General features: G+C 40.0%; 2 protein-coding genes across 2 annotated transcripts; one reads left to right on the top strand and one right to left on the bottom strand.

Moving 5' to 3' along the window:
* Positions 1 to 33,484: 33,484 nt before the first annotated feature.
* LOC138915129 (ATP-binding cassette sub-family D member 2-like) lies at positions 33,485 to 56,230 on the bottom strand. The gene is made up of 9 exons (XM_070259480.1): positions 56,086 to 56,230; positions 53,556 to 53,659; positions 50,113 to 51,558; positions 48,389 to 48,569; positions 39,817 to 39,938; positions 36,299 to 36,467; positions 35,467 to 35,561; positions 34,594 to 34,629; positions 33,485 to 33,499 (listed from the first exon to the last, which is right to left on the bottom strand). The coding sequence occupies exons 3-8, from the start codon at positions 51,229 to 51,231 to the stop codon at positions 34,627 to 34,629; spliced, it is 1,689 nt and encodes a 562-aa protein (XP_070115581.1). The 5' UTR covers positions 51,232 to 51,558; positions 53,556 to 53,659; positions 56,086 to 56,230; the 3' UTR covers positions 33,485 to 33,499; positions 34,594 to 34,626.
* A 44-nt stretch (positions 56,231 to 56,274) lies between these two features.
* Positions 56,275 to 131,739, top strand: LOC138922989 (regulator of DNA class I crossover intermediates 1-like). Its single transcript, XM_070259479.1, is given in 15 exon segments — positions 56,275 to 56,437; positions 73,397 to 73,436; positions 82,277 to 82,415; positions 87,487 to 87,501; positions 87,504 to 87,618; positions 88,020 to 88,068; positions 89,609 to 89,779; positions 89,781 to 89,798; positions 93,490 to 93,605; positions 104,912 to 105,441; positions 105,710 to 105,779; positions 106,831 to 106,891; positions 123,427 to 123,490; positions 127,032 to 127,114; positions 130,079 to 131,739. Coding segments are annotated over 15 exon segments (1,959 nt in total). The 5' UTR covers positions 56,275 to 56,414; the 3' UTR covers positions 130,544 to 131,739.
* Positions 131,740 to 144,179: the final 12,440 nt, after the last annotated feature.

Here is a 144,179-nt window from a genome sequence, read left to right as displayed (position 1 = left end):
AGATGCAGATCCCAGTATCACAGAACGCGAAAAACACTGAGTCCTGCCAAGTGCATTAAAACACTAATTATGGATCCTCACAATCTCTTGGCCTGTTTTCTCAGATGAGGGAAAACCCAGTGTGAAAAACCCTTGATGAGAGGTCTGCAGAGGAGGACTACGTCTGGTCTTTAAAGCCGGGAACTATCCCAGTAGATTCGGAGTCAGTGGGCCCAGAGGAGGCCTTGAGCGTCTCTGTTCTTGGAAAAAGCCCCACAGGCTACACTTCCGTGCCCTTGGAGTTGGGCAGTTCAGTCATGCCCTACATCGGGACGTTTCAGTCAACAACGGGGGTCCCAGAAGATTAGTCCCATGTGGCCTAGGTGTGTAGGAGGCTCTGCCATCTAGGTTTAGGAGCTCCGTGGTGTTTGCACAGTCTCGAGATTGCCTGACTGTGACACACTCCTCAGAACTGATCCCCACCGTTAAGCAAAGCATGACTGGACTGCCTTAGATTCTCCACGGTTCCAGACCCTGCACTGTTTACATGACTGCACACGCAGAGGGCACCGTGTCTGAGGCAGAGAGCAGCTGGAATCACACAAGCTCTCGACAGAGAGTCAGGGAAAGGCGTGCTCTGCTTACACGACTCTCTACTTTTCTCTGTGTCTGAACCATTTCATAGCTAATCTGCTCTTTTTAACCGAACAGCTTTGCAGAAAAGAGAAAAAAAAAAAAGGTTACCAACAAATACTAAACAAACCAATATAAACAATACATATCAAATAAGCCTAACCCTACCATGCTACTGAAAAGGCGTTTATTTCCCTGGGATAATTTTGACAGCATTAGATTGTTTTCCCAAGAGCAGCCAAGTCGAGGGAGATTATTTCGAATTCCACGGTGCTACAGATGCGGTCAGTAGCAACTGCAAGCTGGAAAGGAAACAAAGTTGGGTGTAATCCATTCAAGTTCACACGTTTCACCAGGGACAGCCTCCGAGCCTTTAATACTTATGTATGCATTTATCCATTTATTTAATCAACCACTACTAACGCCTACTACAGGCCAGACGCTGCTCTAAGTACTTTACGGCTATGAAATATCCTCTCACCTTTACACTCACCTATGGAGTGTGTATGATAATCATCCCCGTTTGACAGATCAGGAAACTGACACACAGAATGGTACGGTAACTTGCCCAAGTTCACACAGCCCGTAGGTGGCAGAGCTAGGACCCATTTGACAGAGTCTGGCTCCAGAGTCCACGCTCCGAATCACCACGCTTAGTCTCCAAAAACCTATAGAAAGCGCCAGCCTTAACCGAAAAGTTTTGTTTTCCCCACCCTACAGTCCCTACGCGGCCCCAGGCTCCAGGGCACTCTTTCAGCTCCTCTGACAGGCCATACTCCTCCCTTGCCCCGTCCCAACGCTCTCCCGCACAAGTCCTCCTTTTCTTGTAGGCATCTGCTCTCAGCTTCAACATCACTGCCTAAGCCACAAAGTCTATCAGTAAATGCCGTATTTCTCAGCACCCAACACGAAATAGTTTTTACGTATCTCCTAGGTAACTAGTCGCTGCCTATCTGTCCTTTCCAACTAGGCTGTGAGGCCCAGTACGTCAAACACCCTGTCAGTCTTGCTCACCAAGTGTCCAGACCACTGAACAACGCACCGACCAGAGGAAAGGAAGGACTTGTCCCAAGGTCAGCTCTCCAGACTTTCTGTGGAAGGAGGGAACGAACGGAGCACCCTCGAGCCTCACGCTTTCTCTGCCAGACTTTCAAGTGTGGGACACATACCTGTGCTCACAACGCTCCCCGGACAGCCCCCACCGCACCCCTAACAGCTAGACTTCCGCACAGTCAAGGGCTTTGGAAAGCACTGGCTCTGCACACAAACGTCACGTGGCCCTCGACAGGCCACTTCCCCTGAACCGGCCTGAGCTTCAGGGGCACAACAGGCTTCAGGAAAACCCCAACGGAACGTAGCCTCTAAAGGAGGGAGACCTGCACTCCTCAGAACCCATCGAGACCAGTGTCCTTATCGACTTCGCGTCTGTCCCTCCAAGAAGCCAAGACCCCGGGGGCCGCTTCAGCGCCCGACTCCCGGGCACCGCGTCCCCAGGCTGGCCCCGTGCCCGGCACACACCGCCCGTTCCATGAACGAGTGACGCGCACAAAGAGACCCCCCCCCCGCCCCCCCCCCTGCTCCGCGCGCCGCACAGCTGTCCCGCGACCTGAGGGGCACCTCTCGGCGCACAAGCCTATTCCTCAGAAACACGCTCGCCTCCCACCAGCCCCCAGGCCCACGCCCCCAGGTACCTCTCCCAGATGGCATCATCTTCGCAGGCGCCCTGGTCGTCCGTGTCCGGAGAGCAGGAAGAGCGGGAGCTGAAGGAGGGCCACCTCAGGCCAGCGGCCATGGCTGTGGAGGGCCCGGGCTGCTGTGCCCAGCGGGGACACGGAGCGGCGTCCACGGACGAGCCCGGCCCGGGAGAGAGCCGCAGAGCGCGGCCGGACTCCGCGGGGCTCGGCTCTGACCAGGCAGGCGCGGCTCGCCGACGCCTCCCACGCCTCCCGCGACGGTGGCCCGGCAGCCGCGCGCGCGCTCCTCTCCTCGCGGGCGCGCGCCGCCGCCCAGACGCTCCCAGGCCGTTGCCCCGCCCCCTCCAGCGGTGGACTGCGGACAGGGACAGGGACACCCTCCTGGGAGAACTCCTGGGGCCCCGCCCACACGCTTCGGACCTTCGCGGAGCGGGAAGGTGCGCTGACAGGGACGCAGGGTCCCCGCCAAGCTCGCTCTCGGGGAACTGCAGCCTCCTCCCTCGGGTTTTACTCGAACGTCAGACCCGAAACCACGCAACGTCTACAAGCAAACCCTTTGACATCAGTCTTAGCAGCCTATGTTCAAGTACCACGTCTGACTGGGCAATGGAAACAAAATACAAAATGAACAAACGGGACTACATCAAAGTAAAAAAATCTTCTGCACGGCAAAGGAAACCATCCACAAAACCAAAACGCAACCTAACACCTGGGAGAAGATACTTGCAAACCGTATGTCGGATAAGGGGTTAATACCCAAAATACAGAAAGAACTCATACACCTCAACAACAAAACAAATCAACAACCCAATTAAAAAAACGGGCAAAAGATCTGAGCAGCGACTTCTCCAAAGAAGATATCCGGATGGCCAACAGGCCTATGGAGAGGTGCTCAACATCATGAGCGATCAGACAAGTGCAAATGAAAACTACCATGAGACGTCACCTTACTCTGGTCAGAATGGCTCTAAGTAGCAAGACAAGAGACAAGTGTCGGAGAGGATGTGGAGAGACGGGAACTCTCCTGCACTGCTGGTGGGAGCGCAGACTGGTGCAGCCACTATGGAAAGCAGTAGGGAGTATCCTCAGAAAACGAAGAAGAGATCTACCGTTATGATCCGGCTATCCCACTGCTGGCTATTCATCCAAAGAACTCGAAGACACAAATGCAGAAGGACACGTGCACCCCTAGGTTCACTGCGGCATTATTCACGACAGCCAAAACTTGGAAGCAACCTAGGTGCCCATCAAGGGAGGAATGGATAAAGAAGATGTGGTACGTATACACAATGGAATACTACTCGGCCATAAGAAATGATGAGACCCGGCCATTTGTGACAACCTGGATGGACCCTGAGGGTATTATGTGAAGTGAAATAAATCAGAGGGAGAAAGTCAAACACCGTGTGATCTCACTCATGAGCAGAAGATAAAAACAATCACAAACACACACAGAGCCACGGAGATTGGATTGCTGGTTACCATAGGGGGAGGGGGGGAGGAGAGAGAGCAAAAGGGGTGATGAGGCTCACATGGGAGGTGACGGACTATAATTAGTTTTTGGGTGGTGAACACGATGTAATCTACACAGAACTCGAAATATATTACAACGTACATCTGAAAGCTATATGATGTTAGAATCCACTGTTACTGCAATAAAATAAAATACAATACAATACAATACAATGAAGAAGTGTAGGAGCCTCAAGAGGCTGACAGGCTTTTGAAAAGTTATTCTAGGGATTTTTACGGCTTAGCTCAGGGCGGCAGACACCAGCCTGAGACACAGCTGTGACACAGTCACTAACTTCAACTAAATTATATTCCGACCGGAGGAAAATCAAAACTACTATAATAATAATAATTTATCAAAGGCCTCACTTTGTGCCAGATCCTGTGCTCACTGCTTTGCACCAACTATCTCATTTAATCCTCACATCCCAAAGCTAGGTTACCGCTACTCTCCCCATTTTAAAGGTGAGGAGACGGAAGCAGAATGATGGCAATCTGCCTGGAATTCACAGAAGGATTCTCTATGTAATGACGTGACTTTTGGACAAGACTGAAAGGTTTAACACATTACAGTGAAGATGCAGATCCCAGTATCACAGAACGCGAAAAACACTGAGTCCTGCCAAGTGCATTAAAACACTAATTATGGATCCTCACAATCTCTTGGCCTGTTTTCTCAGATGAGGGAAAACCCAGTGTGAAAAACCCTTGATGAGAGGTCTGCAGAGGAGGACTACGTCTGGTCTTTAAAGCCGGGAACTATCCCAGTAGATTCGGAGTCAGTGGGCCCAGAGGAGGCCTTGAGCGTCTCTGTTCTTGGAAAAAGCCCCACAGGCTACACTTCCGTGCCCTTGGAGTTGGGCAGTTCAGTCATGCCCTACATCGGGACGTTTCAGTCAACAACGGGGGTCCCAGAAGATTAGTCCCATGTGGCCTAGGTGTGTAGGAGGCTCTGCCATCTAGGTTTAGGAGCTCCGTGGTGTTTGCACAGTCTCGAGATTGCCTGACTGTGACACACTCCTCAGAACTGATCCCCACCGTTAAGCAAAGCATGACTGGACTGCCTTAGATTCTCCACGGTTCCAGACCCTGCACTGTTTACATGACTGCACACGCAGAGGGCACCGTGTCTGAGGCAGAGAGCAGCTGGAATCACACAAGCTCTCGACAGAGAGTCAGGGAAAGGCGTGCTCTGCTTACACGACTCTCTACTTTTCTCTGTGTCTGAACCATTTCATAGCTAATCTGCTCTTTTTAACCGAACAGCTTTGCAGAAAAGAGAAAAAAAAAAAAGGTTACCAACAAATACTAAACAAACCAATACAAACAATACATATCAAATAAGCCTAACCCTACCATGCTACTGAAAAGGCGTTTATTTCCCTGGGATAATTTTGACAGCATTAGATTGTTTTCCCAAGAGCAGCCAAGTCGAGGGAGATTATTTCGAATTCCACGGTGCTACAGATGCGGTCAGTAGCAACTGCAAGCTGGAAAGGAAACAAAGTTGGGTGTAATCCATTCAAGTTCACACGTTTCACCAGGGACAGCCTCCGAGCCTTTAATACTTATGTATGCATTTATCCATTTATTTAATCAACCACTACTAACGCCTACTACAGGCCAGACGCTGCTCTAAGTACTTTACGGCTATGAAATATCCTCTCACCTTTACACTCACCTATGGAGTGTGTATGATAATCATCCCCGTTTGACAGATCAGGAAACTGACACACAGAATGGTACGGTAACTTGCCCAAGTTCACACAGCCCGTAGGTGGCAGAGCTAGGACCCATTTGACAGAGTCTGGCTCCAGAGTCCACGCTCCGAATCACCACGCTTAGTCTCCAAAAACCTATAGAAAGCGCCAGCCTTAACCGAAAAGTTTTGTTTTCCCCACCCTACAGTCCCTACGCGGCCCCAGGCTCCAGGGCACTCTTTCAGCTCCTCTGACAGGCCATACTCCTCCCTTGCCCCGTCCCAACGCTCTCCCGCACAAGTCCTCCTTTTCTTGTAGGCATCTGCTCTCAGCTTCAACATCACTGCCTAAGCCACAAAGGCTATCAGTAAATGCCGTATTTCTCAGCACCCAACACGAAATAGTTTTTACGTATCTCCTAGGTAACTAGTCGCTGCCTATCTGTCCTTTCCAACTAGGCTGTGAGGCCCAGTACGTCAAACACCCTGTCAGTCTTGCTCACCAAGTGTCCAGACCACTGAACAACGCACCGACCAGAGGAAAGGAAGGACTTGTCCCAAGGTCAGCTCTCCAGACTTTCTGTGGAAGGAGGGAACGAACGGAGCACCCTCGAGCCTCACGCTTTCTCTGCCAGACTTTCAAGTGTGGGACACATACCTGTGCTCACAACGCTCCCCGGACAGCCCCCACCGCACCCCTAACAGCTAGACTTCCGCACAGTCAAGGGCTTTGGAAAGCACTGGCTCTGCACACAAACGTCACGTGGCCCTCGACAGGCCACTTCCCCTGAACCGGCCTGAGCTTCAGGGGCACAACAGGCTTCAGGAAAACCCCAACGGAACGTAGCCTCTAAAGGAGGGAGACCTGCACTCCTCAGAACCCATCGAGACCAGTGTCCTTATCGACTTCGCGTCTGTCCCTCCAAGAAGCCAAGACCCCGGGGGCCGCTTCAGCGCCCGACTCCCGGGCACCGCGTCCCCAGGCTGGCCCCGTGCCCGGCACACACCGCCCGTTCCATGAACGAGTGACGCGCACAAAGAGACCCCCCCCCCGCCCCCCCCCCTGCTCCGCGCGCCGCACAGCTGTCCCGCGACCTGAGGGGCACCTCTCGGCGCACAAGCCTATTCCTCAGAAACACGCTCGCCTCCCACCAGCCCCCAGGCCCACGCCCCCAGGTACCTCTCCCAGATGGCATCATCTTCGCAGGCGCCCTGGTCGTCCGTGTCCGGAGAGCAGGAAGAGCGGGAGCTGAAGGAGGGCCACCTCAGGCCAGCGGCCATGGCTGTGGAGGGCCCGGGCTGCTGTGCCCAGCGGGGACACGGAGCGGCGTCCACGGACGAGCCCGGCCCGGGAGAGAGCCGCAGAGCGCGGCCGGACTCCGCGGGGCTCGGCTCTGACCAGGCAGGCGCGGCTCGCCGACGCCTCCCACGCCTCCCGCGACGGTGGCCCGGCAGCCGCGCGCGCGCTCCTCTCCTCGCGGGCGCGCGCCGCCGCCCAGACGCTCCCAGGCCGTTGCCCCGCCCCCTCCAGCGGTGGACTGCGGACAGGGACAGGGACACCCTCCTGGGAGAACTCCTGGGGCCCCGCCCACACGCTTCGGACCTTCGCGGAGCGGGAAGGTGCGCTGACAGGGACGCAGGGTCCCCGCCAAGCTCGCTCTCGGGGAACTGCAGCCTCCTCCCTCGGGTTTTACTCGAACGTCAGACCCGAAACCACGCAACGTCTACAAGCAAACCCTTTGACATCAGTCTTAGCAGCCTATGTTCAAGTACCACGTCTGACTGGGCAATGGAAACAAAATACAAAATGAACAAACGGGACTACATCAAAGTAAAAAAATCTTCTGCACGGCAAAGGAAACCATCCACAAAACCAAAACGCAACCTAACACCTGGGAGAAGATACTTGCAAACCGTATGTCGGATAAGGGGTTAATACCCAAAATACAGAAAGAACTCATACACCTCAACAACAAAACAAATCAACAACCCAATTAAAAAAACGGGCAAAAGATCTGAGCAGCGACTTCTCCAAAGAAGATATCCGGATGGCCAACAGGCCTATGGAGAGGTGCTCAACATCATGAGCGATCAGACAAGTGCAAATGAAAACTACCATGAGACGTCACCTTACTCTGGTCAGAATGGCTCTAAGTAGCAAGACAAGACACAAGTGTCGGAGAGGATATGGAGAGACGGGAACTCTCCTGCACTGCTGGTGGGAGCGCAGACTGGTGCAGCCACTATGGAAAGCAGTAGGGAGTATCCTCAGAAAACGAAGAAGAGATCTACCGTTATGATCCGGCTATCCCACTGCTGGCTATTCATCCAAAGAACTCGAAGACACAAATGCAGAAGGACACGTGCACCCCTAGGTTCACTGCGGCATTATTCACGACAGCCAAAACTTGGAAGCAACCTAGGTGCCCATCAAGGGAGGAATGGATAAAGAAGATGTGGTACGTATACACAATGGAATACTACTCGGCCATAAGAAATGATGAGACCCGGCCATTTGTGACAACCTGGATGGACCCTGAGGGTATTATGTGAAGTGAAATAAATCAGAGGGAGAAAGTCAAACACCGTGTGATCTCACTCATGAGCAGAAGATAAAAACAATCACAAACACACACAGAGCCACGGAGATTGGATTGCTGGTTACCATAGGGGGAGGGGGGGAGGAGAGAGAGCAAAAGGGGTGATGAGGCTCACATGGGAGGTGACGGACTATAATTAGTTTTTGGGTGGTGAACACGATGTAATCTACACAGAACTCGAAATATATTACAACGTACATCTGAAAGCTATATGATGTTAGAATCCACTGTTACTGCAATAAAATAAAATACAATACAATACAATACAATGAAGAAGTGTAGGAGCCTCAAGAGGCTGACAGGCTTTTGAAAAGTTATTCTAGGGATTTTTACGGCTTAGCTCAGGGCGGCAGACACCAGCCTGAGACACAGCTGTGACACAGTCACTAACTTCAACTAAATTATATTCCGACCGGAGGAAAATCAAAACTACTATAATAATAATAATTTATCAAAGGCCTCACTTTGTGCCAGATCCTGTGCTCACTGCTTTGCACCAACTATCTCATTTAATCCTCACATCCCAAAGCTAGGTTACCGCTACTCTCCCCATTTTAAAGGTGAGGAGACGGAAGCAGAATGATGGCAATCTGCCTGGAATTCACAGAAGGATTCTCTATGTAATGACGTGACTTTTGGACAAGACTGAAAGGTTTAACACATTACAGTGAAGATGCAGATCCCAGTATCACAGAACGCGAAAAACACTGAGTCCTGCCAAGTGCATTAAAACACTAATTATGGATCCTCACAATCTCTTGGCCTGTTTTCTCAGATGAGGGAAAACCCAGTGTGAAAAGGCCTTGATGAGAGGTCTGCAGAGGAGGACTACGTCTGGTCTTTAAAGCCGGGAACTATCCCAGTAGATTCGGAGTCAGTGGGCCCAGAGGAGGCCTTGAGCGTCTCTGTTCTTGGAAAAAGCCCCACAGGCTACACTTCCGTGCCCTTGGAGTTGGGCAGTTCAGTCATGCCCTACATCGGGACGTTTCAGTCAACAACGGGGGTCCCAGAAGATTAGTCCCATGTGGCCTAGGTGTGTAGGAGGCTCTGCCATCTAGGTTTAGGAGCTCCGTGGTGTTTGCACAGTCTCGAGATTGCCTGACTGTGACACACTCCTCAGAACTGATCCCCACCGTTAAGCAAAGCATGACTGGACTGCCTTAGATTCTCCACGGTTCCAGACCCTGCACTGTTTACATGACTGCACACGCAGAGGGCACCGTGTCTGAGGCAGAGAGCAGCTGGAATCACACAAGCTCTCGACAGAGAGTCAGGGAAAGGCGTGCTCTGCTTACACGACTCTCTACTTTTCTCTGTGTCTGAACCATTTCATAGCTAATCTGCTCTTTTTAACCGAACAGCTTTGCAGAAAAGAGAAAAAAAAAAAGGTTACCAACAAATACTAAACAAACCAATATAAACAATACATATCAAATAAGCCTAACCCTACCATGCTACTGAAAAGGCGTTTATTTCCCTGGGATAATTTTGACAGCATTAGATTGTTTTCCCAAGAGCAGCCAAGTCGAGGGAGATTATTTCGAATTCCACGGTGCTACAGATGCGGTCAGTAGCAACTGCAAGCTGGAAAGGAAACAAAGTTGGGTGTAATCCATTCAAGTTCACACGTTTCACCAGGGACAGCCTCCGAGCCTTTAATACTTATGTATGCATTTATCCATTTATTTAATCAACCACTACTAACGCCTACTACAGGCCAGACGCTGCTCTAAGTACTTTACGGCTATGAAATATCCTCTCACCTTTACACTCACCTATGGAGTGTGTATGATAATCATCCCCGTTTGACAGATCAGGAAACTGACACACAGAATGGTACGGTAACTTGCCCAAGTTCACACAGCCCGTAGGTGGCAGAGCTAGGACCCATTTGACAGAGTCTGGCTCCAGAGTCCACGCTCCGAATCACCACGCTTAGTCTCCAAAAACCTATAGAAAGCGCCAGCCTTAACCGAAAAGTTTTGTTTTCCCCACCCTACAGTCCCTACGCGGCCCCAGGCTCCAGGGCACTCTTTCAGCTCCTCTGACAGGCCATACTCCTCCCTTGCCCCGTCCCAACGCTCTCCCGCACAAGTCCTCCTTTTCTTGTAGGCATCTGCTCTCAGCTTCAACATCACTGCCTAAGCCACAAAGGCTATCAGTAAATGCCGTATTTCTCAGCACCCAACACGAAATAGTTTTTACGTATCTCCTAGGTAACTAGTCGCTGCCTATCTGTCCTTTCCAACTAGGCTGTGAGGCCCAGTACGTCAAACACCCTGTCAGTCTTGCTCACCAAGTGTCCAGACCACTGAACAACGCACCGACCAGAGGAAAGGAAGGACTTGTCCCAAGGTCAGCTCTCCAGACTTTCTGTGGAAGGAGGGAACGAACGGAGCACCCTCGAGCCTCACGCTTTCTCTGCCAGACTTTCAAGTGTGGGACACATACCTGTGCTCACAACGCTCCCCGGACAGCCCCCACCGCACCCCTAACAGCTAGACTTCCGCACAGTCAAGGGCTTTGGAAAGCACTGGCTCTGCACACAAACGTCACGTGGCCCTCGACAGGCCACTTCCCCTGAACCGGCCTGAGCTTCAGGGGCACAACAGGCTTCAGGAAAACCCCAACGGAACGTAGCCTCTAAAGGAGGGAGACCTGCACTCCTCAGAACGCATCGAGACCAGTGTCCTTATCGACTTCGCGTCTGTCCCTCCAAGAAGCCAAGACCCCGGGGGCCGCTTCAGCGCCCGACTCCCGGGCACCGCGTCCCCAGGCTGGCCCCGTGCCCGGCACACACCGCCCGTTCCATGAACGAGTGACGCGCAAAAAGAGACCCCCCCCGCCCCCCCCCCTGCTCCGCGCGCCGCACAGCTGTCCCGCGACCTGAGGGGCACCTCTCGGCGCACAAGCCTATTCCTCAGAAACACGCTCGCCTCCCACCAGCCCCCAGGCCCACGCCCCCAGGTACCTCTCCCAGATGGCATCATCTTCGCAGGCGCCCTGGTCGTCCGTGTCCGGAGAGCAGGAAGAGCGGGAGCTGAAGGAGGGCCACCTCAGGCCAGCGGCCATGGCTGTGGAGGGCCCGGGCTGCTGTGCCCAGCGGGGACACGGAGCGGCGTCCACGGACGAGCCCGGCCCGGGAGAGAGCCGCAGAGCGCGGCCGGACTCCGCGGGGCTCGGCTCTGACCAGGCAGGCGCGGCTCGCCGACGCCTCCCACGCCTCCCGCGACGGTGGCCCGGCAGCCGCGCGCGCGCTCCTCTCCTCGCGGGCGCGCGCCGCCGCCCAGACGCTCCCAGGCCGTTGCCCCGCCCCCTCCAGCGGTGGACTGCGGACAGGGACAGGGACACCCTCCTGGGAGAACTCCTGGGGCCCCGCCCACACGCTTCGGACCTTCGCGGAGCGGGAAGGTGCGCTGACAGGGACGCAGGGTCCCCGCCAAGCTCGCTCTCGGGGAACTGCAGCCTCCTCCCTCGGGTTTTACTCGAACGTCAGACCCGAAACCACGCAACGTCTACAAGCAAACCCTTTGACATCAGTCTTAGCAGCCTATGTTCAAGTACCACGTCTGACTGGGCAATGGAAACAAAATACAAAATGAACAAACGGGACTACATCAAAGTAAAAAAATCTTCTGCACGGCAAAGGAAACCATCCACAAAACCAAAACGCAACCTAACACCTGGGAGAAGATACTTGCAAACCGTATGTCGGATAAGGGGTTAATACCCAAAATACAGAAAGAACTCATACACCTCAACAACAAAACAAATCAACAACCCAATTAAAAAAACGGGCAAAAGATCTGAGCAGCGACTTCTCCAAAGAAGATATCCGGATGGCCAACAGGCCTATGGAGAGGTGCTCAACATCATGAGCGATCAGACAAGTGCAAATGAAAACTACCATGAGACGTCACCTTACTCTGGTCAGAATGGCTCTAAGTAGCAAGACAAGAGACAAGTGTCGGAGAGGATGTGGAGAGACGGGAACTCTCCTGCACTGCTGGTGGGAGCGCAGACTGGTGCAGCCACTATGGAAAGCAGTAGGGAGTATCCTCAGAAAACGAAGAAGAGATCTACCGTTATGATCCGGCTATCCCACTGCTGGCTATTCATCCAAAGAACTCGAAGACACAAATGCAGAAGGACACGTGCACCCCTAGGTTCACTGCGGCATTATTCACGACAGCCAAAACTTGGAAGCAACCTAGGTGCCCATCAAGGGAGGAATGGATAAAGAAGATGTGGTACGTATACACAATGGAATACTACTCGGCCATAAGAAATGATGAGACCCGGCCATTTGTGACAACCTGGATGGACCCTGAGGGTATTATGTGAAGTGAAATAAATCAGAGGGAGAAAGTCAAACACCGTGTGATCTCACTCATGAGCAGAAGATAAAAACAATCACAAACACACACAGAGCCACGGAGATTGGATTGCTGGTTACCATAGGGGGAGGGGGGGAGGGGAGAGAGCAAAAGGGGTGATGAGGCTCACATGGGAGGTGACGGACTATAATTAGTTTTTGGGTGGTGAACACGATGTAATCTACACAGAACTCGAAATATATTACAACGTACATCTGAAAGCTATATGACGTTAGAATCCACTGTTACTGCAATAAAATAAAATAAAATAAAATAAAATACAATACAATGAAGAAGTGTAGGAGCCTCAAGAGGCTGACAGGCTTTTGAAAAGTTATTCTAGGGATTTTTACGGCTTAGCTCAGGGCGGCAGACACCAGCCTGAGACACAGCTGTGACACAGTCACTAACTTCAACTAAATTATATTCCGACCGGAGGAAAATCAAAACTACTATAATAATCATAATTTATCAAAGGCCTCACTTTGTGCCAGATCCTGTGCTCACTGCTTTGCACCAACTATCTCATTTAATCCTCACATCCCAAAGCTAGGTTACCGCTACTCTCCCCATTTTAAAGGTGAGGAGACGGAAGCAGAATGATGGCAATCTGCCTGGAATTCACAGAAGGATTCTCTATGTAATGACGTGACTTTTGGACAAGACTGAAAGGTTTAACACATTACAGTGAAGATGCAGATCCCAGTATCACAGAACGCGAAAAACACTGAGTCCTGCCAAGTGCATTAAAACACTAATTATGGATCCTCACAATCTCTTGGCCTGTTTTCTCAGATGAGGGAAAACCCAGTGTGAAAAACCCTTGATGAGAGGTCTGCAGAGGAGGACTACGTCTGGTCTTTAAAGCCGGGAACTATCCCAGTAGATTCGGAGTCAGTGGGCCCAGAGGAGGCCTTGAGCGTCTCTGTTCTTGGAAAAAGCCCCACAGGCTACACTTCCGTGCCCTTGGAGTTGGGCAGTTCAGTCATGCCCTACATCGGGACGTTTCAGTCAACAACGGGGGTCCCAGAAGATTAGTCCCATGTGGCCTAGGTGTGTAGGAGGCTCTGCCATCTAGGATTAGGAACTCCGTGGTGTTTGCACAGTCTCGAGATTGCCTGACTGTGACACACTCCTCAGAACTGATCCCCACCGTTAAGCAAAGCATGACTGGACTGCCTTAGATTCTCCACGGTTCCAGACCCTGCACTGTTTACATGACTGCACACGCAGAGGGCACCGTGTCTGAGGCAGAGAGCAGCTGGAATCACACAAGCTCTCGACAGAGAGTCAGGGAAAGGCGTGCTCTGCTTACACGACTCTCTACTTTTCTCTGTGTCTGAACCATTTCATAGCTAATCTGCTCTTTTTAACCGAACAGCTTTGCAGAAAAGAGAAAAAAAAAAAGGTTACCAACAAATACTAAACAAACCAATATAAACAATACATATCAAATAAGCCTAACCCTACCATGCTACTGAAAAGGCGTTTATTTCCCTGGGATAATTTTGACAGCATTAGATTGTTTTCCCAAGAGCAGCCAAGTCGAGGGAGATTATTTCGAATTCCACGGTGCTACAGATGCGGTCAGTAGCAACTGCAAGCTGGAAAGGAAACAAAGTTGGGTGTAATCCATTCAAGTTCACACGTTTCACCAGGGACAGCCTCCGAGCCTTTAATACTTATGTATGCATTTATCCATTTATTTAATCAACCACTACTAACGCCTACTACAGGCCAGACGCTGCTCTAAGTACTTTACGGCTATGAAATATCCTCTCACCTTTACACTCACCTATGGAGTGTGTATGATAATCATCCCCGTTTGACAGATCAGGAAACTGACACACAGAATGGTACGGTAACTTGCCCAAGTTCACACAGCCCGTAGGTGGCAGAGCTAGGACCCATTTGACAGAGTCTGGCTCCAGAGTCCACGCTCCGAATCACCACGCTTAGTCTCCAAAAACCTATAGAAAGCGCCAGCCTTAACCGAAAAGTTTTGTTTTCCCCACCCTACAGTCCCTACGCGGCCCCAGGCTCCAGGGCACTCTTTCAGCTCCTCTGACAGGCCATACTCCTCCCTTGCCCCGTCCCAACGCTCTCCCGCACAAGTCCTCCTTTTCTTGTAGGCATCTGCTCTCAGCTTCAACATCACTGCCTAAGCCACAAAGGCTATCAGTAAATGCCGTATTTCTCAGCACCCAACACGAAATAGTTTTTACGTATCTCCTAGGTAACTAGTCGCTGCCTATCTGTCCTTTCCAACTAGGCTGTGAGGCCCAGTACGTCAAACACCCTGTCAGTCTTGCTCACCAAGTGTCCAGACCACTGAACAACGCACCGACCAGAGGAAAGGAAGGACTTGTCCCAAGGTCAGCTCTCCAGACTTTCTGTGGAAGGAGGGAACGAACGGAGCACCCTCGAGCCTCACGCTTTCTCTGCCAGACTTTCAAGTGTGGGACACATACCTGTGCTCACAACGCTCCCCGGACAGCCCCCACCGCACCCCTAACAGCTAGACTTCCGCACAGTCAAGGGCTTTGGAAAGCACTGGCTCTGCACACAAACGTCACGTGGCCCTCGACAGGCCACTTCCCCTGAACCGGCCTGAGCTTCAGGGGCACAACAGGCTTCAGGAAAACCCCAACGGAACGTAGCCTCTAAAGGAGGGAGACCTGCACTCCTCAGAACGCATCGAGACCAGTGTCCTTATCGACTTCGCGTCTGTCCCTCCAAGAAGCCAAGACCCCGGGGGCCGCTTCAGCGCCCGACTCCCGGGCACCGCGTCCCCAGGCTGGCCCCGTGCCCGGCACACACCGCCCGTTCCATGAACGAGTGACGCGCAAAAAGAGACCCCCCCCGCCCCCCCCCCTGCTCCGCGCGCCGCACAGCTGTCCCGCGACCTGAGGGGCACCTCTCGGCGCACAAGCCTATTCCTCAGAAACACGCTCGCCTCCCACCAGCCCCCAGGCCCACGCCCCCAGGTACCTCTCCCAGATGGCATCATCTTCGCAGGCGCCCTGGTCGTCCGTGTCCGGAGAGCAGGAAGAGCGGGAGCTGAAGGAGGGCCACCTCAGGCCAGCGGCCATGGCTGTGGAGGGCCCGGGCTGCTGTGCCCAGCGGGGACACGGAGCGGCGTCCACGGACGAGCCCGGCCCGGGAGAGAGCCGCAGAGCGCGGCCGGACTCCGCGGGGCTCGGCTCTGACCAGGCAGGCGCGGCTCGCCGACGCCTCCCACGCCTCCCGCGACGGTGGCCCGGCAGCCGCGCGCGCGCTCCTCTCCTCGCGGGCGCGCGCCGCCGCCCAGACGCTCCCAGGCCGTTGCCCCGCCCCCTCCAGCGGTGGACTGCGGACAGGGACAGGGACACCCTCCTGGGAGAACTCCTGGGGCCCCGCCCACACGCTTCGGACCTTCGCGGAGCGGGAAGGTGCGCTGACAGGGACGCAGGGTCCCCGCCAAGCTCGCTCTCGGGGAACTGCAGCCTCCTCCCTCGGGTTTTACTCGAACGTCAGACCCGAAACCACGCAACGTCTACAAGCAAACCCTTTGACATCAGTCTTAGCAGCCTATGTTCAAGTACCACGTCTGACTGGGCAATGGAAACAAAATACAAAATGAACAAACGGGACTACATCAAAGTAAAAAAATCTTCTGCACGGCAAAGGAAACCATCCACAAAACCAAAACGCAACCTAACACCTGGGAGAAGATACTTGCAAACCGTATGTCGGATAAGGGGTTAATACCCAAAATACAGAAAGAACTCATACACCTCAACAACAAAACAAATCAACAACCCAATTAAAAAAACGGGCAAAAGATCTGAGCAGCGACTTCTCCAAAGAAGATATCCGGATGGCCAACAGGCCTATGGAGAGGTGCTCAACATCATGAGCGATCAGACAAGTGCAAATGAAAACTACCATGAGACGTCACCTTACTCTGGTCAGAATGGCTCTAAGTAGCAAGACAAGAGACAAGTGTCGGAGAGGATGTGGAGAGACGGGAACTCTCCTGCACTGCTGGTGGGAGCGCAGACTGGTGCAGCCACTATGGAAAGCAGTAGGGAGTATCCTCAGAAAACGAAGAAGAGATCTACCGTTATGATCCGGCTATCCCACTGCTGGCTATTCATCCAAAGAACTCGAAGACACAAATGCAGAAGGACACGTGCACCCCTAGGTTCACTGCGGCATTATTCACGACAGCCAAAACTTGGAAGCAACCTAGGTGCCCATCAAGGGAGGAATGGATAAAGAAGATGTGGTACGTATACACAATGGAATACTACTCGGCCATAAGAAATGATGAGACCCGGCCATTTGTGACAACCTGGATGGACCCTGAGGGTATTATGTGAAGTGAAATAAATCAGAGGGAGAAAGTCAAACACCGTGTGATCTCACTCATGAGCAGAAGATAAAAACAATCACAAACACACACAGAGCCACGGAGATTGGATTGCTGGTTACCATAGGGGGAGGGGGGGAGGGGAGAGAGCAAAAGGGGTGATGAGGCTCACATGGGAGGTGACGGACTATAATTAGTTTTTGGGTGGTGAACACGATGTAATCTACACAGAACTCGAAATATATTACAACGTACATCTGAAAGCTATATGACGTTAGAATCCACTGTTACTGCAATAAAATAAAATAAAATAAAATAAAATACAATACAATGAAGAAGTGTAGGAGCCTCAAGAGGCTGACAGGCTTTTGAAAAGTTATTCTAGGGATTTTTACGGCTTAGCTCAGGGCGGCAGACACCAGCCTGAGACACAGCTGTGACACAGTCACTAACTTCAACTAAATTATATTCCGACCGGAGGAAAATCAAAACTACTATAATAATAATAATTTATCAAAGGCCTCACTTTGTGCCAGATCCTGTGCTCACTGCTTTGCACCAACTATCTCATTTAATCCTCACATCCCAAAGCTAGGTTACCGCTACTCTCCCCATTTTAAAGGTGAGGAGACGGAAGCAGAATGATGGCAATCTGCCTGGAATTCACAGAAGGATTCTCTATGTAATGACGTGACTTTTGGACAAGACTGAAAGGTTTAACACATTACAGTGAAGATGCAGATCCCAGTATCACAGAACGCGAAAAACACTGAGTCCTGCCAAGTGCATTAAAACACTAATTATGGATCCTCACAATCTCTTGGCCTGTTTTCTCAGATGAGGGAAAACCCAGTGTGAAAAGGCCTTGATGAGAGGTCTGCAGAGGAGGACTACGTCTGGTCTTTAAAGCCGGGAACTATCCCAGTAGATTCGGAGTCAGTGGGCCCAGAGGAGGCCTTGAGCGTCTCTGTTCTTGGAAAAAGCCCCACAGGCTACACTTCCGTGCCCTTGGAGTTGGGCAGTTCAGTCATGCCCTACATCGGGACGTTTCAGTCAACAACGGGGGTCCCAGAAGATTAGTCCCATGTGGCCTAGGTGTGTAGGAGGCTCTGCCATCTAGGTTTAGGAGCTCCGTGGTGTTTGCACAGTCTCGAGATTGCCTGACTGTGACACACTCCTCAGAACTGATCCCCACCGTTAAGCAAAGCATGACTGGACTGCCTTAGATTCTCCACGGTTCCAGACCCTGCACTGTTTACATGACTGCACACGCAGAGGGCACCGTGTCTGAGGCAGAGAGCAGCTGGAATCACACAAGCTCTCGACAGAGAGTCAGGGAAAGGCGTGCTCTGCTTACACGACTCTCTACTTTTCTCTGTGTCTGAACCATTTCATAGCTAATCTGCTCTTTTTAACCGAACAGCTTTGCAGAAAAGAGAAAAAAAAAAAAGGTTACCAACAAATACTAAACAAACCAATACAAACAATACATATCAAATAAGCCTAACCCTACCATGCTACTGAAAAGGCGTTTATTTCCCTGGGATAATTTTGACAGCATTAGATTGTTTTCCCAAGAGCAGCCAAGTCGAGGGAGATTATTTCGAATTCCACGGTGCTACAGATGCGGTCAGTAGCAACTGCAAGCTGGAAAGGAAACAAAGTTGGGTGTAATCCATTCAAGTTCACACGTTTCACCAGGGACAGCCTCCGAGCCTTTAATACTTATGTATGCATTTATCCATTTATTTAATCAACCACTACTAACGCCTACTACAGGCCAGACGCTGCTCTAAGTACTTTACGGCTATGAAATATCCTCTCACCTTTACACTCACCTATGGAGTGTGTATGATAATCATCCCCGTTTGACAGATCAGGAAACTGACACACAGAATGGTACGGTAACTTGCCCAAGTTCACACAGCCCGTAGGTGGCAGAGCTAGGACCCATTTGACAGAGTCTGGCTCCAGAGTCCACGCTCCGAATCACCACGCTTAGTCTCCAAAAACCTATAGAAAGCGCCAGCCTTAACCGAAAAGTTTTGTTTTCCCCACCCTACAGTCCCTACGCGGCCCCAGGCTCCAGGGCACTCTTTCAGCTCCTCTGACAGGCCATACTCCTCCCTTGCCCCGTCCCAACGCTCTCCCGCACAAGTCCTCCTTTTCTTGTAGGCATCTGCTCTCAGCTTCAACATCACTGCCTAAGCCACAAAGGCTATCAGTAAATGCCGTATTTCTCAGCACCCAACACGAAATAGTTTTTACGTATCTCCTAGGTAACTAGTCGCTGCCTATCTGTCCTTTCCAACTAGGCTGTGAGGCCCAGTACGTCAAACACCCTGTCAGTCTTGCTCACCAAGTGTCCAGACCACTGAACAACGCACCGACCAGAGGAAAGGAAGGACTTGTCCCAAGGTCAGCTCTCCAGACTTTCTGTGGAAGGAGGGAACGAACGGAGCACCCTCGAGCCTCACGCTTTCTCTGCCAGACTTTCAAGTGTGGGACACATACCTGTGCTCACAACGCTCCCCGGACAGCCCCCACCGCACCCCTAACAGCTAGACTTCCGCACAGTCAAGGGCTTTGGAAAGCACTGGCTCTGCACACAAACGTCACGTGGCCCTCGACAGGCCACTTCCCCTGAACCGGCCTGAGCTTCAGGGGCACAACAGGCTTCAGGAAAACCCCAACGGAACGTAGCCTCTAAAGGAGGGAGACCTGCACTCCTCAGAACCCATCGAGACCAGTGTCCTTATCGACTTCGCGTCTGTCCCTCCAAGAAGCCAAGACCCCGGGGGCCGCTTCAGCGCCCGACTCCCGGGCACCGCGTCCCCAGGCTGGCCCCGTGCCCGGCACACACCGCCCGTTCCATGAACGAGTGACGCGCACAAAGAGACCCCCCCCCCCGCCCCCCCCCCCTGCTCCGCGCGCCGCACAGCTGTCCCGCGACCTGAGGGGCACCTCTCGGCGCACAAGCCTATTCCTCAGAAACACGCTCGCCTCCCACCAGCCCCCAGGCCCACGCCCCCAGGTACCTCTCCCAGATGGCATCATCTTCGCAGGCGCCCTGGTCGTCCGTGTCCGGAGAGCAGGAAGAGCGGGAGCTGAAGGAGGGCCACCTCAGGCCAGCGGCCATGGCTGTGGAGGGCCCGGGCTGCTGTGCCCAGCGGGGACACGGAGCGGCGTCCACGGACGAGCCCGGCCCGGGAGAGAGCCGCAGAGCGCGGCCGGACTCCGCGGGGCTCGGCTCTGACCAGGCAGGCGCGGCTCGCCGACGCCTCCCACGCCTCCCGCGACGGTGGCCCGGCAGCCGCGCGCGCGCTCCTCTCCTCGCGGGCGCGCGCCGCCGCCCAGACGCTCCCAGGCCGTTGCCCCGCCCCCTCCAGCGGTGGACTGCGGACAGGGACAGGGACACCCTCCTGGGAGAACTCCTGGGGCCCCGCCCACACGCTTCGGACCTTCGCGGAGCGGGAAGGTGCGCTGACAGGGACGCAGGGTCCCCGCCAAGCTCGCTCTCGGGGAACTGCAGCCTCCTCCCTCGGGTTTTACTCGAACGTCAGACCCGAAACCACGCAACGTCTACAAGCAAACCCTTTGACATCAGTCTTAGCAGCCTATGTTCAAGTACCACGTCTGACTGGGCAATGGAAACAAAATACAAAATGAACAAACGGGACTACATCAAAGTAAAAAAATCTTCTGCACGGCAAAGGAAACCATCCACAAAACCAAAACGCAACCTAACACCTGGGAGAAGATACTTGCAAACCGTATGTCGGATAAGGGGTTAATACCCAAAATACAGAAAGAACTCATACACCTCAACAACAAAACAAATCAACAACCCAATTAAAAAAACGGGCAAAAGATCTGAGCAGCGACTTCTCCAAAGAAGATATCCGGATGGCCAACAGGCCTATGGAGAGGTGCTCAACATCATGAGCGATCAGACAAGTGCAAATGAAAACTACCATGAGACGTCACCTTACTCTGGTCAGAATGGCTCTAAGTAGCAAGACAAGAGACAAGTGTCGGAGAGGATATGGAGAGACGGGAACTCTCCTGCACTGCTGGTGGGAGCGCAGACTGGTGCAGCCACTATGGAAAGCAGTAGGGAGTATCCTCAGAAAACGAAGAAGAGATCTACCGTTATGATCCGGCTATCCCACTGCTGGCTATTCATCCAAAGAACTCGAAGACACAAATGCAGAAGGACACGTGCACCCCTAGGTTCACTGCGGCATTATTCACGACAGCCAAAACTTGGAAGCAACCTAGGTGCCCATCAAGGGAGGAATGGATAAAGAAGATGTGGTACGTATACACAATGGAATACTACTCGGCCATAAGAAATGATGAGACCCGGCCATTTGTGACAACCTGGATGGACCCTGAGGGTATTATGTGAAGTGAAATAAATCAGAGGGAGAAAGTCAAACACCGTGTGATCTCACTCATGAGCAGAAGATAAAAACAATCACAAACACACACAGAGCCACGGAGATTGGATTGCTGGTTACCATAGGGGGAGGGGGGGAGGGGAGAGAGCAAAAGGGGTGATGAGGCTCACATGGGAGGTGACGGACTATAATTAGTTTTTGGGTGGTGAACACGATGTAATCTACACAGAACTCGAAATATATTACAACGTACATCTGAAAGCTATATGATGTTAGAATCCACTGTTACTGCAATAAAATAAAATAAAATAAAATAAAATAAAATACAATACAATGAAGAAGTGTAGGAGCCTCAAGAGGCTGACAGGCTTTTGAAAAGTTATTCTAGGGATTTTTACGGCTTAGCTCAGGGCGGCAGACACCAGCCTGAGACACAGCTGTGACACAGTCACTAACTTCAACTAAATTATATTCCGACCGGAGGAAAATCAAAACTACTATAATAATAATAATTTATCAAAGGCCTCACTTTGTGCCAGATCCTGTGCTCACTGCTTTGCACCAACTATCTCATTTAATCCTCACATCCCAAAGCTAGGTTACCGCTACTCTCCCCATTTTAAAGGTGAGGAGACGGAAGCAGAATGATGGCAATCTGCCTGGAATTCACAGAAGGATTCTCTATGTAATGACGTGACTTTTGGACAAGACTGAAAGGTTTAACACATTACAGTGAAGATGCAGATCCCAGTATCACAGAACGCGAAAAACACTGAGTCCTGCCAAGTGCATTAAAACACTAATTATGGATCCTCACAATCTCTTGGCCTGTTTTCTCAGATGAGGGAAAACCCAGTGTGAAAAGGCCTTGATGAGAGGTCTGCAGAGGAGGACTACGTCTGGTCTTTAAAGCCGGGAACTATCCCAGTAGATTCGGAGTCAGTGGGCCCAGAGGAGGCCTTGAGCGTCTCTGTTCTTGGAAAAAGCCCCACAGGCTACACTTCCGTGCCCTTGGAGTTGGGCAGTTCAGTCATGCCCTACATCGGGACGTTTCAGTCAACAACGGGGGTCCCAGAAGATTAGTCCCATGTGGCCTAGGTGTGTAGGAGGCTCTGCCATCTAGGTTTAGGAGCTCCGTGGTGTTTGCACAGTCTCGAGATTGCCTGACTGTGACACACTCCTCAGAACTGATCCCCACCGTTAAGCAAAGCATGACTGGACTGCCTTAGATTCTCCACGGTTCCAGACCCTGCACTGTTTACATGACTGCACACGCAGAGGGCACCGTGTCTGAGGCAGAGAGCAGCTGGAATCACACAAGCTCTCGACAGAGAGTCAGGGAAAGGCGTGCTCTGCTTACACGACTCTCTACTTTTCTCTGTGTCTGAACCATTTCATAGCTAATCTGCTCTTTTTAACCGAACAGCTTTGCAGAAAAGAGAAAAAAAAAAAGGTTACCAACAAATACTAAACAAACCAATATAAACAATACATATCAAATAAGCCTAACCCTACCATGCTACTGAAAAGGCGTTTATTTCCCTGGGATAATTTTGACAGCATTAGATTGTTTTCCCAAGAGCAGCCAAGTCGAGGGAGATTATTTCGAATTCCACGGTGCTACAGATGCGGTCAGTAGCAACTGCAAGCTGGAAAGGAAACAAAGTTGGGTGTAATCCATTCAAGTTCACACGTTTCACCAGGGACAGCCTCCGAGCCTTTAATACTTATGTATGCATTTATCCATTTATTTAATCAACCACTACTAACGCCTACTACAGGCCAGACGCTGCTCTAAGTACTTTACGGCTATGAAATATCCTCTCACCTTTACACTCACCTATGGAGTGTGTATGATAATCATCCCCGTTTGACAGATCAGGAAACTGACACACAGAATGGTACGGTAACTTGCCCAAGTTCACACAGCCCGTAGGTGGCAGAGCTAGGACCCATTTGACAGAGTCTGGCTCCAGAGTCCACGCTCCGAATCACCACGCTTAGTCTCCAAAAACCTATAGAAAGCGCCAGCCTTAACCGAAAAGTTTTGTTTTCCCCACCCTACAGTCCCTACGCGGCCCCAGGCTCCAGGGCACTCTTTCAGCTCCTCTGACAGGCCATACTCCTCCCTTGCCCCGTCCCAACGCTCTCCCGCACAAGTCCTCCTTTTCTTGTAGGCATCTGCTCTCAGCTTCAACATCACTGCCTAAGCCACAAAGGCTATCAGTAAATGCCGTATTTCTCAGCACCCAACACGAAATAGTTTTTACGTATCTCCTAGGTAACTAGTCGCTGCCTATCTGTCCTTTCCAACTAGGCTGTGAGGCCCAGTACGTCAAACACCCTGTCAGTCTTGCTCACCAAGTGTCCAGACCACTGAACAACGCACCGACCAGAGGAAAGGAAGGACTTGTCCCAAGGTCAGCTCTCCAGACTTTCTGTGGAAGGAGGGAACGAACGGAGCACCCTCGAGCCTCACGCTTTCTCTGCCAGACTTTCAAGTGTGGGACACATACCTGTGCTCACAACGCTCCCCGGACAGCCCCCACCGCACCCCTAACAGCTAGACTTCCGCACAGTCAAGGGCTTTGGAAAGCACTGGCTCTGCACACAAACGTCACGTGGCCCTCGACAGGCCACTTCCCCTGAACCGGCCTGAGCTTCAGGGGCACAACAGGCTTCAGGAAAACCCCAACGGAACGTAGCCTCTAAAGGAGGGAGACCTGCACTCCTCAGAACGCATCGAGACCAGTGTCCTTATCGACTTCGCGTCTGTCCCTCCAAGAAGCCAAGACCCCGGGGGCCGCTTCAGCGCCCGACTCCCGGGCACCGCGTCCCCAGGCTGGCCCCGTGCCCGGCACACACCGCCCGTTCCATGAACGAGTGACGCGCAAAAAGAGACCCCCCCCGCCCCCCCCCCCTGCTCCGCGCGCCGCACAGCTGTCCCGCGACCTGAGGGGCACCTCTCGGCGCACAAGCCTATTCCTCAGAAACACGCTCGCCTCCCACCAGCCCCCAGGCCCACGCCCCCAGGTACCTCTCCCAGATGGCATCATCTTCGCAGGCGCCCTGGTCGTCCGTGTCCGGAGAGCAGGAAGAGCGGGAGCTGAAGGAGGGCCACCTCAGGCCAGCGGCCATGGCTGTGGAGGGCCCGGGCTGCTGTGCCCAGCGGGGACACGGAGCGGCGTCCACGGACGAGCCCGGCCCGGGAGAGAGCCGCAGAGCGCGGCCGGACTCCGCGGGGCTCGGCTCTGACCAGGCAGGCGCGGCTCGCCGACGCCTCCCACGCCTCCCGCGACGGTGGCCCGGCAGCCGCGCGCGCGCTCCTCTCCTCGCGGGCGCGCGCCGCCGCCCAGACGCTCCCAGGCCGTTGCCCCGCCCCCTCCAGCGGTGGACTGCGGACAGGGACAGGGACACCCTCCTGGGAGAACTCCTGGGGCCCCGCCCACACGCTTCGGACCTTCGCGGAGCGGGAAGGTGCGCTGACAGGGACGCAGGGTCCCCGCCAAGCTCGCTCTCGGGGAACTGCAGCCTCCTCCCTCGGGTTTTACTCGAACGTCAGACCCGAAACCACGCAACGTCTACAAGCAAACCCTTTGACATCAGTCTTAGCAGCCTATGTTCAAGTACCACGTCTGACTGGGCAATGGAAACAAAATACAAAATGAACAAACGGGACTACATCAAAGTAAAAAAATCTTCTGCACGGCAAAGGAAACCATCCACAAAACCAAAACGCAACCTAACACCTGGGAGAAGATACTTGCAAACCGTATGTCGGATAAGGGGTTAATACCCAAAATACAGAAAGAACTCATACACCTCAACAACAAAACAAATCAACAACCCAATTAAAAAAACGGGCAAAAGATCTGAGCAGCGACTTCTCCAAAGAAGATATCCGGATGGCCAACAGGCCTATGGAGAGGTGCTCAACATCATGAGCGATCAGACAAGTGCAAATGAAAACTACCATGAGACGTCACCTTACTCTGGTCAGAATGGCTCTAAGTAGCAAGACAAGAGACAAGTGTCGGAGAGGATGTGGAGAGACGGGAACTCTCCTGCACTGCTGGTGGGAGCGCAGACTGGTGCAGCCACTATGGAAAGCAGTAGGGAGTATCCTCAGAAAACGAAGAAGAGATCTACCGTTATGATCCGGCTATCCCACTGCTGGCTATTCATCCAAAGAACTCGAAGACACAAATGCAGAAGGACACGTGCACCCCTAGGTTCACTGCGGCATTATTCACGACAGCCAAAACTTGGAAGCAACCTAGGTGCCCATCAAGGGAGGAATGGATAAAGAAGATGTGGTACGTATACACAATGGAATACTACTCGGCCATAAGAAATGATGAGACCCGGCCATTTGTGACAACCTGGATGGACCCTGAGGGTATTATGTGAAGTGAAATAAATCAGAGGGAGAAAGTCAAACACCGTGTGATCTCACTCATGAGCAGAAGATAAAAACAATCACAAACACACACAGAGCCACGGAGATTGGATTGCTGGTTACCATAGGGGGAGGGGGGGAGGGGAGAGAGCAAAAGGGGTGATGAGGCTCACATGGGAGGTGACGGACTATAATTAGTTTTTGGGTGGTGAACACGATGTAATCTACACAGAACTCGAAATATATTACAACGTACATCTGAAAGCTATATGACGTTAGAATCCACTGTTACTGCAATAAAATAAAATAAAATAAAATAAAATACAATACAATGAAGAAGTGTAGGAGCCTCAAGAGGCTGACAGGCTTTTGAAAAGTTATTCTAGGGATTTTTACGGCTTAGCTCAGGGCGGCAGACACCAGCCTGAGACACAGCTGTGACACAGTCACTAACTTCAACTAAATTATATTCCGACCGGAGGAAAATCAAAACTACTATAATAATCATAATTTATCAAAGGCCTCACTTTGTGCCAGATCCTGTGCTCACTGCTTTGCACCAACTATCTCATTTAATCCTCACATCCCAAAGCTAGGTTACCGCTACTCTCCCCATTTTAAAGGTGAGGAGACGGAAGCAGAATGATGGCAATCTGCCTGGAATTCACAGAAGGATTCTCTATGTAATGACGTGACTTTTGGACAAGACTGAAAGGTTTAACACATTACAGTGAAGATGCAGATCCCAGTATCACAGAACGCGAAAAACACTGAGTCCTGCCAAGTGCATTAAAACACTAATTATGGATCCTCACAATCTCTTGGCCTGTTTTCTCAGATGAGGGAAAACCCAGTGTGAAAAACCCTTGATGAGAGGTCTGCAGAGGAGGACTACGTCTGGTCTTTAAAGCCGGGAACTATCCCAGTAGATTCGGAGTCAGTGGGCCCAGAGGAGGCCTTGAGCGTCTCTGTTCTTGGAAAAAGCCCCACAGGCTACACTTCCGTGCCCTTGGAGTTGGGCAGTTCAGTCATGCCCTACATCGGGACGTTTCAGTCAACAACGGGGGTCCCAGAAGATTAGTCCCATGTGGCCTAGGTGTGTAGGAGGCTCTGCCATCTAGGATTAGGAACTCCGTGGTGTTTGCACAGTCTCGAGATTGCCTGACTGTGACACACTCCTCAGAACTGATCCCCACCGTTAAGCAAAGCATGACTGGACTGCCTTAGATTCTCCACGGTTCCAGACCCTGCACTGTTTACATGACTGCACACGCAGAGGGCACCGTGTCTGAGGCAGAGAGCAGCTGGAATCACACAAGCTCTCGACAGAGAGTCAGGGAAAGGCGTGCTCTGCTTACACGACTCTCTACTTTTCTCTGTGTCTGAACCATTTCATAGCTAATCTGCTCTTTTTAACCGAACAGCTTTGCAGAAAAGAGAAAAAAAAAAAGGTTACCAACAAATACTAAACAAACCAATATAAACAATACATATCAAATAAGCCTAACCCTACCATGCTACTGAAAAGGCGTTTATTTCCCTGGGATAATTTTGACAGCATTAGATTGTTTTCCCAAGAGCAGCCAAGTCGAGGGAGATTATTTCGAATTCCACGGTGCTACAGATGCGGTCAGTAGCAACTGCAAGCTGGAAAGGAAACAAAGTTGGGTGTAATCCATTCAAGTTCACACGTTTCACCAGGGACAGCCTCCGAGCCTTTAATACTTATGTATGCATTTATCCATTTATTTAATCAACCACTACTAACGCCTACTACAGGCCAGACGCTGCTCTAAGTACTTTACGGCTATGAAATATCCTCTCACCTTTACACTCACCTATGGAGTGTGTATGATAATCATCCCCGTTTGACAGATCAGGAAACTGACACACAGAATGGTACGGTAACTTGCCCAAGTTCACACAGCCCGTAGGTGGCAGAGCTAGGACCCATTTGACAGAGTCTGGCTCCAGAGTCCACGCTCCGAATCACCACGCTTAGTCTCCAAAAACCTATAGAAAGCGCCAGCCTTAACCGAAAAGTTTTGTTTTCCCCACCCTACAGTCCCTACGCGGCCCCAGGCTCCAGGGCACTCTTTCAGCTCCTCTGACAGGCCATACTCCTCCCTTGCCCCGTCCCAACGCTCTCCCGCACAAGTCCTCCTTTTCTTGTAGGCATCTGCTCTCAGCTTCAACATCACTGCCTAAGCCACAAAGGCTATCAGTAAATGCCGTATTTCTCAGCACCCAACACGAAATAGTTTTTACGTATCTCCTAGGTAACTAGTCGCTGCCTATCTGTCCTTTCCAACTAGGCTGCGAGGTCCAGTACGTCAAACACCCTGTCAGTCTTGCCCACCAAGTGTCCAGACCACTGAACACGCACCGACCCGAGGAAAGGAAGTCCCAAAGTCAACTCTCCAGACTTTCTGTGGAAGGAGGGAACGAACGGAGCACCCTCCAGCCTCACGCTTTCTTTGCCAGACTTTCAAGTGTGGGACACACACCTGTGCTCACAATGCTCCCCGGACAGCCCCCACTGCACCCCTAACAGGTAGACTTCTGCCCAGTCAAGGCCTTTGGAAAGCACTGGCTCTGCACACGAATATTATGCGGCCCTCGACAGGCCACTTCCCCTGAACCGGCCTGAGCTTCAGGGGCACGACAGGCTTCGTGAAAACCCCAACGGAACGCAGCCTCGAAAAGAGGGAGACCTGCACCCCTCAGAACGCATCGAGACCAGTGTCGTTACCGACGTCGCGTCTGGCCTTCCAAGAAGCCAAGACCACGGGCGCCGCTTCAGCGCCCGACTCCCGGGCACCGCATCCCCAGGCTGGCCCCTGGGCAGGTGCCCGGCACACACCGCCCGTTCCACGAACGCGTGAAGCGCACGAAGAGACCCCCTCGCTGCCCGCGCCGCGCAGCTGTCCCGCGGCCTGACGGGCACCTCTCGGCGCACAAGCCTATTCCTCAGGGACACGCTCGCCTCCCACCAGCCCCCAGGCCCACGCCCCCAGGTACCTCTCCCAGATGGAATCCTCTTCGCAGGCGCCCTGGTCGTCCGTGTCCGGCGAGCAGGAAGAGCGGGAGCTGAAGGAGGGCCTCCTCAGGCTAGCGGCCGTGGCTGTGGAGGGCCCGGGCTGCTGTGCCCAGCGGGGACACGGAGCGGCGTCCAGGGACGCCGGGGGAACGGGCGAGCCCGGCCCGGGAGAGAGCAGCAGAGCGCGGCCGGACTCCGCCGGGCTCGGCTCTGGGCAGGCAGGCGCGGCTGGCCGACGCCTCCCCGGACGGCGGCCCAGCAGCCGTGCGCGCTCCCCGCGCGCGCGCGCGCCGCCGCCCAGAGGCTCCCTGGCCGCTGCCCCGCCCCCCCCCTCAGGCGGTGGACTGCTGACAGGGACAGGGACACCCTCCTGGGAGAACTCCTGGGGCCCCGCCCACACGCTCGCTCTCGGGGAACTGCAGCCTCCTCGGGTCTGACTGCAATGCCACACCCGAAACCATGCAACGTCTAGAAGAAAACATAGGCAGTATGCCCTTTGACAGCAGTCTTAGCAGCCTACTTTCAAGTACCATGTCTGACTGGGCAATGGAAACAAAGTACAAAATCAACAAACGGGACTACATCAAAGTGAAAAAAAAATCTTCTGCACGGCAAAGGAAACCATCCACAAAACCAAAACACAACCTAACAACTGGGAGAAGATACTTGCAAACCATATATCGGATAAGGGGTTTATATCCAAAACACAGAAAGAACTCCGACAGCTCAACAACAACAAAAAAATCAACAACCCGATTAAAAAGACGGGCAAAAGATCTGAGCAGTGACTTCTCCAAAGAAGGTATACGGGTGGCCAACAGGCATATGGAAAGGGGCTCAACATCATTAGCGATCAGAGGAAGGCAAATCAAAACTACAAGGAGAGGTCACCTTCCTCTGGTCAGAATGGCTCTAATTAACAAGACAGGAGACAAGTGTCGGAGAGGATGTGGAGAGAAGGGAACTCTCCTACACTGCTGGTGGGAGTGCAGACTGGTGCAGCCACCATGGAAAGCCGTATGGAGTATCCTCAGAAAACTAAGAATACATCTACCATATGTATGATCCAGCTAGCCCACTGCTGGGTATTTATCCAAAGAACTGGAAAACACCAATGCAGAAAGACACGTGCACCCCTAGGTTCACTGCAGCATTATTCACAACAGCCAAAACTTGGAAGCAACCTAGGTGCCCATCAAGGGAAGTATGGACAGAGAAGATGTGGTGTGTATACACAATGGAATGCTACTCGGCCCTAAGAAACGATGAGATCCGGCCATTTGTGACAACGCGGATGGACCTTGAGGGTATTATGCGAAGTGAAATAAATCAGAGGGAGAAAGTCAAACACCGTGTGATCTCACTCATGAGTACATGATAAAAACAATGACGAACACGCACAGAGCAACGGAGATTGGATTGGTGGTTACCGTAGGGGGAGCGGGGGAGGGGAGAGAGCCAAAGGGGCGACGAGGCTCACATGTGAGGTGACGGACTATAATTAGTTTTTGGGCGGTGAACACGACGTAATCTACACAGAATTCGAAATGTATTATAACGTACCTCTGGAAAGCTACGTGATGTTAGAATCCACTGTCACTGCAATAAAGTAAAATAAAATAAAATAAAACAAAATAAAATAAAGAAGTGTAGGAGCCTCAAGAGGCTAGCAGGCTTTTGCAAAGTTATTCTAGGGATTTTTACGGCTTGGCTCAGGGCGGCAGATACCAGCCTGAGACACAGATGTGACATAGCCACGAACTTCAACTCGACTATATTCCGACTGGAGGGAAGTCAAAACTACTGTAATCATAATTTATTGAAGGCTTCGCTTTGTGCCAGATCCTGCGCCGACTGCTTTGCACCAACTGTCTCGTTTAATCCTCACATCCAAAAGGTAGGTTACCGTTATTCTCCCCATTGTAAAGGTGAGGAGAGGAGGCGGAAGCAGAAAGATGGCAACCTGCCTGGAATTCACAGAAGGATTCTCTAGGTAATGACGTGACTTTTGGACAAGACTTAAAGGTTTAACACATGACAGTGAAGACGCAGATCCCAGTATCACAGAACGTGAAAAACACTGAGTCCTGCCAAATGGATTAAAACACTAACTATGGATCCTCACAATCTCTTGGCCTGTTTTCTCAGGTGAGGGAAAACCCGGTGTGGAAAACCGTTGAGGAGATGTCTGCAGATGAGGACTATGGCTGGTCTTTAAAGCCGGGAACTATCCCAGTAGATTCTGAGTCAGTGGGTCCAGAGTAGGCCTCGAGCGTCTCCGTTCTTTGACAGAGCCCCACAGGCTACACTCCCGTGCCCTTGGAGTTGGGAAGTACCGTCAGGCGCTACATCAGGACGTTTCAGTCAACAACGGGGGTCCCAAAAGATTAGTCCCATAGAGCCAAGGTGTATAGGAGGCTCTGCCATCTAGGTTTATGAACTCCGTGGTGCTTGCACGCTCACGAGATTGCCTGACCGTGACGCACTCCTCAGAACCTAGCCCCACTGTTAAGCAAAGCATGACTGCACTGCCTTAGATTCTCCACGGTTCCGGACCCTGCACGGTTTAGATGACTGCACACGCAGAGGGCACCGCGTCTGAGGCAGAGAGCGGCTGGAGTCACAAAAGCTCTCGACAGAGAGTCAAGGAAAGGCGTGCTCTGCTTACACAACTCTCTACTTTTCTCTGGGTCTGAACTATTTTACAGCTAATCTACTTTTTTTAACCGAGCAGCTTTGCCAAGAAAAAGTTACCAACAAATACCAGCCAAACCAATATAAGCGATACCTATTAAATAAGCCTGACCCTACTAGGCTACTGACAAGGCTTTTATTTCCCTGGGATAATCTGGACAGCATTAGATTCTGTTACCAAGAGCAGCCAAGTCGAGGGAGATTATTTCTAATTCCACAGTGCCACAGATGCGGTCAGTAGCTACTGCAAGCTGGAAAGGAAACAAAGCCGGGTGTAATCCATTCCAGTTCACACGTTGCACGAGGGACAGCCTCCAAGCCTTGAATACTTATGTATGCATTTATCCATTTATTTAATCAACCACTACTAACGCCTACTGAAGGCCAGACACTGCTCTAAGTACTTTACGGACATGAAATAGCCTCTAACCTTTACACTCACCTATGGAGTGTGTGTTATAATCATCCCCGTTTTACAGATCAGGAAACTGACACACAGAATGGTACAGTAACTTGCCCAAGTTCACACAGCCCGTAGGTGGCAGAGCTAGGACCCATGTGACAGAGTCTGGCTCCAGAGTCCACGTGCTGAATCACCACGCTTAGTCTCCGAAAACCTATAGAAAGCGCCAGCCTTAATCGAAAAGTTTGGTTTTCCCCACCCTACAGTCCCTACGCGGCCCCAGTCTCCAGGGCATGCTTTCAGCTCCTCTGACAGGCCATCCTCCTCCCTTGCCCTGTCCCAACGCTCTCCCGCACAAGTCCTCCTTTTCTTGTAGGCATCTGCTCTCAGCTTCAACATCACTGCCTAAGTCACAAAGTCTAACAGTAAATGCCGTATTTCTCAGCACTCAACACAGAATGGCTTTTACGTATCTCCTAGGTAATTAGTTGCTGCCTATCTGTCCTTTCCAACTAGGCTGCGAGGTCCAGTACGTCAAACACCCTGTCAGTCTTGCCCACCAAGTGTCCAGACCACTGAACACGCACCGACCCGAGGAAAGGAAGTCCCAAAGTCAACTCTCCAGACTTTCTGTGGAAGGAGGGAACGAACGGAGCACCCTCCAGCCTCACGCTTTCTTTGCCAGACTTTCAAGTGTGGGACACACACCTGTGCTCACAATGCTCCCCGGACAGCCCCCACTGCACCCCTAACAGGTAGACTTCTGCCCAGTCAAGGCCTTTGGAAAGCACTGGCTCTGCACACGAATATTATGCGGCCCTCGACAGGCCACTTCCCCTGAACCGGCCTGAGCTTCAGGGGCACGACAGGCTTCGTGAAAACCCCAACGGAACGCAGCCTCGAAAAGAGGGAGACCTGCACCCCTCAGAACGCATCGAGACCAGTGTCGTTACCGACGTCGCGTCTGGCCTTCCAAGAAGCCAAGACCACGGGCGCCGCTTCAGCGCCCGACTCCCGGGCACCGCATCCCCAGGCTGGCCCCTGGGCAGGTGCCCGGCACACACCGCCCGTTCCACGAACGCGTGAAGCGCACGAAGAGACCCCCTCGCTGCCCGCGCCGCGCAGCTGTCCCGCGGCCTGACGGGCACCTCTCGGCGCACAAGCCTATTCCTCAGGGACACGCTCGCCTCCCACCAGCCCCCAGGCCCACGCCCCCAGGTACCTCTCCCAGATGGAATCCTCTTCGCAGGCGCCCTGGTCGTCCGTGTCCGGCGAGCAGGAAGAGCGGGAGCTGAAGGAGGGCCTCCTCAGGCTAGCGGCCGTGGCTGTGGAGGGCCCGGGCTGCTGTGCCCAGCGGGGACACGGAGCGGCGTCCAGGGACGCCGGGGGAACGGGCGAGCCCGGCCCGGGAGAGAGCAGCAGAGCGCGGCCGGACTCCGCCGGGCTCGGCTCTGGGCAGGCAGGCGCGGCTGGCCGACGCCTCCCCGGACGGCGGCCCAGCAGCCGTGCGCGCTCCCCGCGCGCGCGCGCGCCGCCGCCCAGAGGCTCCCTGGCCGCTGCCCCGCCCCCCCCCCCCCTCAGGCGGTGGACTGCTGACAGGGACAGGGACACCCTCCTGGGAGAACTCCTGGGGCCCCGCCCACACGCTCGCTCTCGGGGAACTGCAGCCTCCTCGGGTCTGACTGCAATGCCACACCCGAAACCATGCAACGTCTAGAAGAAAACATAGGCAGTATGCCCTTTGACAGCAGTCTTAGCAGCCTACTTTCAAGTACCATGTCTGACTGGGCAATGGAAACAAAGTACAAAATCAACAAACGGGACTACATCAAAGTGAAAAAAAAATCTTCTGCACGGCAAAGGAAACCATCCACAAAACCAAAACACAACCTAACAACTGGGAGAAGATACTTGCAAACCATATATCGGATAAGGGGTTTATATCCAAAACACAGAAAGAACTCCGACAGCTCAACAACAACAAAAAATCAACAACCCGATTAAAAAGACGGGCAAAAGATCTGAGCAGTGACTTCTCCAAAGAAGGTATACGGGTGGCCAACAGGCATATGGAAAGGGGCTCAACATCATTAGCGATCAGAGGAAGGCAAATCAAAACTACAAGGAGAGGTCACCTTCCTCTGGTCAGAATGGCTCTAATTAACAAGACAGGAGACAAGTGTCGGAGAGGATGTGGAGAGAAGGGAACTCTCCTACACTGCTGGTGGGAGTGCAGACTGGTGCAGCCACCATGGAAAGCCGTATGGAGTATCCTCAGAAAACTAAGAATACATCTACCATATGTATGATCCAGCTAGCCCACTGCTGGGTATTTATCCAAAGAACTGGAAAACACCAATGCAGAAAGACACGTGCACCCCTAGGTTCACTGCAGCATTATTCACAACAGCCAAAACTTGGAAGCAACCTAGGTGCCCATCAAGGGAAGTATGGACAGAGAAGATGTGGTGTGTATACACAATGGAATGCTACTCGGCCCTAAGAAACGATGAGATCCGGCCATTTGTGACAACGCGGATGGACCTTGAGGGTATTATGCGAAGTGAAATAAATCAGAGGGAGAAAGTCAAACACCGTGTGATCTCACTCATGAGTACATGATAAAAACAATGACGAACACGCACAGAGCAACGGAGATTGGATTGGTGGTTACCGTAGGGGGAGCGGGGGAGGGGAGAGAGCCAAAGGGGCGACGAGGCTCACATGTGAGGTGACGGACTATAATTAGTTTTTGGGCGGTGAACACGACGTAATCTACACAGAATTCGAAATGTATTACAACGTACCTCTGGAAAGCTACGTGATGTTAGAATCCACTGTCACTGCAATAAAGTAAAATAAAATAAAATAAAACAAAATAAAATAAAGAAGTGTAGGAGCCTCAAGAGGCTAACAGGCTTTTGCAAAGTTATTCTAGGGATTTTTACGGCTTGGCTCAGGGCGGCAGACACCAGCCTGAGACACAGCTGTGACATAGCCACGAACTTCAACTCGACTATATTCCGACTGGAGGGAAGTCAAAACTACTGTAATCATAATTTATTGAAGGCTTCGCTTTGTGCCAGATCCTGCGCCGACTGCTTTGCACCAACTGTCTCGTTTAATCCTCACATCCAAAAGGTAGGTTACCGTTATTCTCCCCATTGTAAAGGTGAGGAGAGGAGGCGGAAGCAGAAAGATGGCAACCTGCCTGGAATTCACAGAAGGATTCTCTAGGTAATGACGTGACTTTTGGACAAGACTTAAAGGTTTAACACATGACAGTGAAGACGCAGATCCCAGTATCACAGAACGTGAAAAACACTGAGTCCTGCCAAATGGATTAAAACACTAACTATGGATCCTCACAATCTCTTGGCCTGTTTTTTCAGGTGAGGGAAAACCCAGTGTGAAAAACCGTTTGGGAACCTTGTATAGGCTCTCAGTGAACTGTAATTTTAATTTTCAACCTGGCAATAAAGCAGTAGACATCAAATTTCTCTTTCTTTCTGCTTTCTGAGGAATTAACTGCTTTTGTAATTCAGCCACTGTGCATACCTTCCTTGATTTCCCCTCCTTTCCATATGCTCCTCCATGTATTTAACAAATGTACATGAATTCTGTGTTGTTTTTTATTAGTGTGATGGCAACAATCAGAAGATTTTTGAATATCATCTTACTTTGAAGTTTAGCCTGGAAGCCACCACTTCTCCCGTTGGTGTAAGTATGGGAACATTTTCGCAAATAATTCCATGATCCACATCAATAACTTCTCCTATAAGTTAAGGAACGACTTAAGTTACAAAAGCTATCACACGTTATTCTTAACTACGTAAATAACTTAAAGTATAATGCAACATAGATAAATTCGTTATAAAGATAATTCACAGTAACAAATCAGAAAACCAAGTGAAATATAGATATCTATATCTAAAGAAAAGTTTAACGTAAATTTGGACATTTTGACACATCTACTTGGAAAATCTTTCTCAGAAACATTACTTACCAATAACCTAATGTCAACATCGTAATGAGAGCAAAGCTAAACTCTATCTGATATAACCCAGCCATACTCTTTACAACTACTTGTTTCTCTAAATTAACCTTTCTTACAGAAAAAACACGGTGCCCCAGAAAGGGAATTAAGACATTTATATATAATTTTTAAAAATATGATAACCAAATAAGTTTAAAAACATAGGATGATGACGAACAATATGACATTAGTTCTAATTCTGTTATTTGATTTTTAAAAGCAAACAATTCATTCTGCCATATGTGCAGTTTCCAAAAATAATTCTAGAAATTTTGTTCTAAATAAAGGTAACAATTTTTTTTTAATGGTAATGTTAGTCACCACTCCTCACACTGCAATACTAAGTTTAGGAATAACTATTTAAATAAATAAATGTTGGTTTCTTTTATCTGTTAAAGACTAGCTTCTAAAAAACTTTAGTTCTGTTGATAAACACTTAAATACAGGAAAAATACAAAAACATTTGAGTCTAATACCTTTGATTTCCAACGTATCACTGAGGGATAATTCTATGTTAGCTCCATTCTTGCTATGGTTTTCAGACTCTTGCATGCCAGCAGTTCTCTTATAAATGCCTCTTTTCACTTCATCAAAGACCCAAAACATATTGTACACTCGAGCAGTATAGCCTGCTAATTCAGTGATCTAAAACCAACACAGAGAAATAAAATAGAGTTAATATACTCAAGACAGACTTAAAAAAATACGCAATCATATAAGCTTTTTGATTTAATATTAAAGATCCTATTTTATTATACATGAAAAATAAATAACATATCTGATAACTAAAACAAGTAACGGTAAAAAGTTTATCAAGAGAGCAACATAGCAACGTGTCAATGTAAGTTTGATTGGGATTATAAAACACATAAAAAATTATTCATTCAAGTCACGGTTAAAAACGAAATGTAAAGATTTCAGAATATTAGTGAGACTTAAAAATCTTTGGTCAAGGGGCTGGCCCCACGGCCAAGTGGTTAAGTTTTCACGCTCCACTTCAGCGGCCCAGGGTTTTGCCGGTTTGGATCCTGGGTGCAGACCTAGCACCGCTCATCAAGTCGTGCTGAGGTAGCATCGCACATAGCAGAACCAGAAGGACCCACAACTAGAATATACACTGTGTACTGGGGGGCTTTGGAGAGAAGGGAAAAAAAAGATTGGCAGCAGATGTTGGCTCAGGTACCGATCTTAAAAAAAACAAATCTTTTGGGGCCAGCCCCGGGGCCGAGTGGTTAAGTTTGTACGCTCTGCTTCAGCGGCCTAGGGTTCACCAGTTGGAATCCTGGGCACAGACACGGCACTGCTCATGAAGCCATGCTGAGGCAGCGTTCCGCATAGCACAACTAGAAGGACCCACAACTGAAAATACACAACTATGTACGGGGGGCTTTGGGCAGAAAAAGGAAAAAATAAAATCTTCATAAATAAATAAATCTTTAGTCAAATTTCTGATTTGACTCGTTCAAATGACAGATTTCATTTCCAGAAAATTAGAAATTTTGTGAAAAGCTTAAGTTCATTCAATGAAATTATGATCCTTTATTTTGATATCTTTTTTCAATTTAAAATAGGTTTTAAATAGAAGAAAAATACATATTTTTCTTATTAGAAATGAATGTTTCTGAGTCAAATTGATTGTCAAAATTCCTAAGCTTGGCAGAGAAAATATCCCTCCTAGAGGATACCAAAATTGGGAGTGAGCTCAATGTAAATCTTCAACTCCTTTTCAGTCCAAATTCCACAATTCAGCTTCTTTTCAAGCCAAACATGATTTATATGCCCAAAGAAAAACATTAAATATGACTGTTTTCTAGGTGAGATTAAAGATAAGATGAGATAAATCTCTGCTTTAGTCCATAAGGCTCAATAGAGTGGTACCTTGCTCCTATCCTGCCAGTGATCCAATTTAGGCTGAATCTCCTGCTGTTTTTCTATTAAAAGAACACCTTGTTGTCAGGGTACTGTGAAAGGTGACTCATCTCCTGTCAAGACCATCTTTCTCAGTGAAAAGGAAAGCACAAAACCAATCCCTTACAGAAATGTTTACTAGGAAACTGGAACCAGTAAGCAAGGCAGGTCACTAGTAAATGTCTCTTAAACAATAAATTGTGGAATAATACAACAATGCTGACATTTGTGTAAGATTTTTGTGTGTGCAAAACAAGCAGTAAAAGAGTGCATATTACTGTCAAAAGCTTTCTACCGTGTTTCTACTGTGTGAGAGGTCTGTAGCTGGATTAGTATCGCATTTCTATATGTTAATGTTATAGCTATTTAAAGGGTAATTTCTCAAATGTTATCCACAAAAATCTCCTGAGTTCTCAAGCAGAGGAAAACAGAGCTAAGGATTAACAAAATATGGATTCAAAAGAAACCTGGCTAAATATATTTGCATAAAAAAATAAAAAGTCCAAAACCAAATGTAGAGGTCAATTAAAGAAAAGCAGGAGGCAAGGAGTTAGTAGACCAGGAGTCAGGGTGGAGTGGGCCAAGAGTGTCTGAAAAAACCTGAGAATGTGACTGTGGACAAATTACTTTGGGATATAAGACAGGGGGTTTGCCCTTGAACTCTAACTCTAAAAAGGACCCTTGCTCCCTCTGGAGCTAGCAGAGAATGCATGATGCTTTCATGTGCTGTCATAGCAGCAATAAGATTCTTTAGAAGTGAACATTCTGTGATTCAAAGCACAGTCAGCCAAAATAAAGCAAAATGCAATCAGTTTTTGTGTCGGAGACAATGTAGAAAAACTAATTGATATTCTTTCTGTGACTTAGATACCAAAGTATTTTAATGTGAGACGGCCAAAATTTTGATTTGTCATTTAATTTTAATAAGTAATTTATTAATCAAAAAACCTATCCTCAAAACTGTGTCTTCAGATTATCAAAATTACTATTTGAAAAATTTTTTAAAATTGAGTTGGTTTGGTACGTGGCCCTAAACAACTGGTTTTACTTTTATTTTTTTAACCCAATTCAAGAAATCAGTTGTTGAATGAGACTGAAAAGTTTTGTGGGTAAATCACAAACTTTGTAACTCTTTTATATGGCTTATTCGAGGCTTATTTAATAGGCAGCTAAATTTATAAAGATGCTCTGGCAATTTATATTGATACAAAAGCCACAAGAGTAAGTAATAGTGAGAATGTCTGTCCATGGGAATATTATGTAACATCTGAACTGAATAAAATGATTTCCAGTCTTAACACTGTGATATTTGCAGGTCATTACCATTCTTTCAGCAAGTATTTATTGACCACGTACAACATTCCAAGCATTAAAATGGATATTAAGAATGTAAAGCTGAGTAAGACAGTTCCTGCTTTCCACTCAGGGCCTGGTGCAGGGGATAGTCAATTACAATGTGGTAAAGCACCAGGTGTACTGTGAACACAGAGAAGGTAGAGCCAGACTCTGCAACGAAGGCGGAAAGAAGGTGGAATCACAAGAGGGTTTTAGAGGTGGTTGGTGAGGCTTGACTTGTCAGGAAGGATGAGTAAAAGTTTGCAAGGTATATAAGTAATATTATTGGCTAACATTTAGTGACTGCTTAATATGTATTGTTTTAAACATTCTACATGTATTAACTCACAACAACCCTACAAAGTCAATGCTATCATTATCCTTATCTCACAGATGATGAAACAGACACAGACAGGTTAAGGAATTTGAGTAAGTTCATATAATTTGTAAATACTGGAGCAAGAATTTAAATTTAGGCACTCTGGCTCCAGAATCCACACCTAGGGGTGTGGTTTTTTTTTTTAATTAAAAACAAATACATCATACTATAGACAGAAAAAGAGGAGTTATAATTGAAAGTGTAAAAATTAAAGGGTATTAGCAGCAATATACTTGGGAGGGCTGCCTTACTCTTAGCAATGTTTGGTAGAGAAAAATGTTTCCAAAATACTAAGTATATCTTGTAATTTACATTTTGCTTGATTTTCATATATCTTATTTTAATCAAATTGATGATGAGAAATGCAAGTACCTCTTTGTATGAAGACATAATCCTTTCAATAGCATCAGCTCCAGAGGCCAATAAAGTTCGAGCAGTAGTAAAGGCTTCTGTCCGTTCACTAACCATAGCTTGTTTGGGGCCATCCTCTAGATCTAAAAGCAAACTACAAAACTATTGAGTTTTTTCAAGTAACTAAATGTTTTATTTTATACAGATGAAATTATGGCCAAAACAACCACATGTAAATTTTTCATTAGTACCAGCAATTTCTTAGAAATTTAATGAATTATTGAAAATACAATATTTGTACGAGATTTTATTTAAAGCTTTCTTTTGTTTCATTATTTTTTTAGAAGGAGACTTGGAACAAAAGTAAGTCTATAGGAATTATGACTATTTTCACTTAGCATTCTTTTAACTTTTTCCAAATTCAACTCCCTGCCCTTATTACAGCTAGGCAATCAAATACTATGGATTTGGTCAATAAAATACTACTAATAGGAATACAAGCAAATATTTCTAGTGTAGTTCCTTTAATAGAAATGCAAGTTAGCTGACCCTCATAATCCAGCCTCTGTCTACCTGTTTCAACCAACCCTCACTCTACAGTCTAGCGGCAGCCCAAACATGCAACACTCTATTTATCCTCTGCTATTTGCATACATGATTTCTTCTGACTTCAATATACTTCTCTTCCTTCTTTGTCTAGCTCTTTCTTCAAGAGTTAACTCTTTAGTAAAGGTTTCCCTGGAAACTTTTGCTGGCCTTTCCAATGGACTTTAAGTTTCTTAAGGGTCAAGAATGTGTGTTTTATTCTTTATTCCTAGTACTCAGCAGAGTCTCCAGCACATAGTACTCCTTAATGTGTATTGAATGGATGCATGGATGCATGGATGGGATGGATAGATGAATGAACATCCTAAATTACTGTCAATGCAGAATTACGGTTAAGAGGAGTCAGACTAGGTTTGAATCCAGGCTTTACTACTTATTGGCAGGTAGTAAGGTAAGTAGAACTTGCCACTTATCCTCTCCATGCCTATTTTCTCATTTGTAAATGAGGGAGACAATAATACTATCTCAAACAATTCTATCTCAAAGAGTTGTTTTAAGGTGAAATACAAATGAAGTGTTAGTCTAATCTATGGCCTATAATAAGTTCTCTAAATGTTAGCTGTTATTATTTTCTCTAGTTATTATCGCATATCTATTTAATTTAGTCTCATTCTTCAAAATTGTTCTCTCCAAGTCATTATTTTAATCTTTCCAACAATTTGAGTCTCTATCTGGCCCGTCTATAGATTATTTCCAAAGTTCTAAATTAAATGCTGAAAATTAATGAAGAAATTAGAGTGATATAGATAGTCATAGTCTAACTTTGATATTTATTGTTCTCTGACTTATCTCAGTGCAAAGGTTTTTTTTCTCCATATCAGTGCAAATATTTAACTTATGCCCTATTATGACTACCAGATAATTTCATATTTACTTGCTCACAGACAGCTCAGCTGGGTTTGAAAGAGATCCACGCATAATATAAGGTAAAATGCACTCAGCAGATATTTACTGAACACCTAGATATGCAAGAAATTAGGCAAGGTGCTATAGGACATGCAAGGATAAATGTGATTTTCAGACTCTTTCCTTAGGGAGCCTACAATTTGGTAGGAGAGAGAAGATAAGTTCCCAAATAACTATGCAGGGCAGCCTATGAAGAGAGTTAATGGGAGGTGTTTAGAGGAGGCAAAGATCATTTCTTGCTGCAAGAGACAGGAAATGCTTCATGGAGGAGTAGACTGTGAGTGAGGCCTTGAAGACCACATATAATTTCAATAGATCATAAGTATAGTATAAGCAACAGGACAGAGAAGGGAAACTTCAAGCAATGCCAACTGAATGATAAACAGCTTGATCAAGTTACAGCATGGGTTGGTGTCAGGCACTGATTTCACCCGAGTATGAGAATCACCATGAGTTCATGGGGCCCTTTTACAATAGTCTAGGGGCCACCCGGTGGCCGAGTGGTTAAGTTCCTGAGCTCCACTTTGGCAGCCCAGGGTTTCGCTGGTTGGGATCCTGGGCGCGGACACGGCACCGCTCAGCAGGCCACGCTGAGGTGGTGTCCCACATAGCACAGCCAGAGTCACTCACAACTAGAATATACAACTATGTACTGGGGGGTTTTGCGGAGGAGAAGAAGAAGAAGGAAAAAAAGAAGATCGGCAACAGTTGTTAGCTCAGGTGCCAATCTTTAAAAAAAAAAAAGAGGACAAATAGTCAAATGTGGTTCCTCCTAGCCCTACTATTGTCACTGCTCTAGAGGACTCCTGTTAGCCCCCTTGAAGTGAGTGAGTTTCCCTGAGGAATGAAAAAAGAAAGGCTTTGAGTGCTGGTATAAGTGAGGAGTGAAAAATGTGATTGAATAAATAGACTGGAAACAGAATGTAGATATTCTTACATTTAAATGCGTGACAAAATTTAGATAGACACAAAAAAATTACCGAAAGATTCTCAGCAAGCTACCAAAATAGTGAATTGCTGAATCAGTTAAAGCACTAAGAATAGTTTTGGCTCATAGAGAATCTGGCTGGTGATCTAAAATAATCATGGGATTTTATGAATTTGGGTTAAAAGCGGTTTAAATAGTAGCTTTTACTGACAGTCTCTGTTAAGAAGTAAAAACACTAGCACAGATGAACTGGTGTTTGACATGGCATGGTACTTTCCACGTCGCTTTAGCAGATTAATGCCTATTGGGTTTTCTTCGTGCTTTTAGCAACAAAATTACAAATAGCTCTGGACAGATTTCATTTGACTTTTATTCTACGGATTGTTCTTTGGAAAGTACTGTGAGAGCAGTGCCAGTAGTATTTTGCCATGCTCACAACAGCCAACTGCATAGCCTCTGTGAGAAGGGTACATTCCTCAGTGTCAGAGATATAAATTCATGACCTAAAGCACTCACCTATTTTGTATCCCAGATCAACACATTTTATCTTCCTCACCAAATATTTTGAATACGTTGTCAAAAGTGCCTCACTTAAGGATTTAATATTTAACATTATATCTTCTCATTTTACTGCTATTTTCAGCTCTGCTAATAAAAGGATATATTGAAACACGGTCACATCTGTTGCTATTTCACTGAAAAGGTGAGAAAGGATTTAAAGCTAAGGTTATGTAATACATTTGTCAAAACCCATAGAACTGTATAATACAAAGAGTGAATCCTAATGTAAACTATGGACTTCAGTTACTAATGTATAAATATTGGTTCATCAGTTATAACAAAGGTATCACATTAATACAAGATGTAAATAACAAGGGAAATTATGGGAGGAGGGGAAATTTGGAAACTGAACACTTTCTGCTCAATTTTTCTGTAAACCTAAAACTATTCTAAAGAAAATTGTCTATTAATTTTTTAAAAATTAAAAAAGCAGGCTACCCTTCTGTACTTTTTTCTTTGGACTTACAATCTGAGTTTATTTCTTGTCATTTATGTTTTATCTTTGCCACCTTGACAAATCTCAATCTTACCCTACCTCATACCATATATAAACATCAATTCTAACTGATGATCTTAATGTGAAATGAAAAACCAATAAATTTCTAGAAGATAAAATAGGAGAGGGCCGGCCCAGTGGTGCAGCGGTTAAGTTGGCACGTTCTGCTTCTCGATGGCCTGGGGTTCGCTGGCTCAGATCCCGGGTACAGACATGGCAGCGCATGGCAAACGCCATGCTGTGGTAGGCGTCCCATGTATAAAGTAGAGGAAGGTGGGCATGGATGTTAGCTCAGGGCTAGTCTTCCTCAGAAAAAAAAAGAGGAGGATTGGCAGTAGTTAGCTCAGGGCTAATCTTCCTCAAAAAAAAAAAAAAAATAGGAGAATAACTCTATGACCTTGGGTGACACAAATATTTCTTAAACAGGACAAAAAAAGCACTAACAACAAAGAAAATGATTGATAAATTGAACTATATTAAAATTATGAACTTCTCTTAGACACTTAAGAGACTGAAAAGGCAAGAATAGAGTGGGAAAAGAGATTTGAGTGTGTGTGTGTGTGTCTGTGTGTGTATCTGACAAACTACTCATTACAGAATACACAAGAGCTTTACAAATGAACAAGCAAAAACCAGATAAGCCAGTTTAAAAATGAAGAAAAAACTTATCGGTACTTCATAAAAAAGGCTATCCAAGTAGCCAATAAACAAATGAAAAGTGCTTAACCTCCTCAGTCATCAGAGAAATGCAAATTAAGACTACAATGAAGCACGCTTATACACTCATAAGAATGCCTAAAAGGAAAAAGACTCACATCAAACATTGACAAAGATGTGGAGCAACTAAAACTCTCATACGTACTGCATGATACTATTTATATAAGGCTCAAAACCCAGCAAATACTAATGAATGATCGGTAAAATGCCTGCCTTTGCTGTGGCATGGGGGCAGGGGCAGGAGGAAGTGGGGATGGGGGTAGGAGGCTGAAGATGAGGATAAGACTGGGAAGGGGTTTCTGGGATGGGAGCTTCTAGGATGAAGGTAAGGTTCTGTTTCTTCTCAGTGGTGCTTACGTGTATGGGTTGACTTTGTGACAGTTCACTGAGTGGTACACTAATGATTGTGCCGTTGTGGGCATGTATGTTATACTTTAAAAATTATAGCTCCTGACACGAATAGCTAATTACAGCTACAAAGTATGTCTTTGATATGTACTGATAATTACTGTGACAATAATTGGTCAACAAGAGAGTAGTCATATGTAAACTGACCCAAATACAAAATTATATTTCAACAATTTGGCATTTGAATATGAGACATACTCCTGCAGCAGGAGCTATGGAGATCATCTTGTTGGAAGTACATTTTAGGAATAAAATATCACCCATGTTATGAGGGTTATGGTAGAGTTCAGTTCCATTCCTAAGAGTGCTTTCAGTTGCTACTTCTGATGTGCCACCTCACGTTAGCAGATCACCAACATGTGGACGCTACTGGCAGTGCTAGTGGCTTAGGTGCACTGTTCACTGCCTGTCAGGTGTCTGTGATAAGGTCCGGCAGAAGGGACCTATAAGTAGCTTTCCCTGGCCTTGCCCAGAACTGCTTTTGATATGAAGAGAAGAAAAGTGGCCTATAATATTAAAAAATTGAGATACAGCTCCCAGGTAACTATTTTCTTGACATAATTTCAGTCTTTCTCTTAATACAAAGCAAAGAAAGGGGTAATGTCCTCTAAGAAAATATAACAGAAACTATATATAATTAACTATTTCAATGCCTCTATTTCAAGCATTAGCTCCCACGATTGCTTGGTCTCAAACTAAGTTAAGTCCCTTATAGACTAAGTTCCAATATAGCTAAATGGAGGTAGCGTGATGAAGGTAAGAAAAGTAACACACTAGGAATCACATAATGTCTTCTATCCTTAGTGCTTCCACTAACCATCTGTGTGCCCTGAGGCAAATCTGGGGCTCCAGACTGGATGACCTCTAAGCTCCTCGTCTGAGTGAAAATGGCATGATTCCACATGCAATTTTGTAATGTGAACTTGAATATAAACATAATCCTGTCCTAACCATAAGATTTCACTTGAAGTTGTAGGTGGGTGGTATAACAAATCTACTACAAAACTATTTTTCTTTTCTCCTCCAAAAAAACTATGCAGGCTCTTCCTCCTATCTGCACTTTTACCTCTGACTTCCTAATCACTTTTAAATATCTTGCTCTCTTAACAACAATAATCGTGCCAGCAAATGTCTATTGAGCATTTTCGATGAAGCAGGCATTGTTCTAAGTTTTACACATGTACTCTTCTTTAATCCTCCTAACAACCCTGCTATAATTTCTCCCATTTCAGAAATGAGGAAATTGAAGCACAAGAAGGTTAAATGACTTGCCCATAGTCATAGCCTAGTAAGCAAAAGAGTAAGCATTTGAACCCAGGCAATCTGATGCCAGAGCCCACATGGTAAGAATAGAATAAATATTAACAATGATCCACCTAAATTCTTACTACTTGCTGAGAACTGTTTCAAAGCACATTAAATACATTATATACAATTTCATAATTCTGTAAGATATATATTACTATACCTATGGTTAAGAGAGGAAAACTGAGGCATATAAAGTTTATGCAAATTTCTCAAGGATGGATAACTACTAAATAGCTGAGTCAAGATCTGAACAGTGGCCTGCTTCTTTATTGTATTGTCTTTTTTTCCTCTATCCTACTTTTTCTCCCTTTTCTCTTTGCCATTCTTCTCTCATTCACCCACTTTTTCCACCTATTTTTGCTTTAAAATATACAGTATCATGTATTTAATTCATCTCTAACATAAGGGACAACTCAGGGCATAAGTGTAAATTAAGACTGAAGATTAGATTAGAATATATGATATGTAATTCCAAGACCTAAAGCCTCAAAGATATATCATTATTTAGAAAAAATAATTTTGTATGAGTAAAACGCTAACAATATTTTCATGTGTTAAATCATTGTAGGTCAAATGTCTTTAGTAAATACGTACAAACATTATAAGCGTATATATAGTAACATTAGAAATTACAGAAGATATTGAAGCACCTTCTCATAATAATGCTGTCATACGAATTTATTTTTTTCTTCTATGACATTCTTATACTGCTTCTCTTTGTATAAAATCCTCTTTTGAAAAGACGCTTTAAGAATTACTTTATTTTACTTGCATCACTGTGATTATAATAATTTCAATGTGAAATTTTAATGTTGTTTCTTTAATTTAATATGATATTTTCAGGATTTATTTTTAAATATCTTATTACATCACCCATAGAAATAAGATTGTTAGATTCTTTGCATACACTGTTTACTTCTTACTGGTCTCTGTGGGGTTAATTTGTCACCATTAATAGCTGCATTTTCTCTGCTCTATGTTGAATACTCTGGGGTTTTGTAATAAGACCCGTGCTTCCAAGGACTAAGAGAACTACACCATGATCTTGTCATTGGTGTTGTCTCTATACGTTATATACGAACCTTTTAAAACATCCATATACTTAGATCCACTATGAATATCTGATAATTTTGTTGTGTCTTACTAAAACTAATCTCAAGACCATAAATTTTTGTGTCATTTTTTTCTCCAATACTTTTTTGAAAAAGCAATTTATTTTATCTTATAATGAAAGGATTATGTCTAAAAATACTATTACTAACAACACCTTATTCAATATAAACTTTTTAAATGATTTTTTGAAAAATAAAACTTTGAAAACATAAAAATAGATAAAATTCAGTTTCCCAGTGGTCTAAACACAGTATTAGACAGTTGAGTTGTGGAGTATATTTGGTATATCTACAGTCTTATCACATGGGATTGACAAATTCCAATTTACTAAAATGAACAATTTTAGGTTAAGAATGACTCAAATTTGACAAGTTTTTTTGTAATAATTGGTTAAAGCATTGAAGCACTGTTTCAAAATATTAAAGTATAGGGTAATTCTTTTACTTGTTTTTATTAGATGACTTCAAACAAATAACTTAATTCTTAATTCTACACCAAAAATAGCCGTAAAATAGTGTGAATTCTGTTACCTTATTCTCAGTGTTGCCTTTTGTTTCCTAGGTAATAATTGTCACTCTATATCAAGAACGTCAAGAGCATGCTCTGTACTTTATAAACATTATTCTGTTAAATCCTCCCAACAGTCCTCTGAAGTAGCCTTTCCAATTCTCCTTTTACAGATGAGGAAATGGAGGTTCAGAGTTTAATTAACATGACTGAGAGGATACAGGCAGGAAGAGGGAAAGCCAAGAGTTGAGCTAAGCTCTGTCTTACTACAAAGCCCATGCTTTTATTTAGTTACTTCAACACTAAGGCCAATTTTGACCAAGTGGTTTTTAAAGAGAAGGGGGAACGTTTTATTTTGGAGGAAGAGCAGAAAATGCTGCTACTTTAATTAACTCCCCTTTGTCTCTGCCCATTAAGACCCAAACTCCCATCTCAAGTATTACAGAACGTTTTAATATTGTTCTTGTTGTCCTTATCTTTCTTAGTTATCCCAAAGATGAAAAATGTTGGTAAAAACCACTGGGGTGGTGATAGCTAGAATTAGACAGGGGCAGCTTGACAACCCCTACCCCCACAATGCCACCAAATCATGCTACATAGGAGGTTTATCTATGTTACCTACAAGTAGAGGAGATCTCCTTCCATGGTGTGAAGCACTTCCTAAAACAATATTCCTAGTTGCCTAATGTAGTCAACCAACTCTTCAAATCACAAAACAGGGCAGATCCAGTTATAGAATATTTATAGACTAAATACATGGGATGTGCAGAACTGAAGTTTAAAACACATGGAGAGAACTTACACTGCTTTTCAAGATATTAATTTGAAATATCTCACAACTGGAAAGGACTTTTGAGCCACTTATCTCCTTTCACACTGCAGGTATTATTATTGGATGTTGCAAAGTCTGCCTTTGTTTCTGACCATTAATGACCACAGAAAAATGGCTACATATTCAGTTTCACTCACACAAAACCAGCAGTGACACCTTCAAGAGAAATAATCCTAAACATATATTGAAGATTAAGCATAAATGTCATTACCACCATCTGCAAAGCCAGTTGCAGTGATAATAGGTACAGCCACCATAATCAGTCCACTGCTGCTCCAAACATACTTCATCAAGAACTGCTCTATCATGATGCACCACAAACGTTTGGATAAAATGAGGTTCATCTGATCGGCTAAAGCTTTGTAACTTTTCTGGAGTTGCTTCATTTCCACCTATAGAGGGAAAAAGAGGCAAGAACCCAGCATGAGTTATAAAAGTAAATACTGTATGTCTGAAGGCTTTCTTTAAAGATAGGTACACATTATTTTGTTTTACTTAGTATAGTATGATCTATGATTCTAACAACTAAAAAATACAGATTAATATAAGAATGAGTCATTATTATTTAATTTGGTCACACCTATATTATTGAAAAAAACCCATGATACTTAGTAAATATAAAGTACATGTCAGTGATTTATAATTTTTATTTCAAAATTACATGCATGAGGTTAAAATTAAACGATATTCTATAAGACATGAGTAAACAATGTTAGAACTTTATCCTTCTTGATCACACCAAAAATATTTGAAAATAAACACATGACACACATATGTGTAATTAGATTCCATTTTCGAACTAACTCAATTTGCTGGATTTTGTCTTAAATGCCGGAAGCCTACAGCATGGTATAATTTAAATCACTGAGTTCAATGATTCAAGAAGAATCACAAGTCAATATGACTAATACAACATATAAGGACAATTTTCAAGGGGGAGTAGAAGTCCTAAATTTGCTTTAAATTTTCTTCTTCAGATTCCTACTACTGTAAACGTTTGTCTTGATAACTAATGATGCTTCAAAAAGTAAATAATTCTGCTTGGGAATTAAAATACCATTTCAACTTAAGAATACCTGAATATTTCATTTGTACTAAGTCATTTGTATTAAGATTTCAGATGCATCACCTTAAAAAATTTGGTCGTATTTAATATTCTGAGGTTACTTCAATGCTCTGGAAGTTTATGTAATTAGGCTAACTATTTTAGGGATCTGCTTAATGTCGAAAATCTTTAGTATTCAGAAATAACGTTCTGAAATTCCTTTTCTCCTCCTCATTTCTTCTCTAATCTTAGCTTTTCTCTCAAAGCCAGACAAAATTTCATTTCACTGCCTCTTTTTATTTGTGTCAAACATGGTGCTGAACATTAACTAAGAGTTGGAAATGCCATTTGTGAGACACACTCTCCTGCACTTCTTAGGACTGAGGACCCTCCATTGCTGACCAGGCATGCAAAATTGTTAAACTTGTCTTTCATGTAAAAGGACAGGGTCTTTTTTCCTCTTAAAAACAAAGGGCCCTCAATAGTAACACCAAGAGAATACCATCCTAAATTTTCCATCTCAATGGACATGTGTTTACTCAGTTTCCAAACACATTTTCTTCTAATGTTCTACAACCAATTAGGATTTAAGTTTTAAGAAAATGCTTCAGAGATAATTCTGAGCATGTTTGGGTAACTGAGGCTAAGTAGACTGAGTGCTGAAAATTTTATTCTCATGAAACTTTAGAAAAGTTTGCACTCTATAATTCTTTAACAACTTGTGAGTAAAAAGGGTAAGGAAGCATACATTCTAGTACAGGTTTAGATGTCATCGGAGTCTAAAACGCTAAAGAAGTGGGTCCATCAACAGTACAACAGATGGTATCTAGCACTGCAGTGGCAGCTCGAACAGTCTCACATTTCACCCATCATCTTAATTTCTATCTTACCTTATGTCCTCTGTAAAAGGCAATTTCTTCAACCTTGGCTATAATTCTGGAGTGCACATACTGCAAACAGCTTTTTCTATGAGCTTCTTCAGCCACCAATTTACCAAATTTGGGAGAGCAGGCTTTCAACACTGTAGCAGTGGCATATACCACAAGCCCTGCTAATAGGGTGGGCCCAATTGGGCTAGCTCCTCTGGATGTAGCAGTCTGGATGAGCGTATAGGAGGTCAGGATTACATCTAAAATAGGTTTGGTCAGATTAGAATACAAGTGAGCCACAGATTGGGAGAACATCATAATATCCTCAGTAAGAGACTGGTCAGGGTTTGCCAGCCTCCCATCCATATTGATCACCTTATAATAAGTCTGATTTGTAAAATAGGTTTCACAGGCATGGTCTACTAGGCGAGTTCTGAAGGCCAAAGCCAGTTTGCACTCCAGGTACCTTATCGCACTGTTCACAGAGGCAGCAGGGATGGCAATCATAAGCCACTTGAGTAATTTGATGATGAAAGCCAGTTTGCACTCCAGGTACCTTATCGCACTGTTCACAGAGGCAGCAGGGATGGCAATCATAAGCCACTTGAGTAATTTGATGATGAAAGCCAGTTTGCACTCCAGGTACCTTATCACACTGTTCACAGAGGCAGCAGGGATGGCAATCATAAGCCACTTGATTAATATGATGATGAAAGCCCGAGGCTTCTTTTCCACAATGCTTTTCACGATTTGTCCATCCAGACCAGCCACATAGATAGACAGAAATGTTCTCGAGATCAGAGCCACCGAGTGGAGGCAGAGCCACCCTGTTTCAGTGGCCACAAGTTTTGGAAAGAGAATTTTCCGAAGTTCTAGTAGCTGTTTGAAAAAATCTGCATTCACTCCAGGCGAAGAATTTTTACAAGTGGTCTCGGTGCAATGCAGTATTTCTCTGTTCTCTGCAGTCGGGTAAGCTGCTTCTTTTCTCTTCCTGTGGCCAGATTGCTTTAAACGCCTGCTAATGATGGGATAGAGGGTTTTCAGAGCATATGCCGCAGCCACCAGGCAGGCAGCCCTTTTAGCAGCGCTAGATCTGGTCCATTTCATTAGATCAGCTGCTGCATTTAGCATATGTGTCATTTTCCCAATTACCCAAACCGGCTTCAAAAAGAATTGGTTTTAAAAGATCATGATCCACCAGAATCCCCAGCAAATGTTTCAGAAAGTCCTACAGGGTTCCATAGTCCGCAGCATTTCTTCTCTTCTTTTCTTAAATTTTGCTTTTGTTTTTTTCAATTTTGTTCTGCTGTGACAGGTGCAGAGGAGCTCAGACTCCACTGCACCTACTGAGGATGATTCCCTCAGAAGCTCAAGCTGCACTAAGCTGCCCCAAGCTCCTCCCTCACAGGCCCCTCATTGGCTGTGAGGATGGTGGGACCTTGGAATCCTCGCCGCTTCCCTTTGAACCTTGAAAATGAGGAGAAAGCAAAGCGAATTACATCCTTAGGCAGGAGTCCAAAGAGTTAAATGTCTATTTTGGGAAAGGTCGAATCAGGGCAGCTGCGGGCGACAAAACCTGCCCCAGCTACTGAGCATGCTCAGCGTCACTTAGAAACGCACAGAAGTTTCAGAATATACATCACTCCTCTAAGGTTTTAGTAGATACCACAAGGGGAAGAGCAGAAAGAAAAGGAAATTTCCAAGCGCTATAAAACGAGATGAGGCAGAAGGAGCTAGGGAGATGAGGGAGGAGGGGCAAGAGGACCAACATGAAATGAATGTGAAAAGGATATGGAATGAATGTGAAAGGGTATGGACTGAATCTGAAAGGGAGAGAGAGGAAAGAGACAAGCGGGAGGGACACTGGAGAAAGCAAACTATCAAATACTTAGATCTGTTTTTCAGTCCCATTTTATTTTATTTTTTCTGCCTGTGTTTCTCATGAAGTCCCAGAATCTATCAGACAAGTCGTAATTGAGGGCATATTTTGTAAATAAATAGGAGAGAAGTCTTCTGCATTATAGAAAATAGTTCTTTGCTATATCTCCATCTCTATGTTTACTTGTCCTTACAATAAAAATCTTCCAGCCCCACAACTGCTATTTTTAGCAATGGAGATCTGATGCACTGGTATTTATTTACAAGGTGACTATTGAATAAAAAAGAGCAGTGTTTCACTTCTACCACCCTCTTGCGTCCTTTAGATAGTTGTTACTTGGAGGTGTGTGACTTTATAACCTAAAGTTAACCATTTGGGAATCCAACTGGAGTTAGATGGTGGAAATAGCTTCTCTGGGACCTTTTTTGAGAGTTCTTTGTCTTTTGCAAACTTTTGTTTTGCTTGTTTTGTTTAGGCTTAGAGATAATCTATTGGCTACTTCCCACTTTGGTTATTTGATTCAAACAAAGAGTGTTAAAAAAATTTTCCCTACATCCCTAATAGAGGACTTAAACTGCTAAACAGTCAAGCAAAATTCTGCATACTTTTAAATATGTAAAATGTTTAGGTAAGGATGAGTGTGTTTTCGAATATGCAAAAGCATTTTTGCTTCCCCACACCCACCCCCCCCCCCCCCCCACAACATACATACACATTTCTAGTCAACTGGAAGCCTGGGAAGATATGCATTAAATTAGAACAGAGGTTGGCAAATTATAACCCAACCAGTGGGCCAAATTTGGCCTGCCACCTATTTTTTTATGGCCCTTGAGATAAGAACAGTTTTTACATTTTAAAATGGTTGAAAACACATCACAAGAATAATAATATTTTGTGGTGCATGAAAATTACATGAAATTTTTATTTCAGTGTCCATAAATAAAGTTTTATTGGAACACAGCCACACCCATTTATTTATTTACTTATTTTCTATGGCTTGCAAGCCACAGAGCCAGAGCTGGATAGATGAAACAGAGCCTAAAATATTCACTATCTGGCCCTCTTCAGAAGAAGTTTGCCAACCCTTGTGCTAGAATATAAAACCTGTTTCAGTGTTGAATGATCTTCATTATTCAGTTTACTGTGAATAAAGAACTATTCTCCTTTTCATAAGTAACAATAGCCTTAAACTTTTAAAACTCCTTTCCCATGTACCTATATGAATTTCAAGAATCATCACAGGTCTCTTTTCATTTGTTTGCATTCAATTCAGCAGACTGACTAATACATGAGTGGCAAATTCATGCAAATTTCTTTTATAGCTGACCATATTAGCAGCACAATCTATCATTCATTCCATTGAGACTTTCTAAGTCTGTATGTAGAGATCATAGTGTTATAGTGGTTATTTTCAAAATCTTTTATTCCTAATCTCACGTTTCTCACGTGTCAAAGTAAGGATCTCTTACCCTTATAAACTTTAATTCTTTATGTCACATCTCCTGACTGTGATAAGACAGGTGGAGGGCCAGGGTAAACTTAGCTGGGGGTGATAGGAGGATGTTCAGCCAGGCAGAACACTTACACAGAGGGTTACGCCGGTCAGCAAGCAGCTGGCAGTCGAGGCAAGTGGCCTGCATCACTGGCATAGGACAGCCACATCAGGGGAGGAGCAGGGCAGTGGGAAATCTAGAAGCAAAGAAGGTTAGAGATCAAATCAGGCCTGCACTTAGTTGTAGGTAGGTCAGTTTATCAACTGATAATGAAGCTAGGGTATAGGAACAAGCTTTTATTGGCTTGTGTGAAAGACTTGTTAGAATGAGGAAAATAATCAAGATAGAAAGACAGAAATTTGGTTACCGGAATTGTGGTGCAGGGAAGGTTGGAGGCCAGTTACTAGAACTGGGGAAAAGGTTAATGTGAGATTTGACCTAATGATGAGCCACTTAAGTACAGATGTAACTATCACCATTTTAATTCCACTCCCACCCTTCACTCTACCCTACCCCCAAGAGTCAGGGTTGGTCCTAGCATCTGAGACCAAGCTCAAGACTTCAGGCAAGGCAGAGGAAGAATTCAAGATGATAGGAAAACAGATACATAATTCCAGTTGGAAATATATGGTATTTAAGTAAGAAACTAAGAATGTCAAGATACTTCTTTCATTTTTTATATTGCCATGCAATTAAAGCAGAAAGAATGCTAATTTAGTTTGAATTTCAAACTAGGTGAGAAAAAAAGAGTGAAAAAAAGTCACTTGTTACTATAGTAAACATAATTCAGCCTAATTTCCACTCAATCTTCTCAACTTTACATGTGTTTATATGGGAAAGCATTAAAATTTTTCTTAAGAGAGGAGAAATAATCTTAAAAAAAGATCTTGAAAATGAATGAAAGTTAAAAAATAAGCAATAATTATCAAATTACTCTGTTCTCAAGTGTGATACTCTCAATGTCAGTGTCACAGTGGACATTACCAACAACCATGGAAGAGCAGGATTAAATAGACTTTATATATATATTAGAGACTATATATATACACATATATTAGGAAAACTACATGCTTTCTAAACAGTAAAACATCAGAAATAAATTTTTATAATAAAGAGACCTACATATATAAGTATATGAATAAAAATGTATAATGTAGATAATATGTATTATGTGTTTAGATAGTAAATCACCAGAGAGTAAATAATTTTTAGCAGTAAAGACAAATTAAGGTTTAAGATTTGGGATGCATTTCCTTCTCAGCAAATGCTAGGTAGTATTTTATCTGTGCTGTATTCCTTTCTTGAACTGTTTCCTGACCCGAGATTACCTAATTGCCCTACTGGCCCTAAAATAGCACAGCATTTGACTCATTATCTACCAGTCATGCTAGCCTTATTCATGTGAGCCACAAACACAATGAAGATGAGATCTTAGGTCAATATTTCATCTGTTACAAATAACCACCTAATAACTGGTTCATAATGAAATGTCTTTTGCTGTGAAGGAAAACCCAGCAAATATCTTGTCTGAGGATGTATCTCATAGATTAATCTTTCCTTAGCCTAATTTACCACTTCCACTGCCTCTCTGTGACTGGAAGGAAAGCAGTGACTCTAGTCAGAGAGAAGACACGGTTCTATCCAGCTCCCACTTCTTGACTCTTCTCAACAGATTGGTCAACCTGTCCTTTATGTCTCTACCTATAGAATATATTTTAAAAGGTCAGTCAATCCTCTATAAAATTATTTTCCCCTTCTAGTTAATTTAGTTAATTTGTACCTGTTTCAAAATGTTGAAAGTAGGAAAGGCTAACGCACTGGGCCATTGCTTCTGACTCGACTGTATGGTTTAGTTACTGAAAAACGATGAGCTACTCCATGACGAAGACTAATTTGTTCTGAAATGCTATACTCACTTGGTTTAATTCAAACCAATGATAGATATACTTTGGTGAATTTTTGTGACAAAAATCAGTATTTCTATGATTAAACGATGTCTACCAGGGCACATAATCCTATTTTAGGCAACTATATTTTAGGCACTATTTCCCAATGAGTTAACAGAAAATGTATCATATTTGAAAATGAGAGGTTGCCCAGATTAAAAATCTGGAAAACAATCATGACAATTGGGGAAAAAAAACCATTTTGTGCATTTGTTTGGTACAGGAGATTTCTAGTTTCTAACCAAAATATCATAGAACAGTGTGTAAGATAAACATTTTGTGAGGATATACAAACATAACACAGAAACGATCACTAAAATCCAACTTTCGTTTTGAGATTTTTTTCGGTAAGGTGTTTAAAGTCTTTGGGTCTTTACAGCTAAACCCAGTTTTGATCAAGCTCTCTAAGAAACCCACAAAATGGTAAGTTACTACAGCGCAATATTTCTAATAAACAACTGTGTACTGAATATTGAAACTGCACGTGAAAGATATTTAAAGGATTTGGATGTGGAGTGATGTGGGAATGGAAACATCATCTTGAGGATTACGGATCCATATCTTTGTTCTTGCCTTCTTTTTCTCCCCTCAGTCTGTTCTTTGACCTAAAAAGAAAAAGGCTGAGACCTACACCAAAGTAAATAAAACTATGGTGGGGGTGGTTTGAAACACTAACCCTGCGGCCACAGCCCGACACTTGATTTCTTGAGGGTTCCTTCGCCCGACCGGTTGAAACTGCTGTGTTCTTCCTCCTTCGGACGCGCTGCTTTCCCACGGCGTCCCCTGCGGCCCTATCAGGACAGCGTCGCCGCAGAAACCGCAGAGGCTGCCGGGAGACGCGGAAGGAGCCTAACCAGGCCGTAAAGGCTGTAGGGAGGCTGGGCTATAGGTCCGTGGGCCGGAGAGGAGCGGGCTGAAACCGAGGAAGCTGTGGCTTAGCCCTGAACGGAGCCGTCTGAAGTGCAGCTGTCAGAACCCCAGTGTCTTCTCAGAAGTTTTGGGGAGATGAACTGGGTCGGGGGCTCCAGGTGAGTCGTGCTGCTGGAGCTTGAGACTGTAGCCTTGCGTCCCTGGACGTGCATTCCCGTCATGGCGCCTCTTTCCTAGGCCTCGGAGGGGAGGGCACAGCCTTGCCTGGGGGCAACTTGCTAGGAGAGGTCTTTTAATCTTCCCCAAGCCGGGGGACCCTAGCGCCATGTCTCTGCTCTTAAACCGAAAGCAGCTCAGCTTTTCCCCCACTGTCTTTCCAAAAGCTTCACATGTGGGGCCCGCCGTGGGTGAGGTTCTCTGCTCTCCCTCCCCCGCCTCCCGGGTCCTCCTCCTCTAATGAGACCTCTGAGCAGCTGAGCCCTCTTCTCGCCCCTGCTTCTCCCTTTTTGAAGGGATTTCTTTGCGTCAATATATCGTCTTTGCACAAATTTGTAAGGCGTTATGGAAGAGGCCATTCCCTGCTGCCCTTTAATCCATTGGTGGGGGCTCGTATCCACCATAAATCCAATTTAGTTTGTTTTTGCAAGGGAGGGAAAGTGAAGCGTTTTTTGCTTTAACTTACAAGAGAATTTGCAATTTGTTTTGTATTTAGAATTGATCACATAAAGGAGGATGAGTTGACAATTTAGCTTTATGTAACCTGTTCATTGCTGTTGACCTTCAAGTCCACTAGGATGGAAATCATGTGGGCCTGTAATTTCGTTTGATCAAATTCCCTGACGAAAAGAATTGTTTTGATTGAAACATTAAGCCATTAAATACAATTTTTGTCACAAGTAGACCCAGGACAGTGATGATATGGTTAGAATATAACACATTTAAATTATTAGGAATTTTATAAGAGGAAAGACAGCTTTTGTGTTCAAGTATTGTAACGATGTCTGATAATTTTAGCAATAGCATTTATCCTGTTGAAGATATGTTAGCATCGTATTTTAGAAGTTTATCTGATTTATTCCTAGCTAATGTTCTAGCATCATGCTTCCACTTTGGAGAAAAGTGGAAACTCACTTACAAACGTCACACAATTTAGTTGATACATGATTATAATTTGATGTTTTTGAATTCTTTAAAATGTGAATATTAAATGAGATAGAAAATCATCTTACAAACGCTTAAGCAGTATTAAAATATAGGTGCTATTATTATTCTGTCATATAACTTCTGGTTATTCAGGGAGTAGTATTTTGGTTGCTAGTGGGAGGATGCAAAAGCAATGTACTGCAGGAAACGTGTAGTCTAGGATTGTGTTTCTCAAAATGAGGTAGTGCTGCACCTGGAGATATTAGGTACCAGGGGGTTAAGAAACCACAGAAGAAACGTGACACATCTCCCTGGAGCATCAGTTTTATTCACAGATCGGAGGAAAATATATTTTTTAATTTAAGTAAACATGGATATGTTATAGAGTAAAAGGCAAAACTTGTGTGAAGTTGTAAGAGAAAATATGGAATTTTAAATAAATTTTCTTGGGGAGGTTGGGCTCGTTAGGGTCAAACTCCAGATTGGTAATGAAAAAATGAGTGTGTCCACTTTGTACTATCCCAGCAAACAAAGGTAGACAAGATTAGTTGATCATGGCGCTCTGACCATGAGGCCGTAAGGGCCTCAGAATCTGAGACAGTGCTTAGTAATCACTAGCAGTTGATTGGAGCTGCTATAGAGTAGAAGTTTTAATCCTTGTCTCAGACCATCCTTGAGTACTTGTTTATTTCCCTCTGTTGTAGGATTAGTTTTTGTTTGAAAATTTTGAGAACTGTTAGGAACTTAAAATACAGACGAGTAACTAGAGAACATTTACAAAGCTCTCTCAGAGCTGCTCCATCAGAGAATTCGGCATTAATTAATTCAACAAATACGTTTTTACTTGCCTCCCTGTTTAGGGCATTGTCAAGCTGTATAGTGGGATTCAAAAGAGAAAAAGATAAAACTTTGGACCACAAAAAGAATTTATGGTAGAATGGTGAGATTTGAATTAGGTGAATGATTTTAAGACTAGATAGTTAAATGGTACTTAATATATAACAAGTGCTGTTCTAAGAACTTTTTGTATATTAGCTCATTTACTCTTAAGAAGAACCCTATGAGGTATGTACAAATGTTATCCTCATTTTACTGATAGGGAAACTGAGGCACTGTTAATGTTAAGTGGCTTGCCCAAGGTCACCCAGCTAATCAATGACAGTTATTTGAGAACCATATGCTTAATGGCTATGCTGTGCTATGCAATGTAGAAATACGAGTATTGTGAAAGTGGCACATGTAGAGGGCTATGGATATTTAGAGAACAGAGAAATTACCTTAAACCTTGAAGGATAACAGTGTTGCACAGAACAAGCGCTACAGAGAAACAATGAAACACAGGTTCTTAAAAGCTGAAAAGGAAGTGAGATAAATAATTATCAAATTGGAAACCTAGTTTTTACCAAGGCTTCTTAGAAGAGATGGGTTGGGAGGGCAGTATTAAAGAACCTGAAAGGATTATTTGGCAGACAGTAGATTGGTCTGCATTAAGACAGGAAAACACTTGCAAAGAGGCTTTATACCTTTTTTCCAAGGAAATGAATGAAGCAGGCTATAGCAAGTTTATATTTTGGTTGTAGCAACCTGATTGTATACACTAAATCAAACCAGGGTATTCTTGTTGTGTATTATAGGGACCTGATATACAGTTTAATTGCGGAATCATTTGATAGGAGCGTCTTTACAATTGCAAAGGTCTTTGCAAGTTTTCTTGGCATAAAAGAAACTTGGCATTTAACTTTTTGCTGCTCTTCTGTTTGGGGAGTCTACCAGTCATATGTAAGATTTTTTTTTGTGAGGGAAGGGACTGGTGGCTAGGGAAGAAATAAGCTTTCCTTATTTTGATTTTTAAATTACTTGGTTTGGCTTTAGTGTTATGCTTTGTGGACGTCTTTGAAGATATAACATTTCATTTCAAACAAAGTCTCATTTAGGGTAAAGAGATTTGGTCTAAGCTGAAACTAATTGACATATCTATGATAGCAGTTCCCAGTCTACTTCCCTGAAACTTGCTAATCAGCCATAATGTCAGATTTTCCAATTTAATGGGTTCTTTCTTTTTTTCCTAAAATTATATTCTTTTTTTGACTTAAAATGCCCCTCCCATTTTAAGTCCTTTCTTTTTTTCTCCCCCTGCTTTTTCTTCCCAAATCCCCCCAGTACATATTTTAGTTGGGGCATGTGGGATGCCACCTCAGTGTGACCTGATGAGCGGTGCCATGTCCACGCCCGGGATCTGAACCAGTGAAACGCTGGGCCACCTAAGCAGAGGACGCGAACTTAACCACTCGGCCACGGGGCTGGTCCCAAGTCCTTTCTTGACAAAATTAAAAATATGAATCATTTGTCAGTCTTACCAATTAAATAATTTTTTTTTTTTTAGTTGTCTGGGAATCATTGACCTAGAACTCTAATCTTTGTTTTGTACTTTTACGTCAGCACTGAGACCCTGTGTTTTCCTAGTCACATTGAGTTGTAAATTTGAAAGAGGACAGGTATAAGCACTGATCTTTTTAATTTGGAAAAGATTCTCTTTTATTTTCAGTATTTGGTGATTGACGACTTGTTTCACCAAATTCATAGCCACCTCAGACATGAAGGTGGTAGTAAGAGAAGAGAGAAAGGAGAAGATAAAGATGTGACCAGTCTTTGGGCCTCGATATGCTATTCAGAATGGGATCAACTATAGATCTGAAATACAGCACTATACATTCAGTGTAAGAAGACTTTTTGTTTTAATTGGAGGAGGTTTATTTCTATAACTTAGATTGAAGAATGCAACCCGTGTCATAAGAAGGCACAGATAAAATCCTGTTTGAATTTAGGTGAAGGAGAGGTTTGCATTTGTAAATGTAGGCCTAGAATATTCACCTGTGCAAAGTATTTAGTGAGTGCTATGTACCAGGCACTGTGCCAGGTCAGAGTATAAAGTAACTGAAATTTAGTCTCTTTCTGAGAGATTTATAGCTTATTGGGGGGGGGGGAATATGACATTCCATAAAGTTTGAAAATGTTGAAAGATCAGGGGCCAGAATATATGATTTAAAAAAAACAGTGTGAACAATAGTAGAACATAGGAAAGTTTTAGCTGAGAGTTTGGCAAATCAGAAACAAGGCTAAAGGAAAGTTTGATGGAGAAAAAGAATAAAATAAATGTTATGTAAATAGTTGGAGATAAGATTACTTATTTAAATACTTAAAAATGTGTATATGTGTCTGCGTGATGGTGAGGTTGAAAACCAGACTGAGAAGTTGAAATTTGATCTGTTGGATATTGAGGAGTCATTCAAATTCAGAAGTACCACAGTGAAAGTAGTATTCTATGACTGTTTGTTTGTGGTGCTAGTGGTGTGTAGTTTGGAATATAGTGGTGAAAGACTCCAAGACAGTGATACCAGTTAGGATTCTTCTGGGGAAAAATAATGAATACTATTTTTCCATTTTCTTGTATGACTATATATTTTCCAGATCAAATCAAAACCAGTCCTAGGGCTGGCGCGGTGGCCGAGTGGTTAAGTTCGTGCGCTCTGCTTCGGCGGCCCGGGGTTTCACCAGTTCGAATCCTGGGCGCGGACATAGCACTGCTCATCAGACTATGCTGAGGTGGTGTCCCACATGCCACAGCTGGAAGGACCCACAACTAAAAATACACAACGATGTACTGGGGGTCTTTGGGAGAAAAAGGAAAAATAAAATCTTTAAAAGCAAAACAACCCCCCAAAAAGCAAGCAAAAACACCAGTCCTATGTGAATTTGGGTTAATTATTAAACCTCTCTGTATAGGAGCAGATCAGGTTGTGAGGGACCTTCATAATGGAAAAAAGAATACAAAATTGTGACTACAAAATTAGGTATAGGGCTTGGAAGGGGAATATGCAGATGAAGGGCTCGGAACTTAAGTTTAATTAGCTTTACAATAAATTCTCTTTACTGTGAATAGCCTCTGTCCCTGCATCTCTTTCTTCATCTGTTAAATGGGGATAACACTTAAATGTACGGTGAACATCATCCCAGTTTGCCTAGGACAGTCATGGTTTATGCCTGTGATCCTAGTGGCACGCCCAGTTTAGCATTTGTTTTCGGAGTTTTTGTTTTTTAATTAAATATAAGCTACCATTAATGGTTCCGTTAAAATGAACCCAGATAGATTCAGTGAACATCCTTTTTTTTATTTTAACCTCTGCCATGGTCTGTATTAGTGCATGAGCAACGTGTGCGGTGAAGAACGTTCTCACTTTAACATGTGGTTAAATCTGAAGACATCCAATGATAACCCAGGCCTGGCACTTTCCAGATAGAAAGTAACTAACAGCTTCTTTTAAAGATAGCATGAAGGGCACTTGCTGATAAAGTGTGCTGAGACATGAGTGGCTGGGTACAACTAACTTGCTGGATGGGATGGGAGAAGTATTTAATGCTGCTGTCTCTGCTAGCCACTTGTACCAGCTAGTTGTAACATTGCATTCTAAGGTCTGAGAGATTTGTATAGCCGCCATGCCTGGGAGTGGGGTCAATAGGAAACATGGAAAATTTTAGATTAGGTGTAAGTGAAATATTTGCTAGGAATAGAGGCTAATCAGTCCTGTCAGAGTGCCTACAAAGAGTAGTAGGAATGTTGTTGCTACAGTGGTTTTGTCAACAACCGTTTCCTTTTTCATAGTGTTTAGTAATGCTTTTGTAACCTTTTGGCAGCAGGGAGCTCAAATAAAGGAAAATTAATGCTTAATGATAAATACTGATGTTTTGTTTTTCATTTGAGTTGATGAATCTATAACTAGTACACAAAATGTTTGCCAGCATTTAGCATCTCTCATGGTCACATGACAATCTGAATGCCCAAATCTGCTGAAAAAGCATCAGGAGTTACTTTCAGATTTGGTAGTTATTTTAAGGAGATTATAGCTGCAGACAATAGTTTGACGCATGTAACTGCAGAACATTAAAGATAAAATTATTTCTGCAATGATAATATAAATAGAAATTTGATGGATCATAGCATCTTGGGTAAAACAGGACTCTTACTAAATTATGTAACCTGTGTAGCCAAGATACACTTGGAATTGGTTGTAGTTCATGTATATTTCACAGTTGTAGTCAAAGAGGCTTGATATTTTACTGAACAAAGCTACAGTTGTCAAAATTTTCATTTTTTTATATGCACAGTTAATGTAACTGAATTACACTGTTTTTGAGACAATACTGATGTTGAATCCAAAAAAGAATACTTTGGCGTGTTGTTATAAGCTTGCTTTCTTTGTTGCCTTTTATTAATTGGATTTCATAAACATTTGACTCTTTGAAGAGTTACTTGATAAATCAATCTATGTATCCTGCATTGTTATTGAACATTTTTGCAAGCAAGTCCTCTAAATTTTGATGACATTTTATTCAAAAACAGTTGAAAATATTTATTCAAAATATCCCATAAATGGAGTGAAAAACTTCAACTTTAGAAGCTTTTAGTGAATTATAATTGTTGAAATAAAGTTTTTAAGATTTAATTGTGAATAACCTGAAATACACATCTGTGTTGGGCTATCATTCACAATCTAAGATCTCTTCCATTGTATGACCCAGGAGATGGCTGTTCATGTTTATCATTACAGCCTGTAACTATGAAACAATATTTTCCATGTGAAAGTACTGTAAGAATTCAATCTCTAAGAACTTATTTTAATTAGGCTCTGTATTCTGAATATTAGGTGGATTTCTGCCTCATCGATTGACACTTTTTTTCTCAATACCGTACCTTTTGTAATTCATATTACTCTAAAAACTTTTTCTTGTATTGCAAGAGAAGAATTTATATGAAAGCCATAGCATTCTAATGTATATCATTACTATTCCTGACACATCAGGTGGACCTGCTTTAGTTTTGTGGAAAACCAACCTAAGTACTTTTTCTAGGCTAGTTACTGTCCTGAATCTTAATAAGTCTGCTAGCTAACAATGTTAACATTATGATGTCTTAGGTTAATATTAATTTCACTGTGACACAAGCCATAAAATAATTTTTTCAATTGTTAGTTATTGCTTTATTAATTTTGTTTACATTTTTCACTTTGAATCACACTTAAGATGTTATTACAAGATTGTAACAATCTGGAAACGGTTTCTTTTGCATGGCACCTCGCCACTAAAAAGATAAACTAAGCAGAAAAATAAAAAGCAAAACAAAATAAACAAAAAAGAAAATTCAAGACTAGCTGACAGTTAAGATATGTGACACCCATAGTATTTAATCCCTAATGTAGTTTCAACATCTCCTGCGTACTCCATGTAAAATGTACGTTCGTGTTGTTCTTGATGTTTCCTTGACCACATTACTGCCTGTCTTTTTTTTTTTTTAAAGAAAGTATTTCTTTAGCGTTTTCCTTTAAATCTTTGCTTACTAGAAAGAATGGCAAGGGGCAGAATGCCCTGTTATATTTTTGTAGTCAGTATGGTTTTATTTCTTCCTTTCTCTCTCTCTTCTTTCCTTCTCCCCTTCCCTCCCTTCTCTTCTCTTCTTTCCCTTTCTTAACCTCTTTACACTTCTCTATTTTACTTTATTCTTTCTATCTTAATGAAGAATAAGGTAGTGTAATCTATATCCCTGCTTCCCACAATTGATAACTTGTGGAGTGTTCTATGAAGAAGTTATGGCCTTTTGATTTTATTTTCAGTATGTAGCTATAATGGCAACTAATATTGTTCACTTAAACTTTTACTGAAAGAGATGGTTGCAATATATTTCTTTAAAAATCCATTTTCTAGAATAACATAGTAATTACTGTTAAAGAGATGAGCTTCATTCCCACCTCCCCACACCTAAATCTCTGGTAATTTAAATTTCAGGACAAAAATTAGAGAAACTCTTAAAATTGTTTTTTATAAAGTGCATATAAATTTCATGAAGAAACTGATGTTTGAATGGGGTCTTGAAGGTATTGAAAGTTTTCAGTACAAAATATGGTGGGAGGAGTCTCCATATATGGAGAAGAAAAACTATATTTTCATTTGGTCGGGTGTTGGAATACATGAAACGCAGGAATGGAAAACAAAGTTGAAATCTAAGTTGGGGCAGGCAATGGAAGTCACGTCCCTAAGTGATAATCAGAGCTGTGTTTTATTGCTATTACCAATGTAGTAAGAAATATAGGAGAACATTTGCATAAAATCAAGGAGACTCTTTAATGTATAATTATGGTAGCTAGCTACATACTCAATATTGCAGTAGTCAAAGTAGCAAATGACTTCTGAGGATTCACATTTTATATATAGCAAGCTATTTTAATTATCTGCACGTTTTTCTTTTTCTCAGATATAAAATTCCATCTAGTTTACCCCATTATTTGGGGATATATTCATTTGTTCTCCCGTCTTTTCTATCTTATTTTTTTCTACCTTTATTGAGGTATAATGGACAAATAAAATTGTAAGATATTTAAAGTATACCATGTGATGGTTTGATATATGCATACATTGTGAAAGTTAATTAACACATCCATCACCTCAGATATTTCTCTTTTTTGGTGAGAACATTTAAGTTCTACTCTCTTAACAGATTTCAATTATACAATACAATGTTATTTTGTATTAACAAATGGTATGGTTACCATGTTATCCTCAGAACTTATTCATCTTATAACTTAAAGTTTGTATGCTTTTACCAACCTCTCCCTATTTACCTGACCCCCCAGCAACCACTTGTCTGTTCTCTGTTTCTATGATTTTAACTTTTTTTTAGATTCCACATATAAGTGGTACCATGTCCTATTTGTCTCTGTCTGCCTTAATTATCTAATGCCTTCCAGGTTCATCCATGTTATCACAAATGACAGGATTTCTTTCTTTTTTTTGTGAGGAAGATTGGCCCAGAGCTAACATCTGTTGCCAATCTCTCTCTTTTTGCTTGAGAAGATTGTTGCTGAGTTAATATCTGTGCCAGTCTTCTTCTACTTTTTGTGTGGGATGCAGCCACAGCATGGCTTGACACGTGGTGCTAGGTCTGTGCCTGGGATCTGAACCTGTGAACCCCGGGCTCCCAAAGTACAGCATGCGAACTTGACCACTATGCTGCTGGGCTGGCCCAGGATTTCTTTCTTTTAAAAGGGTGAATGATATTCCATGGTGTATATATATACCAAATTTTCTTGATCCATTCATCCATTGATGTACTCTTAATCTGCTTCATACCTTGGTTGTTGTGAATAAGGCTCCTCTGAACATGGGAGTACAGATATCTGTTTGAGATGTTGATTTCTCTTTGGATATATACCCAGAATTGGTGCTGCTCGATCAAATGGTAGTTCTTTTAATTTCTTGAAGAACCTCCATGCTGTTTTCCATAATGGCTGCACCAATTTATATTCCCACCAATAGTGCACAAGGGTTCCCTTTTCTCCACATCCTAATATTTGTTCTCTCTTTTCTTTTTGATGCAAGTCATCCTAAAGGACATGAGGTGATAAATCATTGTGGTTTTGATTTGCATTTCCCTGAGCATTAGTGATATTGAGCACCTTTTCCTGTACCTGTTGATCATTTGCATGTCTCTTTTGAAAAATGCCTATGTACGTCCTTTGCCCATTTTTTAACTAGGTTATTTGTTTTTTGCTGTTGAGTAGTATGAGTTCCTCATATTGTGGATATTAAACTCTTATCAGATATAAGATTTGCAAATATTTTCTCCAATTCCATAGGTTCCCTTTTCATTTTGTTGATGGTTTCCTTTGCTGTGCAGAAGCTTTGTAGTTTGATGTAGTCCCACTTTTTAATTTTTGCTTTTGGTGTCAAATCCAAAAAATCATTGCCGAAACCAATTTCAAGGAGCTTACCCCCTGTGTTTGCTTCTAGGAATTTTATGGTTTCAGGTCTTATATTCAAGTCTTTAATCCATTTAGAGTTGATGTTTGTGTACAGTGTAAGATAACGGTTACAGTTTCATTCTTTTGCATGTGACTGTCTAGTTTTCCCAACACTATTTATTGAAGAAACGGTCCTTTCCCCACTGTGTATTCTTGGTTCCTTTGTGATAAATTGGATGACCATATATTTCTGGCTTATTTCTGGATATTCTATTCCGTTGGTCTGTCTGGCTGTTTCTATGCCAATACCATACAGTTTGATTACTGTCACTTTGTAATATAGTTTGAAATCAGGAAGTATGATGCCTCCAGCTTTCTTCTTTCTCAATTATGCCTTGGCTATTTGGGATCTTTTGTGGTTCCATACAAATAATAGGGTTGTCTGTTTTATTTTTGTGAAAAATGCCACTAGAATTTTGATAGGGATTGCATTAAATCTGATATGTCATTTGATTTCTGGGCTTTCAATTCTGTTCCATTGATCTGTAGGTCTGTTTTTTCACCAGTACCATCCTGTTTTGATTACTATAGCTTTGTAGTATATTTTGAAATCAGGGATTGTGATGCCTCCAGCTTTATTCTTTTTTCTCAGTATTGCTTTAGCTGTTTGGGGTCTTTTGTTGCCCCATATGAATTTTAGGATTCTTTGTTCTATTTCTGTGAAGAATGTCATTGGGATTCTGATTGGGATTGTATTGAATCTGCAGATTGCTTTAGGGAGTATGGACATTTTAACTGTATTTATTCTTCCGATCCATGTGCACGGAATATCTTTCCATTTCTTTATGTCTTTATCAATTTCTTTCAATAAAGCCTTAATAGTTTTCATTGTATAGGTCTTTCACCTTCTTGGTTAAATTTATTCCTAGAAATTTTATTCTTTTTGTTGTGATTGCAAATAGTATTGTATTCTTGAGTTCTCTTTCTCTTAGTTTGTAATTAGAGTACAGAAATGCAAATGATTTTTGCAAGTTCATTTTGTACCCTGCCATTTTTCTGTTATTGTTGATTATTTCTAATAGCTTTCCAATGGATTCTTTAGGGTTTTCTATATATAAAATCATGTCGTTTGCAAACAGTGAGCATTTCACTTCTTCATTACCTATTTGGATACCCTTTACTTCTTTTTCTTGCCTAATTGCTCTGGCTATACCTCCAGTACTATTTTGAATACGAGTGGTGAGGGTGCGCACCCTTGTCCTGTTTCTGTTCTCAGAGGGATGGCTTTTAGTTTTTCCCCGTTGAGTATGATGTTGGCTTGGGTTTGTCATATATGGCCTGTATTATGTTGAGATACTTTCCTTCTATACCCATTTTATTGAGAGTTTTCATCATAAATGGATGTTAGATCTTGTGAAATGCTTTCTCTGCATCTGAGATGATCACGTTTTTTATTCCTCATTTTGTTAATTTGGTGTATCGCATTGATCGATTTGTGGATGTTGAACCATCCCTGTGTCCCTGGTATAAATCCCACTTGATCATGGTGTATGGTCCTTTTAAGATTTTGCTGTATTCGGTTTGCCAGTATTTTGTTGAGGAGTTTTGTATCTCTGTTCATCAGCAAAATTGGCCCGTAATTTTCTTTTTTTGTGTTATCCTTGTCTGGCTTTGGTATCAGCTTGATGTTGGCCTTGTAGAATGACTTACGAAGTATGCAGTCTTTTTCAATTTTTTGAAATAGTTTGAGAAGGATAGGTATTAAATCTTTGAATGTTTGGTGGAATTCTTAAGAGAAGCCATCTGGTCCTGGACTTTTATTTTTTGGGAGGATTTTGATTACTGTTTCAATCTCTTTACTTGTGATTGGTCTTTTTAATTCTCTATATCTTCTTGATTCAGCTTTGGCAGATTGTATGAGTCTAAGAATTTATCCATTTCTTCTGGATTTTGCAATTTGTTGGCATATAGTTTTCATAGTATTCTCTTATGATCCTTTGTATTTCTGTGGTATCGGTTAATTTCTCCTCTTTCATTTCTAATTTTATTTGAGCCTCCTCTCTTTTTTCCTTAGTGAGTCTGGCTAAGGGTTTGTCAATTTTATCTTCTCAAGGAACCAGCACTTGGTCGTTGATCCTTTCTACCATTTTTGTGGCTTCAATTTCATTTATTTTTGCTCTAATTGTTATTATTTCCCTCCTTCTGCTAACTTTGGGTTTTGTTTGTTCTTCTTTTTCTATTTCTGTTACGTGCAGTTTAAAAGTGCTTACTTGAGATTTTTCTTGTTTTTTAAGGTGAGCCTGTGTTGCTATGATTTTCCCTCCTAGGACCACTTTTGCTGCATCCCATGAGTTGGTGTGGTATAATGTATTTTCATTTTCATTTGTCTCCAGATATCTTGATTTCTCCTGTAATTTCTTCAATGATCCATTGGTTGTGCAGTACTATGTTGTTTAGCCTCCACATATCTGTCACTTTCGTAGCTTTTTTCTTGTAGTTGGTTTCTAGTTTCATAGCATTATGGTCACAAAAGATGCTTGATATGATTTCAGTCTTCTTAAATTTATTAAGGCTTGCCTTCTTTCCCAACATATGGTCTATCTTTGAGAATGTTCCATGTGCACTTGAGAAGAATGTGTATTCTGCTGTTTTTATATATGTTCTATTAAGTCCATCTGGTCTAGTTTTTCATTTAATTCCATTATTTCCTTGTTGACTCTCTGTCTAGATGATCTATCCATTGATCTAAGGGGGGTTTAGGTCCCCTACTATTATTATGTAGTAGTTCACTTCTCCTTTTAGGTTTGTTAATAGTTACTTTATGTACTTTGGTGCTCCTATGTTGGTTGCATCCAAATATGTATTTCTTATTGTAAATTACAATATCACAATGATCAATCTGTTGTTCAAAGTGGGGTTTTGAAGTCCCCTGCTATTATTTATTGCTGCCTATTTCTCCTTTTAGTTCTGTTTATATTTGCTTTATATATTTAGGTGCTCCAATGTTGGGTGCATAAATATTTACAGTTCTTGTATCCTTTTGATGAATTGACTCCTTTATCATTTTGTAATGGCCTTTGCTGTCTCTTGTTACAGTCTTTGTCTTCAAGTCTATTTTGTCTGAGAATTATGCTACCCTAGCTTTTGGTTTCCCTTTGCATGTAATATCTTTTTCCATCCCTTTACTTTCAGTCTGTTTGTGTCCGTAATGCTGAGATGAGTCTCTTGTAGGCAACATATATTTGGGTCATGTTTTTTAATCCATTCAGCCAAAAAACATTTACATTTAAAGTAATTATTTACATGGATGGACTTACCATGGCCGTTTTGTTGTTTTCTGGTTGTTTTGTAATTCTTCTATTCCTTTCTTCCTCTCTTGTTCTCTTCCTGTGTGATTTGATGATTTTCTCTATGGTATACTTTGATAACTTTCTCTTTGTCTTGTATATCTCCTCTAGCCTTTTACTTTGTGGTTACCATGAGGCTTACTTAAAACATACTTGCCTGCTCACTCCATGTTGAACTCTGAGGGGATAGCTCTGGTGAGTGCTGCATTCCTGTTAAGAATGCTTATTTATTTGCCATAGTCTTGTGGGTCCTGTGGACACAAGCCCATTGGCTTTCAGAGCTAGGTGTTTTGGGAGTCTGTCTGTTTGGTGAGAGTCTTAAAATTTGGAGCACTAGATGTGGAGGTCAAACCCTTTGCTCCTCAGGGAGAAGGTGGAGTTGGGGATTCCCTTCTGACTGTATGGCATTGTGGCAGGGGTGGGGATTATGATGAGAGTGTGTCTCAGCCTTTCCTACCTGTTTCAACCTGGGTATTTTTGCATTTGTCCCGTGTGTACGAGTCGCTAGTCTAGTTTCTGGATCTCTTTCAGAGAGAATGCTCCAAGTGTAGCTGTACATTTGGTGTGTCTGTGGGAAGAGGGGAGCTCAAGATCCTCCTATATCATCATCTTGGTCAACACTTGGGGGAGAAAAAAAAACAATTTTACAGTTTTATTTTAAGTTAGCCTAAGCAAAACTGTTAGAAGCAACTATTAGGACTATATATATATATATATATATATACATATTTTTTTTTCCACTGACATAGCCAAGTAAAAAGTCACTTGGATTGTCAACTAGTTTAATTTTAATCTACATCTCTTTAGTGGACATTTGTACTCACTGGCAGCCAAGCATCTGAGCCCCTTATCTATGTGTGGGGGTATTTCCTACCTTATGAGTTTTGGTGATAGGCACAGACCACCTCCCTATGTGGAATCTTGGGGAAAAAACCCAGACATTTGTTTCACTATGCTTTGCAGCTAGCAAATAGGCATGTGACCTAAGCTGAGACTTAGATGCTCTTGTCCTGTACTTTGAATTAGAAGCTAGTAACACAAAGAAGTAGGGACTACAGAGCTTCTATTGTAGTTGGAAGCAGTTGCAAGAGCTGCAGCAGGATTGAATTTTAATGCCAGTGATGCCAGGGGGTGGTGTTCACTGTCCAGGAGTGGAACTGGTGCAGCCAGTGGTGTTTAGTGTTCACCAGTGCTGGCAGTGGTGTTCTTAGGAGGCTAATTATGGCTTGATTTTGACTATGATGCCACAGCTCCCTAGACTTCCTTGTTCTTGCCAGGTGCCAAACGTGCTTCCTCAGCCTTGTTGACATGTTTGTTGGTTACCTGATTTTCTTTTAATAAATTTATTTTCTGTTTAAATTAACCAAAGGAGCTTTCAATTTCTTGTAACTTAAGAATCCTAACTGATGCAGTTTTCTTTTCTAGTGCAGGTAATTGAGAGTGACTATATTTGGTAAAACATTTAGACATATAGTACTATTTAGTAGCATTGGTTGCCTTAATAATAATTTAAAATGTTCTTTTTATGAAATTGCCTTTGACTTATACGTTAGGATCTTTTTTCACTTTCACTGTGGTCTAGTATTAGTAGGCTAATCTAGCAATTGGTCTTGAAATCCTAATTAATTTTTCCTTAGGCACATAGGAATAGGGATTATGGAGTACATAGAATTTGGTGAGAGCCATAAGAGTGTCCTGGATAATGGAAAATCAGCCTGGAGTAAAATCACTTGATTTATACATATATGAAGACTGTGTTTAGGCTTTGGCTAGTCCCTAATTCTATTGATCTTTATAATGTGGGAACTTCTTATAGAATTGATTTTTCTTCCTACTGTCTCTGTAATCTGGATTGTTTAATACTGCTGGCTCTGTCATACTTCTTATATTTTGGAACTTTGAAAAGTCACTTTGCTTTCTCCTTTTTTGAGGAAGATTAGCTCTGAGCTAACTGCTGCCAATCCTCCTCTTTTTGCTGAGGAAGACTGGCCCTGAGCTAACATCTGTGCACATCTTCCTCTACTTTATACGTGGGACGCCTCCCACGGCATGGCTTGCCAGGCGGTTCCATGTCCACCCCTGGGATCCGAACTGGCGAAACCCAGGCTGCCAAAGCGGAATACGCACACTTAACTGCTGCACCACCGGTCCAGCCCCCACTTTGCTTTCTTTGCCTTAAGTTTTAAAATGATGGAGAATAAACTAATCTCTAATGTCCTCTCTAGCCTTAGCGTTTGATGGGTCAATGAAATGTGATTTATTTCCTTTTTCTTTTCTAAAGTTTGAATGCCAGCAGTGCACTTATGCTGCGTGGATCTGGACAGATCAAATTCTTTGCTCAGTGAACTCAAAATGGTCAATTAAGACATAGCTATTGGGAAGTATGTTAAAGTACAAGTTCAGTAAGTACCGAAGTCTGGGGGTATTCAGTAACTGTCATTCATGTAGTTTATGAAAATCATTTGGAAAATGAACAGCTTTGTATATTCACAGTTGAAATTCTTGGAAGACAGTATAATATCTGGTTGAAAACTTCAAAACCAGAATGCTTAGGTTTCAGTCTGGCTCTACCATTTATTAGCAGTGTGACCTTGGGCAAGTTACTTAACCTCTCTGCATCTTAGTTTCTTCATCAGTAAAATGGGGATAAAAATAGAACCTACCTTACAGAGTTCCTGTGAAGATTAAATGAGTTTGTACATGTAAAGTATCTGAAGTGTCTAGAAAGGTGCAAGACATATGGTACTCATCATTAGCAATTATTATTTTCATGTTATTATATAATCTCATGTAGCTAAAATACATTTTGTCATTTTACTTATAATTCTTGTATAAATCTTGAATTTGAGATCATAGTTTCATGTATATCCAAAAGATTTATTGTGCATATCTGCTTATCTTGTCATGAATGTTTTATGGCATTCTACTATTATTAATAGAGCAAATAATTTATAACCATTAAATATTGCACTATCATGGGATTCGTTGCAGTGTTTGGCACAGAGATCATAGTTGTGAAGCACATCCATAAAAGCTAGCTGTGTTTTAAAGAAGTTATGAGATTTCAAGTATGCATAGCTGATATAGTAATGTAACTGAATTGCTCTAATAATAAACTTAACATTTCTTTCAATCCTATATAGATTTTGGTCCTTTCTCTACTTCCTGTTGATAGAAGTAGAATATTGAAATACAAGGAAAATTAAAATGGCAGCATTGACCAAGAATAGTGCTATCATATGAGAATGTTTCAGTGGTACCTCCTTGCCAATGCATTGATTTCTCTTTGCTTATCTTGATTTTATAATTCAGATGTATTTTATGCTTCATTATTAATGATAGGTGTAGAGTCTTTCTTATTAGTTCTTGGATTTTCTATCTAAGAAAATTTTGTGAAACAGTATATACTATAACATTTGAGAACATTTTCATAGTTTCTTTTCATAAAATAGCATAATTATCACTATACTTTTAGATTTTAATTCCAAATCTTTAATTCAACTAAAATGACATCATTTTATTTTATTTATGTATTTATTTTGGTGAGGAAGATTGGCCCTGAGCTAATATCTGGTTCCCATCTTCCTCTTTTTGCTTGAGGAACATTGTCCCTGAGCTAACATCTGTGCCTGTCTTCCTCTATTTTGTATGTGGGATGCTGCCACAGCATGGCATGATGAGCAGTGTGTAGGGCCGTGCCTGGGATCTGAACCCAGGAACCCTGGGCCACCAAGGTGGAGCATGTGAACTTAACCAGTTTGCCACCAGGCTGGCTCAACAATCATTTTAGAGACCATTTCTTTAATCATTGTGTTTTTTATCCTGTTTCCTTTTTCAGGACCAGGGTTCTGATCAAGCAGGAAAGGAGAAAGCAAAAGGTAAAGAGAATATGTTTATTTGTGTTAGCTTTATGAAAAAAGTGATCTTCTGAAGCATTTTTCCAAGGGTAATAACTAAGTGAAATTGGAAGACTCTCTTCCTTTAGCCTTCTCAACCTTGTAGATAGGTTGATAACCAACCATTTTGCTTAGGCAGAGACTTAAGGACCTTGTTGATTCTTGTTGTCATTCTAGTTCCAAGATGTATCCCAAGTCTGATAACTTCTCACTACCTATACTATTAGCACCCTGATTCAAATCATCATCATTTATTGCCTAGAGTAGTATAATGGCCTTATAACCTACCACCTTTTTTTGTTTTTTAATTACATTGATCATTACACAGTAAAGTTGAGCATGTATGTACATTACAGCTCAGCAGTATATATCTGAGTGAAACTCTTCCACTTGTGAACTTTGAGACATGTACAAGCTTGTTTGGATATTGTTGTTGTTAAGTAGCAAACAAAAAAAAGAGAGAGAAGGAGGAGAAAGAGAGAAAGAAGGACAGGGGAGGAGGAAGGAAAGGGGACCACCCAAATGTCCATTAGCAGTAAAATGGTTAAGCAAATAGTGGCATACCCAAGTAATGATGGAGCAGTGAAAATGTTTCAACTACGCGTAATTAGTGTGGATGAATCTCAAAAACATAAAGTTGGATAAAGAAAGCAACTCACAAAAGAATACAAGCAGTAAGATTCCATTTACAAAAAGTTCCAAAACAGAAAAAATATGTTCGAAGGTAGTAAAATTTAAAGAAAAGCAAGGGAGTGATTATTATGAAAGCAGGATAGTTGTTAACTCAGTGAATTGATGCTTCATTGTAAATTTAACTTATATTTCCTTGATTACTAATGAGACTGACTATCTTGTCATTCAGGTTTCCTCTTTTGTCAGGTACTTTTCCAAGTAGTTTTTTCATTTTTTATTTGAGTTGTTTGTCTTTTTCTTGTTGTGTCTATGTATTTAGGAATTATTTGTCAGGTATATTTGTCCTTTGGCTTTTAATTTTAGTTTTTCAATCCTGTCTTTGAAGAAAAGTTCTTAATTTTAATGTAATTGAATTTATCACTGTTTTTCTGCTTTATCTTTTACTCCTTTGTAGTCTGTGACACAGTGGTTAGTATGATCTTTTAAAGGCACAAATCAGAATTTATCATTCCCCAGCTTAAAAGCCTCAATTGCTTTTCATTGCTCTTAGAATGAAATCTGATTTTACCAAAGTCTAAAAGAATCAGAAGGATCTGCACCCTGCCTGCCTCTCTGACCTTGTTTCTTACTACTTGTCCTATTCATTTTATTTAAGCCACACTGACCTTCTTTCTGCCACTGTTCTTTGTCTGGAATAGTCTCCCTCGAGATATTTGCATGTCTGGCTTGTCAACATTTGAGTCTCAGCAAAAGTATGTCCTCTTAGATTGGCCTTCTCTGATCACTACATCTAAATAGCTCCCTGCCCTCCAAATGCTGTCTCTCCTTTACCCTCTTTAATTTGTCACTCTTTCGTAATCCTATATTTTCTTAGAAATTTGTTTATTCTGTCCCCCCATTAAAATATCTTCATGAGAAGAAGGATTTTACCACGTTTGTTCATTTTCTATCTCCTGTGCCTTGAACTGTCTCTAGCAATAACATAGACACTCAATAATAAATAAACTATGAATGAAGGCTGTCCCAAGACTGTTTTTAAAAAGTAATCTAACTCTATCTGGATCATTCTTTTGAATATTTGTCAGAAAGGGAAAGACACATGGCTCTTCCCAAGGTGTTGATCTCTAATCGTGTCACTTTTCTCTTCTTTGAAAATTTCATACCTTCCTTTACCTCCCCAAACCTCTCTTTCCCAACACTATTCTTTATCCCTTCATGCTCGTTAAATGACCTTGTATCATAGTTCAGAGGAAATAGAAGCTATCAGATGAGAATTATCTCAAATTTCTACCACCAGTTCTATAAACCACCTTCCTTCTTCATCCATCTTCTCTTTCCCTCCTCTAACTACAGAAGTAATTCCCTCTGATCAAAGGAAGGTCTCTCTGTCTGTGATCTGGATTCCATTTACTTCCGCTTTCCATTGATGTTTACACATACTGAATTTTCTCCTATTAGACAAGTAAAGGTGTCTCTGGGTCCTTTCTCTTTCCTGCTATGCCCTTTCACTCTCATCTCCCATTTGTTCCTTGGTCCACTTCACTGTACAGCTCTTACTAGTGTCAAAATTGAACTTTATAAATCATACAGACAGAAAATCAATAAGGAAATATTGGTCTTAAATGACACATTAGACCAGATGGACTTACTAGATATATGCAGAGCGTTCTATCCCAAAACAGCAGAATACACATCTTTTCAAGTCGGTCGGAACATTTTCCAGGATAGAGCATATGTTAGGCCACAAAACAAGTCTCAGTAAATTGAAGAAGATTGAAATCATATTAAACATCTTTTCTGAGCACCATGGTATGAGACTAGAAATCAACTACAAGAAGAAAACTGGAAATAACAAAACATGGAGTCTAAACAACATGCTGCTTAACAACCAGTGTGTCATTGAAGAAATCAAAGAGCAAGTAAATGATACATGTCTACCTAAGGAAGTAAGAAAAATCTCAGATAAACAGTCTAATCTTACAACTAAAGGAACTAGAAAAGGAAGAACGAACAAAACCCAAAGTTAGTAGAAGGAAGGAAATCGTAAAGATCAGAGCAGAAATAAATAGAAACTGAAAAAATACCATAGAAAAGATCAATGAAACTAAGAGCTGGTTCTTTGAAAAGGTAATTGATAAACCTTTAGCCAGACTCATCTAGAAAAAAAAAGAGGCCCCAAATACGTAAAATCAGAAATGAAAGAGAAGTTATGTCTGACACCTCAGAAATGCAAATATCATGATATTACTATGAACAATTAGATGCCAGCAAATTATACAACCTAAAAGAAATAGATAAATTCCTAGAAACATACAGTCTTCTAAGACTGAATCAGGAAGAAATAGAACATCTGAACAGACTGATTACTAATAATAAATTGCCTCAGTAGTCAAAAATCTCCCAAGAAACAGAAGTCTAGGACCAGATGGTTCCACAGGTGAATTCTGCCAAACATTTAAAGAATTAATACCTGTCCTTCTCAAACTATTTCAAAAAATTGAAGAGGGAGGAATGCTTCCAAACTCATTCTATGAGGCCAACATTACCCTGATACCAAAACCAGACAAAGACACTACAAAAAGAGAAAATTATAGGCCAATATCCCTGATGAATGTAGATGCAAAAATCCTCAGCAAAATATTAGCAGACTAAAATCAACAATACATTAAAAGGATCATACACCATGATTAAGTGGGATTTTTCCTAGGCATGCAAGGATGGTCAGTATGCACACGTTAGTCATTGTGATATGCCACATAAACAAAGCAAAGAATAAAAATTGTATGATTATCTCAATAGATGCAGAAATAGCTTTTGACAAAATTCAACATCCATTTATGATAAAAATTCTCAACAACGTGGGTATAGAGAGAACCTACCTCAACATAGTAAAGGCTGTATGTGACAAACCCACAGCTAATATCATATTCGATGGTGTAAAGCTGAAAGCATTTCTTCTAAGATCAGAAACAAGACAAGGATGCCCACTCTCACTACTTTTATTATATTGGAAGTCCTAACACAGCAATTAGTAGGAAAAATAAAAGCCAGCCTGATTGGAAAGGAATAAGTAAAACTGTCACTGTTTACTGATGACATGATACTTTATACTAAATATATATATATACTTTTTATTTTATATATATTGTTTATATATATACACACACACACACTAAAAACTCCACCAAAAATTATTAGGATAAATGAATTCAGTGAAGTTTCAGGATACAAAATTAATATACAGAAATCTGTTGGGTTTCTATACACTAATAACGATCTATCAGAAAGAGAAATTAAGAAAACCCTCCCAGGACAATTGCATCAAAAACAATAAAATACATAGGAATAAATTTAACCAAGGAGAGGAAAGACCTATACTCTGAAAGCTATAAGACATGGATGAAAGAAACCGAAGACAAATAAATGGAAAGATGTATGTGCTCACGAATTAATACTGTTAAAATGTCCGTACTACCCAAAGCAATCTACAGATTCAATGCAACCCCTATGAAAATACCATTGGTATTTTTCACAAAACTAGAACAAATAATCCTAAAATTTGTATAGAACCACAAAAGACCCAAAATAGCCAAGCAATCTTGAGAGAGAAGAAAGCTGGAGGTATCACATTTCCAGATGTCAAACTGTACTACAAAGCTATAATAATCAAAACATTATGATACTGGCACAAAAACAAATGCAGAGATAATGTAACAGAATAGAAAGCCCAGAAATAAACCCACAAATATATCGTCAATTAATCTACAACAAAGGAGGCAAGAATATTCAGTGGGGAAAAGACAGCTGTTTCAATAAATGATATTCGGAAGACTGGACAGCTCTAGGCAAAAGAATGAAACTGGACTACTTTCTTTCGGTATGTGTAAAAATACACTCAAAATGGATTAAAGACTTAAACGTAAGACCTGAAACCATAAAACTCCTAGAAGAAAACTTAGGCAGTAAACTGTTTGACATCAGTCTTAATAATTTTTTGGATCTGTCTCCTCAGGCAAGGGCAACAAAAGCAAAGATAAACAAATGAGACTACGTCACACTAAAAAGCTTTTACACAGCAAAGGAAACCATCAGCAAAATGAAAAGGCAATCTACCAAATGGGAGAATATACTTGCAAATGATATATCTGATAAAGGGTTAATGTCCAAAATGTATAAAGAGCTCATACAACTCAATATCAAAAAAATAATTCAATAAAAAAATGAGAGGAACTGAATAGACATTTTTCCAAAGACATTTACAGATGCCCAACAGACATGTAAAAAGATGTTCAACATCACTAATCCTAAGGGAAATGCAAATCAAAACCATCAAAAGACAATAAATGTCAAGTGTTAGTGAGGATGTGGAGAAAAGGGAGCCCTCGCGCACTTTTGGTGGGAATGTATACTGTTGCAGCTACTATGGAGAACAGTATGGAAGCTTCTAAAAACATTAAAAACTAACATATGACCCAGCAGTTTGACTTCTGGGTATTACCTGAAGAAAACAAAAACACTAATTTGAAAAGAAATATGCACCCTTATGTTCATTGCAGCATTATTTGCAATAGCCGAGATGTGGAAGCAGCCTAAGTGTCCATCGGTGGATATATTGGTAAAGAAGATGTGGCATATATTTATTCAGTGGAATATTAGCCGTAAAAAAGAATGAAATCTTGTCATTTGTAGCAACATGGATGGATATAGAGGGTGTTATTCCAAGTGAAATATGTCAGACAGAGAAAGATAAATATCATCTGATTTCACTTATATGTGGAATCTAAAAAACAAAACAAATGAACAAACAAAACAGAAACAGACTCATAGACACAGAGAACAGGCTGGTCATTGCCAGTGGTGAAGCTGGTGGTAGGTTGGGCAAAATAGGTGAAGGGGATTAAGAAGTACAAACTTTCAGTTATAAAGTAAATAAACCATGGGGGTATAATATACAATGTAGGGAATATAGTCAATAATATTATAATGACTTTGGTGACAGATTGTTGGTAGAATCATTGTAGTGATTATTTCGTAATGTGTGTAAATGTCAAATCACTACGTGTACACCTGAAACTAACATAATGTTCTATGTTAACTAAAATTCAATAAAAAAATTTGAACTTTATGTTATTCAATTCCAAAGATATTTTTCATATACTTTAATGTGTCATCATCTGCTTTTCCATAACCTTCATCTTTTTTGTTTTGGTGATACAAACTTTATTTAGCACTTCATGAAGTGAACAGTCTTCTTTCAGAGAACTGCTGCCCGTTCCCTTCATCTTGAAACATGCTCTTCCCTTGCTTCCTTTGACACGTTCTTAAGATTTTATTTGTCTCCCTGGCTGCTCCTTTTAAATGTCTATTTTCAATTTAAAATTTGATTGTCTTCTGGAAGTTTTCTATTTATCTTCTAATTATTTTTTACTTGTCTCTACCAAATGAGACTTGTTAAAAAAAGTTGAGCCTAACAACAAAAAATCAAACAACCCAGTCAAAAGATGGGCCGAGGACATGAACAGACATTTCTCCAAAGAAGATATACGGATGGCCAATAGACATGAAAAGATGCTCATCATCACTCATCATCAGGGAAATGGAAATCAAAACTACACTAAGATATCACCTTACACCTGTCAGAATGGCAAAAATAACCAAAACAAAAAGTGACAAATGTTGGAGAGTTTGTGGAGAAAAAGGAACCCTCATACACTGTTGGAGGGAATGCAAACTGGTGCAGCCACTATGGAAAACAGTACGGAGATTATTCAAAAAATTAAAAATAGAAATACCTTATGAACCAGCCATCCCACTACTGGGTATCTATCCAAAGAGCTTGAAGTCAGCAATTCCAAAGGTCCCATGCACCCCTATGTTCATCACAGCATTATTTACAATAGCCAAGATGTGGAAGCAACCTAAGTGCCCATCAACTGATGGTTGGATAAAGAAGATATGGTATATATATGTATACACACACACACACACACGCGCGTGCGCGCGCAATGGAATACTACTCAGCCATAAAGATGGATAAAATCGTCCCATTCACAACAACATGGATGGACCTTGAGGGTATTATGTGAAGTGAAATAAGCCAGATAGAGAAAGACGAACTCTGTATGACTCCACTGATAGGTGGAAGTTAAACATATAGACAAAGAGAACTGATTGGTGGTTACCAGGGGAAAGGGGGGGTGAGGGGAGTGCACAAAGGGTGAAGTGGTGCACCTACAACATGACTAACAATAATGTGCAACTGAAATTTCACAAGGTTGTAAACTATCATAATCTTAATAAAAAGTTAAAATACCACACAAAAAATATTTAGAAATAAACTTGATATCCTATAATATGAAATATGTCACCAAAAGCCATTGGAAGTCATAACTATACATATAACATATTTTAAATATTTTATCAATCTGTCTTTTATACTCATGCTTTAGTACATTTTTTACTAAATAAAGATTTGCTTGTCTTAGATATCCCCATAGGAATTGTATGTGGAGGTCTAACTGTCCTAACAACTTTGATAATGTGCTAAAAAGATTGGAAATGTGTTTTGAATTTATTGTTTATTTGATATCAAATAATAAAATAGTGAAATTGTCTGCAAAAGTTACCCCCCCAAAAAAAGTTGAGCCTAACCTTGTCAGGTAAATTAGTTACATACCTTTGTTCTCTCTAGGAAAAGAAAGATCAGAGGTTATCATGATGGATAGATTATGAGGGTTCAACCTCTTCAGCCGTGTCCCCTGGAGTAAAGGCTTGCTCCCTTCATACACAGTGTTTGTACTGTTCTTCTTCATTCCTGGAACATTATCTTCCCACACTCTGGCTAACTCTGACTCATCCATCTATCTTAGAAAAAAGTCATTTTCTAAGAAAGCTTCCCTCTTCTCCTGCCCTCCCTCTGCCAACTCTCCCCACATCTACCTGTAGTTTACATACTCCTGATGCTCAGTTGTAATTGTTTGTGTCATTCTCTTTCTGATTATGGTCTTATCCTTCACAGAGTACAGTGCCTTAGGAAATAATATCTTAATTCCAAGACGCTGTCAATTATATGATCCAGAGTCATGTTTTTCAAAGGGGAAAAATATTTACATCCTGAAGGTTCTGTCATTTCATTGCTGACCATAGTGTGATCTTTTTAAAGAAGCCCCAATGTGGAGCTGCACATCACTCAAACGAAACACTTTTTTATCTGTGGTTAAGTTTGCATAAAAATGCAGCATTTACTTTTTTGCTTGATAGCTGGCAAGTCTCTTACAGTTCTTATGTTTTTTAGAATCTTAAAAGTCTATTATTAATATTCTGAAATATTAATGTGATAAAACCTTAACTTCTTGGAAAAATGATACTTCCTCTTGCATTAAATTTTTTACCATCTTGGACTTTTTTCACTTTTTATATCTCACATTTATAATCACGTTTATGCCATTGTGTTATGAGTTATATAGTGAAGAAGATGTTTTCACAATTTGTTATAGTGTCTAATACATAATAGTTGCTCAATAAACAAATTTTGAACAAATGCCTTTGAACTTCTTAAATTAAGGATGTAATCTGAGAGAAAAAGAATGAAAATAAGAATAATTCTGCTCAATCAGAAATAAATACTGAATGAAAAATGATAATTATTTACAAGTCTGGTATAAAAGAAAATCTAGGAGTCATGGGGAGATAACAGAATTAAGTTAGCTTTGGCTGCAGATAAGTTCTCACATAGCTTCTTTTTGTTTTTCTCTTCTCATTTCAGTTGACTTTTATTGGCACACAGCTATGCGTATCTTTAGGCTTTTTATATCTGTGGTATAGCATACTTTGCAGAAAAACAAGTTTTTAGCCTATCACATTTGTTTTATCAGGTTTTTAAAAACGTTCCACATTCAGATAATTTTTTTTAATCTTTTGATACCTGGGAATGGCTTTATACAGTTCTGTTTTAAAGGCATTACGCTTAACAAAAGAAAGATTATAAGAAGCTGTAATTTAGAGTCTTTGGGCAAACTACAAGTTATCGTGATTCATTTTAATTTACATGTAAACATGTAAAGGAGGTGTCACAGAAATATAAAAAATATCAAGTCAATTATTTAATAGCATTATTGCTTTTTATTATTGATGATTCTGCCTGAAACTATATGGTTGCTAGAAGAACTTTTTATTTTTAATTTTTTTAGGAATATTTTGAAAAGAAAAGGTTAAAATCAAAAATGAAATTACGGGGAGTTTTATCCCCTGTCAAAAATTCTGCTGTCAGTTTAGACCTCCTTAACCTGTATATGGTAAATCAGATATCTTGCCAGAAGAAAAGACCTGGTAAGTCAGCCTCTCCAGTAACATTTTGTTTTGAGTCTGATGTGATCATAATGTTTAGTTTTCCAATAATTTTGTAATTTTAGAACTCAAAGGATGTGGAAAGTAATTTTAAAACTTGATTGCCCTCTTAAATTAGAAGCTTTGTTAGTCTCTGCTTAAAATGTTTTATTGTTTAATCCATTTATTTTTTTTTAGGTGGTGTGTTATATAAAATTAATTTTATAAGGTATGGTTAAACTTATAGCGTTGTTTCAATTATTATGTTATTTTGTCTAGGCAGATAGTTACCAAAGTTTGGCTAAAGAGCAGGGAATAAATATCTTTACTGTCTTATCCTATTTGGAGAATTTGTTTGAAAGGAAGAGCTGAACAAGTTTTTGCCTCAATGATTAGTTTCCTATCTCATAACTTGAATTCCTTAGACATTCTTGGGATGTTAACTATAGTAGTCTAATACTTCAAAATAAAGTTCATTTTGGCCTGCACTTTGATTCTTCAAGTAAATAAAAAGTTTAATCAGAGTAATTTTTTCTCTCTCAAGGAAACTTGTGTCTGATATTTAATTTTTAAAACAAGTGCTAAAATGAGAGCTTAAGAACTGAGTTCATAAAAAGGGATTGAAATTGATCACAGTATTGTTAGTGTCTCCTCTTTTCCTTTCTGTGCTATTTTTGTTTCTCCACAGATGACAGTTGTCACAAGTAAATGTAGTCACACTTTAGTAGAAGTAAATACATTATTAATAAACTTTAGGAATAAAAGTTTCTGTTGTAAATATATTTGCTATATTTAGTTCTTTTTCTTCATTTGTGTAATAGTGTTATCAGCTGTTGTCACCATGTCTTACATTAGATCCTCGGATCTTATTCATCATTTTGCTGAAAGTTAGTACCCTTTTCCCAACCTTTCCCTATCCCCCAGTCGCCAGATCCTGGCAACCACTTTTCTATTCTCTGTTTCTATGAGTTTGACTTTTTTTTTTTTTTTAGATTCCACACGTAAGTGATACCATGCAGTATTTGTCTTTCTCAGTCTGGCTTATTTCACTTAGCATAATGCCTTCTAGCTCCGTCCATGTTGTCACACATGGCAGGATTTCATTCTTTCTCAGGGCTCAGGAATATTCCATTGTATATATACACACACACATATACACACCACACCATCTTTATCCATTCATCCATTGATGGACGCTGAGGTTGTTTCCATATTTTGGCTCTGTGAATTATGCTGCTGTGAACTTGGGAGTGCAGATATCTCTTTGAGATCTTGTTTTCATTTTATTTGGATATATACCCAGAAGTGAGATTGCTGAATCATATGATAGTTCTATTTTTAATTTTTTGAGGAACCTCTATATTGTTCTCCATAGAGCTTGCCCCAATTTACATTCCCACCAACCATGCACAAGGGTTCCCTTTTGTCCACATCCTTGCAAACACTTCTTACCTCTTGTCTTTTTTTTTTTTTTTTACTTTTTGTGAGGAAGATTGGCCCTCAGCTAATATCTGTTGCCAATCTTCTTCTTTTTCTTTCTTTCTCTCCCCAAAGCCCCAGTACATAGTTGTATATCCTAGTTGCAGGTCATTCTAGTTTTTCTATGTTGGATGCTGCCACAGCATGGCTAGATGAGCAGTATATAGCTCTGTGCACAGGGTCTGGACTGGCGGACCCTGGGCCACTGAACTGGAGCACACAAACAACTATTCGGCCACGTGGTCAGCCCCCTCTCTTGTCTTTTCGATGATAGTCATTCTAACAGGTGTGAGGTGATGTCTCATTGTGGTTTTGAATGCATTCCCCTGAGGATTAGTGATGTTGAACACCTTTTCATGTACCTGTTGCTCAGTTGTATGTCGTCTTTGGAAAAATGTCTGTTCAGAGGGTCCTCTGCTCATTTTTTAATCGATTCTTGTTTTTTGATATTGAGTTGTATGAGCTCTTTATGTATTTTGAATATTAATCCCTTATCAGACAATATGATTTGCAGGTATTTTCTCCCATTCTTTAGATTGCATTTTCATTTTGTTGGTGGTTTCCTTTGCTATACAGAAGCTTTTTGGTTTGATGTAGGACCAGTTGTTTATTTTTGCTTTTATTCCTTTTACTTTTGGTGTCAAATCCAGAAAATCATCATGAAGACTGATGTCACGGAGCTTATTCCTTATGTTTTCTTCTAGGAGTTTTATGGTTTCAGGTCTTGTATTTAAGTCTTTAATCCATTTTGAGTTGACTTTTGTGTATGGTGTAAGATAGGGTTCCAGTTTAATTCTTTTACATGTGGCTGTCCAGTGATGTATTTAACTTTATATATTTCCTTTCTCCCTCACTCTGTTTTCATTCATACATTGAACATATGTTTTTTGAGTACTTACCCTAAGTATTGTATTGGATTCTGGATGTAGAACAGAAAATAACAGGGGCAGGACATGCTGCTGTAGGGGAGGAAGAGAATTCCTCTATCTCTTGTAGGTTCTTCTGGCTGGGCTATGAATTAAATTGACATGAGACAGAATAAAAGGAGAAAATCAAACAAAGCTTTGTAACATGTATCATGGGAAAAATCCAGGAAAACTGGTTAACTCCCGGACTGGCTAAGGTTGTCATCTTAAATACCGTCTTTGGCTAAAGACAAAGGAGCATGTTGGGGGTGGGAGGGAGTCAGTTATGGGAGATTACCAGAAAAGGACAGTAAACAAGAGAAAGGTTATTATGCGGATTTAAGTCCTTGCCTTCTGCCTTGATAGGAGTTTCTGGACATAAGGACATCCCCCCTCTTCCTGGTACAGAGAGGGAGTTACCTTTACAAATGGAGATTTCCCTTACAAATGTAAATGTGTTTTACAGAGGGTAGCTTCTACTTTTCAGAGCTTCTCGCCTGTCTGCAGTTTCTTAAAAGTAATCAGCCCCAAATAATCCTCATGCCAAAGAGACACATTTTGGGGTGGCCAATTCTGATCCCCCACACTACCAAAAAATAAGGCACCTTGGCATATTGAATATTTTGAGCTGAGGAATTTGAGGAAGCAGCATGTGCAGGAAGGATTTTCATGTGAGAGGTGCCCTCGCTATACCCCAAGAAAAGGAACGTTGTTATCTCCAACGCAGAGGGAACACCGAGAGGACTCTAATGAACAGACCTTGCTGTTTCCCTCAGTTTACTACACTTAGCTGATACCCCTTTTTGTCCTGTCCCATTTCCCCAGGACTTTCCGCTCTTCATCAAACCTAGCTTAAAAATGCTCAGGTTTAACCACTTTGGGTCTTCATTTCCTTACAAAGTTTTCCACATAAAACTTATATTAAATAAATTTGTATGCTTTTTCTCTTGTTAATCTGTCTTTTGTTACAGGCCCCCAGCTGATAATTTAGAAGGGTAGAGAGAAAAGATTTTTCCTCCTCTACCAAAGCAAGATTTTATTAGTTAGGACTCATGACTGCAAATTACAGAAACTTGAAAAATATATATTTACTTACTTAATGTTGTGGACTGAATGTTTGTGTGCCCCCAAAATTCATATGTTGATGTGATATTAGGAGGTTGGGCCTTTAGGAGGTGATTGGGTCAGGAGAGTGGACCCTGATGAATGGAATTAGTGCCCTTGTAAAAGAGACCCCAGAGAGTTCTCTCACCTCTACCACTGTGTGAGGACACAGGGAGAAGACAGCTGTCTGTGAACCAGGAAGCGAGCCCTCACCAGACAGCGAATCTGCCAGCACTTTGATCTTGGACTGCCCAGCCTCCAAACTGAGAAATAAATTTCTATTTTGTATAGTTCACCCAGTCTATGGTAGTCCGTTACAGCAGCCTGAACGGACTAAGACACTTAACTGAAAGGAAGGGTAGTGGTGCCTCTGGGCCTCAGAGACTGCTTGAGTCAGGAAATTGAATACTACCAAGATTCTTTTTCACTTCAGATACTAGTTTTATTCTCTCAGACTGTCTTCATCAATGAAGCTTAAAATGTGACATTAAAAAACTAACATTGACAACTAGAAGCTATGTACCAGGGGGCTTTGGGGAGAAAAAGGAAAAATAAAATCCAAAAAAACCCCACTATGAACTGACATTGCTCATCTCTCCAATTTCACCACCAGGGAAATACTGAGAGCTGCTTCTCTGATTCTGAATTTTTTAATTCCGCTGGAAGGAGGTTGCCTTGCTCTGCTGGTGTCAGGTCTCAGCGCTGGAACAATTACTTATAACCAGAGGGGTGTAATACCATTATTGAGTGGCAGGTGGTTGCCACTAAACCAATTATTTTTTCCAGGGAAGCAGGGTTATATAAGAAGATAGAAGCTCTCCACTGCAACTCTGTAGTTTGTGCATGTGTAAAAAGCATTTCCTGGAAAAGGATCATAACTAAAAGTACTAAGCGGTCAAAATAGTTATATCGTCTATAAGGAGAGACAAGGCTGCTGCATCTAAAGTTTAAAAATCTAGTGAGGGAGATAGAGTTAATCAAGTACAGTAAACTATGGTAGGTGCTATAATAGAGAACATATGTAGTGCTATGGGAAAGTGTAATATAGCAACTGATACAGTCTAGGGGTTAGGGGAGTTTTGAAGGAATCAAAAAATAAAGCAAAATTTCGGGGCTGGCCCCGTGGCCGAGTGGTTAAGTTCGCGCGCTCCGCTGCAGGCAGCCCAGTGTTTCGTTAGTTCGAATCCTGGGCGCGGACATGACACTGCTCATCAGACCACGCTGAGGCAGCGTCCCACATGCCACAACTAGAAGAACCCACAATGAAGAATACACAACTATGTACTGGGGGGCTTTGGGGAGAAAAAGGAAAAAATAAAATCTTTAAAAAAAAATAAATAAATAAATAAAGCAAAATTTGTAGGGCCCCTTTCATGAGGAGAATGTAAGATGATGAAGAAAAAGATGATTTGAATTATCTGTGATAGTTGCTAGTACTGTAATGTCTTCTATCATGTATAGAATATAGGTGGTTTTAGTAAATATCTAAGATGTACATTTACTTAATGACCATGGTATATCAACCAGTGCTTTTAAAAGATTTTATTATTCATTCTTAATTTTTAATTGCAACTTTTTCATTATAGAAACTGTGAGAAAACCGATCATGTGAATATGAATAGAGACATAAAAATGCCCCTGAGAAAACATGATTTAGAACTTCCAATGTCGCCTCATCTTGTCCCGTCTAACCTCTGCATTGATGATATGGAAAACAAGTAGGTTTTAGCTAGGTTGCATATTATTAGGTATTTGAAAGAGTCATTATCAACTCTGTTTTATTCATTGGAAAATGTATAAAGGGATTATCCTAGCTCCAGTTTTTGTTTGTTTGACTGTTAGCAGTATTATTAAACTATTAAGACCTTAGTCAATGAACTAATATCCATGCTAAGTGTTCTTTGGATGCATAGTTTGACTTTCCTTATCATAAAAATCTCTCTCTAGTAATAATGTAATTTTTATAAAACACAGTAATATTATAACCCTGGAATGATTTACTTAAGAGTTCCATATGTTTTCATATTTGTATAGAACAGTATGAATTTTAAATATTTATAAAAGATAATCAATTTTATTGCCACCTATGTGTTTAACTGTTACATTTTCTTTTCATTAGTTTACACTATCAAAGACAAGGCAGCAAGGAAGAACTTGGCCCAGTTAAGGTGAGAGTTAAACAAAAATTTTTTTAAGTTATTTTAACAATTGTGACATGCCACTGTTACCCAACCAGGTTCATTTTTGCCCGCCGCCCAGAAAGCCAAACACTGAGATGACGAGATAGCAGCAGAGAGAGGGTTTACTCACAAGGTAGCCATGTGAGGAAGCGAGCTCATGAGCCTGAAATTTGCTTCCCCGAAAACAGAGACTCAGGGATACATATGGGCCGGGGTCAACGTGGTCTGACATGTGGAGAGAGGTGATTGGAGGTGAGGAGAGGTGAGGTAATGATGATCTGCACAAGCGTAGTCAGACTTGATGCCTCTTCATAGGACCCACGTTCACAAAATGGCGACATCAGCATGATCTGAGGGGAGAGTTTTTAGCCTCTTCAAGTCACCTGTCGGACATCTCCGTGGGCCCAGTTGATGAGTTGGTGGTCTCAACTGGCCTGAAGTGGACAAGGAGTTCCAATTCCTGAAAAACAGCTCACACACGCATTACCATGGTGATGCAGGCACCAGGAAGATGTTACCTATAGGAGCCTAGCGGGAGTCAGCATATTGCCTAAACAGCACAATTAACAATGAGTGGGTTAAACAGCTAAAAGCTATAATCAGTAATTGCAAAAGGGAAAAAAACTTTAATTCCTAGCTACTTAATCATCAGTGGCTCACTTTCTGCCAGTTTCACCATCAAGTGATATAAATTTTTTGAGAATCAGAGAAAATTAGTTATCCTTTAAAAAAATTTTTAGTCTTTAAAATTGTTCTTTTAGAAGTTTTTAATGTAAGAAACCTATACCTTAAGAATATTTTAACGATTGCTTATGAGAAACCCTTTGGAGTTCTGGTAATGCAGACTAGGCCTTTGTGTGCAAAGCATTTGATTCTGCCTGTCACTGAAGAGCTGCAAAGGATAATTCATTTGGGGAGTTCTCCTTTGGGTTCATGTGATCATTGAGCGATTCATGTTTTCAAACGTGGTGACCCGACTGTTTTATTTTATATCAAATTGTGATTTTCAATATTCATGTTGATCCCAAGATTATTTTTCTTTCAAAGTATATTTCAAATAATTATTTTTTAGCAAATAAGACTTTAATCAATTAGAAAACACATAGATTGTGATTAAAGCTTGAACTGTGAAAGTCCAATGCCATATTATTAATTATTCTTTCCTTTGAATAGCCAAAGTTAAGCTACGTCAGAAAGATAATGGCAGTGATACTAAAATCTCTTGGAAATCTTTCACCTGAATTGTAGATAAATGAAACTTAGATTTCCTGTCATTAGGAGATGACATGCAGGTATGGAGCTTGAGGGTAGAGGGGACCATCGGTGAGAAAGGCAGATGGAAAGGAGCTCAAGTATAATCTTAGTTGATAACCTCTCTTGTCTTAGTAAGGACTGTCAGTTACTGATGACTTGCCTTTACTTGGGACTTTTTCTCTAACTCGTGACCTTTTTCACTTTTATTTTAACTTTCCTTGTCTCTAGTTTATATATTTTGGCAAATCACATGATTGTATCTTCTTTCCTATAGTCCTCACAAGTCATGGACTCATATACAATGTTCGAACCTCAATTGAGCAGAATAGAAAACTGCAGCTTCACACCACCATCTTTGTCAGCAGAATTAGCTTCTAACAGAGATATTACAAGACAAAATTTTATTCCCAGAATAGTGCCTAGTCCTCAGAAAGTTGCATATGAAAAAAAAGCAGAATGAACAGGTACCTTTCTTTTTTTAAATACAAGTCTTTATTGAGTTAGATAGGTTACAATCTTGTGAAATTTCATTTGTACATTATTGTTTGTCAGTTGTGTTGTAGGTGCACCCCTTCACCCTTTGTGCCCAACCCCCACCCCATCTTTCCCCTGGTAGCCACTAATCTGTTGTCTTTGTCTACATTTTTAAATTCCTCATATGAGAGGAGTCATACAGAAATTGTCCTCCTCTATCTGGCTTATTTCACTTAACATAATTCCCTCAAGGTCCATCCATGTTGTTGCAAATGGGACGATTTTGTTCTTTTCTATGGCTGAGTAGTATTCCATTGTATATATATACCACATCTTCTTTATCCAGTCATCTGTTGATGGGCACTTAGGTTGCTTCCACATCTTGGCTATTGTAAATAATGCTGCAGTGGACACTGGGGTGCATGGGACTTTTGGAATTGCTGACTTCAAGCTCTTTGGATAGATACCCAGTAGTGGGATGGCTGAGTCATAAGGTGTTTCTATTTTTAATTTTTTGAGGAATATCCGTACTGTTTTCCATAGTGGCTGCACCAGTTTGCATTCCCACCAGCAGTGTATGAGGGTTCCTTTTTCTCCACAACCTCTCCAACATTTGTTACTATTTGTTTTAGTTATTTGTGTCATTCTAATGGGTGTAAGGTGATAGCTTAGTGTAGTTTTGATTTGCATTTCCCTGATGATCAGCGATGAGGAACTTCTTTTCATGTGTCTATTTGGCCATCCGTATTTCTTCTTTGGAGAAATGTCTGTTCATGTCTCCCACCCATTTTTTGATCGGGTTGTTTGATTTCTTTTGTTGTTGAGTTGTGTGAGTTCTTTATATATTATGGATATTAAGCCTTTGTCAGATATATGACTTGCCAATATTTTTTCCCAGTTAGTGGGTTGGTTGTTTGTGAACAGGTCCCTTTCAATCACTAGTTCTTAGCATTTTATATTTTTGTGATATGCTCTTTTTTTCTTTTTATGGATTGAAAAAATATTAGTTGTGGGTTGCTATAGATATAGCCAAATTAGGAGAGAAATTAAGTATGATAATTCTTCTTAGGTCAAAAACTTAATTCTCTGGGCTGTAGAAGATTATGAATCCCAAAACTGGAATGTTCTTTAAAAGTCTTTGAAATCATCATCTTTTTATAAAATTATTGATAGTAAAATTGACCATAGTTCAATGTGTTATGTAATACTTGATTGTAATCACAGTAAAGGAGTAGTTGGTGATGTCATGATGGCCCAGTATACATGATATGGAAAGGATCCTGTGAATAGCAGTACATAATCTCAGTGATGTCAGAGTAATCTGTTAAAGTATAAGTTGTGATGGCTTGATTCTTTCTATGACTTGAAAGATAGCTGGTTATATGCACTTCCATCCAAGACTATGCACATATATGTATATAGATAGAGATATTTAGTGCTAAAATGTTCAATCCTTGTAGTCTCTATAGTTAAAATTATAAAAACATCCAAATTTTTAAAGTTTGAAATATATACGCCATAGAACATACCAAGAAATGATCTTTTACTAAGTTTACATAGAGTTAAAAAATATAAAATTATTAAAGGTTACTATACTAATATATAATGGTAGTGAGTAAAATGGTTATGTAAACGCTCTATCTTGTTAACAAGGTTAACAAGAATATTTAGTTTTGAATCTCTCCCATTTTTAGCATGAGGTGGTTTTATGTCATATTTGTGTACTATTTCTAAATTAATTTATAATTAGCAAATTTATGATAATTTATAAATTGTAGTTATATATTACAGTATTATAGTTATATACAATATGTAATGATATTCAATTTTATTGAAGTATGTTTTCTGCTTTTCAGAGAAGGGAAAATGAAGTATTGTGCTAGGCTTATTAATTTAAGGACCCAATAATTTTTTGTTGTTGCTTTGGTGAGGAAGATTGGCCCTGAGCCAACATCTGTTGCCAGTCTTCCTCTTTTTGTTTGAGGAATATTGTTGCTGAGCTAACACCTGTGGCCCTCTTCCTCCATTTTGTATATGGGTTGCTGCCACAGCATGGTTTGTTGAGTGGTATGTAGGTCTGTGCCCAGGATCTGAACCAGTGAACCCTGGGCCGCCGAAGCATAGTGTGGGAACTTAACCACTATGCCACTGGGCTGGCCCCCCAATAATTTTCGAGTGATGCAATGAAAAACATTCAGTTACCCATTCCATTTGTATTTTATAAGACTAAAACTTGCATCCTACATCAGCTTTAACTCATCCTTGCTTTGTTAAATAGTTTATAGGATAGAGAATGAGACCCTGTGTAATCTATACTTGAATAATCTTCTACTTAGAGACTGCAGGTTAGTGATTATCTCCAAAGGGGTAAATAATGTTGTACTTCATATGGCAGAAGAGAGAAAAGAGAAGCTAACGTCCCTGGTAAGGTGTGGTGTCACATTGTGAAGTATTAGGGAATTTATTTATTTGGATATATATTTGGAGAGATTTCAGGAAAATTAAAATGAGACTATAACTTACATAAGAAAATGAGTTGAAAAACAGGTTAGAATAAAAAGTGGTCTGGGGCTTACTAGTCCCTGGAGAAGTAGATTGAGCCAATATATAATATTCTCTTCTGTTTGGATTTGTTTGTGTGTTTCTCGCTTCAAGGGATGACATTGTCCCTGCACCATTGACACTGTCTCTCTGAGGCTGAGATGAGATGTGTTATCAGACTTTATTTTCAGCTTTTGTTGATTTTAGACGTTTTTTTAAAAAAAGACTTTTAGTATCTCTTTTTGCCTGCACGCTTTTTTTTTTCTGACTCTTTCTGTCATTGCTTGTCTTTGGACGTCTCGTTTCTGTGTTTCATGGCTTATACATAAAATATACTACAGATATGAATTATTATTGCTGGATAGATTAGTGTTGGGCCATTATAATATCTTTATATGGTACCTTCCTCATTAACAAATGGGTTATCACATCTGCTTTTCACAAGAGTCTGTCCATACTTTCCCCGTTTTGCACTCAGTGGTAGCGATATTCAGAAAGATTAAAGTAGCAGAGGCTGGCCCTGTGGCCGAGTGGTTAAGTTCACGCGCTCCACTACGGCGGCCCAGGGTTGTGCCGGTTCGAATCCTGGACGTGGACATGGCACAGCTCGTCAGGCCATGCTAAGTCGGTGTCCCACATGCCACAACTAGAAGGACCCACAACTAAAAATACACAACTATGTACCGGGAGGTTTTGGAGAGAAAGAAGAAAGATAAAATCTTTTTTTAAACAAAAGATTAAAGTAGCAGTCTAAAATTACTTAGTAAATGGAGGAACTGAGATAAGTACAGTTGTTTCCTTGGGAGAAATCATTATTTTCTGTCAGCGATATTTAACTTTTATTTACTCAAGATCTTGGTGTTCCGGGTCTTTTTTTTTTTAATCTTTTTTTACCTCTGAGAAAATGGTTAGCTCACCATAGATCAACCCTGTTATTTTAGCAGTCATTCAAATACTGACACTGCTTTCATTATTAGAACAGTATTTATTTTGTTTTCAATAAGGACACTCTTTCTTTTAGACTAAAAAATACATTTTTAAACTATAGATGTCTACTTAAATGAGGTTTTACGGTAAATTATTTAAATTGTATATATGTACATTTACCCTTTTGGCAGGTTCTTCCTTTTTTTTTTTCAGCTCAGTAATGTTAATTATTCTAATTCCGTGATTTCCGAATTAAACAAAAATCAAGATGCTTTCAGTCCATCATATAAAACAGCACAATTTGGAACATTATTTGAAAGATTAAACAGGTAAGCAAAGATGTTGAAGGAAATAAAGAACCTGTAGCATGCTTTCTTTGAGTTATTAATTTGATTTTACTGGACAGAAGTAGTTTTAGTTAGAAACGTAAACAGACCTAAGTAAAACTTCTAAGGAAAAAAAACCACTGTAAGTAAAATGTAGCATTTAATTAAAGTAGTTATAAGTAACGATTTTCTGATGTACATATCTACCTTTCATTTATTTATTTTAAAAAAAATTTTGGGCCAAGGTGCTTTGCATCTGTTTTATAATCCCTGTTTTATGAATTACTACTTTCTTTTTCTTTATCATAAACATAATAATATTTTTTTCATATTTATGGTAGTTGATCAGTGCCCCATTTTTATTTTCTAGGTGTCTGTATTTAAACTCTGGTTTGTTGTTTTAAAAGACATTAGACTTGTAAAACCAGTTTGAATCACTCTTGGTAATCATAATGAGAAACTTTGACTCTGTAATTCTGTCTCAGTCTTCCTCGTTTTAGTAAATGGCACCACTATTCACTCAGTTGCTTAAGCTAAAAAAAAGTTGTACCTGATTCCTTCCTTTCCTTCAACTCCCAATATCTGTTTCACAAAGTATTGTCAATTCTGTATTCTAATAAACTTTAAAGTTATCTACTCATGTCTCCATCTCTACAGGTTCCATTTCAGTCTAAGCCACCACTGCCTCTTGCCTAGAATTGTAATAGCCATATAACAGTTCTTTTTGTTTCCTCTTTGTCCTTAGGTCTATTTTTTTTCACACTTTATTAATGTATAATCAACATACCATAAACTGAACTTATCTAAAATGTGCACTTTGGTAAGTTGTGACATATGTCAAAAATAATGACCATTCATCATCCCCAGTAGTTTCTTTGGGCACCTTTGTAATCCCTTCCTCTGGCTACTTTACATCCCTTACTCCCATCCCAAGGCAACTGCTGATCTGCTTTCTATCACTGTTGATTAGTTTGTATTTTCTAGAATTTTATATAAATTGCATTAATACAGTATGTTTTCCTTGTTTTGGTCTAGCTTCTTTGACCTAGCATAATTTGAGATTCATCTATGTCGTTGGTTGTGTATATCAATGGTTCATTCCTTTTTATTGCTGAGTAGTATTCCATTGTATGGCCATAGCACAGTTTATTCATCTGTTGATGACCATTTGGCTTTTTTCTCCAAGTTTTGGCTATTCCAAATAAAGCTGCTATGAAAGGTCATATAGAAGTCTTTGTTTAGACATATGCTTTCATTTCTCTTGGGGAAATATCTACGAGTGGAATGGCTGGGTCATATGGTAGGTATATGATTAAATTTTTAAGAAACTGACAAACTGTTTTCTAAAGTGATTTGTACCATTTTACATCGCATCAGCAGTGTATGAGAGTTCCAGTTGCAGCATACCTTTGACAACACTTGGTAAGTCAGTCTTTTAAATATATCTGCCATTCTAATCAATATGTAATAGTATCTTACTTTGGTTTTAATTTTGCATTTCCCTAATGACTAATGATGTTGGCATCTTTTCATGTGCTTATCAGCCATTTGTGTATCTTTGGTGAAATGCTTACCTTTTTCCTTTCCTTAGTGGTGTCTTTTTGAAGTAAAAAAGGTTTTAATTTTGATGAGATACAGTTTATTAATTTTTTCATTTAGAAATTGTTTGTGTGTTGTCATAGCTAACAAGTCTTTGACTAAGCCAGGGCCATGAAGATTTTTTCCTATGTTTTTTTCTGTCTTGTAGTTTTAGATCTTACATTTAGGTCTCTGATCTGTTTTGAGTTAACTCTTATGTATTGTGTGAGGTAAGGGTCTAAATTCACCATTTGCATTTGTGGAAAGGAAAGAATATCTTTTCCCCACTGAATTGCTTTGGTACCTTTGTTGAAAATCGATTGACCAAAAATGTAAGTTGTTTTTCTTTTCCCCCAGGAATCTCAGTTCTGTTCCATCGGTTAATTATGTCTATCTTTATGTCAGTGCCACACTGTCCTGATTGCTATAGCTTTACTGTATGTTTTGAAATTGAGAACTGTATTAGTCTTCCAGTTTATTGTTCTTTTTTGAAAATGTTTTGGCTTTTCTTAGTCCTTTGCATTTCCATGTAAATTTTAGCATCAACCTGTCAGTTTCTGGAAATAAAAAAAGCCTACTTGGATTTTGATAGGGATTGTATTGAATCTGTAGATCAATTTGGGGAAAATTGCCATCTTAACAATAGTGATTTTTCCAATCCATGAACATGAAATGTTTCTCCTATTCATTTTTTTTTGAATGTCGTAACAGCTTTATTCATAGTGGTCCCAAATTTGAACTAACCGAGATGTCCATTAATAATAGAATATTATGGGGCTGGCCTGGTGGCATAGTGGTTAAGTTTGCGTGCTCCACTTCGGTGGCCTAGGGTTTGCAAGTTTGGATCCCAGGTGCAGACCTAGCACCACTTGTCAAGCTGCACTGTGGTGGCATCCCACATAAAATAGAGGAAGATTGACATAGAGGTTAGCTCAGTGACAATCTTCCTCAAGCAAAAAGAGGAAGATAGGCAACAGATGTTAGCTCAGGGCCAGTCTCCCTCACACACACACAAAAGAATAGAATATTATATAATATTCATGCAGTGAAATAATACACAGAAATGAAAAAAAATAAACTGCTGATACATGCAGTAACAAGCATCTCCATGGAAGAATCTCAACACAAAAAGAGGACCATTGTGTAATTCCATTTATGTGGAGTTCAGAACCTGGCTGAATTAATGAATGGTGATAGCACTCAGAATGGTGGTTACTGTTGGGAGGTGTGGACTTGGAGGGGCATGAGAGAACCTTCCAGTGTGTTTGAAGAGTTTTATTTTTCCAGATTTATTGAGATATAATTGACAAATAAAAATTGTATATATTTAAGATGTTCAAGATGATGATTTCCTATACATATACATTGTGAAATGATTACCACAGTCAAGCTAATTAACACATTCATCACCTCAAATAGTTACCATTTTTGGGTATGTGATCAGACCACTTAAGATCTGCTCTATTAACAAATATGCAATTTACAAGTATACAATATAGTATTATTAACTATAGTCATCATCTTGTACATTAGATCCCCAGAACTTACTCATCTTATAACTGGAAGTTTGTACCCTTTGACTAATATCTCATTTCCCCTACTCGCCAGCATCTGGCAACCACCATTCTATTCTCTGCTTCGAGTGTGACGTTTTAGATTCCATGTATGGGTGAAATCATATAGTGTTTGTCTTTCTGTGTCTGACTTATTTCACTTAGCATAATGTTCTCCCTCTTCATCTATGTTGTCACAAATGGCAAGATTTCCTTTTTTATGGCTGAACCATATTACATTGTGTTTGATCTTCTTTAATTTCTCTGAGTAATGGATTTTTTTTTTTAAAGATTGGTACCTGAGCTAACAACTGTTGCCAATCCTTTTTTTTTTTTGTCCTGCTTTTTCTCCGCAAATCCCCCCAGTACACAGCTATATATTCTAGTTGTGGGTCCTTCTACTTGTAGCATGTGGGATACTGCCTCAATGTGGCCTGATGAGTGGTGCCATGTCCGCGTCCAGGATCCGAACCGGCAAAACCTTGGGCCGCTGAAGTGGAGCGTGTGAACTTAACCACTTGGCCACTGGGCTGGCCCCTCAGTGATGTATTGCAGTTTTCAATATATAAGCAGTGTGCTGCTTTTGTTAAATTTATTTCTAAGTATCTTATTCTTTTTATGCTGTTGTGAATTGAATTATTTTCTTAATTTCATTTTTGGATTGTTCATTGCTAGTGTATAGAAATACAATTAATTTTTGTATATTGATCTTGTATCCTTCAACTTTGCTGAGATCATTATTAGTTCTAGTAGTATTTTTGTGGATTCTTTAGGAGTTTCACCATACTGGATTATGTTGTCTATAAATAAAGGTGTTTTTATCTCTCCTTTTTCAATCTGGTTGCCTTTTACTTGTTTTTCTTGCCTGAGTGACTACAACCTCTAGTACAGTGTTGAATAGCAGTGACAAGAGTGGACATGCTTGCATTTTTCCCACTCTTAGGGAAAAAGCATTTAGCCTTCACTATTAAGTATGATATTAGCTGTAGGTTTTTTTGTAGGTGCCCTTTATCAGGTTGAGGAAAGTCCCTTCTATTCCTAGTTCATTGAACGTTTTTATCATGGATTTTGTCAAATGCTCTTTCTGTGTCCCTTGAGATTATCATCTAGTTTTTTCCTTTATTCTATTAACATGTAATATATTACCGTCTTTTGAAGTATTAAACTACCTTGCACTCCTGGGTTAAAAGCTGCTTGGTCATTATATATAAACCTCTTCATGTAATGCTGGATTTGGTTTGCTAATATTTTGTTTATGATTTTTGCCTCCATATTCATTAGGAAAATTGGTCTGAATTTTTCTTTTCTTCTTATGTTTTTTGTCTGGCTTTCATATCAGGATAATACTGGCCTCATATAATAAAGTGTAAAGTGTTTGCTCTATTTAATAGAAGAATTTGTGGATTCTTTAGATGTTTTTGCATCAGGGCTATTCTTAGTGGGAAGGCTTTTTACTAATTTTTTTTACTTGTGTAAAGATCTATTCAGATTTTCTAATTTCTTCTTGAATCAGTTGTAGTAATATGTGTTTTTCTAGGAATTAATCCGCTTCATCTAAGTTGTATGATTTGTTAGCATAAGGTGATTTATAGTATTCCCTTGAAATCCTTTCAGTTTCTGTCAGGTTGGTGTTGATGTCCCTTTTTGAGTTCTACATCTGTGTCTTTTCTCCTTTTTTTCTTGGTCAGTGTAGCTGAAGATTTGCTAATTTTATTGGTCTTTTTAAAGAACTAAGTTTAGGGTTTTATCAATTTTCTCTATTTTTCTGTTTTTCATTCCATTGATCTCTGCCCTAATGTTTATGATTTCCTTTTTCTGCTTGCTTTTGGCTTAGTTTGCCTGTCTTTTTTTAGTTTCTTAAAGTGCAAGCTTAACTTACTGATTTGATATATTTCTTCTCTCCTAATACAGGCATTAAAAGGTATAAATTTCCCTCTAAGCAGTGCTTAGAGGCCAACCAATGATTAGTTGGAGGTTGTGTTTAAGTACCTTCAGCTAACAAGGCTTCCTCCCTTGCACAAGACCTTACACTCAGCCAGGGATGAGTAGATACCTGTAGCTCTTTCTGGTCTCTCCTGAGTCTGCACTCAGCCTTACACATGTATGCAACCTTCCAGACCACCAGGAGGGTCTGGGAGTTTATCAAAGCCTCTTGTACCTTTTTGTTTTCTGGATCTCTCTATGAAATTTCTGGATGGTTTTTGCTTGCTCCAAATATCTCAGCCTCAGGCAGCTGCAATTTTGGGCTTCTTTGATAGTTTGCCACCAAGACCATGATTATTTTTGACAAATTCCCTGGGCATGAGTCTCCCACCTTCCCGACCCTCTCCAGACAAGCTCAGCCTTGGTAGGCTACCAGCCATGGAGTTGGGGGTGGAGGGATGGTGGCAGCCTAAGGCTAAAACTCCACAGGCTCCCACTGGTTCTACTAAGGTTGAGTAGTTTTTCTTGAAGTACTGCTTCACAGTTTATTGGATGCCATTGGTCACTCCCCATATTTGAGATGATTTTTTTGGTGAGTGTTATCTGGTTCTGTTACTGCTTTTAGGGCACAAGATTTGCCAGGTTTCTCAGTCTCTCATTCCAGAAGTCTGGCCCCACAATTGATTAATTTTGAATGTTAAACCAACCTTGTATTCCTGAGATAAACCCTGCTTGGTCACAATGTGCTAACCTTGTTATGCATTCATTGGATTTGATTTGCCAAAATTTTGTTAGGGATTTTTACATTAGTCTTCATGAGGGAGATTACTTTCTAGTAATATCTTGTAATATCTTAGTCTGGTTTTGATATCAGCCTAATGTTGGTGTCATGGAATGAGTTGAGAAGTATTCCCTCCTGTGTAATTTTCTGAAAGAGTTTGTGTAGGATTGGTACATTTCTTCCTTAAATGTCTGGTAGAGTTCATCAGTGAAGTCAGTTGGTATGAAGTTCTTTTTGTGAGAAGGTTTTTTTTTTTTACTATAATTTCCATTTTTTACTAGATAGAAGGCTAGTTGGATTATTATTTTTTTAGTGAGCTTTGGTAGTTTGTGTCATACAAAAAATGTATCGATTTTATCTATGTTGTAAAATTTATTGACTTAAAGTTATTCATAATATCTCCTTATTATGCGTATGAAATCTTTAACTTCTGTAGTGATGTCTTTTCTCCCATTACTAATATGGGTAAGTTGTTTCTTCTCCCCTTTTTCCCAGTGATTATTCTGATTAGAGACTTGCCAATTTTATTTATTTTCTCACAGAATCATCTTTCAGTGTCACGTATTTCTTTTGTTTTTATTTCATTGAATTCTGCTCTTATCTTTATTTCCTTTTGTCTGTTTACTTTGGATTTAATTTACTCCTTTTTTCCTGATTTCTTAAGGTGAAAGCTGAGGTCATTGACTTGAGACTATTTTTCTTTTCTAATGCACGTGTTTAGTGCTGTAAATTTTCCATAACTGCTGCTTTGCTGCATCCTACAAATTTTGATATGTTTTGTTTTATTTTCATTCAGTTAAAAAACTTTCTAGTTTTCCTTTTGATTTCTTCTTCACTCCATGAGATATTTAGAAATTTGTTATTTGGTTCCTAAAGACTTTTCTGTTATCTTTCTAAATTAATTCCATTGTGGACAGGGAACATCCTTTGTGTGATTTGAATCCTTTCAAATTTATTGAGACTTGTATTATGGTTATGAATATAGTTTACATTTAGTGCAACAATTGATATATGATTGGATTTGTCTGTTCTCTTGCTATTTATTTTTTATTTCTCCCATATAATCTTTGTTCCCTTTCCCTCTTTTCTGCCTTTATTTGATTTTAGTCTTTTTTATGACTTACTTTATCCTTTTGTTGGCTTGTTATCTATAACTCTGTTTTGTTTTTCAGTGGCTTCTTTAGAATTTATTGTATATATTTTAATTTATGACAGACTATATTCTAGTTGTGTTATACTACTTCAAGTATTGTGTAAGAACCCTGTAATGGTATGCTTCCGTTTCTCCCCTCTGGCCTTTGTGGTGTTGTATTCATACATTCACTTATATAAATGTTATAAATCCAAAAATATATTATTGTTCCTTTTGCTTTAAAGAGAGTTAAAAATTAAGAAAATATGTTTTTTATACTTAAGCACAAATTTATCATTTTTGGTGGTCTTTGTTATTTTGTGTAGATCTAGATTTCCGTGTGGTGATATTTTCCTTGAAAGACTTTTGTTAACATTTCTTATAGTGTGGGGCTGCTAGTAATTAATTCTTTCAGCTTCTGTGTATTTGTAAGTTTTTATTCTTTTCTTTTTGAAAGGTATCTTTTGCATTGTTTCCTACTAGAAGTTTCTGTCATTCTTATCTTAATATCTATATATCTAATATATAATTTTTCTCTGTTTCTAAGATTTTTCTATCATAGATTCTCCATGGTGGATTTTCTATCATAGATTTCTATCCATTGATTAGGATGTTCCTTTTCTTTTTATTTCTTGTCTTTGAGCTGCATTGAGCATCTTGGATCTGTGAACTTAGTTTTTATCGAATGTGGAAAATTCAGCCATTGATTTTTTGGATATTTTTTATTCCTCTCCTCTCTTCTTTGGGGACCTTAATAACATGTAAGTTAGTCCATTTGAAGTTGTGTCACAGTTTATTGATGCTCTGTTTATTTATTTTCATCTTTTTTTCTCTCATTGTTTCATTTTATATAGATTATATTGCTTTTTCTTCAGATTCTCTAGTTGTATCTTCTTTGGTGTCTAATCTCTGTGTAAATCTATTCAGTATATTTTTTATCTCTAGAAGTTTGTTTTGACTCTTCTTTATATCTTCCATGTTTCTATTCAACATCCTCAGTCTTTCATCTATCTTTTTGGACGTAGGGAATATAGTTCTGATAACTCTTTTAATGTCCTTGTCTACGAATTCTATCATTTGTGTCATTTCTTGGTCTATTTCTAATAATTGATTTTTCTCTTCATTATGGGTTGTAACTTTCTACTTTTTTGCATTCCTGATAATTTTTTTTTAGATTGTATACATTATGAATTTCATCTTTTTGGTCTGGAAATTTTTGTATTCCTATAAATTTTCCTGAGGTTTTTCTGGGATTTTAGTTGCTTGGAAACAGTATGATCTTATTAAGGCTTGCTTTAAAGTTTGTTAAACAGGACCAGATACACCTTCACTCTGTGGCTAATTTTGCCCCCTGCTAAGGCAATATCCTTCTTGTATTCTTAGAGTTCCTTTGAATTAAGAGGTTTTCCACTCTAACTGGTGGAAACACAAAATTTTCCCATTTCTGTTTGAGTTCCTGGAATTGTTCAATCTTCTCATCTTGGGCGTTGCTTTTCCCAGCCTTGGGTAATTACTTCATATGCATGTGCTGATCAGTACTTAGCTGAAGATTTGAGAACTTTCTGTAGATCTCTGGAGCCCTCTCTCTTTGAAGCACTCTCCTTCATGGTACTCTGCCCTGCATACTCTGTTCTCTGCAGTCTTCCTGACCTTCCAGTGCTCTTTCCTCAACAAAGGGAATCTGTGGGCTCCAACTGGATTTCCCCTCTCTGTTCTGTGGCTTGGATACTCTCTCCAAGCAATAAGCTAGGAGCAGTCATAGAATTCACCTTACTTGTTTTCTCTCTGTCAGGGATCGTTATCCTATTCTATCCAATGGCCCAAGTCTGAAAGCCATTGTCTCATACAGTTTGTCCAGTTTTATAATTCTGTCAGTCAATGAGGCTAAATCTTGTTTCTCTAACTTCATTTTGGCCAGATGGAAATCAGCATATTCGTATTCACCCAGCAGTCAGACTGATATTTTTTAAGGCAAAAAGCAAGAGAGTTTTACTTTTGTACTTAGCAATTTTCAATATTTCTTACTGCTCTTTTCCAAAATAAAGCTCTACATGATCTGGGCCCTTTTGTACCTTTTAAGCCTTAGGCCGTAAGTTTTCTTTCACTGATTCTATTCTAGCTTTCCTCCTCTTCTTTTTGTTTCTCACATGTGCTGCAAATCTTGTATTTGTGTTTATTCCATCCCCCTGCAGTATGCATACTCCTCTCTTTATATGTCTAATCATTCTGTATCTTTAGCTTATTTATCACTTCTTTGCTAGGAACTTTCCTGACCAGCTATCTGAAAAGGACCTCCAACACAAGTTGTTCCATCGTCTGATCTTGTAGCACCTATAAAGCTGCTGTAATTATCTTTTTTATTTGTTTATTTCTTTTATCCATTGTACTTATTAATGGTTAGTTATCTTATTTATTTGTTATTATCTTCCTTCACTAGAGTATAAGCTGTATTATCTCCCTACCACATGGCAGGCATACATTAAATATATATTTAATGCACATAAAAGGCTTATTTAGATAATGAATTTATCCATATTGTAGTCCGTAAATGAATGAACTTTTATCTATAGGAAAAAGTGTTAAAGAAGTTGGATCGATTTATCTTAGTAAGGCTTTTATATTTTTAGCATCATTTCTCTCTGTCATCTTTACAAGTAGCAATCCTTCCCAACATTCAGTCCCCAACTCAAATGCCACCAACTTGATTTTTCTCAAGTAAAAGCATTTCTTTTATTTACTGTCGTAACACTGTAGAATAGCACTTATCACTTTCTAGTTTTTCTTTCCCCTTCCGGACTATTTCTTGTGAGCAATAACTGTGCATTATACATTTCTCTGTTCTCCAGATCTCTCAGTGAGTGATTCTTCTGAGTCAGAATGCTTAAAATGCTGTTTAAAAATGATTATTTACATTTGTAGTGTGCTTTCTAATTTATGAAGTGCTTTTACATTTATTTTCTCATTTAAAGTAATACAGTTTCTCTGGTGTGAATGGTGTATATTATTGTGTGCTATAGGTTATGCCTTTGATATCACAGAATAACATTATCCTGCTCAAAACACCACTAAGACCCGTATTGAGAAACAGTGTAGGATCACGGTCTATGAACATTCCTGGACAAAATCTCTCTCTCTCCTTAATGCCAAACTGAATTCTTTTCTCTCTCTGTCCCCAATACGTGGCATAGTGCCTGGAACACGGCAGGTGGACCTGCTCATTAGATGTTTAATGAATAACTTAAAAAATAAAATTGGAAATCAATCAGTTTTAGCGGTCTATGTTTCTTTTCTAAATTTCTTTGGTACCTCCAATCTCTGGAACAGCCCACCCCTAAGTAAATTTGTGGATAGTCAATGGCAACAAAGTCCAGAGTATCTTGATTTTTTTTTTTTTGTTAGATTGGCACCTGAGCTAACATCTGTTGCCAATCTTTATTTATTTCTGTTTTTCTTCTTACCCCCAAAACCCCCCAGTACATAGTTGTATATTCTGGTTTTAGGTCCTTCTGCTTCTGCTATATGGGACGCCATGTCAGCATGGCTTAATGAGCAGTGTGCTAGGTCCGCACCCAGGATCTGAACTGGCGAAACCCTGGGCTTCCGAAGTGGAACGTGTGAACTTAACCTCTCTGCCACAGGGCCAGCCCCAGAATATCTTGATTTTTAATTATTTCGTATAATAGCTTTGATTCTTTTATACAAGTTGGACATAACTTAGAATTATGATTTATACATTAGAAGGGAACTTATAAGTTATCTAGGCTAACCTTTTCATCTAATTCGTCTTATCTCTTGGCTTTATTACATATATATGCATTTGTATCTGTATTGCTCTCCCTTGGGAACTTCAGAGTTGTTTTTATATCCTTGTTAGGTTGAGAGATATCTGTTATAGTGTTCTGATAACTCTGATTTGATGTTTTAACACTGGGGATAATTTTTCCCTGCAATGTGTTCAAAATATCTTTCTCTGATTAAACAGAGCAGCAGTTACATGCAGTGGTTGTCTAGGGTATTCACTAGACCTTATTACAGAAGACATGATATAGGTTGGTCATATTTTGTTAATATAACAGTGAATTGAACCACATCATACTTCATTTCAACACATTTTTTTGTGTTGAAATACAAAACTAAGTGTAGATTATTTTCATACTCACTGAGGCACATTAGACAAATTTCCACCCAAAAAAAATATTATTTATTCAAATAAAAAACTGAAAACATAGTCCAGGTAAATGTTAGTAGCTACTCAGTATGTTCTCTAAGAATTTAACTTTAAGTTTCTAAATGAAAATTTTCTATGCTTTTCTTGTTAAATATGTTTTTATTTATCTCAAAGTCCAGGAAATCGGAATTTCCTTACTGAAAGACCTGATATAGTTACAGGTGAAGATTGTGGAACCATGGATGAGAGAAGACAGTCAGACTTCATTATTGAAAAACAGTCAGTACAACATATTTTGGAAGAAAATAGGAAAGAGATTTCAAGTTTTCTTGAAGATGCGAACCAGCCAACACCCAGCCTTCTGTCAGAGAATTGTGACTCTTTTATTAGTGAAAATGTGATCAATTTATTAAACATAGATCAGTGGAGTATAAAGAAAACCTTTGACAAGTGTGGTTTTGACAGTATGGGAGATATTTGTGCAGTCACTAGTTCTGATAAAAACCATTCCACTGAGAGATGCATTAGAAGTACTTTTACAAATCCAGAGTTGACTTTTAGTAATTCTACTTTTAATAAGACAAGTTACCCAGAAAAGTGTCAGCCAAACAAGAACTATCAGAAAGAGTATAACGATCATGAAAGAAATAATCTTAGTACATCTTTTGAGAAGGATAGTTTCCCAGCCAGCTCTGAAAAAAAAGGTTGGTGTTATACGCGAGAAGGGTAATAATCTATTGGTCTTTTTGTTTTTAGTACATATTTATATATAATATAGATATGTGTGTGTGTGTGTGTGTGTGTGTGTATTTGGAGGAGTATAAAATTGAAAATAGAGTGACGTTCTATTATGTGACATTGTGTGGACCAGTGATTTCGTTCCATATGGGTCATGCTAATAAGCTTCCAATTTAAAAAAAAGAACTAGTCTGTGCTAGAGTTTTAGTTCAATGCATACTTTTATTTTTAAAGGAAAATTTGAAAGTGATTACCAAGAGAAGGCACCACAGAAGACAATCCAGATATATCCAGTGAACCGTTTGTAAGTTTTCAGGTAAATCTGGGGAATGCAATTCAGCATCTAGTATAATGCGTATTGAAGGGTTGAATTGATGCAATGTGAGGTAGGGGTGTTGCTGTCTCAGAGTGGGCAGACTGGCCTCTACAAAGGCTTACCAGTTGTCAGAATCTTAGTAATATCATCCTAGTTGAGAGTATGGTGCTCGTATTTGCCAGCACAAAGCCGTCATCTTATCTGAATCTTAGTGTTAATTAGATTTGAGAAAACTGACTTATGTGTTCAAGAAACTTACACACTCACCAGAATGTCAATTTATTAATTTACAGTAAGAAATAGAAGGGTTACTTATATAGGAATGTTTACTGGCATGATAAGCATGTTTTCTAATTTTTGGCAGCTCTCCATGGGAAGGTGGCTTGGTTAGTATAGAATCAGAACAAGGGAGTAATAGAATTCAGATGCTAATGGCATAAGCAAACATATCAAGAGTTTATGGGACTGCAGTTATACTTAATTAAAGAAAACTTGTAGTTTCGGAATAGTCCTAACTTTCTTGGTAATAATTGTGGTTTAGTCAAATCTTGGTAATTAACAATCATGAATTAGAATAGGTTTTTATTTTAGAAGTACTTTCTTATGGAAATATTTAAAATATCTATTTGTAAAAAGAATACCTATATGCCATTTTTATGGGATTGGCACAACGAATAAAACATTCAGAACTTATTTAATAAAATAAAAAAATTAGGTTCTTTGCTGTCAAACTTCCAGGTATTCAGAAACTTATGAATAAAAATTAGCATGTTAGACCTTGAATTTTAAAATGTACTTTATGAAAGTGATTTTAGAACATGGTTCTCAAAGCTGGGTGCAGAACTGAATCACTCAAGGGGGTGATTTTAAAATACAAAATACCAAATTTGACCCACACCCTTAGGATGGAGCTTATTTATTTTTTAAAAAGCTTCCCTTATAATTCTGATCTGCAGCCAACTTTGGGAACCATAATTTAGAACAATAATTTTCAGAGAGAATAAATCAAACTTTAATACTGTCTTATTTGTGACCCTAGGGGTAACATCCCTTTGAAAGAATTGCCTTCTAAGCAGTCGTGGAACTTTGGACTTGGTGAGGTAAAGTACATTTTACATTATCTTTCCAATTAAGTCAGTTGATAATTCATGTCATATTTTAGTATTTGCAGTGTACTTTCATTTAAGGTAAGCTTTTATTGAAAAATTTCTTTTTAGGCTACTTTTCCTTACTCTGGAGAAATTATAGTTTAGGTCTAGAAATAAAATTATTGCCTTTTCAGAAACTATAATGTGTTTATTTGAGAAAAACCAATCTAGATGCATTTATTTCTTTATTTCTTTAAATTTTTATTTTTTTCGGATGTACATCGTATTTCGAATTCTGTGTACATTACATCATGTTCCCCGCCCGCACACTAATTATAGTGCATCCCCTCCCATGTGAGCCTAATCACCCCTTTTGCCCTCCTGCCTCCCCCAGTGGTAACCACCAGTCCAATCTCCAATGCTATGTGTTTTTTTTTTTTCTTTTTGTCGTTTTTAATCTTCTACTTATGAGTGAGATCATATGGTATTTGACTTTCTCCCTCTGACTTATTTCACTCAGCATAATACCCTCAAGGTCCATCCATGTTGTCACAAATGGCCGGATTTCGTCATTTCTTATGGCTGAGTAGTAGTCCATCGTGTATAAATACCACATCTTCTTTATCCATTCGTCCCTTGATGGGCACCTAGGTGGCTTCCAAGTCTTGGCTATTGTGTATAATGCCGCAGTGAACTTAGGGGTGCAAGGATCTTTATCCCTTTGTGTTTTCAAGTTCTTTGGATAAATACCCAGCAGTGGAATAGCTGGATCGTATGGTAGATCTATCCTTAATTTTCTGAGGATACTCCATCCTGCTTTCCATAGTGGCTGCACCAACTTGCACTGCCACCAGCAGTGAACAAGGGTTCCCTTCTCTCCACACCCTTTCCAACATTCGTTGTTTCCTGTGTTGTTATTTATAGCCATTCTGACCGGAGTGAGGTGATACCTCATTGTAGTTTTGATTTGCATTTCCCTGATAGCTAATGATGTTGAGCATCTTTTCATATGCCTGTTGGCCATCTGGACCTCTTTGGAGAAATCTCTGTTCAGATCTTTTGCCCACTTTCTAATTGGATTGTTGGTTTTTTTTGTTGTTGATCTATATAAGATCTTTGTATATTTTGGATATTAACCCCTTATTTGATATATGGTTTGCAAATAGCTTCTCCCAATTGTTAGGTTCTCTTTTCGTTTTGTTGATGGTTTCCTTTGCTGTGCAGAAGGTTTTTAGTTTGATGTACTCCCATTTGTTCATTTTTTCTTTTGTTTCCCTTGCCTGGTCAGACATGGGACTTGAAAATATGCTGCTCAGACCAATGTCATAGAGCATACTGCCTATGTTTTCTTCTAGAAGTCTCATGGTTTCGGGTCTTACATTCAAGTCTTTAATCCATTTTGAGTTGATTTTTGTGCATGGTGTAAGGGAATGGTGTACTTTCATTCTTTTGCATGTGGCTGTCCAGTTTTCCCAACACCATTTATTGAAGAGACTCTCCTTTCTCCATCGTATGCTCTTGGCTCCCTTGTCGAATATTAGCTGTCCATAAGCGTGTGGGTTTACTTCTGGGCTCTCAATTTTGTTCCATTGATCTGTGTGTCTGTTTTTGTGCCAGTACCATGCTGTTTTGGTTACTATGGCTTTGTAGTACAATTTGAAATCAGGGAGTGTGCTACCTCCAGCTTTGTTCTTTTTTCTCAGGAATCCTGTGGCTATTCGGGGTCTTTTGTTGTTCCATATAACTTGTAGGATTCTTTGTTCTATTTTTGTAAAAAATGTTGTTGGAACTTTGATAGGGATTGTGTTGAATCTATAGATTGCTTTAGGAAGTATGGACATTTTAACGATGTTAATTCTTCCAATCCAAGAGCACGGACTATCTTTCCATTTCTTTGTGTCTTCTTCGATTTCTTTCAACAATGTTTTATAGTTTTCGGTGTAGAGATCTTTCACCTCTTTGGTTAAGTTTATTCATAGGTATTTTATTCTTTTTGTTGCAATTGTAAATGGGATTGTATTCTGAATTTCTCTTTTTGCTACTTCATTGTTAGTGTATAGAAACGCAACTGAGTTTTGTACATTGATTTTGTATCCCGCAACTTGACTATATTCCTTTATTATTTCTGAAAGTTTTTTAGTGGACTCTTTAGGGTTTTCTAGATATAAAATCATGTCGTCTGCAAAGAATGACAGTTTCCCTTCTTCTTTTCCAATGTGGATCCCTTGTATTTCTTTTTCTTGCCTGATTGCTCTGGCTAGGACTTCCAATACTATGTTAAATAAGAGTGGTGACAGCGGGCATCCTTGTCTGGTTCCTGTTCTTAGAGGGATAGCTTTCAGTTTTTCTCCATTGAAAATGATATTTGCTGTGGGTTTGTCATATATGGCCTTTATTATGTTGAGGTATTCTATACCCATTTTATTTAGAGTTTTTATCATAAATGGATGCTGTATCTTGTCAAATGCTTTCTCTGCATCTGTTGAGATGATCATGTGATTTTTATTCTTCATTTTGTTAATGTGGTGTATCACGTTGTTAGATTTGCAGATGTTAAACCATCCCTGCATCCCCGGAATGAATCCCACTTAATCATGATGTATGATCTTTTTAATGTATCGTTGTATTCGATTTGCTAGTATTTTGTTGAGGATTTTTGCCTCGATGGTCATCAGTGATATTGGCCTGTAATTTTCTTTTTTTGTGTTGTCCTTGTCTGGTTTTGGTATCAGGATAATGTTTGCTTCGTAGAAGGAGTTAGGAAGCCTCTCCTCCTCTTCAATTTTTTGGAAGAGTTTGAGAAGGATAGGTATTAACTCTTCTTTGAGTGTTTGGTAGAATTCACCAGGGAAGCCATCTGGTCCTGGACTTTTATTTTTTGGGAGGTTTTTGATTGCTGTTTCGATCTCCTTACTGGCGATCGGTCTATTCAAATTTTCTACATCTTCTTGGTCCAGTTTTGGAAGGTTGTATGTTTCTAAGAATTTATCCATTTCTTCTAGATTATCCAATTTGTTGGCGTATAGCTTTTCATAGTATTCTCTTATTATCTTTTGTATTTCTGAGGTGTCCGTTGTAATCTCTGCTCTTTCATTTCTGATTTTATTTATTTGAGCCTTCTCTCTTTTTTTCTTGGTGAGTCTAGCTAAGGGTTTGTCCATTTTGTTTATCTTTTCGAAGAACCAGCTCTTGGTTTCATTAATTTTTTCTATTGTTTTCTTAGTCTCTATTTCATTTATTTCTGCTCTGATTTTTATTATTTCCTTCCTTCTGATTTTGGGCTTTGTTTGTTGTTCTTTTTCCAGTACCTTTAGGTATGCTTTTAGATTGTCTATTTGGGATTTTTCTTCTTTGTTGAGGTAGGCCTGAATTGCTATAAACTTCCCTTGTAGAACCGCTTTTGCTGTATCCCACAGATTTTGGCGTGTCATGTTTTCATTTTCATTTGTCTCCAGGAATTTTTTGATATCTTCTTTGATTTCTTCATTGACCCAATCATTGTTCAGTAGCATTTTGTTCAATCTCCACATTTTTGTGGCTTTTCTGGTTTTCTTTCTGTAGTTGATTTCCAGTTTCATACCTTTGTGGTCAGAAAAGATGCACGGTATTATTTCGATCTTCTTAAATTTATTGAGACTTGTTTTGTGGCCTAATATGTGATCAGTCCTGGAGAATGTTCCATGGGCATTTGAAAAGAATGTGTACTCTGTGGTTTTTGGATGGAATGTTCTGTATATATCTACTAAGTCCATCTGGTCTAATGTGTCCTTTAAGGCGAGTGTTTCCTTATTGATCTTCTGTTTGGATGATCTATCCATTGGTGTAAGTGGAGTGTTAAAGTCCCCTACTATTATTGTGTTACTGTCTATTTCTCCTCTTATGTCTGTTAATAGTTGCTTTATATATTTAGGTGCTCCTATGTTGGGTGCGTAGATATTTACAAGTGTTATATTTTCTTGTTGGATTGTTCCCTTTATCTTTATGTAGTGCCCGTCTTTGTCTCTTATTACAGTTTTTGATTTAAAGTCTATTTTGTCTGATATAAGTATTGCTACCCCTGCTTTCTTTTCTTTGCCATTTGCATGGAATATCTTTTCCCATCCTTTCACTTTCAGTTTGTGAGTGTCTGTAGGTCTGAAGTGTGTCTCTTGTATGCGGCATATACATGGATCTTGTTTTTTTATCCAGTTGGCCACCCTATGGCATTTGATTGGAGCATTTAGTCCATTGACATTTAAAGTAGTTATTGATAAATATGTATTTATTGCCATTTTGTCACTTTTTCTTTTTTTGGGTGTTTTAGTAGTTCTTCTCAGTTCCTTTCTTTTTCTCTTGCTCTCTTCCCTTGTGGTTTGATGGTTATCTTTAGTAATATGTTTGATTTCTTTTGTCTTACTTTTTGTCCTGCTTGTTGTAGGTTTCTGGTTTGTGGTTACCATGAGGATCCTATTTAATATACTGTGCATGTAACAGTCTATATTGAGTAGATAGACTCTTTAGCTTGACCTCTTTCTAAAAGCTCTACTTTTTCACTCCCCTCCTCCCACATTATGTTTTTCACATTATATATAGTCTTGTGTTTAGTGTGTGTCTATCTATTACCCTCTTATCATTGAAATAGGTGATTTTAGTACATTTGTCTTTTAACCTTCATATTATCTTCACAGGTAGTTGATCTGCTGCCTTTACTGTCCTTTTACCTTACTAGTGATTTTATTGCCTGTCTTTTGTTGTTGTTGTTTTGGGGTTTTTTGATAATTTTTTTTTATCTCTATTTGTGGTTATTGCTTTCCCGCTTAAATAAGTCCCTTCAGCATTTCTTGCAGAACTGGTTTCTTGGTGATAAACTCCTTTAATTTTTGCTTGTCTGGGAAGCTGTTTATCTCTCCTTCCATTCTGAATGACAACCTTGATGGATAGAGTATTCTTGGTTGTAGGTTTTTTTCCGTTTAGCCTTTAAATATGTCGTGCTATTCTCTTCTTGCCTGTAGGGTCTCGACTGAGAAGTCCACTGATAGTCTGATGGGCTTCCCTTTATATGGCACTTGCGGCCTTTCTCTTGCTGCTGTTAGGATTCTCTCTTTGTCTTTAATTTTAGAATTTTGATTATAATATGTCTTGGTGTGGGCCTCTTTGGGCTTCTCTTGTTTGGAGCTCTCTGTGCTTCCTGAAGTTGGATGTCTGTTTCCTTCCTCAGGTTAGGAAAATTTTCCTCTATTATTTCTACAAATAAACTTTCTGTCCCTTTGTCTCTCTCTTCTCCTTCTGGGACCCCTATAATCCGAATGTTAGCACGCTTGATATTGTCCCAGAGTTCCCTTACTCTCTTCTCATTCTGTCTAATTCTTTTTTCTCTTTTCTGTTCTGCTTGGGTGATTTCCTCTAGTCTTTCATCTAGTTCGCTGATCCGTTCTTCTCCTTCCTCTACTCTGTTATTGAGTCCCTCGAGTGAATTTCTCATTTTGAGTATTGTATTCTTCATTTCTGATTGTTTTTTTTTTATATCTTCCAAGTCTTTGCTGATGTGCTCACTGTGTTCATCCATTCTTCTCCACATATCTGTGAGCATCCTCATGATATTTTGTTTGAATTCCTTGTTGAGTAGGTCACTAGTTTCTGTTTCACTTAGTTCTAATCTACAAGAGCCGGATCCTGTAAGCTCTTCACAGCAAAAGAGACTCAAGTTCAGAAAGATTAAATAACTTGTTCACAGTTACACATTTGAGCCAGGATTCAAACTTTTGTCTTATCTGACTGTATATTTTCAACTATATTAATTGTTTTGTCTTTTTGTCTTCAGTATGTACATTGAGTACATATCATGAATTCATTTAATAGAATTTATTGTCGTTCTCCTATATGCTAGACACTGAAGATTCAGTGGTGAAGAAACAGTTTTTGTTCTTATGAAGCTTATATTGTGTTATGCACTAGACTCTGCAAGGTACAGAGATGAAGGGACATGGGACCTGTTTTTAGGAAGCTATGGTCTAGACAGAAACAGAAGAAAATATAATACATTTAGATAAATTGCTCCAATTGGGGTTTGTACAAAGGGCAGTGGGAGACAAGTAAAAAATAATTCTAAGTTTCATGGCTAGTCAGGAGGAAGATGTAATAGAGGAGAAAACTTTTGATCTGGATATCAATTAATAAGTTTACCAAATGGACAAACTGCCTTCATACTATGAAGAAGCAACATAGATAGAAACTAACAAGTGAGAGAGTATAGCTTATTTTAGAAGCTGCAAAGTAACTTCATTCCAGTTGTTGTTATTGCTACTACTATAGTGTAAATTACAAGCGATGGCGGAATGGCAAAAGATAATTCTAGACAATATAAAGGGCTAGGTCATAAAAGACTTTACATGACATATACCAGTTTTATTTTCTGTCACCAAACAGAGCCACTGAAAAAATTTTAGTAGAGGAGTTTGATGACATCTGAGTATTAAAAAGTTGACTCTAGCAACAATGAGAGATTTGAGAAGTGGCATGACTCAAGGCAGGGCAAAAAATAATGAGGGCTCGAAGTTGAGCAGTGTAAGTAAGGATGGAAATGAGGGAAGAGCTATCACAAAGATTTAGAAGATCTTGATTTGATAGTTGTTGTTGATTAGTTAAGGGAGAAGGAAAACATTGAAGGAGACCTGGATTTATTATTTGGGTAAATGGGTAGTTGATGCGATAGTGCCATTCACCTAGATTGAAGTGTTAATGTTTTATTGAGGATTTTTGTATGTATGTTCATCAGGGATATTGTCCTGTGATTTTCTTTTCTTGTGGTGTCCTTGACTAGTTTGGATATCGGGGTAATGCTGGCCTCATAAAAGGAGTTTGGAAGACTTGTCTCCTCTTCTCTTTTTTGAAATAGTTTGAGAAGGATAGGTATTAATTCTTCTTTGAATGTTTGGCAGCATTCACCAGTGGAAGCCATTGGTCCTGGACTTTTGACATTGGGAAGTTTTGGATTACTGGTTTGATGTCTTTACTAGTAATAAGTCTATTCATATTTTCTATTGCTTCATGAATTAGTCTTGGTAGGTCGTATGTTTCTAGAAATTTATCTTTTTCTTCTAGATTGTCCAGTTTGTTGTTGTATAATTAATCATAATGGTGTCTTATGATGCATTTTATTTCTGTGATATCAGTTGTAACGGCTTTTCTTTCATTTCTGATTTTATTTATTTGAGTCCTCTCTCTTTTTTCTTGTTAAGTCTAGCTAATGGTTTGTCAATTTTGTTTATCTTTTCAAAAAACCAGCTCTTAGTTTCATTGATCTTTTCTAGTGTCTTTTAGTGTCTATTTCATTTATTTTCACTCTGATCTTTGTTATTTCCGTCTTTTACTAACTAGGTTCAGTTTGTTCATTTTCTTGTTCCTTGAGGTGTAAAGCTGTGTTGTTTATTTGAGATCTTTCTTGTTTCTTAATGTGGGCATTTATCACCAGGAACTTCCATCTTAGAACTGCTCTTGTTGCATCCCATAAGTTTTGGTATGTTGTATTTCCATTTTCATTTGTCTCAAGATATTTTTTAAATTTCTTTTTTGATTCTTCTTTGACCCATTAGTTGTTCAGGAGCATGTTATTTAATATCCACATATTTGTGAATTTTCCAGTTTTCTTCTTGTAATTGATTTTGAGTTTCACGTCATTGCAGTTAGAAAACGTGTTTAATGTGATTTCAGTCTTCTTAAATTTATTAAGATTTGTTTTGTGGCCTAACATATGGTCTATCCTGGAGAATGTTCCTTGTGTGCTTGAGAAGAATGTGTATTCCGTTGCTTGTGGATGGAATGTTCTGTGTATGTATGTTTGGTCTATCTGGTCTAAAGTGCCATGTAAGGCCAATATGTTTTTATTGATTTTCTGACTGGATGATGTATCCTTTGATGAAAGTGGGGTATTAAAGTCCCCTACTGTTGTATTGTTGTATATTTTCTCTCTTTAGGTCTGTTAATATTTGTTTTATTTATTTTGGTGTTCCTGTGTTGAGTGCATAAATATTTACAAATGTCATATCCTTTTGTTGGATTCACCCCTTTATTATTATGCAGTCATGCATTGCTTACTGACGGGATACATTCTGAGAAATATGTCAGTAGGCAATTTCATCATTGTGAGAACCTCATAGAGCATACTAAAGGGGAACAAAATTTGCCATCCCAAAATATGTCTCTTTAACGTGAGGATTGTTTTATTTATTTTTTATTTATTTATTTATTTTTTTTAAAGATTTTATTTTTTCCTTTTTCTCCCCAAAGCCCCCTGGTACATAGTTGTGTATTAATTCGTTGTGGGTTCTTCTAGTTGTGGCATGTGGGACGCTGCCTCAGCGTGGTCTGATGAGCAGTGCCATGTCCGCGCCCAGGATCCGAACTAATGAAACACTGAGCCGCCTGCAGCGGAGCGCGCGAACTTAACCACTCGGCCACGGGGCCAGCCCCACGTGAGGATTGTTTTAGGCTGACTATTTCTGAGAAAAAAAGACTTAGAAAGTTTGTCTTGTAACCTACCCCTTAACTTCCTAAAAGAATTCAGATTAAAAAAAGCTGTCTCAGGAAGCAAGCTATCACCTTAGCATAACATGAACTAGGTGATAGACAGGAAGGCACCTAGAAAAGCCTGATTTTTGGACTCCCTTCTGTGTTCTTCTGTTTCTGTGGCCAAACACTTGTTTTCTAAGCATTTGCTCCTTTTCACTTACCTGTGAATTGCCTTCTTTCCCTTTCAAGTCCCTGACTCTCTTCATCTCCAACATCTTATTTTGTCTTTACCTGAAGATGATATTTAAGTTGAAGGCTTTGTCTAGTTACTTGGTTTTATTGTGTTTCTCACATGTGTACATGTTATTAAACTTTTGTTTTTCTCCTGTTAATTTGTCTCGTGTCAATTTAATTTTTAGATCAGCCAGAAAAACCTAGAAGAGTAGAGGAAAATTTCTTCCTCTCTTACAGTACTTACACAAACCTCAATGGTATAGTGCCGGGGTCCCGCCCCGGCGGAGTCCAGGTTCCTGAGGGATGGATGGCGTCGGCGCGATGAGGGAGGGGGAAAATAAAGGGGACGTGAGACTTGGGTTGGTGTTAGCAAGTCTGACTTTACTGTGCACAAGTGTCGTTTATATATTTTTCAGGATTAGTACAGAAATAGTTTTACAGATATTCTCAGAGAGATAAGGAAGTAAGAAACGAGCACAAGAATATTTATTAGCATTCCATTCTATAGAGTATAAGGTTAATGATCGTCTTCTCTGCAATTAACTAGTGTTTGTTGTCTCTAAGCTAAAGGAGATAGGTACCTAGGCGTCTGTTGTAATTCATGGTAAAGTTAAATCAAAGAGAGAAGGTCCAGGCCTCCGGACAGGACAGCAGCCCCTCTGGTTACATCCTGGTGGAGCCATCCCTGCCTCCCTCAATCATTTACGCCATTAGTATAGATGGTTAATGGGAACAAAAGGCGACTCCAGGGTGTCTTATCCCCAGGGCTATCTGCATTCTCAGCGGGCAGTTAAACATCTTTACTTTTTCCGCGCCCTTTAGGGAGTGGAAGCATTCCTTTGTCTTTTAGATTGTAGAGCTAACGGTCCCTTAAGTACACTGCCGGAGAAAGTATCATATTGTTAGTAAAGTAAAGGGCTGAAAAGCTAAACTAAACTATATATCTTCAAGAATAAAAAAGAGAAATAAGTATACACATAACCTTGATAGAAAGCATGCATATAATTCAGAAAATATTGGGGGTGTTGGCCGGCCATCCTTCACCGAGGGGCATTCTTGCACCCCTCGGCCCTTCTACTCACCAATTATTTATTATTTATTGCTTTTAGGAGAAAACCTCTATAACATTTTAACAGAAAGCAGAAGGTCAAGAATAATATATAGATACTTCTTGATCAACCAATTAGCCAACAAACTTAGAAGGACGATGCATATGTATATTTAGACAAAGAACTGGAGGGAGAAGGAAACATTAACCAGATGGAGGCCATAAACCTAATTCGACATCTTATCTGGGCAGGATTCCTTTCTGATTGTCTCAAATGGGACTGTGTGCTCCTCCATTAATTAACTGAAAAATATCTTGAAAGTTACCTGCAGGTGGTCACATTCTCTTACTATATCTAATTTTCCCAGGAGGTAGTGCCTCCCAAGCAGCCACCCAAAGGAGTGAAAACTGGAGGTTAAGAAAGGAAAAGGAATGAAGGGCAATTAGAAGCAGCACAGGTTTCAGAACTATGTGAGGGGCTGGCCGGTTATTCTTCACCAAGGGGCGACCCTGCACCCCTCAGCGTTAATCGGCTGGACCCTGTCAAACAGCCGATCAAATGATGTAGCCACGGCTCCCAGCAGTATAGCCTGCTACACACCTAGACTATATGTTACTTTTCTTAAAGGATCACTGTTGTATACACAGTCTGTTGTTGACTGAAACGTTTTTATGTGGTGCATGACTATATAATGACCTTCTTTGTCTCTTATTACTCTCTTTGTCTCCAAGTCTCTTTGTATTAAAGTCTATTTTGTGTGATATACGTATAGCTATGCCAGGTTTTTTTTTGGTTTTCATTTGCATGGAATATCTTTTTCTGTCCCTTTACTTTCAGACTGTGTGTGTCCTTACCTCTGAAGTGAGTTTCTTATAGGCAGCATATAGATGGATCTTGTTTTTTCAGTCTATTTAGCCACTCCATATTTTTTGAGTGGAGAATTTAGTCCATTTACATTTAAAGTAATTATTAATAGGTGTGGACTTATTGCCATTTTGTTCATTTTTTTCTGACTGTTTTGTAATTCCTTTGTTTTTTCTTTTTTTCTTTCTTTGTGATTTGATGATTTTCTGTAATGGTGTGCTTAGGATTCCTTTTTCTTTATCTTTTGTGTATCTACTGTAGGTTTTTGCTTTGTGTTACCATGAGGCTTCTGTAAAACAACTTATAACATTCTAAGTTCTTAAAAACTTAAGTTTGAATGCATTCTAAAGATCTAAATTTTTACTGCCCTCCCAAGTTTTATGTTTTTGATGTCACAACTTATATCTTTTTATCTTGTGTATTTATTAACAAATCATTGTAGTTGTTATTTTTAGTACTTTTGTCTTTTAACCTTCATACTAGCTTTATAAGTGATTAACCCATCACCTACAACATTAGATTATTCTGAATTTTACTATATAGTTACCTTTACCAGTAAGATTTATAATTTTATATGTTTTCCTGTTACTGATTTAGGGCCCTTCGGTTTAGCTTAAAGTCCCTTTAACATTTCTTGTAAGGCCAGTCTAGTGATGATAAACTCTTTTAGCTTTTGGTTGTCTGGAAAACTTTTTATCTTTCCTTCTATTCTGAAGGACAGCTTTGCTGGATAGGGTATTCTTGACTAGCAGTTTTTTTCTTCCAGCACTTTGAATATGTTGTGCCACTCCCTTCTGGCCTGCAAAGTTTCTGCTTAAGATCTGCTAATAGTCTTATGAGGGTTTCCTTGGATGTAACAAGTTGTTTTTATCTTGCTGTTTTTAAGATTCTTTCCTTGTCTTTAACTTTTGATAACTTAATTATAATGTGTCTTGGTGAGGTCTCTTTGAGTTCATCTCATTTGGAACTCTCTGGGCTTCCTGGATCTGGATGTCTGTTTCTTTCCCCACGTTAGGGAATTTTCAGTCATAATTTCTCTAGATAAATTTTCTGCCCCTTTCTTCTTTTGGGACCCCTATAATACAAATATTAGTCCACTTGATGTTGTCAATAAGTTCCTTGTGCTATCTTCATTCTTTTTCATTCCTTTTTCTTTTTGCTCCTCTGATTGGGTAAATTCCACTACCCTGTCTTTTTGTTCACTGATCCTTTCTTTGGCTTCATCTAGTCTTCTTTTGTACCTTTCCATTGTATTTTTCAGCTCTGTGATTTATTTTTGGTGTTTTTCTTATACTTTCTACGCTATGTTCTCTTTGTTGAAATTCTCACTTTGTTCGTGTATTTTTCTCCTGACCTTGGTGAGCATCTTTATGATGGCTAATTTGAACTCTTTATCAGGTAAATCACTTATTTCATGAAGGTCTTTTTCTGAGGCTTTATCTTGTTCTTTCATATGGAATGTCATCTTCTGTTTCTTTATTTTCCTTGATTCTCTGTGTTGGTTTCCATGCATTCTGTAAAACAGCCACCTCTCTAGTCTTGAAGAAGTGGCCTCGTGCAGGAGATGAACCTTATGTTTCAACCCTGCTGTAGCTCTTGGTTGTCTCTCAAACCTTTGTGCTTGTTCAAGCAGTCTACTTTATTTTTAGTGGCTCCCAGTATTTGAGGGTGTGCAAAAACCTGCCACTGTCCCAATAGGGAAGATCTCAGTCAACATCTAGATTCAGTCTAATTGGAAACTGGACCCTGATGCAGCAGCTTTTGAAGTATGTAAATATACCTCATTCATGGGAAGACTTTGACATGAGCATTTCTGTGTGCTCGTCTGCACTGAGCCCTGGTGTGATAGCCATATAAGAACTGTTTGTTTGCTGACATCCTGTTGAATCTATGAACACAAGCCCTGCTGGCCACCAGAGCCAGGCTATCAAGGGATGTGTCTTTTGGGCAGCTGACACAGAAACCCTGGTGCTAGATATGTGCACAATCTCCTTTCTTGGAGACATTAGCAACCTAGGGTGGGACAGATGGAGAGTGTGAAGATGGTAACCACTGGGCTTCCTGGTCTCTGGAGAGGATTGCAATTAGCCCCTAGGTCTGTGCTTAGTTAGAAGCTTGTCCCTCAGGCCACAGGTATGAAGATAAGCTAATAGGCTTCTTTCACAGAAAGACTGGCATTTCAGTCTGCTGCCTCACTGCTGCGCCCTGGACCGGTAGCTGGTTAGGAACTCTTTCTTTGTTCATTATAGTCCTGTGGGACCTGTGAACGTAAACTGTAGGGGAGGAAAACAATTCCTCTACCCTCTGGGTCCTTCTGGCTGGTCTAAGAATTAAATTGACATGAGACAGAATAAGAGGAGAAAATCAAAGTTTGATAACATATGTACATGGGAGAAACCCAGGAAAATCTTGCTGGAGTGGCTGAAATTGCCACCTGAATACCATCTTCAGCTAAAGATAAAGGAGGATATTGGGGGTAGTGGTTTGGGACTTCAAAGGAGAGGAAGGCAATTTACATGACGATGGAAATGGAAATGTTTGATAAACAAGTGTTTGCTGGGCCATCTGTAGACAATGGGAACTGAAAGAGATCTTTTGATAAAATGGCCCTTGCTAGATGTCTTTCTGTCTACCACACCTAGAATTATCTATGGTGATATCTCCTTCCTGGGACAGGCCCTTCTATCTTAAATTCTTTCAGGCAGTTAGGGGGAAGGTCTGAATTTCTTTCAAAGAGTGAAAGACTCTTTTGTCCTTAAAATAATCAAGGCAAAGAGACACATTTTGGGGTGGCAAATTCTTTTTTTTTTTTTTTCTGGGAAAGATTTGCCCTGAGCTAACATCTATTGCCAATCTTCCTCTCTCTTTCATTTTTTTTCCCCTCCCCAAAGCCTCAGTGCATGGTTGTATATTCTAGTTGTAAGTCTTAGTTCTTCTATGTGGTCTGCCACCACAGCATGGCTGCTGACAGACGAGTCATGTGGTTCCATGCCCGGGAACCAAACCCAGGCCACCAAAGTGGAACACACCGAACTTCAACCACTAGGCCATCAGGGCTGGCTCAGATGGCCAATTCTGATCCCCTTCAAAGCCTTGCTGGCTAGCAGAGCCAGCTGATCAAGGGGCATCCCATGGGTGGCAGCTGCGAAAACTGGGCCTCCAGACAATGTGCACAAGCTCTTTTCTGGGAGATACTGGTGACTTGGAGCAAGGCAGAGTTGGACTGTGAAGATGGTGCCCGCTGGGCTCTATGGTCTTTGGAGAATATTTCAGTAGGCCTGTAGATGTGTGTTAAATTAGAAGCCTGCTCCTTAGGCCAAAGATTTAAGATAAGCAAATAGGCTTCTCTCACAGAAGGATTGGGGTGCGATTCAATCTACTGTCTCTTTGCTTTGCCCTGGAGGGTAGCCAGTTAGGAACTCTTTCTCCATTTGTTACAGTCCTGTGGGACCCTCCAATGTAAGCTCCATTCTGCAAGGTACTGGTGACCATGAGCGAGGCAGCGGGAGAGTGGAAAGATGGTACCCAGCCTCCGAGTTCACTGGAGAGGATTACAGTCAGCCCTTAGATGTGAATTTAATTAGAAGCCTGACTCTTAGTTTGCAGCTATGAGGATAAGCTAATAGGCTTGTTTCACAGAAAGACTGGATAGTCAGTGAGCTGCCTCTGCTCTAGGCCCTGGGGTGCAGCATGGTGAGCCTGTGCGAGCCCTTTAGGAACTGTTTTTCAGTTCCGTGTAGCCTTGTGGGTCTCATGGACACAAGCCCTGTTGGCTTTCACAACTTGACGTTTTGGGGGCTTATCTCTTTGGTGAAGGTCTTAAAAGTTCAAGTACCAGATATGAGGGTCAAGCCATTCACTCCTTGGGGAGAAGCTCAGAGTTGTGGGTTCCCTCCTGGTTGTGGATCACCATGCCCAGGGTGGGGTTATGGTAAGATTGTGTCTCGGCCTCTCCTACCCATTTGACTGTGGGTTTTTTCTCATTCCCCTGATGTATAGGAGTCTCTGAGCTTGTTTTGGGGTTTCTTTCAGAGGAAATTGTTCTGTATGTAGCTGTAGATTTGGTGTGTCTGTGGGAGGAGGTGAGTTCAGGATCCTCCTACATTGCCATCTTGAACTGGAACTTATTTAATTTTAAAGTAGTAGAGGAATAAGATTTAAATTATGGTTGTTACCAATGGGAAGGTAATCACTAGAGAAATAAAGACACGTAGAAGATATTCAGAATTCAAGGGAGTGGGGATGTCACACTAGGAAACCTGATCAAGATGGGAAAGAATGAAATAACGTTTAGATAAATGGGAAAGGTAAAATGTAAGGAATGAAACCTGCTTAGCAATTAATATGTGAAATATAAAGAGGTTGATTTTTCTTAACAAGATTCAAAGAATATCAAATTGAGAAGAAAAAATAATCTTTATAGTTTTTCAAGAAACATGTAGAACATAATAATAGAGGTTAAAAATAAAAAGATGGCAAGATATATATAAATAAAATATATATTATTGAAACAAGGAGAGTAAAAATTCAATGAAAAGCCCATTCAGAAAGGAGAAGAAGAGGTGATACAGAGTTACTGATCCATACCGATCATGAAATCCTGCTGGGCAGACATTGTGTGAAAATCTTGCTATCCTAGAGGATGGGGAAATTCCTTAAATAATTTAGTTTCTTCTCTTTGGGACCATTTTATTTGTCTGTTATCCTCTATCAACAGATCTGAAGTGGATATTGGAGTGTTTGCCTGTCTTGGGGGTCTATATAGCTTTCTCAGCTTGTGTCTTACTGGTGCAGGTTTGGGGCTTGAATATTCTAAGAGTTGAATGTACAAGGCTTTTTAAATGATTAAATAGTGAGGTTAGAAAAGAGGCTTTGCTCGACAAAGTTATTCAGGGCTCCAAGCTGGTAGGGACTCTGGTATCTTCAACTGGTAGGTTTCCAACTTGTTGATACTGGATATAGCGGAAGGGAAAAGGAAGTGGAGGATTGTGGAGAAAATTTTTATGGGCCAGCACTGGCAGTGGTGTACACCACTTTGCCCATGACCAGAACTTAAATCACGTGTCCAAACCAACTCCAAGGGAGGGTAGGAAATGTGTTTTAGCTGTATGCTTAAAAGGAAAGGGAAACATGTTTGGTGAACAACTAGATGGTTTCTCCTTTATGCTACCTATCTGTCTATCAAAAACTGTATATCCCACCAACAGAGAATATATGTGTTCTATAAGTCCCTACTATATTTGCAAACCTAATTCATGTAGTAAGCCACAAAGAAAGTCTAAGAGATTTATCTAAGGAGAGATTCATAGCCATATTCTCTAATAAAAAATTCATTAAATTAGAACTAAAGAAGAGGAAAAGAAGTTGCTTAACCTCCCTTATCTTCTTGAAAATTAAGAAACACTCTGGTTTTGAAAAAGAAAAAAAGAAAAGGAAATGAAAATAAATTACAAATTACATAGAAATTGATGAAAACCAAAACCAATGGTGTGTTCTGTAGAAAATTGATACCTCTAAGAGCTTTTACTATTTAAAAAACCTGAAAATAAATGAACTGATATCCAACTTAACAAATTAGAAAAAGAAAAACAGAATAAATCTCCAAATTGCTTTAGTATCTTTTCCTTTTTTCAGCTGCATTTGTTATGATTACCTGAATCCTTTCTTTTTTGTCAATTCATTTATTATCAAGTGTCTCTTCTGTTGCTTGCTGTTTCTAAATGAATTTCAATTTTGTTTTGTTTTATTGTTTGTCATAGGCAAATTTTTCTTTGGGAGTTTAAAATTATCTTTGTGGAATTAAAGTAATATGAAGGAAGAGTACTGTAAAATGATTTGTTGGGGTGAAAAGGGAGCTATAAGTGGATATTATTGTGTATACTTAGGAGTTCTTAAATTTTATTTTTCTTTTAGATTCTGATGGAAAAAGGAGGAATGTGTTCTTTAAAAGGCAGGCCAACCTCTACTATGAAAGTCTGTCAGTATAAGTGAATTTTTTTCTTTAAAAAAAACTAACATTTAAGTGGAAATTGTTTTAAGTGCTTTTTTTTTAGGTTTTTGCCGGCAAATATGTTTCCTAGATATCTTAGAATGTACTAGTAATGCAATTGTCTTCAAAACTACTTTTATCTTTTATAAAATGTGTTATACATGATGAATATATGTAACATATATGTACATTTTAGCGAATAGTAGTAAAATAGATACCCTTGTACTCACTTTGTAGCTTAAGAAATAATACGTAATCAGTACATTTGAAGATCTTCTCAATTGCATTTCCTATCCTGCCCCCTAGAGGTAACTATTATCCTGAATTTGTTTTTATGGTATCACACATAGACTTTTACATTGCTTGGTTTTGAACTGTTCACAGATTGAGGCAAATGCTATATATTTTGCTGCAACTTGCTTTTCTTTGTTCACCCACTCTGATATTTGTGACTCTAATATACTTGATTATTTATTTACTGCTATGCAACCTTCTGTTGTGTGGATGTACCTCAATTTATACATTTTCTGGCATTGGTTATTTAGATTGTTTTGAATATTTTGCTATAATAAACAATGCTACTTGGACAATTCTTGACATTTCTCCTGGCACACATGTATAAAAAATTTCTCTTGAATATGAGTCAAGGAGTAGAATTGGCTAGTTCAAATGTTATGCGCATCTTCATCTATTCTAGGTAATACAAAATTGTTTTATAAAGTAGTTGTGCCAGGTTAAACTCCCACTTGCAGGAGCTAAGACTCTTAGTTGTTCCATATTCTCACTAACACTGGATCAGCTTTTTATCATTGTTGGAATCTGGTATTTCATTGTAATTTTAATTTATATTTCCCATTATTAATTAGGTTGATTTGCCACCCCTGTTTATCTGTGAAATACCTTTCATGTCTATTGGTCATATTTCTTTTAGAAAGTTTGGCTTTCCTTATAGGATATATCTTTTCCATATGTAGATATATATGTATATATCCTATATATCTTTCATATATATATACTAGATTCTAATTGCTTGTAGGCTGTGTGTAGCAAATACTTCATATTTGAGTGGTCATTTTAGTCTATACTGTCTTTTTATGAAAAATAGTTTGTGGTACTTTTTAGATATTCTGTGATGGAATGATTCTTTCGGATATCTACTTTGCTAGGATACCTAGAAATCTTTATCAACTTTTTTCTTTTGGATTTAATTTAAATTTTTGAAGTGTAAACCAGTAGTCTGGTTTCTATCCTATCTTGTCTGCCCTGTTTCCTTTTGCCTCATATGAGTAACTTTTTTATTGGTTTATGGTTTATCGTTTTACTATGTTTTGTTGTGTTCTGTTTTTCTTCAAAATAAAGCCTAAGAATATATAAACACACATATTCACATGGGTCTTAGTTCTCCACTTTTCTCACTTAAATGTAGTATAGGATATTTTGTATAATATAGGATATTTTATAGATGAATTAAATGGATTCATTTATTAGTAAGTTTCTTATAGATTTCTCCATCTTAGTACTAGACATTTCTTCATCCCTTATTTATGACAATTTTGGTAATCTATTATGTGGATGGGCTATAGTTTATTCAGTCATGCCCTGTTGGTGGACATTTGGCTTGTTTCCAGTATTGCGTTCTTATAAACAATGCTTGGTGAACAACTTTGTGTATATGTTTCTTAATTGTGGAGGTACATTTTCAGGATAATTTCTAGGAGTAGGATTGCTGTGTCAAAGGGGGGATACATTGTTTTTTTGTGTAGTTATTATTGCCAAAATTCAATTTTGATAGATATTACCAAATTGCCTGTTGCATCATTTGGCAATCTCACCAGAAATGTGCCTTTTTATTCCACAGCCTCACCAATAGGGATTGTGTTCAAACTTGGGAATTTTTGTGAGTTTTATAAAAATAGATAGGTAGACAGACGGATAGATGGCAGTTTAAGTTTGCTTTTCTTTTTCTATAAGTGAAGTTGAGCGTCTTTTAAAAATATTTAATGTCTGTTTTCATTTCTTTTTCTTTAAAGTCTCCATTCATGTCTTTTGACCAATTGAATTTTTGGTATTTTTTTTCTTGATATTTAAGAACTCTTTATATATTAAAGAGATTTAGGTCTTTGTGATATGTCACAAATATTTCCTCCTAGTTTATTATTGGTTTTTGATTTGTTTTGACTTTGCTTATGATATCTCCTGCTTTGCCAAAGGATTAATGTATTTTTTTATGTGGTTGATTTTATTCATCTTTTCTTTTATACTTCTGGATTTGATTAGAAAGACTCTACACTCCCAGGTTAAATGAATTCACTTAATGTTTTCTTCTAGTGTTAGTATGATTTTATATTTTTACGCTTAAATCTTTAATCCGTTTAGAGTTTATTGTGATTAAAGGTGTGAGATGTGCATTGATTCAGGTTTTTAAAATGCGTCTTTTCCCTAGGCATTTGTGATATCACCTTTTTTATGTACTAACTTTTCATATGTGCTGGGCTTTCTTTACTGTTCTACTGGTCTTTCCTAATCTTTGTGTGCTAATACTGTACTATTTTTATGGTAAGTGCTTTATAGTATGCTTAATTTCTAAAACAGTTACACCTCCCTTTGTACTTTTTAAAGAATTTTTCTGGCTAATTTTGATTATTTTTTATATAAACTTTAAAATCTACTTGTGTAGCTCCAAAGAAATATTTTAGTTTTATCAGGAAAATGCTAAGTGTATATATTGATTTAGTGTGCATTATCATACTAATGATGTTGAGTAGACCTATCTAAGAACAAGGGATGTCTTTTTGTTAATTCAGCCTAATTTTGTATCTTTAATAGTTGTTTAGAACACCTTTAAGCACTTTAAGGTTTTCCTCAAGTAGATTCTGCATGTCTCTTGTTAGATTTGGTGGTAGGTACTTTTTGTTGTTTTTGTTGCTACTTTCGTGTGAATGCACGTCCCTCTTGGTCTACAGTATTTATGCATTGTGAGGAGTCATGACCTACTTCTCAGGCCTATTTTTAAACTTTACTTGCTATCATAAGAGAACACATTAAGCACATAATGAAAGAATATCGGACTGGATGCTTTGAGTTGATTTTTTAAATACAGCTTTTATTGTACAAGGAAGCTTCGTTTATTAGATTAGCAAATATCTGGTGCTTTTGGACTTAATAAATTGCCTTATTCCTCCTTCTTGTAGGTTGACACTTTAAATTATTATTTAAATTATTTGTTCATAAAACATTGTTCATATATTAGAAAAAATCAATTGAATTTTCTCTGTTCTCCTTTCTTGCCTTATGTACCCTTATTTTACTTGTAGATGAAAAACTTTTAAGTGTAGAATAAACCCGTAATACTCTGTCAGAAATCCAAGATGCGGAGTTTCTCAAGTTTTAACTAGTTTTGGCACACTTTTAAAATGCTCTGCAGTATGTTAGCTAAACTTATTTTACCAGCTGATATCTGCTGCCTGTGTATATAATTAGTAGAGTATTAATAAATACCATTCTTCATGAGTTAAATGTTCGTTTTCAGATCTTGAGTCTTCACAGAGTAGTTGGTCTACCAGTTACTCTCCAAGGCCCACAGATAGTTGTTTCAGTTCTAGTTCAGAGATGGTAAGGTATGCTTTTCGTTTTTTTGCTTATTAATATATGCTATACTAGTTTAGAATTCTTTGTATATCTCATAGTGTACCTTTACATTCTGAAACAAATAGTTGAGACAATAACTAGTGGAAATATAAATGTAAACGAAAAATGAAAAATATTAAAAATGTAAGAACGTAAACAGAAATATAAAATTAAAGTATAAATGAATGTGTTCATTATTATTGACAAAAGCCAATCTTATCAGGATATGTGTGTGTGTATATGATAAAGTTGTGTTTCTTTTAAAAGAGTTTTTAAAAGAACCCACTCATAAGAATTGAAACCCTAAAACAACCAAAAATACATAGAAAAAAGAAAACCTTAAGGCTTATATGAAGAAAACACTAAAGTGTTACTGAAGACTGTCGTCTGAATAATTGGAATGACATGCTATGTTCTGAGTGGGAATGCTGCATTTCTCAGAAATCACATTTAATGGAATTCTCCTCCATCAATTCTTCCGTATTCATTTCGTCCACCTTTTGTCTCTCACTTTCCATCTGAACTGCTCTTGCTAAGGAAGGACCCCAGTGATTTCTATTTTGTCAAATTCGTTGGACACTAAAGTTTTTATTTTACAAGAACTTTTAGTAATATTAATAGAAATTATGTTCTTTTTTTTGAAACATTTTCTTCTCTTTGCTTTTATGATAACACACTCTTTTGGTTTTTTCATACCTCTTTGAGTGCTACTTTATGCCTTTGTCTACTTCTTTTCCACCCTTCCTCCTATATAAATGTCATAGTGTTTATGGTTTGCTGCAGGATCCTTTTCTTCTCTTAACCTACATTCCAAACTCTAGATGATGTTATGTGCTCCAATGACTTATATACTGTCTAGTTGATGACAGTTCTCAGCTTTATGACTTTAGCCCAGATCCTTATTTAGATGTCCAGTTTCCTAGCGGATACCTCTTCTTGGATGTTTCACAAAAATCTCCTTATTTTTATTCCTCAAACTGAATTCCCCTGTTCTTCTCCCCAAGTCAGTTTTATTGATATTTCCTATATTAGTGATACCTTTTTGTCCACTCAGTTGCTCACTCTAGAAACTTAGTAATTAACTGTCATTTCTTTCTGCCTCATCTGCCTTCCTTAACCCCATTCATTCCATCACTTCATTCAGTCAATTGTACTTCCGAAATACTTGGCATATTTATCTACTTCCTCAACTTCTGGTGTCAATACCCTAGTTAAGGTACCATCATCTTGTTCTTGAACTATTGTGGTTGTTTCCTAAGAGATCTATTTTCCACTCTTGTTCCACTTTTTCTCCAGTTAGCAGTCATCGTGATCTTTTGAAAACTTAAATCGAATCATGTTATTCCTATGAGTGGATTTCTATTTTACTTTAGAGTCTGGCTACATCTTCAACTTCTGGTGTTCTCCCTCTCTCACCACACTCCACACGTACGACATTTCACTTTCCTTAGTTTATCAGTCTCTCTTCTGCTTCAGGGCATTTATTTATATATCCTGTTTCCTCTGCCTTGCTGTTACTCATCCTTTAGGTCTTAGCGTAAATATGTCGCTGCTTCTGAAAGCCCCTCTTTGGTTCCTCAATCTAAATTAGGCCCCTCAATTATCCTCTCAAGGTCCTTCATGCTTGTTTTTCATAGTGCTTTTCTCATTCTGTCATTACATATGCACGCGTGTGATTATTTGGTTAATGCCACTTCCACCAATGAGAACGTGTGCTTTAAGAGGGCAGCAACTGTGTCTGCTTCACTTGCATTGCAGATGCTAAAAAATACTTGTTTCTTGAATAAACAAATGTATTGAGCTTGTTTTCTCTAATTTGTGTGCAGCCAGTCTTAATGCTGTTTCTTGGGCTTACTTTTCCTATTTCAGTGCCAAACAACTGAGACGTATACCTCATTTTGGTTTTTAATGTTAACTCTGCCTCTTTTTTTTTTTTTTTTTTTTAGCTTGGCTAATCAGTACTTTTATATAAGATTTTCACTAAAAGAATATTTTGGTTAGTGCAGTAATTAAGAGATAAATTTTTTGTGAAGTTGAAAAATTCAAGCTAGTAAATTGAAATATAAACCTATTAAAAGTACTTAAAATTTGACTTTTTATGTAGCAGTTGTGATATTTATTGCTGTTTAATTTTCCTTTTGTCTATTTGATTTTCTGTTAGCCGATACTCTCCTTAAGTTGTTTCTTTTATGAGACTGGGCCCATAAAAGATACAATATAGATATTTTTTGACTAAAGTCAATGAGTGAATAGTTGAACAAGTTATATGTGTCAACTGTTTCTTTCGAAGTTATTACTTCTACTCCATTCTTTTTAAGTGGTTGAAGAGTGTGGTGTATATCGTTTCCTCTGTGTGAAAGGGTAGGGGGATGATGTAGCCTGTGATTATAGAGACTGATAAGAGACAAAATTCCCCTTCTCTTTTTTAGCTCTTTTGCTTTCTTTCCTTTTTTTTTTTTTTGGTGAGGAAGATTCTCTCTGAGCTAACATCGGTTGTTAATCTTCCTCTTTGGTTTTTTTTTTTTTTTTTTTTGCTGAGGAAGATTAGCCCTGAGCTAACATCTGTGCCGATCTTCCTCTATTTTGTATATGGGTTGCCAAGACAGTATGGCTTGGCAGTAGTGTAGGTCCATGGGATCTGAACCCATGAACCTGGGCTGCTGAAGTGGAGCCCGCCTGACTTAACCACTACACTACAGGGCCGACCCTTTCTTTTGAATTTGTAATACAAGGATTGTCATTATCATTATTGTTCTTGTTATTTAAAAAATCCATAACCTCCATGATTTTTAAAAATCAAAAGTCCAGGTTGACTTGCCACCTGCCAAAGTCTCTTCTGTATTTTGAAATTTTCCATGATGTGAATTTAAGAATGTCTGCTTTGAAGTCATTGAATGATTTTTTAAAATTAAAGCATCATTTACAGCAAAATTACTAAATTTCTTTTAGCTGTCTGAAGATGAAGATCAAATATTGCAGCAAATTGAAGATTCAAATAGGAGATCCATCAAAACCAAAGAAACAACTAACAGTTTTTATTTAGAAAGGATGGCAAAACTTCCACATGATAGGATTGCTAAAAACAATGCCAGAATTCATAAACAAAATGAGAATTTTCACCAGTTCTCACTTAAAGATAAGACAGATCAGTTTCCACAGTCTCAGTGTGATTCAGCACACATTGTGCAAAACAAAAGCAGTAATTGCACTGTACAAGTTGCAAGATGTGATGCATGGGTACAAACTGAGAGTGAACCTGTAATGAAAGAAAAGTTAGATGCTGCCATACAGTGTGATATAATTTCAAAATGTAAATGTATAAGTGATGTGTCTTCTCTTTGTAATGTTGAAAGGTGCAGTGAAAATATTAAGGCAGATAGCACTGGAGGGCAGGAAATCCTTAAGAACAACTAATATGCTAAGATCTCAGCCTGAGATTTAGCATTTCACTTAATGTTCAGAATTTCATTAACATAATAAGGAATGAGAAAATGCAGCTAAGCACAAGGTGGAAGTAGTCACAAGATATATTTATGGTTTATTTTTAAACATTTTAATATTATTAATTTATCCATTTGCTTTGCATAGATATTTCTTTAGTATCTTCAAGTTTTTAGAAAATAATATATATGTAAGTTTACTATCATTCTTATGGTGATTATTCATTATATTATGATATGCTGCTGTTTGTGGATTAAAAATATGTTTACTTGCTTTCTTGTCACATTTATTGTTAGATTTGGTGCATTTGCATGTTTTAGTCAAAATGTTCTCTTCCAAGATTTTAAGACACAAAATAATACTAAATATCAAATATGTTTTCTAACCTCATTATAAGATTTTCTTAGCTACTTACATGTAAATGAGTAAGGCACAGTGTAGTAGAGAATTTAAACATGCCCAAAAAGAAATCTGGCCTGAACTCTTGGCTTTTGGGAGGTAATTGCTAAGCCCTGGGATATCATGCCTGACAGAAATGTTTTTGTTTGCGGGGGGACCTTGGGCCAAGCCAGATAGTAACAGTGTGATTTAGGATGGTACTTAGAGTCAAGCGGTATCAGCTTGACTTCTTAAGGAGCTAGAAAATGAGATCAGCCATGTGGGCAATCAGCCATGGGACTGTTACGGAGCCTCAATAAACGCTTTGGACACCAAGGCTCAGATGAGCTTCCTTGTTTGGCAGTACTCTGTGGGTGTTGTCACACATTGATACCATGAAAATAACACTGTCCATAGAAGAGGCCAACTGGAAGCTCCACACTTATTCCTTTCCTAGGCTCTGTCCTATGTGTTTCTAACCTAGGCTGATTTTAATCTATATCCGTTCCCCGTCATAAACTGTAACTGTGAGTACAACAGCTTTCAGTGAGTGCTTCCAGCAAATTATCAAATCTGAGTGTGCGCTTGAAACCACTGAAGTAAGGATAGTTTTGTGGACTGTTCCCTAACTTTGCAGTTGCTAACTCTTTAGATGCTTTAAGGAGATAAATATATTTAGGAAGGAAAGTGAGTATAGATTTACAAAATAAAAAAGACATAGAATAAGTTATAACATACTTCTCAAAATACAATACTGGTTTAGGTTTTCTCTTGGTGAAACCATTTAATAAAAAAAATAATTGAAGTAAATAAACATAGCTTGCTTTTCATATTTGCAATTTAAGGTTTATAAAACAAAGTAAATCTTAGCTAAGGTTTATCCAAATGAAACAAATGGAAAACTTAATAATAATTACGCACACATTTGTAATGTAAACTGCCAATCACAGTGACTTCAAATAAGATACTGTGCATTCAGTAATGGCAGATGTATACAATACCGATCTGGAGTTGGTGTTTAACAGAGTTGTAAAAGTGCATTGTTTTGGTCAGCATCAACTACTCTAGGAGGTTGCCATCTGAAATAATATGAGGTTATCTTTAGTGGGAGCCTCATGTAATTTACTTTTATACCACTTATCATTGTAATTTATTTGTGTAATTTCTTGCTTAATGTGTATTTTCCCCATGACACTATACATAGCAGTGTAGCAAATGGTGTCAATGATCTGCTCACATTTCCTTGGCATTTTCCATGTCAACACATGCCAAACTGATTTCAGCTGCCAGCACATGTGACTCATTTCCTGAGGGGTTTCTCTTGGCTGCAGACACCTGCTCTGCCAATGTGCAGTCAGGCAGGAAGTACCAGGGAATTAATGCTGTTTGAGAGCAGCCTTTTAAAACAATGACTGTTGGGAGTTGTTGGATAAATACCCCAGTTTCCTTGCCTCTTGGGCAAGATAACTCCCTCAGAAGTGTGTTCTATACTACTGCTTACTCAAAGTGTGATCCACTGACCTGTAGCATTAACATCACTACTGCCTGGGAGTTGGTTAGAAATACAAATTCTTAGAACTGTTGACCTTAAAAAACAAAAGAGCCTGTTATTTTACCAGCAAAATGAATGTATTTGGGAAGAGCGGAGGACTTGTAATTTGGGACATGCAAACTATGGCTACCCATAGGCAAGTCCAGAGAAGAGAGGAGAGGGGCTTGCTTTTACAGAGGAAAGATGAAAGCTGGGAGGGGCTGTTTTGAACAAAAGTCTTTTGGAGGAGACTGAGTTCATGGTGGTAATGACTTCTCATTGACTGAGTGTGATGGTTTCTCATTGGCCACGCTGTTGCTGGGCAAAGAGAAATTCTTCCTTCCTCCTGCTGGGGTGTGTCAGGTAAGCCTCTTCCTGTTGGGGATTGTGAGGTATGCTTTTTCCTGTTTGGGGTCTGTAAGGTATGGCAAGTGATAGTGCATGAAAGCTCCCCTTCAGGGCTCCCCAGCTCCATTTTAAATGAGGTTTCCTGTATTTATTTTCACAAAACCCACCCCAAAACTACTGAATCAGGATCTCTGGGAGTGAGGTCTAGGAATCTCTGCTTAAATAGGTGATGTTGTGCACTTTGAAGTTGGAGAAACACCATTCTTCCAGAGTTCTCCACAAGGATTAAGCTTCACTTGCTTACAGTGTTAACTTTCTTGATAATAAACCCTTTATTAACTTCCTTCCTTTCCTGTTTAACTTCTCTAATTCCAGGCCAGTGTTTCACCCCAAATAAACTACCTGCACTTGAATACTTGACTTAGGGTTTGCTCCTGGTGTAATCCACGTTGACAGGTTAGGAACCATGACAAATGGATGAATGAATTGTTTTTATAGGTATAACTCAGATGTTAACATTGCTAATTTTTTCACTTTTACAAGTCTCTAGTCCCAGTTTTCCATTTCTGCCACCTGCTGAAGACTCAATAAGTGGGTCTAGCAGCATATTAGACATAAATGAAGAAAGAATTAGTGAAATGAAATATACATCAGAATAAATTATCCAGAATGCAGGAGAGAAAAAGTAGTAGAAAATATGAGAGAGAGTTAATAAGGAGAATAGAGTAAGGAGCTCCAACACATATTTAACTGAAATATCTGTGACCATACAAAGTTATTCCAATATAATTGACTATATTCCCTATACATTATATGCCCATGACTTTATTTTATAAGTGAAAGTTTACACCTCTTAATCTCATTCACTTATTTCACCTACCCCCAACCCTCCTCCCTTCTGGCAACCACCAGTTTGTTTATAAGTCTGTTCCTCTTTTGTTTTGCTGGTTTGCTTGTTTTGTTTTTTAGATTCCGCTATAACTGAAGTTGTAAAGGAATTATCTTTGTCTGACTTATTTCACTTAGCATAATACCTTCTGAGTCCATCCATGGTGTCACAAACGGTAAGATTTCATTCATTTTTGTGGCTGCATAATATTTCTTTGTATATATACCCCATCATCTTTATCCATTCATCTATCAATGGACATTTAGGTTGCTTTCGTATCTTGGCTATTGTAAATAATGCTGCAGTGAACATAGGGGTGCATATATCTTATCAAATTAATGTTTTTGTTTTCTAATAGATACCCAGCAGTGGAACTGCTGAATCATATAGTAGTTCTATTTTTAATTTTTTGAGGAACCTCCGTATTGTTTTCCACAGTGGCTGCACCAATTTGCATTTCCATTAACAGTGCATGAGGGTTTTCTTTCTCCACGTCCTTGCCAACACTTGTTATTTTTTGTCTTTTTGATGATAGCCATTGTAAAAGATGTGAGGTGATATCTCATTGTGGTTTTGATTTGCATTTCACTGAGGATTAGTGATGTTAAGCATCTTTTCATGTGCCTGTTAGCTGTCTGTGTGTCTTCTTTGGAAAAATGTTTTTTCAGGCCCTCTGCCCATTTTTTGTTAAGTTGTTTGATTTTTGATATTAAGTTGTATAACTTCTTTATGTATTTTGGATATTAACCCATCGGATATATGATTTGCAAATATCTTCTCCCATTCAGTAGCTTGCCTTTTCATTTTGTTGATGGTTTCCTTCACTGTTTGAAAGCTTTTTAGTTGGATTTAGTCCTATTTGTTTATATTTTCTTTGGTTGCCCTTGCCTGAGGAGACAGGTCTAAAAAAATATTACTAATATTACTAAGACCGATGTCAAAGAGCATACTGCCTATGTTTTCTTCTAGGAGTTTAATGGTTTCAGGTCTTACATTCAAACTTTTAATCCATTTCAAATATATTTTTGTATATGGTGTAAGATAGTGGTCCAGTTTCTTTTTGTTTTGCATGTAGCTGTCCAGTTTTCCCAGCACCATTTATTGAAAAGGCTGTCTTTTCTTCATTATATATTCTTGCCTTCTTTGTCATAGATTAAATGACAATGAAATAAACTCATGGGTTTATTTCTGGGTTCTCTGTTCTGTTGACCTAGGTACCTGTTTTTGTGCCAGTATCATACTATTTTGACTACTATAGCTTTGTAGTATACTTTGAAATCAAGGAGCTTGATACTTCCAGCTGTGTTCTTCTTTCTCAAGGTTGCTTTGGCTATTCGGGCTCTTTTGTGGTTCCATACAAATTTTAGGATTGTTTGTTCTAGTTCTGTGAAAAATGCCATTGGAATTTTGATAGGATTGCATTAAATCTGTAGATTGCATTGCATAGTATGGACATTTTAACAATATTAATCCTTCCAAACCATGAGCATGATATGTCTTTCCATTTATTTGTGTCATCTTCAATTTCTTTCATCAGTGTTTTATAGTTTTCAGAGTATACAGGTCTTTCACCTCCTTGGTTAAATTATCCTTAGTTACTATATTCTTTTTGATGCAAATATAAATGGGATTATTTTCTTAATTTTTCTTTCTGATAATTCATTGCTAGTGTATAAAAGTACAACCAATTTTTGCATGTTGATTTTGTATTGTGCAACTTTACTGAATGTATTTATTAGCTCTAACAGTTTTTGATGGTGTCTTTAGGGTTTTCTATATGTAATATCATGTTATCTGCAAACAGAGGCAGTTTTACTTCTTTTCTGTTTGGATGCTTTCTATTTCTTTTCCTTACCTAATTGCTCTCGCTAGGACTGTCTTACTATGTTGAATAAAAGTGGCAAAAGTGGACATCCTTGTCTTCTTCCTGATCTTAGAGGAAAATCTTTCAGTTTTTCACTGTTGAATATGATGTTAGCTGTGGATTTGTCATATATGGCCTTTATTATGTTGAGGTACATTCTCTCTATACCCACTTGATTGAGAGTTTTTATCATAAGTAGATGTTAAATTTTGTTAAATGCTTTTCTGCATCTGTTGATATGATCGTATGAGTTTTATCCTATCACTTTGATGTCTGGATATTGAACCAGCCTTTCATTCTTGGCATAAATCCCTCTTGATCTTGGTGTATAATCCATTTAATGTATTGTTGAGTTTGGTCTTGCTAACATAATGTTTTGCATCTGTGTTCATCACAGATATTGGTCTGTAATTTTCTTTTTTTGTGATGTCTTTGTTTAGTTTTTGTATCAGGGTAATGTTGGCCTCATAAAATGAGTTTGGATGGGCCAGCCCTTTGGCTGAGTGGTTAAGTTCGTGCGCTCTGCTTCAGTGGCCTGGGGTTTCACTGGTTCGAATCCTGGGCACGGACATGGCACTGCTCAATAAGCTATGCTGAGGTGGCATCCCACATGCCACAACTAGAAGGACCCACAATTAAAAATACACAACTATGTACTGGGGGGCTTTGGGGATAAAAAGGAAAAATAAAATCTTTAAAAAAAATGAGTTTGGAAGCATTTCTTCCTCTTCCTCTATTTTTTGGAATAAATTGAGAAGGCTAGGTATTAACTGTTCTTTAAGTCTTTGGTAGAATTCGCCTGTGAAACTGTCTGGTACTGGACTTGTTTTTCTGAAAGTTTTTAAATTACTGATTGAGTTTTGTTACTAGTAATTGGTCTATTCATTCATGATTCAATCTTGAAAGATGTGTGTTTGTAGGAATTTGTCCATTTCTTCTAGGTTATCCAATTTGTTGGTGTATAATTGTTCATAGTAATCTCTTATGGTCTTTTGTATTTCTGTTGGTTGTAACTTCTCCTCTTTCCTTTCTAATTTTATTGATTTGGGTCCTCTCTTGATGAGTCTGGCTAGAGGTTTATCAGTCTTGTTTATCTTTTCAAAGAACCAACTCTGAGTTTCACTGATCATCTTTATTGTTTTCTTTGTCTCTTTCAGTTATTTCTGCTCTGAACTTTATTTTTTTTCCCTTCTACTAACTTTGATCATTGTTTGTTCTTCCTCTTCTAGTTCCTTTAGGTGTAAAGTTAGATTGTTTATTCAAGATTTTTCTTCTTTCTTAATAGGCCTGTATTGCTATAAACTTCCATCTTATAACTGTTTTTGCTGCATCCCATAGATTTTAGAATGTTGTTTTTCCATTTTCATTTGTCTCAAGGTATTTTTTGATTTCCTCTTTATTTCTTTGTTGACCCGTTGGTTGTAGAGTATCATATTGTTTAGTCTACATGTATTTGTGTTCTTTCCAGTTTTCTTCTTATAGTTGACTTCTAGTTTTACGTTATTGTAGTCAGCAAAGATGCCTGATATGATTTCAGTCTTCTTAAATTTCTGGAGACTTTTTTGTGGCCTAACATGTGATCTACCCTGGAGAATGTTCCATGCGCACTTGAAATGAATGTATGTTCTGCAGTTTTTTGATGGAATGTTCTTTATGTATCTATTAAGTCTTTCTGTTCTAGTGTGTTATTTAAGGCCAATGTTTTCGTGTTGATTTTCTGTCTGGATGATCTATCGTTTGATGTAAGTGAGGTATTAAAGTCTCTACTATTATTGTATTACTTCAGTTTCTCTCTTTACATATTTGCTTTATATATTTAGGTGCTCCTATGTTGGGTGCCTAAATATTTACAAATGTTACATCCTCTTGTTGGATTGATCCCTTTGTCATTAGATATTGCCATTCTTTGTCTTTTGTTACAGTCTTTGTTTTAAAGTCTATTTTGCCTGATAGTAATATTGCTACCCCAGCTTTCTTTTTTTTCCATTTGTATGGCATATCTTCTTCCATCCCTTCATTTTCATTCTCTGTGTCTTTAGATCTGAAGTGAGTCTCTTAGACATAGCATATAGATGTGTCTTGTTTTTTGATACATTCAGCCACCCTTTGTCTTTTGATTTGAAAATTTAGTACATTTACATTTAAAGTAATTATTGATGGATATGTACTTATTGCAGTTTTACTAATTGTTTTCTGGTTGTTTCTGTAGTTCGTCTCTGTTCCTTTCTTCCCTTGTGGTTTGTTGACTTTCTTTATTGTTACATGTGAGTTCCTTTCTGTTTATTTTTTGTATATCTATTATAGGTTTTTGGTTTGTGGATACCGTGAGGTTCATATATAACAATCTCTATGTAGAGAGGTCTATTTAAGTTGAAAGTTCATTAAGTTCGAATGCCTTCTAAAAGCTCTATATTTTTAAATCCCCCAGTTTATGTTTTTGATGTTATATTTTACAAGTTTTTATCATGTATCCCTTAACTACTTACTGTAACTACAGTTGATTTTACTGCTTTTTTCCTTTAATTTTCATACTAGTTTTATAAGTTGTTGATCCACTACCTTTACTATATAGTTGCCTTTACCAGTGAGGTTTTTTCTTACGTATATTTTCTGATTTCTAGTTATGGCCCTTTTTTTTCTGCTTAAAGAAGTCCCTTTAACATTTCTTATAAGGCTAGTTTAGTGGTGCTGAACTGTTCAGTGGTAGTGTCCCTGTCTGGGAAACTCTTCTTCAATTCTGAAGGATAACCTTGCCAGGTAGAGTATTCTTGGTTGTAAGTTTTTTCCTTTCAGCACTTTGAATATATCCTGTCATTCCCTTCTGGCCTGTAAGGCTTCTCCTGAAAAATCATTTGATAGTCCCTTGTGTGTGACTAGTGGTTTTTCTCTCTTTATCTTTAACTTTTGCCATTTCACTTATGATATGTCTTGGTGTAGATCTCTTTGGGTTCATCTTGTTTGGGACTCTCTGTTCTTCCTGGACCCGAATCTCTGTTTCCTTAGCCAAGTTAGGGAAGTTTTCAACCATTATTTCTTCAAATAGGTTTTCTGCCCCTTTCTCTCTTTTTTCTCCTCTGGGACCCCTATAATGCAAATGTTAGTATCCTTGACCTTGCACCAGAGGTCCCTTAAATTTTCCTCATTTTTTAAATTCTTTTTTCTTTTTCTGTTCTAATTGGGTGATTTCCACTACCCTGTCTTCCAGCTCACTGATCCATACTTCTCTGTCATCTAATCCGCTATTGATTCCATCTAGTGTATTTTTCATTTCAGTTATTGCGCTCTTCAGCTCTCACTGGTTCTTCTTATATTTTCTGACTCTTTGTTGAATTTCTCACTCTGTTTATCCATTCTTCTCCCAAGTTCTGTGAGCATCCTTATGACCATTACTTTGAATTCTTTATCAGGTAGATTATTTATCTTTGTATCATTAAGGTCTTTTTTTGACGTTTTATCTTGTTCCTTTGTTTAGAGCATATTTCTTTGTTTTTTCATTTGCTTGACTCTCTGTGTTTGTTTCTATGTATTAGGGAAAACTCCCACCTCTCTCAATCTTGAAAGTGTGGTCTTGTGTAGGTGATGGTCCTTCTCGTTCAACCCTACTCAGTTGTCTCTCTCAACTTTTGTGTTTGTCTAGACTGTCTGATTTATTCTTGATGTGCCTCTGTTGTTGAGGGTGTGCCAAGACTTGTCATTGTTCCAAGAGGACAGATCTCATTTAGCACCTAGTTTCAGGTTGATTGGAAGCCCTCTGGGGCTACAGTTGTAATCCCTACTGGCCTCCAGACTAGGAGATGTGGTGGTGTCCCCAGGGCAATAGTTGCAGATATTGGGGTTCCTGATGAGTGTGTAAGCTCCCTTCTGGGGAGTCTTGTTGAGCTGTAGTGAGGCCAAGGGGGTGTGCAAGGATAGTATCTCCTTTCTTGCATTCCCTGAGAGTGCCTCATTAGCCTCTAGATGTGTGGGAAACCTGAAGCCTCTCCCTCAGGGTGAAGCTCCAGGCTAGGTAAATATGCCTTTTTTTATAGGAAGACTAGGTTTGTGTTTCAGCCTGCTGTTGGTGCAGTGCCCTGGGGGGATGGTAGCCTGTTAAGAACTGTCTTTCTGATTGTTACAGTTCCATGGACTTCAGGAACAACAGCTACCAGGGCCAGGCAGTCAGGGAGTGTCCCCTGTGTTGATTCCATTAGCCTCCTGGCTTTAGCCAGGAAGTTTGAGAGTGTAGGGTGCAGGGCTTGCTTTCTGGCTTCACAAGCAGGGGGCGGGTTGACTTGAATGAGCATGCTCATGGGCTTTCACATTGCAGCTGGAATGTGCCCTGTCTTTGCTCTTGTGTGATGGTAGGCTCGGGGGTTGTTGCTGGGAGTGAGAGGTTGTCGTGACTGCTCTCTCTTGTGAGCCCCAGCCCAGGGGCAGGGGAATTCATTTCGGCTTTAGGCTGGGAGTGGGATAATGCCTCTGTCACTCATTCTTCAGTCACAGTGGCATGGGCTCTCAGACTTTAGCTAGGCTGCATGAGAATGCTGTGTCTGCTCACACCTGCATGACCTGCCAGAGAGCAGGGAATGCTGTAGCCACCTGTGTGGGCAGGTTAGGTGGGGAGCGCAGCAGTGGCCTCTGCCAGTGCCTCAGTCCCCAGTGAGTGTTTTCACCATCCCCCACCCCTCTAGCTGCTGTTTTTAGATTCACAAATGACTCTCTTTCACATATAGTTTTAGCATTTTTCAGACTGCTGTTATTTTGCTGGGTCTCTAGGTGAGTGAGACTGCATGTTTGCTCTTTAAGAGGGGATCTGTTTCCTTTAGCACTTTGGAACCCTTGGTTGTCAGCCCCGTTGGTTTTCTAAGCCGCATATTTTGGGAACTTGTCTCTCTGGTGCAGACCCCAGGGGCTGGACTGCCTGATGTGGGGAGCCCACCCCTCACTCTCTGGGAGAAGTGCCCATCTGGTGACATTCCTCTCTATTGTGTGCCACCATGCTGGGGATGGGGGTATTTGGGGCTATTTCTCTGCCTCTCCTACCCATCTTGATGTGGTCCTTTTTCTCCTTTGTTGTGGAGCAGGTGTTCTACTAGCTTCTAGTTTCTTTTCAGGGGGAATTGATCCATATGTAGCTGTACATTTGTTGTGAAAGTGGGAGGAGGTAAGATCAGGCTCTTCTTATGCTGCCATCTTCATCCCCCATAAACATCCTTTTGTTGTTTGAGGGAGGAAGAGGTCATGTAATTGCCAGTTATACCTATGATATGTTTATCAAGTGTGTTGATAAATGACCTCTAACATCTAGCAATAGAGGGCTTCTCTATTGGCACTTTCAGGTTACCTGAGATTTCTGATTAAACCTCAAATATAAAGGTAATTTATTTACTTTGGTTCCTAAAGGTACAGCTATCTTGGAGCTCAGGGATTTCCCTGATTGTAAACACCTCTAAAAAGGCTTCAGTGTCTTCTGATCACTTGTCCAGTAGTTCCTCTTAGTAGAAAAAGTGGCTCTTCAAGCATATAAAAAGTTGCCTACCTCAGCTGGAGTTTTTCAAATTGTATTTTACAGAGTTGAGGAAGCTTATTAGGTTTCCAGTCCAGCATGTAAGGATGTTGGAAGTTGGAGTTCATCCTAACAACAAGTAAAAAGCTGAACAAACTGAAAATCAGCAACTTCCATATGAGAAGTGAGGTCCCAGGGCAAATTGCTGCCCCTGAAATTAAAGACAAGAGGACACAGAAAATCACAACTTACCTAAGCAGAAAGTCTAGAGCAGAAACCTCCACGGGAACCAGTGCCAAGGTGAGAAACCTAAACTGTAATTGGTGGATTGCTGGGGGCTCAGTGTGGACAAGTTTGAGAGTTAAAAATTCCAGGAGGGTGCATTCGTAGTGAGGCTCCAATACATTTTTTTGAGTTTTATTTCCAAGAGCTCTGCCAGGTTCTAACAGCCAATACTGGAGAAAAATCCTCTCAGGCTTCTGGCAGGAGGAAGTAAAGGAATCATTTTGAAATAGTCCAGACCATTCTGTTCTTCTTAACAAGGCCTCAAGAGAAACTGTTACTAGAGCCTGACCTGCTAGGGCTTTATCCAAGCCTGATGAAACTTGGAGAAGGGAGATGTCCAATTCCAGCTCTCTCTAGCCATCCTGTCCTGCCCAAGGGGAAGAAAAAACTGAGAAGCACGTGTGAAGGGGCCCAGGCTCACTAAAAACCTGAGACCTAATCCTAGGAATATAGAGCTCTTCCCTTCCTCCCACACCTTACAACTATATCACTAAAGGTCTATTTACTGGAATTCCTTTTACCCAGTATATCATGTCTAGATTTCAACAAAAAATTACTAGGCATACTAAAATGCAAAAAGCACAGTTTGAAGAGACACAGTAAGCATCAGAACCACATTCAGGTGTGGCAAGGATGTTGAAATTATCAGACTATGCACTTAAAACAGCTATGATTAATATGCTAAGGGCTCTCATGGAAAAAGGAGACACCATGCAAGAACAGATGGGTAATGTAAGCAGAGAGATGAAAATTTGAAGAAAGAATCAAGATGAAATGCTACATCAAAAACATTGTAACAGAAATGAAGAATGCCTTTGGGTTCATTAGTAGACTGGACATGGCTCAGGAAAGAATCCATGTCCTTGGGGATATGTCAATAGAAGCTTTCAAAACTGAAAAGCAAGGAGAAAAAAGACTTAAAAAAATTGAACAGAATATCAAAGAACTGTGGGACAATTACAAATGATGTAGCATACATGTAATGGGATGGGAATAACAGAAGGAGAAGAAAGAGAGAAGGGAACAGATGAAATATTTGAAGCAATAATGACTAAGAATTTCCCCAAATTAAAGCCAGATAACAACCAAAGATCTAGGAAGCTCAAATAAGTGCCAAAAAACCTACACTTAGGCATGTCATTCAAACTGTAGGATGAAAGATGGAAAAAATATTGAAGGAAGCCAGAGGTAAAAAACACCTTATAGAGGCACAAAGATAAGAAATACGTCTGACTTCTTTTCAGAGATCAGGTGAGCAAGAAGAGAGTAGAGTGAAATATTTAGTATTGAGAGAAAAAAACCTCACCAACCTTGAATTCTGGATCCTGTGAAATTTTCCTTCAAAAGTGAAAGAGAAATAAAGACTTTCTCAGATGAAAATTGAGGGAATTTGTTGCTTAGTAGACCTGCCTTGCAAGAAATGTTAAAAGAAATTCTTCAGGGGTAGGCCCTTTGGCTGAGTAGTTGGGTTTGCATGCTCTGCTTCGGTGGTCCAGGGTTTCACCAGTTTGGATCCTGGGCGTGGATGTAACACCACTCATCAAGCCATGCTGAGGTGGCATCCCACATAGTACAGCCAGAAGCATTCATAACTAGAATATACAACTATGTACTGGGGGGCTTTGGGGAGAAGAAGAAGAAGAAGAAGAAAAAAGATTGGCAACCCATGTTAGCTCAGGTGCCAATCTTAAAAAAGAAAAAATTCTTCAGAGACAAAATGATATAGGTCAGAAACTTGGATCTGCATCAAGAAAAGAGCATTAGAGAAGGAACGAGTGAAGGTAAGTTAAAAACTTTTATTTTTCTTATTCTTAATTGATTGAATAGGAAACAGTTCAAAATAATAATAGCAACAATGTATTCATTTTATAGCTTATGTACAAGTGAAATGAATAGCCATGATACAGGGGACAGGAAGGAAGAATTAGGGATATGTTGTTAGAAGGTACTTACACTACCTGTGAAAGGGATACAGTGTTATTTGAAAGTGGACTTGTATTAGTTATGCTTGTATGTTGCAAACTCTAGGGCAACCCCTAAAAAAATGTAAAAAGAAGTATAATTGATATGCTAAGAAAAGAGAGGAATGGAATCATACAATATGCTCAATTAAAATCACAAAAGGCAGAAAAAGAAATCAAAAATAGGAACAAAGAACAAAGGCAACAAGTGGAAAATAGTAACAAATATGGTAGCTATTACATCACTTTAAATGTCAGTGGTCTAAATATATTTTCTATATTCTAAGCATAAATTGAAAAACAGATTGTGGCAGTGGACAAAAAACAAGACCCAACTATATGTTGTCTTTAAGAAATCCACTTTAAATATGAAGACACATATTGATTTCAAAGTAAAGGGATGGAGAAAGATTTTACCATGCTAACACTAATCAAAAGAAAGCTGGAGTAGCTATATTAATTTCAGACAGAGCAGACTTCAGAGCAAGGAAGCTTGTTAGGATTCTATTGGATAATTCGTAAATGTAAATTTTGGCATGTTTTTGGAAATTACTGATCATTTTAGACTTTAACTAAATACCAATCCTTTCACATTTCAGTTCTATCCAGTAGTTATGTTTTAGTTCCTAAATCCATAAACACTGACTCTGCGGGAGGAAAATACTACAAAACTTTCAGGTAGAGGCAGTTATAAAACTTTCCATGATATAAAGCTCATTGTAAAGAAGAAATAATGAAGAATAGTGGTTAAAAATGCTTTGGCATACACTGACCTGGGTCTAAGTTCAGACTTATAGGCTGTGGTACTTGATATAAGTAACTTTACTTCCTGTGACTCAGTTATTTCCTCATCCATAAAATAGGGGTG

This window comes from Equus caballus, unplaced genomic scaffold (assembly GCF_041296265.1).
Source record: "Equus caballus isolate H_3958 breed thoroughbred unplaced genomic scaffold, TB-T2T haplotype2-0000437, whole genome shotgun sequence".
NCBI classification, from domain to species: domain Eukaryota; kingdom Metazoa; phylum Chordata; class Mammalia; order Perissodactyla; family Equidae; genus Equus; species Equus caballus.
This window is presented reverse-complemented; position numbering and strand designations above follow the sequence as displayed.

Bases quoted from the DNA above. Each gene is read 5' to 3' on its own strand.
- LOC138915129 (XM_070259480.1), bottom strand. From the start codon at position 51,231: ATGACACATATGCTAAATGCAGCAGCTGATCTAATGAAATGGACCAGA. The intron at 48,570-50,112 runs GTAAGATAGAAA...TTCCCTCTATAG, and splicing joins CCTTTTACAGAGGACATAAG to GTGGAAATGAAGCAACTCCA. The intron at 36,468-39,816 runs GTACTTGCATTT...TGTTGGTTTTAG, and splicing joins TTATGTCTTCATACAAAGAG to ATCACTGAATTAGCAGGCTA.